At 40.6% G+C, this 119,655-nt stretch overlaps 3 protein-coding genes, 1 non-coding gene and 1 pseudogene across 10 annotated transcripts; 2 read left to right on the top strand and 3 right to left on the bottom strand.

Annotated features, from left to right (window-relative positions):
* The first annotated feature begins 7,075 nt into the window (after nt 1-7,075).
* On the top strand, nt 7,076-54,120 carry Amdhd1 (amidohydrolase domain containing 1). 5 transcript variants are annotated; one of them, XM_078052969.1, is made up of 9 exons: nt 7,076-7,335; nt 11,687-11,793; nt 13,102-13,166; nt 15,744-16,021; nt 17,670-17,895; nt 20,463-20,587; nt 25,971-26,064; nt 26,933-27,093; nt 53,497-54,120. In XM_078052969.1, exons 1-9 carry the CDS (start codon nt 7,199-7,201, stop codon nt 53,654-53,656), a joined length of 1,353 nt encoding a protein of 450 aa, XP_077909095.1. In that variant the 5' UTR covers nt 7,076-7,198; the 3' UTR covers nt 53,657-54,120. The 5 variants fall into 5 exon arrangements, with proteins under 5 accessions (XP_077909095.1, XP_077909098.1, XP_077909097.1 ...); XM_078052972.1 differs by lacking the exon at nt 53,497-54,120 and adding an exon at nt 31,939-32,958 and having other exon boundaries at nt 7,077-7,335; XM_078052971.1 differs by lacking the exon at nt 53,497-54,120 and adding an exon at nt 31,768-31,896 and having other exon boundaries at nt 7,077-7,335.
* Hal (histidine ammonia-lyase) lies at nt 35,265-56,347 on the bottom strand. 2 transcript variants are annotated; one of them, XM_005324450.5, is made up of 21 exons: nt 56,331-56,347; nt 55,730-56,099; nt 55,021-55,081; nt 54,899-54,926; nt 54,359-54,433; nt 54,188-54,260; nt 54,020-54,086; nt 53,625-53,662; nt 52,830-52,955; nt 52,244-52,383; nt 50,406-50,453; nt 49,630-49,777; nt 48,858-48,953; nt 48,704-48,762; nt 46,608-46,688; nt 43,923-43,988; nt 43,680-43,845; nt 42,830-42,964; nt 38,690-38,798; nt 38,521-38,590; nt 35,265-36,956 (listed from the first exon to the last, which is right to left on the bottom strand). In XM_005324450.5, exons 2-21 carry the CDS (start codon nt 55,974-55,976, stop codon nt 36,819-36,821), a joined length of 1,971 nt encoding a protein of 656 aa, XP_005324507.2. In that variant the 5' UTR covers nt 55,977-56,099; nt 56,331-56,347; the 3' UTR covers nt 35,265-36,818. The 2 variants fall into 2 exon arrangements, with proteins under 2 accessions (XP_005324507.2, XP_077909093.1); XM_078052967.1 differs by lacking the exons at nt 55,730-56,099; nt 56,331-56,347 and adding an exon at nt 55,283-55,723.
* Nucleotides 56,348-60,283: 3,936 nt separating this feature from the next.
* On the bottom strand, nt 60,284-97,727 carry Lta4h (leukotriene A4 hydrolase). Of its 2 annotated transcripts, XM_005324451.3 has the most exons (19): nt 97,474-97,726; nt 91,747-91,877; nt 90,076-90,196; nt 86,965-87,033; nt 85,355-85,459; nt 84,206-84,258; nt 81,682-81,754; nt 81,278-81,418; nt 80,315-80,338; nt 79,657-79,727; nt 74,227-74,338; nt 73,575-73,719; nt 72,550-72,653; nt 71,802-71,872; nt 66,425-66,479; nt 64,692-64,787; nt 62,625-62,707; nt 61,891-61,995; nt 60,284-60,502 (listed from the first exon to the last, which is right to left on the bottom strand). In XM_005324451.3, exons 1-19 carry the CDS (start codon nt 97,630-97,632, stop codon nt 60,385-60,387), a joined length of 1,836 nt encoding a protein of 611 aa, XP_005324508.1. In that variant the 5' UTR covers nt 97,633-97,726; the 3' UTR covers nt 60,284-60,384. The 2 variants fall into 2 exon arrangements, with proteins under 2 accessions (XP_005324508.1, XP_013213692.1); XM_013358238.4 differs by lacking the exon at nt 62,625-62,707 and having other exon boundaries at nt 97,474-97,727.
* LOC110598068 (transmembrane protein 230 pseudogene) lies at nt 66,424-71,795 on the bottom strand (annotated as a pseudogene).
* Nucleotides 97,728-98,091: 364 nt separating the features above from the next.
* Trnad-guc (transfer RNA aspartic acid (anticodon GUC)) lies at nt 98,092-98,163 on the top strand. Its single transcript has one exon. It is a non-coding gene; the product is annotated as a tRNA-Asp (tRNA).
* The last annotated feature ends 21,492 nt before the right edge of the window (nt 98,164-119,655 follow it).

The raw sequence follows: 119,655 nt of genomic DNA, 5'->3' as shown, positions 1-119,655 counted from the left end.
TGCCAGACATGCACAGACAAACCTCTGGTTTGGTACAATCTCTGCTTTCATCCTGACTTATGTTGAAGTTAGAATTTGGTGATTGAGGAACTCACCTTAGCTGTAAAATTTAAGGCCTGTCAAAACAACAGCAACTTAGTTATCAAGATAAAGGTCAACCCAGTATTCTTAAAATCCCAACTTACTGCAGGAAAAATCTATGATGGATGCCATAGTCTTGGCCTCCATAGTGGCCTCCATAGTTGGGAGATGGTGGAGCTTTAATATAGGTGGGGCCTAGTGGGTGGGCTTTAGGGCATTGAGAACATGCCCCAGAAAGGAACTGTGGGACCCTGGTCTCCTCCTCTTACTCTCGACTTCCTGTTCCTGGGGTGAATTGTTGGGCTCTGCCACACACTGAGACCACAATGTGCTGCCTTGCTACAGGCTCAAAGCAATGGGTCCAATACATCAAAGAATGGAACCTCCAAAACTTGAGCCAAAATAAGACTTTAACTTTCATAAGTTGATTACCTCAGGTGTTTTGTTGTCGTGATGGTAAGGTAACATATTGAATGAAATATCAAAATTGTAAAGCAGACATGATCTGACTGTGCACTTGTATGCATTGATCTCAACCTATAAGTCTTATCTTTATTTACATTTTTGTGATATTTTGTTCATCGTATATTTTTGTGCTAATTTTGGGTTTTTTTTGAAATAGTAAATTAAAATATTGCTTATTTTGACTACTGAGTTTTTGTTTCTCTCTTAAAACTTGTGGCTAAGGCAGAGTGTTCCTTGCTTGGCCTTAATTCTTATTCTAATTTCTATACTTTTGAGGTATTATTCAGATTTCTCTGTGAGCTTATGTATCTTTCGACCATGAGAAAAGTTATAAAGATATGTTTATTTTTTTGGGGAAAGGATACTCAGGATACTGGGGTTGGTGCGGCTGAGGCAGAAGGTTCACAAGTCCAAAGCCAGTATAGGCAACTTAGTGAGATCCTGACTTAAAACAAAATTTAAAAAGTCCTGGTTATGTAGCTCAGTAACACAGCACCTGCCTAGCTCTGTGAGACCCTAGGTTCAATCCCCAGGACTGAAAAAAATAAGTGTTCCCATGACAGAACCGATGACAATACCATTTAAATTTATGCTTCAGTAATCACAGAGAGGCATATTTAAAAGCCAGCAGTTCCAGAAACACAGCAGCAAGTGATTAAAAACTCAGTCTTTCATGTGGAAAAGCCTGATTTCAGATCTCAGTTTGCATTTACAGATATGTGAGCAAGTACATTTAACATTCAGAATATATATATATATATTTTTTTTTTTGAGTAACTACTCTTGTGTCAAGCACTGTTCTGGCTGTGGGAGACGGGGCAGTGTTTAAAAAGATAAGACAGAAGGACAAAATCAACTGTCCTTAGGCATGTCTTTATTGTTGTTTTTAATATCTCAGCATCTCTGAGTTCCTATACCAGAAAATGGAAATGAGAGTTCCAACTAATATCAATGAAGCAATGCATTTTAAGCAACCAAGCAGGAAGTCCAGCATACGGAATAACACAGTAAGTGGCATTATGTGCTAATGTTTGCTAATTAGCATGTGATATCACTTCTAGGACTCATAAAGCAAAGAGAAAAGAATTATGTGAAAGCTTCAAAAAGGCAAAAAATTAAAAACCTACATCTTTGACAACAAACTTTTTCAAATCACTAAAGATTCCCCGCCCCCAGGTGTTGTGCTCATTTTAACAGGTGCAAAAGAAGGGTTGGTAAAAAACTGATGATAATTTGTTGGTTTGATAAGTATTTGGAATTTGGGCGGCTAATGCTAAAAAGATTTGTAGGTTTTTAAAATTCTATGCTGTGCACTCATCCCAAGATTCTGCTCGCCTCTTTATTGTCATGCTTTTCTTCCTTCCAGTCTTCTATCTATCCACCCTCTCTCCACTCTCATTCTTCTCATCCAAAAAGTCTATCTGCAATGAGCATCTTTATCTATGGCTTCTGGTACCTTTCTGCTCACAAATAAAATAAAATAACAAACAAAAATACCAAAGTTCCTATTCCTCCAAGTAAAATGCAAATAGCCCAGATCTGCTCTAATTCCATCTCCTCTGTAATTCATAGGACACATAAATGCAGCCATTTATGTACTTCTGTACTTCCAGATGAATTAATATCTCTATTGATTCATGAAGGGTTGGTGGAGAACCAAAGGTAGGGAGAAGAAGATAACTAGCTCTTCTTAGGAAGAATCAATAAAGTTCCTTTTCCAACCACCAAAAAGTTGAAGACAGGCTTGCTGTGTAAAATAACAAAGCATGATGACTACATAAAGGCTCGGCACCCAAAGAGAACTGAATTACTCACAGAATGCCTGAAAACTCACATCTTAAATACATGTTCAAATCCAAAGAGCTCAGAAATATCAGCTAGAGTGAGCTGGTTGTGGTGATGCACACCTGTAATTCCAGTCACACAGGAGGCTGAGAGAGGAGGATCGAGTTCAAGGCCAGCCTCAGCAAATTAGTGAGGTGCTGTCTGAAAATTTAAAAGTTTAGGGCTGGGGTTGTGGCTCTGTGGATGAGCACTTGCCTTGCATGTGTGACGCACTGGGTTCGATTCTCGGTACCACATGTAAATAAATGAATAAGATAAAGATCCATCAACAACTAAAAAAATTTAAATTTAAAAGAGCTGTGGAAGTAGCTCTGTGATAAAGCACCCATGGGTTCAATCCCCAGTGCCAATATGTACATATATACACGCATACATAGTGGTGGAGTGTTATTGTAAGCCATTTTTAATTTTAATATTAATTTTTTTTTCAGTACTTGGGATTGAACCCAGGGGTGATCAACCACAAAGCTACATCCATAGCCCTTTTTAAGACAGGCTGTTACTAATTTTCTGGCCTCAAATTTACAATCTTCCTGCCTCAGCCTCCCCAGTAGCTAGGATTATAGGTGCGTGCCTCTACGCCCAGCTAAAACATTATTTTTAGACATGGCACAGATGTGTGGTAAGTACTCTGTAATTGTAAGAGGGTTTAAAGGGTGGAATATGCCTGGCATGATTGCAGAGCACAAAGGAGGCCACTGGCTTAAACACAGTGACCAGATACAGTGATTGATAAAGCCCAGAGAGAGAAGTTCCTAGAGGGTGTGGCAGGTTGCTTCTTGATAAAATGGAGAATCATCCAGTGAATCTCTCTGACCATTGAGCTGAGAAGAGACGATATAAGGCGATGATGGTAACACAAGGAGACCTATTAGGGGACTCCTGCCATTGGAAATCAAGAAATAATAGGGTCTCTTGGACAACAGCAGAGGTGGGGAGAAGTGGTCTGATGGATATATTCTGAAAGGACAGTCTACAGGATTGGCTGAGGGTTTGGATGTGGGGTATGAAATAAAGGGGTGAGGTAAGAAGCCTGGAGTTGCCATCAATGGTGACAGAGAACACGGTGGGGGTTGGGAAGATCAGAGGTTCAGTTTGGAGCACAGAAAATTTGAGCTATTTATTAGATAGACAAAGGGACATAGGAGTACAAAATAGTGTTTTTCCAAATGAACACCCTCCTGGTTAATTTAACCAACCCTTACATTCCCCTGAGAGTTATGAATCACATCTGTTCAGTGAGTCGAGTTTTTTGAAGAATGGTCTCACAGGGACAACAGAATGACAAGTGGAAAGTCCTCAGCCTCAGAGGGCAGGCAGGGTGACTCCTGCCCCCGGCTCTCACACAGCACTTTCTCTCAGGCCTAGTGCATCTCTTCTGCCAAATGTAGATCACAATACGTTTCTTATAGGATCGTTGCAATTTTCAAATACCGTGGGCTAATGGGGAAATGATCACTTACACTTTTTTTAAACTGGACACTGTCTAAATCTGTCCTCTTTCTAGTCCACTCTGACTTGGGAATAACCACCAGCATTTGACAAGAGTAAGGGGGTCTAACTGACAACTAGCTTTCGTGAAGCACTCTTGAATCCAAATTCTTGAAACCTAGTCATTAGGGAGGACTCTACTGCAACATCAGTGCAAATTTGGGGGAGCTGGTCCACATGGGTGCAGATTCTTAACATTCCAAACTAGGGAAGTGAGGGAGAAGGGCTGGGGTTTTATAAGGTCCAATTCTAAAGTGGTAGGCCAGTCCTAAATATCGTTAACAATAACACTGTCTCCCAGACACTAGTGAAGGCAGTTTGTGTTTGGTTTTCACAACCCTGCCTACAACCCAGTGTAAACGGGTTTCCAGACTCAACTTGAGATGGAAGGCTGGGGTGAATTTCCCACATCCCTATAAGGGATGACCGGTTCTCTCAGACCCAATACCTTTCACACTTTTTTCCCCACCTCCTCCCCGCCCACCTTGGACAAATACTGTGAACTGCGTCCTCGGATGGTGTGAGGACATCACAGCTAGCAGTTTTTTGTTTACCCTAAAGCCAGGAGCCACTAGGTCCTTGGCCTGCAGCCTGACCTGCCTCTTCTGATTAGATCAGGGCAGAACATAAGGCTGAGGAAACGACTTTCAGCCTGACCTCTAAGTCTCGGCTGGCGTCAAGCTTACTGTTTTGTGCGGACTTTTCTATTGACATTTCGGACTGCCCCTTTTGCAAACTGAAAAAAAAAAAAAATAACTAGAGGTCAACAAGGGAGGAGGAATAGGGGAAGGGAGTCCACCAATATGAGCCAGGAGATGTGAAAGTACATATAAACTAAGAGGTGCTATAGGGATGCAGGTTATTACTAAGGAAACTTCTGATCTCCTTATCCTTTTATTACACTGAACAGTATGCTCTGATCCCTCCTGCTTCTGCAAACCTCTTGTTTGCAGGTGCTTCCCAGGTAATGTTTTCTATCTGAACTGTCAGTCAGATGCAGTCAGTTCACCCACAAGCACCAATGCTTATGAAAAAGAAGTATAAATTCTTTAGACTTGCCTGGAACTTGTAAGCTTTCAGTATAGTACATGATATGTTCTGTGAATCAGGAGAGGAACTAGTATTACTGGCTGAAATCTAGTCCTTAACTGACAAACAGCAGGACTGAGATAAACTACTACTGCTACTAACACCTGTTACTTGTTCAGAGTGAGGCACTAGGCTAAGTGATTTACATTTTATTTTACTTAAAGCTCAAACAAATCCATAAAGTGGAAATAATTATTCCTATGGTAAGGATGAAAAAAACCCCCAGAAATTTAGGAAAATATTAAGGAATGTCCCTCAGATCAAGCAGATCATAAGTAACAGTAATGGGAATATGACAAGTTTATTGAACCCTAAATCCTTCTATTTTTTCTGTATTTTTACCCTTTATAATTGCATGAATCTGCAAATATGCCTGAAATTGCAAGATCAAATTAACAAATTAAGATATTAAATGAAAATTAAAGTCCTATGCAAAAATTAAATAATATAAAATTTTATAATACAAAAAATTCTTTTAAATTTTTATAGTATTTTAATAAAATTTTTTTCTATGACTTAGTGACTTTATTTCTATTCCTCACTGTTGTCTTTTTATATATTTATTTTTAGGTGGACACAATATCTTTATTTTATTTTTATGTGGTGTTGAGGATCGTACCAAGCACCCCACGCATGCCAGGCGAGCTTGAGCCACATCCCCAGCTCCCCACTGTTTGTCTTTTTAAAACTGTGTATACACACCCCACACACATCTCTGTTTGTGTATCTGAGCTAATTTGTGGGTAACCTTAGGATGTTTCCCTCTTTTAGAACCCTTTCACTCACATTGTCTATGTAACTCCAATTTCTTTCTTTCTCTGTCTTACCTGATCTCTGTCACGTATAGGCCCTAGCATAATGCTAAAGTATATTTTTATCGTGTTCATACAAAGGAGTTTTTGCTGTTTTTAATTTTAGGATGGCTTTAAAATGACACGAAATTAACTTCCTTTTATGTTTTGCGTTTTACAGGTGTGGTCTGCTTTTTGGTGTGTTATTTGTGTTCACATTTGTCTTCTTTTTGATTGTAAATCTTTGCTGCACAGGGGAAGTGACTTTCTTGTCTTCTTACTTTCCACAAGACCTAACAAAGACTTTCTAATAAAAATGTGCTGCATGAACCAAATAAAGTAATTAAGCATCAAAACCTAGTGCCTGCCAATGTTTTCCTAGCAATTGATGGGCCGGAAGAGACCAGGGCGAGAATAACACACCATCTTACTGAAACTGACTTGATTCTGTCTCCAACCTTGACCGTGCAGACCCCACTAGATACCGTTGACCAGGGGCAGGGCGGACACCGAGCTCAAACCTGTTTTACCTCAGCGACTCTGAACCCAGGAACCGCTTCAATTTATCCTTCAGGAAGGCGTTGGGGACAAGGTGGCCAGAGGTGCCAGTCGATTGTCTAAATCTCGGCTCTATCCTGCCCCGCCCCGGTGTCCCTTCATCTTGGGAACTTAGAGCAGAACTGGCCAACCGAAAAGCGCGCTGCACCCGCCACCCTGCTTCGTGACCGCGCGGCCCCCTGAGCAGCTCCGCCACCGCATCCCCCTCCTCCCCACTCCCAGGCTCCCCTTTCCTTTGCCCGTGGCCCTCCGCGGCCCCAGCCCCCTGTGCAGAGTTTTGTGCCCTTCTGGGGCTCCAGCCCCAGGTTCCCATCTTAGCCCCTTGGGCACAGCGTCCCACCATGCTGTCCCCTCTGGGGATCTAGCCCCGAGTTCCTGCACCTGCTCCTGGACAGAAGTGTCCCACGCACCCTAAACCCTTCCAGGGGCTCTATCCCCAGGTTCCTGCACCTGTCCCTGGGCCAGGTTTCCCCCGCTGCGTACCCTCCAGGCGCCCGCACCCTTGAGGGGACACCCTTAGTACCAGCGATCGATGCGTCCCGCCCCATCTGCAGGTGACAGAGCTTCAGTGTCCTTACGTGAAAAGTAGGGACATAAGATCAACCTTATTGACCCAAAACGTGAAAAGGCGACCTAAAAAGACTGCAGTCCGAGATAAAGTTTACTAGTAATCGTCAAGCTTGTTGGTATTATTATTGTCGTTGTTACTGAGCTATCGTCCGCAGCGACCCAAGGGCAGCGTCTACTGGCGCCCGCCCCGCCCCGCCCCATCCTCCGGGCCTAGCGGCTCAGTTTGCGGACCCGCTGGGGACTCTGCCATTCCGCTCGCGGCTGGAGCCCGGTGGCCTTCCCGAGCGAGACCTGAGACGCTCGGCGACATGGCAGGCGGCCACCGCCTCCTGCTGGAGAACGCGCGGCAAGTGGTGCTGGTGTGCACCCGCGGCGAGCGCTTCCTGGTGGGCGATGCTCTGCGCAGCCTGGCGGTGCTGGAGGGCGCCAGCCTGGTGGTGGGCACGTAAGTGGCCGGCGCCCAGCGGGAAGGCTGCTAGCTCCCAGCGCCGGGGCGCGATCAGCATGGGTTCCCGCAGCTTGCTGTGTACTTTCAGGGGAACCGGTTAAAAGCTTTCCTGCAACCTAAAGAGACGGTGGCAATCCTGTCCTTTAGGCACCTCGTGTGAACATGTTGGACTGGTTTGGGTTGTCTTCCGTGAAAAAAAAGTGCTCAAACTGAGAGCTCCATTAGAATACATCAGGTCCCCGCCTGGGTTGCTAAAATACCACTGTCCCAACAATCAGAGGGGTTTCATGGCCTCTTCTTGGAGGTGCAGCCAGGGACCACCTTTGTCAGATGGACTGGGGTCCGTCCTTCCTTCCTTCCTTCCTTCCTTCCTTCCTTCCTTCCTTCCTTCCTCCCTCCCTCCCTCCCTCCCTTCCTTCCTTCCTTCCTTCCTTCCTCTTTTCTTTTTTCTTTTTTTTTAAAGATAGATAGGTTTCTGACTCCACCCTCTATTCCCGGACTTTTTTTTTTCCCCCTTGTACCCGGGATTGAATCCAGGGGCCATATCCCCAGCTCTTTTTTATATTTTGAGACAGGATCTCGCTGAGTTGCTCAGGACCTCGCTAACTTGCTGAAGCTGGCTTTGAATTCACAATCCTTCTGTCTCTGCCTCCCAAGTCTCTGGGGTTACAGGGGTATGGCACCACACTCAGCATATTCCCAGACCTTTAAATCAACACCTCTGGGGATGGAGTTCTGAGATCTGAACATTTTAAAAAGCACCTCTCTGATGCCGGTGAGCACACTGAAGTCCAATAACAGGAAGATAAATGACAGTGACTTTGGGTGATAGGGTTCAGGATTTGGTCTGATTAAAAGAAGGTATTTTTGGTTATTTTCTCTTAACCTTCTGAATTCTGGGTCAAATGTGAATAAAAGAAAAAAGTTTGGGAGGGTGACCTGGGTTCGGATTGGGGGTTGGATGGGGTTTTGCATCCTATCCCCAAGGTGCTAGCTAAGATCCAACCAGATATGGCAAACAGACCTCTGCTTATCTGAGGCTGCTCACTATTGCATAAGAGCCCTGATTATAGGAACTTTGGTTTTGTTTTCAATTAACTTAGGAATAAAAACAGTGTCACTCTCGAAAATTTGTTAAAATCAGAATTGCACCCTTGCTTGGAAAGTTAAGAAAATATCTACCCCAGGTGGGGAAATAGAGGATTCAATATGATATCTTGGATTCCAAGACATTCTATTTCATGTTCACATCAAAACCATATAAAACAAAAATGAGGCTTTGGTTTGGGAGGTGGTTTTCTTGACTTGAATCTGCTCTATGGTTAGAATTTGTTGGATTTATTATATTAAAATGCAGTTACAGGAATATTCAGAACTTTATGGCTCAAATATGACTGGTACTAGATTGAGTGAATCATTTAGGTAATTGCCTCAAATTTTCACATCATTTCCTTATGCAGAACCTGAGTGTTCAAAGACAACCTGATCCTGCTTCTTTTTTGGTAGACAAGCAAGCTGGGAGTGAGAGTGTGAGGGGAAGAGGGGTACGGAGAAGACTGGAAGAAGTTCTATTTCAAACTCTGGAAATGAATGGGTTTTGATGGTGTGTTCTGATTAGAATGAATCCCACTCAGTGAGATCACCAGCAGTCAATTCCTTCTAGGCTCTACACAGAGAAAACAAGTCCTAAAAAAAAGAAAACAGTTGGAGGAATTCCAGAAACTCCCCCTTCCTAAAATTGTCTCAGTGATTATCTGCCATGCAGCCTAAATTCTACCAGTGGGCTGTGTGTGTGTGTGTGTGTGTGTGTGTGTGTGTGTGTGTGTGTGTGTGTGTGTTTGGCAAATCTTGAAGAAGCTTCTGATTCAGCACCAGAAGATGTCAGAAGAGAAGCACCAACTGTCACTTCCTTTACAAGTGTCTCCTCCAAAGGCTAAAACCAAGATGGAAATGTCATAATGAACAAAAGAAGTAGGAATGAGAATATAGATTCATCCACAAGGGCCATTTGTAATAGTTCTTCAGAGAGGCAAAATAAATTTTTTAAAAAATGGAAATGTTGAAGCAAAAACCGATGAGTGCTTTGTCTTCCCTCTTGGAAGCCAGTAAGAGTCAGGTAGATGATGAATCTAAAAAAAAGCAGGACCTTTTCATTCATTCATCAAACATGTACTGAGCTGTCAGATAATGCTGAGCCTTAGGGGTGCAAAATGGCTGAGACTGCTCCTGCCTTCAAAGAGCCACGTCTACTGAGGGACAAGTTGCAGGGAAAGATCATTGGAATACTGAATGGTAAGCGCAAAGGTAGAGAGGCATGTGCAGGATAGGGCTTTTAAGAATTGTGCAGAGAGCCACCTAACTGATGGGAAAGGTGTCATATCTGTAAATTAAGAGCAGTTTTTAGGTTTTAGTAATTGAGACAGTCTATATGTCAATTCTAAAGTTTCACAAAACTCTTGGAGAGCCACTTGAAGCACTGAGCTGCCCTTGCCATCCTCATTATTGTTTTCATGTCAGAACGGTACTGCACGTAGCAGTAGGCTTGCTGATTTGCTTTGCTGCTTTCAGAAGATTCTGTAGAATTTTCCTTTCTAAACTTTACAAAGTAAGAAGTAAATAAAACAACAGCAACATACCTATTCTCTTTTTCCCTTAAAAAAAATGACCTGTAGGTATATTTATTGTGGAAAAGTGAGAAGTAACAAAGAATCCCAGCACTATGGACAATAAAAAATATGGAAAAAAAGTGAAAAAATACAGATGCATGAAAAGAAAAAAATGAATCACTCAAATTCAACATTTAGTGAACCAGTGTTGACATTTAGGTGCTTCTCCTTTCAGCAGTTTTTCTATTTAGATAGAATTGCATAAACATACATTTTTTAATGAAAAGAAATGTACGTATACTGTTTTTATACACTTGATTTTTTTTGTATGTCACTTAGTAATAAATAAACAGTGAAAATCTCACCAATAGTTAACACTAATAGATATCTTTGTCATAGTTAATGTCTACTTAAAACATTTTTAGGAGAATACATTTTTTGTTTCCTTTGATAACTGTCCTTGGACACAGCCTTTGTTCAAACATATATTTTGGAATCCACTGATGAATGAGTAGCCATAGATGGTAGATAATCATGTGATTAATGTGGTCAGGAAGAGGACCCAGTGCCCCCAAAAGTCTCCTCCCACACAGACTGAGCTGTTAGAGATTTACTTCTTAGGTTTGGCCCTGTTGAAACAATCCCTCCTAAAGCAGTGTCAGTCATTAACTCTTTCTGCCGGTAGTTTATCAGGTCTTTTGTCCCATGGCTCCTGGTTAGTACAATTTCCTGCCAAATGGGACATGGTTCTGATAGAGAAGGAGAAAAATAGTCCTGAGAGCATTTTCTTTGACCTTTCCCATTCAAGGGTCAAATTCTAACCCTGCTGGTCTTTTCCACCACCAGGTTCACGCACAGTAGGAAGACTATTGAATTGGGCTAGATGAAAGCTGTTAGTGACAAAGAGTTGTATAACTCAGGATATAAAACCAAATTTCAAATTTTAATTTCTTATTCTATCCTTAAATGTGTCCTCCTCATAACACCCACCATCTCCCCTCTCCCCAGCCGGTTTCATAATAGCTACCTTTTTATCCAGTTTCTGCTCCTCCTCTCTTATATTGTTAGGTTACCCAAACCTCTTCAGTCCCATTTCTGAATCTCTTATCTTCACCTGCTTTTTGCGGCACTTTCCACCTCTCAGGATGATAGCCCTGAACATCTATTTTGGAAACACTAATTTGTAGTGAGTAACAAAAACCCAAATTAACAATGACTGAAACAGAATAGAGGTCTATTCTCTGCTACACAGAACTCCAGAAGTAAGACTCAGGGCTAGTTGATGGCAGCACTCTGTGGAGTTGTCAGGATCCATGGCCAGCTTTTTACAGAGACTCCATGATCCAAGATGGCTGCTCCATCTCTAGTTATGGATTTCATTCCAGCCAGTGAGAACAGGGGGTGAAAACAATCCTACTGGCTAGAATGTGGTCACATGGCTACACATGGCTGAAGGAAGCCTGGGAAATGTAGTTTTTATTCTGCATGGTCCTGGCTTAAGGTTCTAGTACTGTGAGAAAAGGGGACATTGATTTGGGAACAAGCAGCAATCTCTGATACACATGGTTTGACTTTCTGTCTTCAGTATAGCTTGAGTCACTTTCCCAAAGACTCAGGTTCAAGAGGAAAGCAAAATAAATGTTAACTGACATCAAGGCATCCAAAAGCATAGTTTAAATAACTAGTCAAATTTATCACAGGATTTCCCCTAAATTTAGTAATATTTCTTGATTTTTCTTCAGTGATGGGTTTATAAAAGCTATTGGTCCTGCTGATGCTATCCAAAGACAGTTTTCTGAAGAAACCTTTGAAGAAAGAATTGACTGCTCTGGGAAATGTATCCTACCAGGTACTTGCCTCTTTTTCACAAAACTCTGAAAGCATCTTTATCAGTTACTCTAAGAACATAAAGAGGAAGAATGGCAGCTTGTTTTAAACAGGGTCTTACAATAGTATGAAAAAATAATGGGTCCATGGATTGAGTTTTTCTTCTTGAGTGCCTAGTTGCTTTATAAACATGAGTTTATGAGTTCATGTTGAATCCTTGTAACTACCGTGTGAGGTAGAAGTTATTATCTATGTGTTACAGATTAGAAAACTGGAGGTTAGGGGTGAAATATCTTACCCAAGATTGCAGAACAGGTAAAGGAAGAGCTGGGTATCAAATCCACTCGTTTATTCCACTTCTTCCCACTCACATGCTGAAGAGAAATCAGCCATGTTGTGTTCAAGTTCCAGAGTAGTTGGAATAACTTTTTAATCCATTGCATAGAGGAGGCAAGCAGGGCTGTCTCTAATGTTATAAATACTCTAAATTTGTATGAAGACCTAGAGACACTGTAGATAATTCACCCCAATTCACTTTTAACACAAAAAATCAGTTTATTAACTACCATCTATGTTCTCTCTCTAGTATGGTTTCAGGTGATCACCAGAGAGAAATCTCAAAAACTTTGAGTTTGATGCAAACATAGGGGCTTTATATTTTATTTATTTATTTATATAAAACTATATATACATTTTAATAAAATTAATTTATATAAAATTTTTATAGTTTAAAAATGTGTATTGACACATCTGACAGAACCTCTATGTTCTGATTTTTGGGGGCCAGGATACAAAGTCAGGGTGAAATGTCATAAGAAAAAGAAGACCATGATAGGAAACAATCTGGATAGGGACTTTGGATTTAGTCCAATCAGAACCATTTATGAGCTGCTTTAAATATTTGATAACAACACACTTTACTAAAATGAACGGGATGAACAAAAGTTCCAAGTGATTGCTTAAATGTTTTAAAGATAGATTCATCTTTCATATTTTTCTTTCTCAAAGTTGCAGCGGGGGTTGAGGGTTGTATTATTGTTCCTTGGTGATACATACGGTCCTTGGTTTTGCTCAACTAATGATTTGGACAACCTGGTTTAAAATCCTGTTTGCTGAGCATGGACTTACTGAGTAAAGAAGCTGTAGCTCTATATGGTTGAGTTACTTTCTTCCATCAGAACATTCTAGATGAGCCATACAGAGGAAACCTCCCTTACCCCAAGCTGGATGGCCACTACCATGCTTCCCTAAGAGCCGCATGGTGCACACTGCCTGCTGTCGAAGTGCCTTCCGATTTTAACTCTATGGTGACCTGATTTATTGATTGCAGGTTTGGTGGATGCCCACACACATCCCGTATGGGCTGGTGAAAGAGTCCATGAGTTCGCAATGAAGGTAACTGCAATGAATAACCGCAAATCCAAATAAAGCACAAAGTCTTTTGTTCTAAAAAGTTCATAGGCTGTCCACCTTTGCTACATGTTATGTCTTTTTAATAGATATTTTTGCTTGGAAAATGGGAAACAAAAGACAACAAAATGTATTTACAGCTGCCCCAAGTCTTTCTATCATGTGTCGAACTGGAAAACACTTGAAGTAGAATAGCATTTGAAAATTTTTAGCCCTGCCATCCTTTTAGAACAAAGGTGAGCAACTCGCCCACTGATTTTTCCTTTCTTTCCCTCCCACCCCCCATTCCAAGTCACTACCTACAGGAGCATTTGAAAGAGCTCCAAGAAACGGTTTGAAAATTACCATTCATTTGGGGTCAAATGTGGAAAAGTGCTTGACAAAAAAATAATCACAAAAATAAAATGTACAAAGTTATTCTCTTTTTTAATAAAAATGAGACTTATTAAGAATTATAAAAGTCTCTGTTAGTTGAATATTAGCCTTAGTCAATTCCAAAATCCTTGGTTGGAGCCATTTTCACGTTGTTTGGCAGGGGTGGGCGGGTGCAGCTAAATGGAATTATTTCCGAAAAAAAAGGAAAAACTTCTTCAGGTATATTCCTTCTTCAACAAACTAAAGCTGTTTTTTAGACCGTTTTATTAAATCAAGAATTTCAGAGCCAAAGCAGCCTTGGAGACGCATAGTCCTGAGCTATCAAGACATACATGGAGAAAGTTGGGTCCAGAGTAGGGAAGGTGTTTACTGAGGATGGCACAGTCAGATGAAGACTCTGGCCAGGAGATCCAGGCCCACATAGTCTGTGTCCCACGCTCTGAAGTACAGAGTAACTGGAGCCCATGAGACCCCAGGAAGAGCCTCTTTATTTGCTTGAGTGACAAAGGTCAGGCTTCCAAATCTGGTGCCCAAATATTGAGACACAAAAATGGCCCTGGGTCTCTTTAGTGGAGATTTGAAAAATTGTAGTGGGGCTCCCTGAACCCTTGTTTTGTTGTCTCAAACCCGCTCGAAGATGTAGAGAGGACTGAGACTTAGCTGGTACACAGTGGGGACAAAGTGGGTTGATAAAATATTGAAATAGTCCTGCAGCAAAGCATTAATTAATTGCTGCTTCCCTGAGATCCCAACTGCCTACACACCACATCTCCTATCTCTGTCTCTCCAGCACCTTCTTGAGAACCTCTCCCCAGCTCCCTTCAATCTGGCTACTGGCAGATGACAGGGCTTTAGGACAATGCATGTCTTTTTTTTTTTTTTTTTAATTTTGGTGCTGGGGATTGAACCCAGGGCCTTGTACCTACAAGGCAAGCATGCTACCAACTGAGCTATATTCCCACCCAATATGTGTCCTTTCTGATCTGGTCAGTTAGTGCTTGTGCCCTATTACTGCTGTTTGTTTTTTCTTCTTAACTTTTATTTGCAAAAGTGTGACTAACAATAAGTATTTTAAAAATTGTATTTATGCACACACACATAACATAGACAACATAAATTGGCTTTTCTATTGAAATTTTCAAGTTATAAATTTATTTTGTAAGATGAGGAATTATGGTAAAAATACTAGCAACATCCATAGGTGTTTTTTTTTTCTTTTTAAAATTTATTTACTTGTTCTGATTAGGCATGCACGACAGCAGAATGCATTTCAATTCATTGTACACAAATGGAGCACAACTTTAGATTTCTCTGATTGTACACAATGCAGTGTCCCAACATATGTGTAGTCATACATGTACCTAGGGTAATGATGTCCATCTCATTTCACCATCTTTCCTGCCCCCCTGCATCCTCCCCACCCTCCCTTCCTTTTGCCCAAAGTTCCTCCATTTTCCCATGACTCCCCACTCCCCGTTTTGGATCAGCATCCGCTTGTCCGAGAGAACATTTGGAGATTTTGTTTTTTGGGGATTGGCTTACTTCACTTAGCATGATATTCTCCAACTCCATCCATTTACCTGAAAAAGCCATAATTTTACTCTCTTTTAATGCTGATTAATATTCCATTGTGTATATATACCACAGTTTCTTTATCTATTCACCTATTGAAGGGTATCTAGGTTGGTTCCACAGTTTAGCTATTGTGAATTGAGCTGCTACAAACATTGATGCAGCTGCATCACTAATAACATGCTGATTTTAGGTCCTTTGTGTAAAGACTGGAGGAGTGGGATAGTTGGGTCAAATGGTGGTTCCATTCCAAGTTTTCTAAGGAATCTCCATTCTGCATTCCAGAGTGTTTGCACCAATTTGCAGTGCCACCAGCAACGTATGAGTGCACCTTTCCCCCCACATCCTCATCAACACTTATCATTGCTTGTATTCTTGATAATTGCCATTCTGTCTGGAGTGAGATGAAATCTTCGGATGAGTTTTGATTTACATTTCTCTAATTGCTAGAGAAGTTGCACATTTTTCAAATGTTTGTTCTTCAATGGTATATCTTCTTCTGAGAAAGTGACTGTTGGGTTCCTTAGCCCAGTTATTGATTGGGTTATAATATCCCCCATAGAGGTAGGTTCTATGCTTTGTCTGCAACCTCCCCTGATCGAGCGGTATGTTCAGTTGGCAGGAGCCACATACATGGATATTCACCAGGCTGGAGGCGGGATCAACTTCACGGTGGAGCGCACTCGCGAAGCCTCGGAGGAGGAGCTGTTCGGCTCTTTCCAGCAGCGGCTTCAGTGCATGATGAGGGCCGGCACCACGCTGGTGGAGTGCAAGAGTGGATACGGCCTCAACCTGGAGACCGAGCTCAAGATGCTGCGCGTGATCGAGCGTGCCCGGCGAGAGGGGCGCATCGGCATCTCGGCCACTTACTGCGGGGCTCACTCAGTGCCCAAGTAATCTCAGCGGGTGGGATCAGGGTGTAACTCAGGTAGTGGGAATGTAGCGGAGACTGCGTTCCCCAAGGATGGAGGTGCATCAGTACTTTAGCTCTTGCAAGGAGATAAGGCTTTGGAAAGATGTTCTGCTTCTATGACCAGACATTTAGGACAGGTGGTTTGAGGATGGCGCTACATTCAGTTCTATCAGTTTCATCAGTGTTGGAATAACACGAGTCGTTTCAAGCTCTTTTGGTATGCAAAAAGAAATGACCCTTTGTAGTCCTTTGAGACTATAGATGCTAATGTGAATAATTTTATCTGATAAACGAATTCACATAAAGCAGTAAAGTAGCATAAAAGTAGAGGTTAATAGTAAGATCTTATAGAGATCAAACCTTGTAGTCTAAATGACTCAGAGAACTGCCCCCCCTACCATTAGAAGAATTAAAAAAAAATAACATTAAGTTATAAATATTCCAGGGATCTTTGTTGTAAGTTTTAGCATTTATATTTCTGAAATTGTTAAAACTTTAAACTTCACTGAGATATTTTTACACAGCCTGTCTATGGAAAACAGTAGATTTTTCCCCCAAAATGAAATAGAAAGTGTATGAGAGTCTGTCCTCCCTGCATACACACAGAAAAAGCCATGTGGTATGGCAAAGTCTCAGACTTTAGAGTGATAAAACTTGAGTTTAAATCTAGCTTATCTGAATGACTTTGAGGATGGGACAGCTTTTTGGAACATGAATTACATGTTTGTACACAGAGCTCATAGCACCCTATTCCTTAGGATTGTCTTGAGAAGTAGAAATTATTTATGTAAGCGCTCATCTCCTCATCATCGACCTCTATCCACCCTCCGAATGGTGTTACTGAGCAAAAGCTTTCTGTGTATCCAATATAGGGCTGAGGTGTTGCAGAAATTCTCTCCATCTGCCAATAACCCTCCGAGTTCTGTGTCTTGATTCCCTGAGGTGCAAATCACAGCTAAATAATATGTCATCAGCAAGAGGTAGAGCTCTGTGTCTGACTGTAAGAGTCCAGTCCTTTCCAAGAAAGAATGACCCCAAATTTTAAAAAAGCATTTCAAGGTGTCTTATTGTCCTCTTTGGCCATGTCTGCTGAGAGTGAGACAGGAAGCCTTAGCAGATGCTTCAGGAAACATTGTGGAGAAAGAGGAAGAAAAAGGCAGGGTGATAACTGGGGCGTAGGTCATGGAACCACAGTTGGGTTTTCAGGGAATCATCCAGGATGTCTTAAGAGGGTCCTTGATGGAAATTCACCTTTGCAGTCAGGTGGCCTTAGTGGCATTCCCAAAGACAGCATGGGTGTTTTAGCATGGGTGAGCAATTTGCGTCTCTGTCTATGAGGTTGGTACATACAGAAACCTCAATACCTCTGCTGTGTTGGCATGGCTCAGCTACAAAGAGTCCTGAGATTTAGCTCTTTTGAGGTTAGAGGTTATTTACCTATACTTCAAATGCCAGATAATTGTTTCTCCATTAAAAAAAATACATATATATGTATATATATATATGTATATATATATGTGTGTGTGTATGTATATACACATATATACATATATATGTATTTTGTACAAAAATATATGTACATACAGATACATATATTTGCCCATGGTAATCTCATTTTCTTCCATCAGAGGAAAAACTGCCAAGGAAGCTGCTGATGACATCATCAAGAACCATCTCCCGAAGCTGAAGGCACTTGGCAGAGATGGGGAAATGCGTGTTGACAATATAGACGTGTTCTGTGAGAAGGGCGTCTTTGATCTGGATTCTACCAGAAGGATTCTTCAAAGTGGAAAAGAGATGGGGTTACAGATTAACTTCCATGGGGATGAGCTGCACCCAGTGAAGGCTGCTGAGGTATGGCTGACCTTTGGCACATCCTTGTCAATATGCGTTCTTGCCCATTCCTGCCATGGGAAACCTAATCCATCTGTTCAAAGTCGCCTTCTGAAAAGATAGAGAGTGGGGAAATTTGTTTGAACAATGTGCAGATTGGTCTGGTTGGGCCTTGAAAAAACCCTGACCTCTACTGAAAAACTTACTGTTTTTTTTTTTTCTTCTGCAGATCATTTACTTCTTTTCTTTTGTATGCTGGGGGTTGAACCCAGGACCACACTCACGCTAAGCACATGCCTTACCACTGAGCTACATCCCCAGCCTGGGTGGTACTCGTAGAGAAAGAAGTATCTCTGTGATCTCAGTTATTAAACTCACAACATATTTTTGGTTGGCACACAAAGCCACACTGGCACAGTACAGTAATTTCACGTGTAGCTTCTAGAATCTTCTTGGGGGCGGCATCTGGATCAACGTTGGTGGAGCCCACCATGAACAGTCACAGGGTGGTTTCAAATCTACCTGTCTTGCCCGGGTTGAGTTATTCATTCTTTCAACCTGTGTGCTGGGCACTGTTCAAGGTGTGACGAATTCAGTAGTGATTAGGACAGTCCCTACAACTGTGAGTCTAGACATCTCTCTTCTGAGCCCTAGAGCTTAAAAACAATTGCCCTGGGTACATAAATACTGCTGCAGACATTCCACCTGCATCTCAAGCACAGCATGGCCAACCAGATGTCTTAATATCACTTCCAGCCTTGTCTTGTGCTTTCTGCCCCAGTGGACAACGCCATCATCCATCTGCTGCCTAAGCATCATTTAGACTCCTCCATCTACCAGTGAATCACCAAAGCCTCCCAATTCTCCTCCTATGTCCATCTCTCTCTCCTTACTGCCTGGTTCAAACCACCTTCAGCTCCCACCTGGATTCCTCAATAACTGTCCTCTTGGCCTCCAATCTAGCATCCACCTTAATCCCTTCCCTTAACCCATTCCCTCAATGCAGTTTAACCTTCCCCTGCATCCTTCCCCTCCATTGCTTAGACCACATAAAGGATGAACGTGGTTCGAATTAGAACAAATTCCAAGCACAGTGTGTGGCTTACCAGGATCTGACCCTTGCTTACCTCTTCACCTCCTTCCTCCTTTCACTCCATCCAGCCTCTCTGTCATGAACCAGCCACAAAAAAATCTACTCTCAATACCCCATGCCTTTGTACATACTGTTCCTTTCATCTGAAGTCCCCTTTCCCTGACTAGTCCTAACTCCCGTGTTTCATCTTAGCTGCTTTTCTGGGACTTCTTCCTAGCCCTCTCTAAGACTAGGTTATGGCTTCTCCCAGTTCTTATCCCACTGGGTTAAAATCGCCTCTGGACTATAGCACCCTGAGCGTTGCACCCGATCCTCGCCCGATCCTGGAGGTCAGCACAGTGCCCAGAGTACAGATGGCCTTTCGTAAATCAATACTTGTTGAAATTTTGTTGAATGAACGCAAACTGGATGGTCACCAAGATACTGGTGGATTAAATCAATAGAAGTCAATACCCATAAGCAGCAAATCGAGTTTAGAAGAGTGAGGGTGGGTCCAAGGTCAAGAAGAAACTTCCCCTGGGGAACATAATCAGTCCTGTGGACCACCACACCCCCCAGAGCCCCATTTCAAAACTTCTTAGGCCAGAGCAAGCTGCCTGAAGAGGGGTCAGCTCTTCCCTGTCCTGGATGTGGCAATACAGCCTCCCAGGGCCACATCAATGTCAGCCTACTCTCCTTTCCATGTCACCTGTTAGCGGGGGCTCTTGTGTGTGCAAACTCACTGGTTGGGAATATGGACATGAAGATATTCAGCCGAAGGGATCTTTAAAGCAATGCTTCCACCGTCATCAGAGCCTCCCTTCTGCTTTGTGTGCTTCTCATAATCTAGCTCCAGCTTCTCACCTGGAGGGAAATCAAGTTCAAGTTGATAGTCTCAAATCATTGATATAATTCCACATTTTTTGAAGTGTATTCTCCTAACTGGTATGTTTGGCAGAGTGCAATGACATTCCCCAAACACACATCTCTGTTGTCTTTTTATGATGCTATGATAATTATAATTTATTTCCTTCTGTTCTGTAAGCTTCATAAAAATTTCTGTTTCAGAACTGTCTGAAAGCATTTTTGTTTAAAACTAGTTTTAAAAGTAGCACCTAGCAACTGGGCATGGTGGCACACACCTGTGATTTCAGCAACTGGGGAGGCTGAGGCAGGAGGATTAAAAATTTGAGGCCAGCCTTAGCAACTTAGGGACACCCTGTCTCAAAAACAAAAAAATAGAAAGGGGTGAGATGTGATTCAGTGATGAAGTGCCCCTGGGTTCAATCTCTGGTACCAAAAGGGGGCAAAAAAGTAGCACCCAGCTAATTTTCAAATATATGTCAATTATAAACCATGAGTCCATTGTGAGGCTTGTGCTTATTATAAGAGGGAGTTGACAAGAAATCTTACTAATATTGTTTTCTTTTTGTAGGAAAATCGGTTTCAGGGTGCTGTACGGCTTTGTTGTTGCTGCTGTTTGTTAAACCTTTTCCTCTCTGCCCATCCTGCTTAGCTTGGAGCTGAACTGGGAGCCCAGGCAATCAGCCACCTGGAAGAAGTGAGTGATGCAGGCATTGCTGCCATGGCAACGGCCAGGTGTGCTGCGGTCCTTCTGCCCACCACGGCGTACATGCTGAGGTGAGAAGACCGGTGCTCACCCCGACACGCAGGCCAGCTGTGGGGACATAGATTTCTAAGGAGCCTAAATTTTATGCCATGGCCCCTACAAATCCTGAGAAATGCAAATGATGGAAACTAGCTCAGAAAGATGCCAATTCTGGATAAATGTTCTTAAATTAATTACCCTCCGGAAGGAGCTTAGCCCAGGTTGCCTTTGAATGGTGAGATTATTGAGGAAGGTGATGCTTTCTTTTTCCTTTCTTCCCCCTGGGTTTCAGAAATTTCCAATTTAAAATATCAGTATGCATTACTTTTATCATCAGAAAATAATGAAACAGCAGTGCTGGAGCTCAATGGTAGAGCACTTGCCTAGTATGTGTAAGGCCCTGGGATTATGCCTATAATCCCAGTGGCTCGGGAGGCAGATGCAGGAGAACTGCAAGTTAACAGCCAACCTCAGCAATTTAGCGAGGCCCTAAGCAATTTAGCAAGACCCTGCCTCAAAATTAAAAAAAAAAAGTTTTGGGGATGCAGCTTAATGTTTAAGCACCCCCTGGGTTCAATCCCTGGTACCAAAAAAGAAAATAATGAAACAGGTTCTATAATTTTAAGAACAGACATAAGATCTTAGGATATTTATTCAACAAGACCCAGAATCTGAATGAGATGTTTTCTCAATGGAAGCTGATAGTCCCATGATTGAGTACCAGAATCCTCAGGACCCTTGGGAGTGGGAGGATGAGGACACATGTGAATTAAACTTTGTAAAAACTTCCCAGAGATTTTGCTGTGGGCCCTCTATGAACTGAGTACGCCTTGCCCACTGCTCTAGTTCTGCTGAACATGAGATCTGAGGTCCTTTGACCCTTTCCATGGTACCTCTTCCGGGATAGCTCTCAAGACAGTGGTTTGGGAAGCCAGCATTCAAGAGTCAGTGTATTAGCTGGATGTGGCGGCACACACCTATAATCCCAGAGGCTCGGGAGGCTGAGGCAGGAGGAGTGAGAGTTCAAAGCCAGTCTCAGCAAAAGCAAGGTGCTAAGCAACTCAGTGAGAGAGTTGCGCCTAGCCTGAGCTCCTTCTTGATTCTCTCTCTCTCTCTTTTTAATGTATATGTTTTTAGTTGTAGGAGGGAACAATACCTTTATTTTATTTTTATGTGGTGCTGAAGATCGAACCCAGTGCCTCACACATGCCAGGTGAATGCTCTACCACTGAACCACAGCCCAGCCCTTAATTCTCATTTTGACAACAGCCATTACCTAGTGCCACTGAACAGCTTCCTTTCACTGTGTATTTTGTGAATATTTGCATACAATATTTATTCAGGAAACACCTTCATTTTTAATGGAGCTCCTTTAATACTTTAAGAGGCTCACTCCCCTCCCCCTAGTAGTTCTAGGAGGGAAGAGACCACCGGAATGACCTCCAGGGAAGTTCAAAGCTCCAGTCATCCCCCTGATCTGCGATTTTGCCTTCTGAGATTTGCTTACCCCTGGTCCACTGTGTTCTGAAAATATTCAATGAAAAAAATCCCAGAGAGAGCCAAGTTTTAGTTTTAAATAATGTTTATCACAGAATTCTGTTATGATTGTTCTAGTTAGTTATTGTTGTTCATCTCTTACTGCACCTAATTTATGAATTCACCTTTGTCATAGGTAGGTATATATAGGAAATGCACAGTATATATTGGGATTTGGTACTATCTGAGATCCCAGGCATCCACTCGGGTTCTCAGACTGGATCAGAGAGAGGCTGACTACCTTTCCTTGTACCCACCTCTGCTTCACTGACATGTTGTTGTTGGGGAACATTTTTATTGATCCTACAAATTATCAGCCCAGACTGGAAATACTTCAAGGACAGGAGTCGTCTCTGCACTTCTCATAATTTATTAATTTACACACCAACCTGTGTGCCGAGGCCTGCTGGCTGCCAGGTGCTGTTCTAGGCACTAGGGATGCAACAATAAATGCCAAAGTCCTCGTCCTGAAGGACGTTGCCTTCTAATGGGAGGAGACAAAGTACTGAGGACAAATGAAAATATAAAACCTTGGGCGATGTCAAGTGCTATGAAAAAGTCAAAGTCAGGTAGATGAATAGGGAGTGCTGGTGGGGAGGGGGCTGTGATGTGAGGTTGGGCTGTGATGTTCTTAAGTAGGTCAGGAAAAGGCTTTTTTTTTTTTTTTTTTTTTAAATACTAGGGATTGAACTCAGGGGCACTCGACCATAGAGCCACATGTCCAGCCCTAGTTTTTGTATTTTACTTAGAGACAGGGTCTCACTGAGTTGTTTAGCGCCTTGCCATTGCTGAGGCTGGCTTTAAACTTGAGATCCTCCTGCCTCAGCCTCCCGAGCTGCTGGGATTATAGGCATGCGTCACTGCGCCTAGGAGGAAAAGACTTCTGGATGAGGAATGTTCCAGCACAGATCTAGAAGTGATGGAGTGAGCCGTGTCTGGAGGGGCAGGATTGTTTAGGAGGGTGTTCTGGACCCCAACCGATGGCCAGTGAAAGGTGGAAGAGCACTGAATGTTCTGGGAGCAAGAGTGAGGCTGAGAGGCCCGAGCAAGGAGAAGGCAGTAGCTGAGGGCAGAAGGAAGGGCAGACTTGATCGGCTTTGAGTCCTGGGGAGCCTGTAAGTCCATGGGAGGCCACTGGAGCATTTTTCAAAAACTCAGTGACATGACCTGAATTATTTTTCCAAAAGCTTTCTCTTTCCGCTCTAAGGAGAATAGATAGTAGGGTTTTCCTGGAAGCAGGAAAACCTGTTGGGATGGTCTTACAAATATCCTGGCAAGAGGGGAAGGTGACTTGGATCCATGCTGGTAGCGGGGGGGTCTGCATATTATTTGGAATCTGGATATATTTTTAAGGCAGAGCCAGCAAGATTTTTCTGATGAATTGCCCCGTGAGAAAAAAAATTTAAAAATAGGACTCAAGGATGACTAAGGTGCCACCCAGCACACGCTAACTGGATGCTTTCTGAATGTCCGTCTGCATCTATGACCCACCATGTTTCACTGGGCACCGTACATGAGATGGTACTCTTTCCATTGAAATTGCCAAGAAGTGCCTATATTGGGGGGAAGGAGACAAAAGATTAATGCAACAAAAACACAATAATGAAAAATTACTGAATGCCTCCAGCAAGTCTATCAAGCAGCTGTTTGTGCCAGACACCGTACCGGTGCTGGGGGTGCATTGATGAATAAACGGATAGATGGCCTGGGCCTTTAGGAACTTGAGTCTAATGCGCAAATTCTGGTAAATGCAAGCAGACCTGGGAGAGTTCTATTGTTTTTGGATGGAGTAAGGGGTGTCGGGGAGAATGAGCAGCGAAGGGTGAGACGTGGACTGGCTTTAGATGATTGCATCTTAGGCATTTCAGACGAGGAGAATGGCAAACTCAGAAATGTCCAAAAAGGGAACTCTGGTGGTTGGAATGCAGCATTAAGTAGGGTAGTGATGAGAAATGAGTCCCAACCAATAAATGATGTAAGGCCAGAGATAGAGTAGGTTTGGGGGGAGGGCCCAGGGTCACCCTCGATAGCTGTATGTAACAATCAGTAAGCTGTACTGTTCCATCCAAGGCTGAGGATCAGTCCAGGCATTATCATGAAGCAACAGCAAGCAGTCTAGTCCTGTAAGTCTAGTCCTTCCATGGCACCCCACAACTGAGGTGTGTGGGGTGCCATGGAAGGCCAGAGAAGGTGGTAGCCAAAAGGGATGGTTGGGAAGCCTTCCCAGAGGGGGTAGCCTAGGCCTCCACCACGGGCTACAAAGACTGCTGACTCAGCACAAATGATCTACTCACCCATGCCCCTCCAAGAGACTGCAACAAACCCCAGCAGAGTTTCTAAACAGCTGCACCCCTAGGAGGACCCTGTCCCTCCCTTCCTTGCAGTGCCTGCCTGTGAAAGCTCAAGGGTGCAAGGAGAAAGTACTCTTTGTTCCAGCCCAAAATCTGTTGATAGGCAGATAGCCCACCCCCTCTCCAGACCTTCTTATAGCAGTTACTTTTATTTTTTTTTCTTTTTTTTTTTTATTGTTGGTCGTTCAAAACATTACATCTTTCTTGATATATCATATTTCACAGCAGTTACTTTTAAAAGCTTGTGATTTTAAGTTCTTTCTCTGCCTCTTTGAGATGTAAATCTTCTGCAACCCAGAACTGTCTTCTCTAAGGACCTGAGAGCCCTCTCTTTGACAGGCAATCCTTCAAGCAGAAAACTTTCACTGTGCTCCCAGGGCTGAGCCTCTTGCTCTAACTTAGGCCCCTGCCTCCCGCCTAAAGGTACAAGTTTGAATCCCCTCCAGATAATCACCAATTAAGGAACCCAGAGCTCACAGACCAACCCCAAGCCCGTAGTGTTTTGCAAATTACCACTTCCCAGACAGTTTGAGGAACTGCTGCTTTTTCATTTCTGCTCCCGCAATCTCTCTCTAAAACACCCGGTTACTTCTTCACAAGTGGAAGTTGGTTCCATGACTATTGTACTCTTCCTTATTGCAATAGTTATTATTGAATCCGGTCTCATCACTTTAACTAGTATCTGGTCTGTTTATTTATTATTTTTTTAAGAGAGTGAGAGAGGAGAGAGAGAGAGAGAATTTTTAATATTTATTTTTTAGTTGGCGGACACAACATCTTTGTTTATATGTGGTGCTGAGGATCAAACCCGGGCCGCACACATGCCAGGCGCCACCGCTTGAGCCACGTCCCCAGCCCCCTGGTCTGTTTATTTTTGACATAAGTTTTGAGTTAGATCCTGAAGAAGGTAGACTCTTGCCAAGGAGATCTAGGAGATGCCTAATCCAAAAAGAAACACAAACATTTCACACATTAAATTTTTTAAATAGATCCTACCCAAAAAACTTTTAAATAGGTCCTACCAAAAAAAAAATATATATATATATAGATAGATAGATATAGATATAGTTAGATAGATAGATAGATAGATAGAGATAGATAGGAAGGGAAAATGGAAATTAATAAAAAGTAGCATTATGCTAACTTCATTAGTTGTTTAATTTGAAAGTAGCAAAAAGTTTATCAGATTTTATTAGAAAATTTTTATTTGTTTATTGAAAATCATTTGTTTTGTAAATGATATTTTCTCCCTTAGCAACAATCACTGAAGATGCATGCAAAGATTGACAAAATAAATGACCAAATGACCACAAATTAAACAATAGCCGAGTAATTCCAAAAGCAGAACGAGAAAACCAAGAGTCCTAGAGTGCTGCTTCACTCCACCACTGATCATGTAACTTGGAACTTCTGTTTCTTCTTCCAGACCACAGTAGGGTTGACGGTCTCAAGTTCTCTTCCATTCTAAACATCTGTTTTGTGAAAGTTCCAACTCTGGAGACTGACCTCCTTTTCTTGTTCCCCTTAGACTGAAGCAGCCTCGAGCCAGGAAGATGTTAGATGAAGGGGTGATAGTTGCCCTGGGCAGTGATTTCAACCCGAATGCATATTGTTTTTCAATGGTAATTATTTTTTCATGTGTTTTTCTGAGCACAGTCTCTACCAAGCATATAAATAATTCAAAAATATTTCACCATCTGTTAAAATGTATAAAAGTTATGAAAATATTTCCCTGTAAAACAAGAAAGTGTAGACAGTAGAATAATTGGATTTCCCTGCACCACATGAGTGCCTCCAGGCCTGAAGAGAAGAGAGAAACTTCTATTTGCATTATTTTCTGATTCAGCCTTGAGCATTATGGTTTTACATTAACCAATTTTCCTTCTCTGGAGCAGAGCAGAAACTCAAAATGGTTTTAATTATTAAGTATGAATGGAAAATTCATCTTCTACAGAGGGTCTTGAATAGTTGTAAATGAATATTAAAAACACAATTCTTTTTTTTTTTTTTTTGTATTGGGGATTGAACTCAGGGACACTTGACCACTGAGCCATATCCCCAGACCTATTTTGTATTTTATTTAGAGACAGGGTCTCGCTGAGTTGCTTAGCACCTCACTTTTGCTGAGGCTGACTTTGAACCTGCGATCCTCCTGCTTCAGCCTCCAGAGCGGCTGGGATTACAGGGGTGCGCCACTGTACCCAGCTAAATGATTCTTAATAATAAAGAATATTTTCCTAAAGCATAATAACCTTTATGTGTACATTTAGATTTTCCCATAGTAATCCAGCAAGTCCCACCTATATATTTCTTGTAAGGTGCAAGGTTGTGGGTGCGGGATCAAGCCCAGGGCCTTTATTTGCTGAGCACAAACCCTGCCACTGAGCCACATCCTCAGCCTGGACAGTAATCTACATTTACTTGTTGTGCTGTGTGTCCTGAGAACACTATCTTGTCACTTTCCTTCAATACTTTCTTGTCCTGCCTTAGCCAATGGTCATGCATCTGGCCTGTGTGAACATGAGGATGTCCATGTCGGAGGCCTTGGCTGCTGCCACCATCAACGCGGCTTATGCACTGGGAAAATCTCACACACATGGATCTTTGGAAGTTGGCAAACAGGGAGACCTCATTATCATCAATTCATCCCGGTGAGTGTTCTCAACTGGGCTATTTTATTTTATGCCCACTGCAGATGCAGATGAGGTTTGAATTCTGTTTGTAGTAGTTATTAGTATCAGGCTCTGTCTAGACTCAGACACAACCCTCTCCTCTCTCTCTTCACCTGTTTCCAACCAGAACATCTGCCTCCCTGGGCCAAGCCTCAGTGGAGACCGAGTTTTCCGGTCTCGTCATCTGTCTCGTATGTTTCATGGATTTCCAGGTCTTGCTCTGTTTACTTGGACTGTGGACCTGGAGTGTCCTCTGGCCTGTGTTTTTGTTTTTCTGCTTGGTTCCTGACCTTCTGCTTGCTCCCAGCTCCAGCTTGTCATCCTGGTTCTGACTTTTGAGATCTATTTCATTCCCAAATCTCCCATGCATCTGCTACTGCTTGGGCCTCTGCTGTGACAATTTGGGTCTTATTGTTCTAAATCCAAAATATTGTACATGTGCTTGACCTTCATGTGCTGATCACAGCCCTTGGACCCCGTATTCAACAGAGGAGAACGGCTGTACAGTTCTACCCTTTATGGTAGGAATTCACTCCTTCCATTAAAAATAATGAGTGGTAATTCATGTTACCATTTGTGCATCATGTAAGGAAGAAAATATTATAAGGTCACGTTCTTAAATGACATTATTAAACAATACTTTATTTATTATAGACTAGTTAGATATTTACCACTTTTTTAAAAAGCTCAAAATACCAATGGACTTGGTGTAAATCAAGTTTTTAAATGCATTTGCAGATCATGTACAGTGATGATTTTGACTTGTATCCATTGGGGAAAAAAAATGTTTGATTTCTTTATAGATGGGAGCATTTGATTTACCAGTTTGGAGGCCATCATGAATTAATTGAATATGTTATAACTAAAGGAAAAGTCATCTACAAAAAATGATAATCTGGAAGGAAAGAGAAGACACTTCCACTGTGTCAAATCAGTCAATTCATCTGTAAGAGATAGTACCTTAGTGGTTGACCAGAATCATGTCATTTAAACCTAAATATACTTCATTGTATTATTAATTCACTTGAAAAGCCCAAGGAATTGATTTGAATCAAGGGACATGTAAAAAGGTAAACCTATGGTGCTAATAATCTGAAATCATTAAATGGTCTCACATTGGTTTTAAAATTCTGAAGATTGGGGCAGGGGTTGTGGCTGAGTGGTAGTGCACTTGTCTGTCATGTGAGAGGCACTGGATTCGATCCTCCGCACCACATATAAATAAATAAATAAATAAATAAATAAATAAATAAATAAATAAATAAATAAAAGGTATTGTGTCCATCTACAACTAAAAAGTATTTTTAAAAATATTCTAAAGATTAATATAGTGGGGGAATCACAAAAATACCTTTGAGGGAAAAGCAGACTTGGCTTGAAATGTCCATTTTATTTCTGAATCTCAAATTTCAGTTTTGTTTTTTTTTTTAAATTTTTATTTGTTTTAATTAGTTATACGTGACAGTAGAGTGCATTTATGCACTTTGATATATCATACATAGATGGGATATAATTTCTCATCTTTCTGAGTGTACATGTTGTAGAATCATATTGGTCATGCAGTTTTATATATATATAAAGTAATAATGTCTGTTTTATTCTACTATCTTTCCTATCCCCACATCCCCTCCCCACCCGTCCCTTCACTTCCCTCTACCTAATCTAAGGTAAAGCTATTCTTATCTAGTGCCCCCGGCCTTATTGTGAATTAGCATTCCCATATTAGAGAAAATGTTCAGCCTTTGGTTTTTTGGGATTGGCTTATTTCACTTACCATGATATTCTCCAACTCCATCCATTTACTAGCAAATGCCATAATTTCATTCTTCTTTAAAGCTGAGGATTATTCCATTGAATATATATGCCACATTTTCTTTATCCATTTATCTATTGAAGGACACCTAGATTGGTTCCATAGTTTAGCTATCATGAATTGAGCTGCTATAAACATTGACGTGGCCGCATTCATATTATATTTGGTGAACATTGTGGGATGGAAGCAAATCCAAGTGATATGCCCCAAATTGAGCTAAAAATATAGCCTTTTCTAACAAGCAAACAGTATTTTCTCTCTTTACACAGTTTGTCTTTCTAGATGCTCTTCAGATGAACTAGTGTCCCCAGGGGAAAGATGTCCTTCCATTAATACTGTGTTTTCAACCCTAGCCATGAAGTGTCATGGTGGAGTTCAAGATTCCTCCGTTTACATAGGGATACAGGAGTCTTTTGCATTTTGATCAACCCCAATAATGTAGTTTTTTAAAATTGTTAAGTCTTTGATTCTCACTAGTCCCTAAAAAGATTTTACAACTCTCAATAAATATTTGCTGTTGTTATTACTATTGTTCCTTACAGCCCTGGGAGTAGATCACTGTATTATCCATCCGAGTTTTGTTTTAACAAAGTTGAACAAACCAATTGCAAAATCATTTGCAGAATGAATGATTATTTATATAAATGGGTATTTTTAAGCCATGTGAGTTTACTGAAATCTTTTTAAAATGTTTACATTAGCTTTATAACCACAGCTGCATTGTCAAATTTTGTCCTATTTATAAAAAGTAATTTGTCAAGTAAACATTAAATACCAAATTATCACCAAATTTAGGTTAACAGAGTCTGAATTAGAGAGACTTTACCATATTTGGTATAAACCAAATCAAAATGCCCATATTAGATTTTGTTACTAAAATGAAATACCTGAGGTATGCTACTTATGAAGAAAACAGGCTTAGTTAGTTCAGAATTTTGATTGCTGAAAAGTTCTGAGTGTGGCATGGGTTCTGGCCGGGGTCCCCTTTGGCTGTGTCAATTCATGGCAGGTTGCAGAGGTGGGAGTTTGTGTGAGAGGAAGCAATCGCATCTGGATACATGGAGCCAGAGAGGGATTGTGTGAGGCCAAGCTTAGGCTTTTGTAATAATGGCATTGCAAGAACTTGCCAGAGTCCCAGGAGAAAGGCCTTATTTCTTTCAAGGACACTCCACTAGATGACCTAAAGACCTCCCATTATGCTCCACCTTCCAGAGGTCCCACATCCCAACATTGCCACAGTGAGGACCTAGTGAGACATGCAAAGTGTAGGTTCTTTGTCTCAGGAACAATGGAGGGTGAGAGCAAAGTAACAATTTGTTTTTGAAACAGAAAGGAGCAGATCTCCCACAAGGGAGGGGTCCCTGGTGGGTTGCCACTGAATTGCTGCTGTCTAGGGATTTATATGGCATTGCCGGATGGGACCTTTTAGAGAAAGGAGTTTCTGCATCCAATTAGAGTGAAACTGTCAGCAATCATGTGCTCCCTGTCCAATCAGGACGTTGGTCAAGAGCAGTTCATGCGCTTGGTCACCTGCTGTCTGGTTCATCAGATACTTTATACAGGAAGCTGGGCATAATGGGGTAAGAAGCCTGGAATAATTGCAATGCCGGTCCCCACCCTGTCCAGCATATCTTCTTTCTGGCTCCTGCTCTCACAAAATTCTAGCACACAGACCCTTCCAGGACAAACCATATCTAAACCACAGCAATGCCCCTGGTGGGAAGGTTAAGGGTAACATTGCATGTCATTGTCCCTGCCTCAGGGGCCTTTGGGCCTTTGGCCATCATGTGATTGGTGAAAGAATCTTGAAGATAGATACAAAAGCCAAAACTAAATGTTAGATCTGCCCCGGGACCCAAGTCACACAGGATAATACCCTTTCAGCTAAGGAATGAGAACACCTGCTAGGAGGTGTTCACTCTAAACAAAAAGAGAATTCGTAGCTTTTTCAAGTGAAAGCAGAAGAGGGTGCCCACCTGAACCACCTCGGTCCTTCCAGGCTGTGTACTGGGAGCTTACTAGAAGTGCAGGACCTTGACCTCACCCCACACCTGCTGAATGAGAATCTGCCCCTTCACAAGCCTCCAGGTGATTCACGTGCCCATTAAAGTCCCAGACGCACTGGGCTCTAGGCCCCAGTCGGTCCCACAGGTCTTCGCACTTCCTCAAACACATCTTTTGAGTCAGCTGCTCTGGGTTTTGCAGGGCTGTTCCCTCTGCCTGGGATGCAGTGTCTCTCTGGATTTACAGAGGAGATATGTTCCAAGACCCCCAGTGGAGGCCTGAAACCACTGATGGTACCCAAACCCTATCCATAAGGCACTGGTTTTTTTTTTCCCCATACATTCATACCTGTGATAAAGTTTAATTTATAAATTAGGCAAGTGAAGAGAAAAACAATAAGAAAAGAAAAAATTTAAAAATAAGCTAATAAAAGTTACATGAGTGTGGTCTCTCTTTCTCTAAAATATCTCATTGTTCTGCCGAGCGTGGTGGCAGTAGCTCAAGAGGCTGAGGCAGGAGGATCATGAGTTCAAAGCCAACCTCAGTAAAAGTGGGGCACTAAGCTACTCAGCGAGCCCTGTCTCTAAATAAAATACAAAATAGGGCTGGGGATGTGGCTCAGTGGTCAAGTGGCCCTGAATTCCATCCTCGGTACCATCCCCACTACAAAAAAAAAAAAAAAAAAAAAAAACAACCTTTCCACTTGAAGCACTTTACAGCTTCTCTTTGACACATCTGAACTGCCAGCATCACTACTCTTATACTTTGGGGCCAGGATTAAATAAAATTAAATAAAATAAGGGCCACTTGACTGAACACAAGTGTTGTAATACCAGGTCAGCTGGACTGATGGCTGAGAAGCAAGCATGCTGGGCAGCGGGATGCCCTGGATGACCCAGGCGGGATGAAGTGAGATGGCTTGAAATGTCATCATGCTACTGAGAATGCAGCACAACTTAAAACCTGTGAATTATTTATTTCTGGAATTTTCTATTTAATAATTTCAGGCCACAGTGGACTGCAAGTAACTGACACCACAGAAAGCAAAACCGTGTAAGGGGAAATGACTGTACTTTGCCTCGCTAGGGGGGGATGCTGGAGCTGGCTGCCCCTCCCCCATGCTCCCACATCTCTCTAGCCTTGAAAGCCTTGTGGTTTAACTGTCTTTCCCTTTTGATAGTGAAGTAACAGAGCTGCGACCTTGTCAGGCCCCCATAATCCAATGTAGTGACAGATGATCAGTGAATGGATTAATGAATGACTGCAGAAGCCTAGATAGTGACAGTGAAAATTATTGATCAAGATACACTGTTAAGCCAGGCACAGAGGCACCCAGTGACTTGGGAGACTGAGTCAGGAGGATTGCAAGTTTGAAGCCAGCCTCAGCAACTTAGTGAGGGCCCAAGAAACTTAATGAGACCCTGTCCCAGATAAAAATAAAAAGGGCTGGGTATGCGGCTCACTGTAGTATGACCCTAGATTCAATCTTCAGTACCAAAACAAAAAATCAAAATGCTGCTAAGCTTGCCCACCCAGGATGTAGTGCAAATGCTTACTTGTGAATGGGACAGAGCATATGAATTCCTTAATAAAATGTCAAAGGATGATGCTCATGAGAAAGTAAAGTGTAAAAGTAAAAGCAAAGAGAGAAACAATTAAATGGGGTGGGGAAGGGCAGCTTTGCTTGGCTTGGAAGTTTGGGAATCCTTTTGATGAGACAGAAGGGCTCCACAATGGTGTGGAAAGTCATGAAGTGTTCTGAGGATTCAAGAGACCAGTTGAAACTTCATTCTAAAGGCCAGGGGAAGTCACTGAAAGATTTTGCACAGGGGAGAACAAGGACGAGAGTCTTGTAAAAAATATACGTGACTGTATGACCAATGTGATTCTGCAACCTGTACTCTCAGAAAAATGAGAAATTATACCCATTTAATTCAAATGTATGATATGTCAAGATCCTTGTACTATTATGTGTAACTAATTAAAAAAAATTAATCTGGCTTTGGTGCACATAGTAGGCCCTCAAATATTTGTTGTATGAATGGATTCAGATTCTTTGGTGGAGAGAGTAGAAGGTATCAGATACCAGAAGTTCAGGTGGAAGGATCAGCAAGATATGATAATCCCTAGCGTGTGCTTCATTGAGCTAAAAACAGCAGCTCTTTCAAACCTTTTAAAATTATCATAAAATTTAAATTTCCCTTTAAGAAAGAAAATTTTGTTAGGTAGGGTAAAACTTGAAAGATCACAATTCACTATAATATGAATTTTTTTTTTTTTTTTTGCCAAGAACCAATTGTCACTCGTTTGGGGTCCATATCAGTCCTAGTGAGATAAGGATGCACACGTTAGATGCTGTGAGGAACAGGCAAGCTAAATGAGACTCTAAAGGAGTCACGAATCAGGGCTTTGATTTCATCTTGAACTCTTTATCTATCTGTCAAATGAAGAGGTTGGATTCCTTCCATCTCTGAACTTCTGGTCCTAAGTTGGGCACTGCCTTCAGGAAATGTATAACCCAATTAGAGCAGCAGGATAGATGGATATTAAAAAGTAGAATCAATGCCAGGCAGGATTAAGAGTTGGTTCTCTTAAAAGAGTAACACTTAATGGAACATACTAATGGCATTATTTAAATCTGGATTTCCCACCAACCCCAAGCATCTTGGCCTTTCCAATAGTAAGAGGCTGAAGGATAAAGCCAAAATGCCCGCCTCTTGTTTCCCCCAATTTTTCCTGCAGAAGCTACGATAGACATGGGGCACCTGGTACCCAGGTGATGGAAACTACCACTGAGTCCCGCCTTCTGTCCCTGCTCATGCACACTCAGAGGTGTTCTGTGCTGTCATTTGGCTTCCCCTACTGTTCCATGAGCATTAATTATGCTCTCCATGACCAGGCTCCTGAGCACGCCCTTGCTGTCCCTGGTGTGTCGACACACTGCCATTGTTTGTTTTCTCATCTGCTCCTGGGCTCAGCCTATAAATCATGACCAAAGCCACTCGTTTAGACATTGGCCAAGCAGGGAAGTGGTTTCCTGACATGAATGCCTCTCTGACTTCCGTCCTGCAAAGCCCAGCTCAGTCACCTCTTCCCTGCTGATTCCGTGGAGCTGAGATATGGCAGTTGCCATGGTAGGTCCTTCCTCTGGGATATGGCAGTTGCCATGGTAGGTCCTCAACTAGATGGAAGAGTCATTGAAGACAGGACCACGTGTGCAGGGTGACCCACCACAGCCTGGCTCAGCCCCTCATGCACAGAGGCTGTGTTGGCTAGGATGCCAATGGCAACGAGTATCGAATCCTTGACTAAATCATCTTAACAATAAGGAAGCTTCTTCATTCACCACTGGAAATTCAGAGGCTGGGAAGATTTCAGGACTGGTTTCCCCAGTAGCTCAATGATGTGGAAGACCCACATTCCTCCCTTCCCTCTGTTCTGCTCTGATTTCCTACAATGCCCTGGGTCTGGCTGGCTGTTGATAGCCATCGCTCTGTGTCTCCTCATTTAGGTCAAGCAGGAGCGGGGGAAAGATGACTTCCTGTGGCTCTCAGAGAGAAACACTTTCTCAGAAGCCTCTGATAAATCTCTTCCACCTCACTGACCCAAATTGCCATCCCAGTCTTTTTTACCCATTGTCTTCTTTTTGTGGTGTTGGGGATTGAGCTCAGCAGTACCCTATCACCATCCTCCATCCCCAACTCTTTTTATTTTGAGACAGGATCTTGCTAAATTGTCTGAGCTGACCTTAAACTTTTGATCCTCCTGCCCCGGCCTCTTGAGTCATTGGGATGACAGTTGTGTGCCAATGTGCTTATCTGTTCCAGCCCCTTCTTGACCTATTACACTAAGCAAAGGGAACAGGATAACCTTTAGACTAATCAGGCCTACCCCCATTAGACAGAAAGACAGTCCTCCAACTTTTTTCTTTTTTTCTGGAGGGAAAGGGGTATATTTTCAATGTTTACATTTAATGAATTAGTACCTTCAACAAAGGTAACCAAAATAGCAAAATGATCATACTATTAATGAGAGAGCCATAATGTTTAATAAAAAGATATACATCTGCTGACCCGTCCCAGAAGTAAGACATGAGTTTTAACCAGTATGAAAAGTATCATCTCTTTTAAAATATTTATTGGATGTTATGTAAGTGGTAGATAATGACCATGAATCATGCCAAATCACATACCCATGCCCTTGAGTATCACTCTCTCAAACTGACGCTGGGCTCGGCACGGACGTGGCCTGTTTTGGCCACCAGGACATGTGCAAACATCTCCCCATCCCCCCCCCCAAAAAAAAACAGACGTAAGAATAAAGCCACAACAAGACCATTGAAACCGTTTATTCCATATTTACCTTGAAAGTCTCTTGAAGATGGGTGACGTCAGCTACTAACAGAGTTGCATCAAATGCCCTTGTGCCCCAAAGGACCTCAGGGGTGGACAGAGTCCAGCACTCCCCAAACTGGAGTGAAGGGCAGCCATTTGCTGTGGTTTACTGGCTCAACTGCAGCTTGTGTATAAGAATGAGTAAACTTCATTTGTGTAAAGTGTAAACTTCCATTTTTAGCAAAGAACAGCACCAAGAACAACTGCTAGGTAGACAAGTACCTCAGCACACGTTTTGCTTCAGCAGTTTTCACTAGGATCTCCACCTTTCCTCTGGACAGGTACAATCAAGACTGAGGAGCCCACTGTGAACCACACCTCTGGGCACACTATAGGCTGTCCTCAAGCTGGGAAAACGGGCAAGTGAGTCTGTCCTTTTCTTTCCCAGCTATAGTCCTCAGAGCCAGCACTTGGAGTGCTTTGCACACGTTTGTACAGATGGGTGCAAAGTCACAGATCTTAGCCTTGGGATGCCAAGTAATCATCTGACCCAGTCTTTCCCTGGACAATGACACTTAAGCCTCCCCAGAAGGTCCTTTATTTTCTTGAGGGGAAAACACACTAAGTAATACATCCTAGGGCCCCACCTGACCTTTGTGGACAGGGCTTAACTTTAATGATTACCATCAGAGGGAGGGGGTTGGTCAACCTCCACAGATCCCTTATCTGTGAAATGAGGAGTCATTTTAGCAGGGTCACTGTCTACGTGTGAATAGATACTAATTTCAAACTCCAGCTTGAGCAAATGAGTAAACAATTAAGAGATATATGTAATGATATTTGATAAACATGAAAGACGCAGTACAATAAGGGCCACCCAAATAGCAATCTTTATATTCATTTCTTAACTTTATATTCATCTCCATATAAAACTCTTTGTGGGTGGTTTTTACCACCTCTGTACTTAACTGCTAAAAAAAAAAAAAAAACCTATGGACTATTCTTTAATTAAACTAATAAAAGGAATAGCACCTTAAGAACAAATTATGACTTAAAATGGTTGTTTAGAAGGACATAATAAGAAACATTAGTCATATAGCATAATACGATCAGCTAAAGAAAGTCAACTAGCTTGTGGAAGTGAATTAAAAAAATAATAAGATTCACTAACAAAGTTTTTTTTTGGGGGGCGGGGACAAAATGCTGTCAATCTGTTTTCGACTGAGTTCATCTAACACTAAGAGTTAAAAACAGACCCATTGCAACTGTGGCTATTCTTAAGAATAAGCAGCCTAATGATATTGTTAAGAAAGAAAGAAAAGTCCTTCAACCTGAAGACACCTGGCACATCTCAAGCTGTGGCAATGGGAACACAGGGCTGGACTCAGCATCTGTAATAATGCCACTGGCGTAGCCAGAGCAGGATCCAGGATATCTGCAGTGTATAATAGACTGATCCACCTAGGAAAGTTCTCAGGTTTTCCATCAGCGCCGCACTTGTTTTGTGTTCAGCTAAGGGCCATCTGATCTGTTAAGCTGATCTGACCCAGCCATTAAAGATCCTCGGACTCTGGGATTTTGGTGGTCTTGTGTAGAGATTCCAGTGAAAAGGCTGTTGGAGAAATAGGTCTTGATTCTGGAATATGCTCCATTCTGTATTTCTCGATGTAGGGTACAGCTACATCCCAAACCTGAGCAGCAAAGACAGAGGAAGTTGAAAGATCAGCAACACTGTTTCCACATGCTGTTAGACATCAATTTCTCCCCAAGTCAAAATATCCTGTATGCCTGGCTAGACCTAGGCTGAGTGGCTGTCCCTCTGCTTTTATTTGGAGCCATTTGATACATGATCTATATCAATTAGCTGCTGACTGTATAAAAAGTCTTTAAAAATACAAAGTCCAAAACATTTCTAAGGTTTTGAAGGTGTTGAGATGCTTTCTCTTTCAAAGCAAAATAAGCAAGCAAAGCAGACAACAAATAGAACCTAGAAAATTCAATGCGGGCATAGTCAAGGATGGCTTCTCAAGGGTACACCATGACCTTGTGCTTTTTAAAGAAGCCTTAAATGATAAAAGGCAGTTCGTTGGATTTTCCCATGGCTCTACCTCCATGCCACAGTGCTCTGTGCCTTTGACTCTTGCTACTCCAGTATGGCCTGTGCCCGTCCCCATCAGTGTTACCTGAGACAGGTCATAGTCTTATTGCTCAACTCTAAAACTACTGAATCATACATTTTCACAAGATAGCCAGGAGATTCATGTACATATTCAAGGTTGAGAAGCGCTGCCTCAGATCCTGGCTTAGTTTCCCCCTCCATCTATCAACTTATTCTCTTTTAAGCATAACATCTTTTCAAGTTATGAAACCCACTTTTTGGTTTGCAGCTCCTTTTTCTCTAATTATCACTGACAGCCAAGAACTCTCTGACCTTAGAAATTGTCTCCTTTCAGAAGCTAGTTCCTCATACATACACCTTTCACCTAGTACCAAAGTGGGTATTGGGCGAGTGGCTTCCCCTAACAGGGTACCAGGTGCACTTAGAAATGACAGGTAGAACGATCAAAGAGAAAATTTGTTTTCCTGGAGCAGAGCAACTATTTGGGGAGAAATCAAGTGATTTTAGGGAACACATGATACTCACAAATTATTCAAAAAGTTTCATATATGTATGATATTTATGATGAATCAGCATGCTAGGCAGCTATATCAATCTTCTAATCCTGTGGTCAATGTAACCAGAGGAAAATAAGTGGCAAAGAAAACCTATAACCCTCCCAACAAGATGGGGCAAGGACATACTAAAATACTAGATGAACTCAAAGCCCCTTTGAAATAAATATCTGGGACTTAATTTCTCCCAGGTCTGTAAAGCCTTTGCACCTGGTGGGGGTAGTTTTGACAACATCACTAGAAAGAGAAAGTACTTTTGAATGAAAGAGGACATCTTGGGGAGGGGGATGGCCTATGAAGCTCTCATCTAAATTTTTTCTCGCCACGAATATTGGTCTCAAAACTCTTAAAAATTCATTTCAGTTTCCAAGCCTTAGGTAATCAATGTTTGGGTGCAGCATGAGACACTGGTTATCAAATGGCTTCTGCATGGCCTTTCAAGTTGCCTCCATACCTTTGTGTTCACTTCCAAGGAATCCAGGACAAAGTAGAATTAGACAATGTTTCTCTCTCTCTCTCCACTCTCACTTTGCTTTCTCATAACAACCCCAAACTGAGAAATAATCCAAGTAGCCAACTTGCCTTCTGTTCCAGGAGCAGCCTGTGTGCCGCCTCGATGTCTGGAGCCATGAAGCGATCTTTTATCCAGGGCCTACAGAGAAAAGCATATCAGCCCATCAGCCAAACATTTGGTATTGCCAAGGTTCACAGTTCTGAAATGGTGTAACTTCCAGGGACCTGTTGACTTTACCTTACAACAGAGCGCACCAGGTCATAGACCTTCTCCAGTGGAGTGGTTGTTCTCAGGGGTCGTAGGAACTCTATGCCCTGGCAGGCTGCAAGGAGCTCAATGGCCAGCACTAAAACAAAAATGCCAAGACAGTGGCTGATTAAAGCCTTTTGACGTCATGCTTGAAGAAGAGAAATCATCCAAAGTCAACAGTCACCAATAGCTAATAAACAGGTAGTGGTTCTTTGTCTACTGGTGGAATGAAGTTGCATTGGTATCAGTTATCATTAAACCTGCTTTTCTAACCTCTTGGAAGTATCTTTAATGGTGAGAAGGGGATAATGGAGATATTTACCTAGATAGATTATGAGACTTCCTTACCTAGAAAGGTAAGGAAGCTTTTGTAAGCTACACCAATGAAAACTGCCTTTTCCCCCATTCATATCTTCCAACCAAGGTTTGTTGGCCAGGTTTGTGTCACGTGGGTAGGACAGGAAGTCAGAAAGAATATCCAATCCTGAACTGGATCCCAAACCTATTAAGGCAGTCTATATTTCAACAAGATGTTCATTTATATTCCCCTACATTTCAATTCTTTAGTTAGAATCTTCTCAAATGCTACAAAGAGTTGCCAAGTTGTCCAATATTTGCTTTTCTGTCTAGACTTTAATTTCCAAGAGGGCAGAAGCCAAGTATATCTCATTTGCTGTTTAACCCACTGTGCTGAAGTGGTAGATGCATGTCCACCCCAACCAGGTGGGCATATTTTCTTTCCATGCTCCCACTAGTTACCTGTTCAATAAATAATCAGTAGGTGATAAATAGATAAGTTTTTATCTTATACTTTATATATAGCACCAGTGGATTCCAAGACTTATAGGTATTTGTTAAATATCTATAATCAAAACAAACTTAAGTAATGAATATGCTTGAAATACGAACTGCCATTTTCCCCCCAATTGCACTTCCCTGATATAAACGGACAGAACACTGGATGAGCTAGATCTACCATTTATGTGTCAAGTCTATAGCAGGCCCTTTATTATGAGTTCCAGGCTCATTCAGGAATGTGACCCAAACAAAGATCCCTGCTCTCATAGAGCTTGAATCTCACTGGGAAAGACAAATAGACCTAAGTATAGATGAGTTATTCAAGCTCCATCAGAACAATGGAGAAAGAATGGCAATTGCTGATGGGGAAGGCATCAGAGATAAAAGCTGGTCAACCACCTAGATTAAATGAAGAAGGAACCACGCAAAGTCCAGAAGATCCAGGAAGGTACAGAGAGAAGGATGTGCTCATTGGCAGGTACAAGGCAAAACTGTAGCTCCAGAGTAGAGAATGCAATGAAGAGAAGAGGCAATGAGAGACAGAACCCAAACCACTTCGTGGACCGCAATCAGGGCTGGATTTTGTTTTGAGCCCTAGGAAGTAACTGGCAGATTTTCAGCAGGGGCATGGTATGTTCTCAATTATGTTTGTCAAAGTTCACCCTGCTTTGTTGTGTGTGTCGACTACCAAGGAATTGTAGTGAAAACAAGGAGACTAAATAGGAAGTGCCAGTCTTGTTTTGTTATCTTTGGAAGGTAGGGTTGATTTGCTGACGAAATGGAGAGAAGACAAGAAGATAGATAAAAACAACTATTTAGGTCTTTTGGTCCAAGCAACATGTGCAATGGGGGAAACATCTGAAGAGTGAACATTCAGAATGCACTGTGGTAGACAATAACAAGTCCTGGTGAAGATGTGGAGGAATCAGACCCTCAAACACTGCTGGTGGGAATGTAACACATTGCTGCCATGTTGGAACATACTCTGGCTGTTCCTCAAAAAGACAAATGCAGAGTTAGCATCTGACCCAGGGCTCCACTCTAGAGAAATGGAGACTTGCCCACACAAAAACTTGTACAGATTCACAGTTGCATTATTTATATGAACCAAAAGGTAGAGACAAACCAAGTGTCCTCAACTGATGAAACAATAAACAAAATGTGACCTATCCATACAATAGAACATTATTTGACCATAAACATGGATGAAGTGTTGACACATGCTATAACTAATGAATATGGGCTACAACTAATGAATCTTGAAAATATTAGGCTAAGTAGGAGAAGCCAGTCAAAAAAGATACATATTGTATGATTCTGATGGTATGAATTGTCAAGAATAAATAAATCTATAGAGACAGAAAGCAGATCAGTGGTTGCTTAGGAGTAGAAGGAGTAGGGAGAATGGGTATGTGATAGCTAGAGAGGCCAAGGTTTCTTCTTGGGCTGATGAGCAAGTTCTAAAATTGATTATGGGGATGGTTGCACAACTCTGTGAATACACTAAAATCCCTAACTGTACACTTGAAATTGGTAAATTGTAAGATATGTGAATATATCTCAAAACAGCTATTATCCCCTCCCTAAAAAACAATATTCAATTTTTACATTTATCTTAAAATAGTTCTGCTCTTTGGTCAGCCAATAGTATTTATGAAATACTATTGCATAAACTTAGGAAATTAAGAGGATAATGTCTAGAGGAAGGCAGTTTCTCTTTCTTTAAAAAACAAAACAAACAATGATTAAGAAAGCAGAGAGGGTTACTTATCATAGCTGTCTCCGCGATGTTGCTTTGTCACACAAGTTGGACCTAAATCTTAGTAAGTCTTTACATTCAACTGCAATGTATAGGAAATGCGTGGGACAAATGACAAGTTAAAAGTGACACCAACTCCATCCATTTACCTGCAAAGGCCACGATTTTATTCTCTTTTATTGCTGAGTAATATTCCATTGTGTATATATACCACAGTGTCTTTATCCATTCATCTACTGAAGGGCATCTAGGTTGGTTCCACAGTGTTGCTATTGTGAATTGTGCTGCTGTAAACATTCATGTGGTTGTATCCAATATAAGGTGGCTGATTCATAGTGGGGTTGGGAGGGGGAGCATGGGAAGATTAGACAAACTCTAGATAGGGCAAAGGGGAGGGAGGGGGGAGGAAAGGAGCAAGGGGGTAAAAAAAGATGGTGGAATGAGATGTACATCACTACCCTAAGTTCATGTATGAAGAAGACATGAATGGTGTGAATATGCTTTGTATACAAACAAAGATATGAAACATTGTGCTCTATATGTGTAAAATGAATTGTAATGCGTTCTACTGTCATATATAGCAAATTAGAATAAAAAGATTTTTTAAAAAGTGACACCATAAGGAAGCCAACAGGCAAATCCAAAATGTCAGTCTTTCTACAGGAAAACTAACCTGACTTTTCCATTAGTTAAAGGCACAAAGGGAAAAAAAAAAAAACAAAGGACTTTATAGATTAAAAGAAGTTTAAGCTGGGCACATGCCTGCAATCCCAGTGGCTCAGGAGACTGGACAGAGGATCACGAGTTCAAAGCCATCAGTAAAAGTGAGGCACTAAGCAACTCAGTGACCCCCTGACTCTAAATAAAATACAAAATAGGGCTGGGGATGTGGCTCAGTGGTTGAGTTCCCCTGACTTTAATCTCCGGTATAAAAAAAAAAAATGAAGTTGTTTAAAATTGTGACAACCAAATTTAAAACATGGTCCTTGGATCCTGACTTGAACAAACCAACCATAAAGACATTGAGACACTGTAACTGGGAAATTTTGAATTTGCATTTGGTGGTGACTCCAGGATTTAACACTGAATGGTGTTGGATGTGATAATGGCGTCTTGGTAGATAAGAAAGCATTCATATTGAAGAGAGAAAGGATATGGGAATAAAATGATATGACGCTGGGGATTTGCTGGAAAATAATTTGGGAAAAGTCAAAGAAAAAAATGAAGCAATTGTGTTAACTGTTGAGTCAGGGCGAAGTGTGCAAGGGTTCATGGTACTATTCTCTCCAGTTCTGAATGTATTTTTAAGGTTTCGTTTTTAGAAATCCAAGGAACCAGTTGATCTTGGCATAGTTCCTTGGTGTATAATTCTCACAAGCACCAGAGTCACCTGGAAGAATCTTTGAACAGAAGTTGCTCCTGTCCTCTCTCTAGAGTTTCTGGTTCAGCAGCTTTGGGAGGGAGCCTTAGAGCCTGCATTTCCTAATGAGTCTCCAATTGTTGCTGCTGCTGGTGGTGGGGAAGATTCTCACTTTGAGAACCACCAACATAATATTTTACAAGCGTGTTACCTTGTTCCACGTGTTCGATGACCCGGAGGGCCTTCCTGGCTGCCCACCCTCCCATGGAGACGTGATCCTCCGTGGCAGCACTGGTAGAGAGCGAGTCCACAGATGAGGGGTGGCACAGAGCCTTGTTCTCAGAAACTGCAAGAGACCAGTGCAAATTAAGAAGTGCTCCCAGGAGGATTAAATACCAAAATGACCTGTGACTTCCTCAAAGTCTCCATAGCATGGAAGACCATCACCTGGAGATCTTGGCCATGACCCAAGCGCCAGATGGTTCAAAATCACTCTGGGAAAAAGGAAGCAAGTCAATTTTTCCCCAGAGTGAGAAGGACTCTAAAGTTCTAGAGAGTTCTGATATAAGGCAGGGATGAAGAGCTTAGACTCTCAAATGACAAGGCCAAATTGCAAACACTGGAAGCATTTCGTATGCCCTGGAGACTTGGAGAAAAAAAAGCCATGAATGATCATGTTCAGTTAGTGGAAAACAATTTGACTGCTTTTGTAAGCAGAAGCAACAAGATTAGAATTCAGGTGTGACATCTGAGGGCTGAGGCTGGTCCTACAGGTTTGGGGCAGAAAGATTTAACAGTTCCAAATGCTCAGCATGACATAAGTGACATTCTGAATTGAAACAAGGGCTTAGTGATGGCCAGAGATATCTCTGGGAGGTGAGGGAAGCCTTCCTCTGAAACTTGATTGTGCGCATTGAAGTCATAGGAATCTTGCTATAATACAGATAATGAGTTTGGGTTGAGCCTTGAGGTCCCCTTGTTCTAACAAGCACCCAGGACTTTACTTTAAGCACCGGGACCTAGTGTAAGGAACTTGAGTTCCAAGAGGGCAAGGTCCTCACCAAGGGCTGCGGCTGTGCAGTGGGCTATCATGAAGCCAGAGTTCAGACCACCTTCCGCCACCAGGAAAGCAGGCAGCTCACTGAGGGAGGGGTTACAGAGCCTTTCGATTCTTCTTTCACTAATCGCAGCAAGTTCGTGGACGCCGATGGCCAAATAGTCGAGGGCCTGAAAGAATCTTGCAGTTTAGTCGGTCTCTATTGCAATATGTATTTCAGGGTTGGGAGTGATTTTCAAAAGCTTACTTTGGCTGGATATTCACCGTGGAAATTTCCTCCAGAAATTGTCTCTCCCCGACTGGCAAAGACCATCTTTGAAAACAGGTTAAGGTGGAATAGAACTTCAAGCCTAACTCCTGCCCCACCTGCTGACTTTTAGCACTGAAGCAGTGGTCCTGGCACAGATGTGGGGTAAAGGGAAAGAGACAGTCTTCCTGAAAGCACATTGACATAAAGGAGCACAAAAGAAAAAAAAAAATTAAAGGTAAATTTTGTATACTCACTGGGGCCACAGAAACATGGAGTATGAAATTGTGACTTCTCTGAGGTCAGAGATTCCCAAGCACCATAATGTACTAATCTGGTGATTAGCAGTTGCATTCAAAAACTGTTTAAGTTGAAACTGAGAATAGAGACCAGGATGCCTGTTTGAAAGCAAATTCTATTTCTTCAGTGGCTACTGTGAGCTCCATGAAGGAACTTGTTGAATGGAAGACTAGGCTGATGAGTGACCATCAAAATATCTGAAACAATTGATGCTGGGAAAAATTTCAAACTCTTTACTCAATAATTCTGTTGCCCGTCAGTGTCTAACAACAGTCGGCAGTGAATGGATCCTTCCAATCCATCAGTGGGAGGCAACTTTAGGCTCACTGAATAGTATTACTTTCAGAAATAATTCCAACCTTTCATAAACCGGCGGGCATCCAGGCAGATACATCCTGGTTCCAAAGAGCTCATTTTCACCTACTAAAGAATACAATCCATCCCTGTACCTACAGATTCTGCATCTAAAGATTTGATCAAACCCAAATTGGAAATATTTGGAGAACTGAGGATGTAGGTCAGTGGGAGAGCACTTGTCTTACATGCACCAAACCCTGAGTTCAATCCTTCCCTACTATTAGAAAGAAAGAAAGAAAGAAAGGAAGGAAGGAAGGAAGAAAGAAAGAAAGAAAGAAAGAAGAAAGAAAGAAAGAAAGAAAGAAAGAAAGAAAGAAAGAAAGAAAGAGAGGGGTGAGAGGGAGGGAGAGAAGGAGGGGAAAGGAGGAGAAAGAAAGGAAAGGAAATATTTGGAAAGAAATTGTGTCTGGGGCTGGGGATGTGGCTCAAGCGGTAGCGCACTTGCCTGGTATGCGTGCGGCTCGGGTTCGATCCTCAGCACTACATACCAACAAAGATGTTGTGTCTGCCGAGAACTAAAAAATAAATATTAAAAAAAAAGAAAATTCTCTCTCTCTCTCTCTCCTCTCTCACTCTCTCTTAAAAAAAAAAAAAAAGAAATTGTGTCTGTATTGAATGTGTACATACTTTTTTCTTGTCATTATTCCCTAAATACTACAGTACACTATTCATATTATATTAAATACTACAGTACACTATTATATTAAATACTATATATGCTATTTATATTAGGTATTATATTTATATTATATTAGGTATTAAAGGTACTCTAGAGATGTTTTGAAGTACATGTAAGGATGTGCATAATTTATCTGAAATACTATGCCTTTATATAAAAGGAACTTTGGCATCTTCCCATTTTGGTATCCCCTAGGGATGGGGGGAGGTCCTGGAATGAGTCCCCCACAGAAACTGAGGGACAACTCATTAACTGGAAACTTACCGTGTGTGAGAAAGGGTCTGACCTTCAAAGAATTCGTGTTGCATGTGTTACATTAAATTAGTCAAGTTTGGAGTGACTCTGTGCACTCAACTGGAAACTGATTAGGCCTGGCTCTGGCTCTTCTCCATAAACCTACCCCACCACAGGCCTTGGGCTCTCCTTTCTTTCAATCCTGGTAGCCATTGATCTCTGCGCTCATTGAGGACTTAAGTATGTTCTATTGTCCTGTAGTTGTTCTGAGTTTGTCTGTTGGCTATTGGACTATAGCAATTAGACTTTAATGTCCATAGTATCCAGCACTATGTAATAGGTGCTCTATATCTGCAATAAAAAATTGAGGCATGTATTCTTTCAGGAGAACTCCCAATTATGAGCCTACATAGAAATCATAATGAAGTCTTTCACTGAGAAAATAAAAAAATTTGTCCCCTCCCCCTCATCCGGGAATTCAATGGTAATCCAACCTTCCTTTCTTTCCCTCCCTCCCTCCCTCCCTCTCTTTCTTTCTTTCTTTCTTTCTTTCTCTTCCTTCCCTCCCTCCCTCCCTCCCTCCCTCCCTCCCTCCCTCCCTCCCTCCCTCCCTCCCTCCCTCCCTCCTTTCTTTCTTTCTTTCTTTCTTTCTTTCTTTCTTTCTTTCTTTCTTTCTTTCTTTCTTTCTTTCTTTCTTTCTCCTCTTCCCTACCATGCAAGAATGGATGCATGAGATGAGATTCAGTAGAGTTCATGAACACTACTATTCCACTTGGTGGCCAGAGGGGAAGGGGACTATTTGAGGTGAGTTGAGAGATCCACAGTCCTGAGGATTATTTAGTGTGGGTTTGAGTTAACTCTGAAGCAATGTGAGAGAATCTAAAACACACATCCTAAGATAGTTTTGTCAGAAAACACACACCAAACGTCTTGTGAGAAACCTTGCACAGGTATTGTGTGATCATCTGCTAACCCAGACAATGAACTGCATTCAGGGTGTTAATTGTGCATTTTCTCCAGCATTGAAATGCTCTGCAAAATGACTGCTTAAACCAATCCTAAAATTACCAGCTGGTATTCTATAAATTCAGATCAGCAGACATACAAAAAGATACAGGATTATCTGTTGCACTGTTCAGTTCGGTGGTAATGATGTCTTTCACAAACGCTATGGTGTCATTCACCACACCATGGATCTGAAATACAGTCATATAAATAATATAAATACAACCATATCAAATAATATAACCCATTAATTCCAGTAAGAAAACAATGTTCTAAGATAACATCTTCAGTAATTCCCCCAGAAAAGTGGTTTGAATTTACAGTCATGACTATTATGCTTGATTCATTTAGAACAGGAAAATAGCATGGTTCAATCTTCTGAGTTTTCATTAAACCAAATTAGAATAAATGCATTATAATATGAATTTACATCAGAACAATCTATTCCAAAACTGCAGGATGTAAGAGAAAGGATGCAACTCCAGGCACAGGGGGTTTTGCTTTCAGGTAGGACGTGGTAGCACATGGGCAAGTTACTGAAGTTTATAGTTGAAGCAGAAATGGAAAACAGATGACAAAACTTACCTTAACGTGTGTGAGATATAAATAAGAAAATGCAGACAAACTCTCAGACATGATTCACAGAGATCATTCAGATGATGCCTTTATCCAGGGAGGTTAAGTTTATGAAGCACGAAGGTATCACATTAAAAGATACTCAGAAGTAAGGCAGCCACCCTGCACCAAGCCAAGGATGGCCGTAATGCTGCATAGCAGCGCCTGCCATCTGGCTTCTTCCAGATGTCAAGATAGTTGAGCTATCTTGGCCAAGGTACTTAACTGTGTTTCTCAGTTCCCTACTATAAAATCGGAGAAAGTACCTATCTCATAGAAAAATTAAAATTAAGGCATTAACGCATGGAAGACACTGATTGAGGTGCCTGTCACATAGAGTCAACTGTCATTCTTAGACTATCAGAATGCCCTTAAGCCAATTCATTTGGCAATTCTTTCCTGTAAATATTCCAGAATAAGACTTGCTGAGGAAAAGAAAATAAGGGTATTTACTCGAAGGAGGACTCAGTATTATACTTTAGACTGAACTTGGCACAAACTAACTGACATATTTTTTTTTGAAATGCCTGTTAATCTCTCAATCAATTTATAGGAATTGATATAATCAGCAAAACAGAATGCCTAATGCCAGCGCAGCTCATCTGCACTTTAAAGATTCACATATTAATTTATGATAATTTACCTAAGAGGCAGATAAGGTATACTCATGGACAGGTACGTGTATTTTATTTATTTATTTGTTTATTTATTTATTTATTTTTCTGATTTGTTATATATGACAGCAGGATGCATTACAATTCATATTACACATATAGAGCACAATTTTTCGTGTCTCTGTACATAAAGTATAGTCACACCATTTGTGTCTTTTTAGATGTACTTAGGGTAATGATATCTATCTCATTCCACTATCTTTTCTATCCCCATGCCCTCTCCCTTCCCCTCCCAGCCCTCTCCCCTATCTAGAGTTTATCTAATCCTCCCATGCTCCACCTACCAACCTCATTATGAATCAGCCTCCTTATATCAGAGAAAACTTTCGGCAAAAAAAACTTGTTTTTTGGGGGATAGGCTTACTTCATTTAGCATTATTTTCTCCAACTCCATCCATTTACCTGCAAATGCCATGCTTTTATTCTCTTTTAATGCTGAATAATATTCCATGTGTATATATACACCACATTTTCTTTATTTATTCATCTACTGAAGTGCATCTAGGTTGGTTCCACAGTTTAGCTATTTGGCACTTGAATTTTGAAAGATGGAAAAAGGGTCTCCTATACACATCCCTGACCAGCTGGTTTAAGATTTATCTAATAGGGTGAACCAGCAAAACTCTTTTAACTCTATTGAGTTGTTGCTCTAGATCAACAAAGCAAGTTGTCTACGGGACTCTGAAAGGAGGTTAAGGTAAAGCTATTCAAAAGAAACTGGTTTAGCACAGAGAGTAGAGAGTTTTTAGTAACTGGAAGAATGCAGGCATGATGCACATAATTTTTCATAGAGGTACTAAAGAAAATTGGATTATGATTGGCCATGACATGGTTTTCTAATACCTCTTTTTCCATTTTCTCTGATGAATTTGGGAAAAGAAAAGAAACTTGGTTGACTGTCTTGCTTTTTGTCCTACCTGTGGACAGCAACGCAAGGTGTAGGCATCCTGAACACGGTCACAGAACCTGTGGCTCTCTGTGGAAGAGGGAGCAGGAGACAGGTTACCTGTTACCAAGTCTTCCTATAGAACACCCAACCAAATAAGCTTACTCACATAAACATGCCCAGACCTGCTATCTCTGAAGGGTGGTGATCTGAGTCCAACAGAGATCGAAACCGAAAAGCCACTTCAATTTGCCCACGGTGAGGGCGGACAGCATGAATGTCTAGAAATGAGGAAGGTGGAAAGATCTGAGAAGTTAATAGACTGCTATCAGCACCATCCAAAAGTCCAGAGGTCCTTCCCTACCACTCAAAATTAGAGACTCAATTCCAAAACCAAAATTTTTCCTTATCAACTTTACTATTTTGTACTTTAAAATACCAAGGTGCCGACTCTATGTGGATTCTACAAAGAACTGAACTGGAGACACTCAAAAGAACTGGGCTAATGATATCAGGGAGCTCAAATAGTGGCCTCATTTAAGATTATTTTTCTGCCCTACTTCTTATTATATAGGGGCTTTTTAAAATTCTCTGCTTTCTCAATAAGATACTCCTCTAGTTTTTCCTCTCCCAATTTTCTAATGAAGACCAATCCTGATTCTACTCTAGTTTTAAAGTCCTGCAAACAGATTCCTCAAACAACATCCAGTTTGACACAGGCACTGCGTGATCTGGGGCAGGTCATTTAACTGCCAAGGTCAGCACCTGTAAACATGGTCATTGCAAGGCTCAAGTGTGGCATAACCCAGAGGAAGCTGTATCAGAACTGGGTGTGCCGTGGGTATCTGGGTTTTCCCTTTCTTCTCTACCCCCACAACTCCCATGCCTAAAACCTGCCACCAACTTGCCCCACCAGCTCTGGGAGAAGAACCTCACCGATGGGAAGAACCCACTGACCGGTATCAAAGGCTTTGGTGGTTCCCTTCAGCACCTCCAGGGTCAGGGCCGCCACAATGTCAGCCTGCCTGGCGATGGCACTGGCTCTCTCTACAGCTTCACAGCCCAGGGAGGTGATCATCTGCGTCCCATTGATGAGTGCCAGGCCCTTCGGGGAAGGAGAGAAAAGTTTCCTAGTGTATCTATTATAATGGGCCTAAATGAAAGTGGTTTCTATATCTTTTGCTTTTGGAAGAGAAATATTAGCCAGTCAGCTGAACTGTTTATCCATGTTTCTAAAAGTGCAGGGCAGTAATGCTTATTGAAGCCATTGAGGAATACTTGCTATCATATGTGAAATTGTTAGTACAAATCTGAGAAATGGATACCTGTTGAGTGTCCCCATTCTCAAGGCAGCCATGTATCTCTGGAGGGTCAACAGCACAATCTTTATTATGCTGCCTTTTTCCAGTTTCTCATCATGATAGGAGAGACATCCTAAAACAATTCTGGTCCAAGCATTTTGGCTTCGAGCATCCTAAGGGTACCAAGGCTGAGAGCATGTCTTAGGAATCCTTAGAGAACTAGATTTAAAGTTTAGGAGATCCCCCCAAGCATTTGTGGCATGAAGAATCTTAAATGCTCACACGGGGAGAGGCTCTTTCTTCAATGAGCAACTTCTAACAATCATGTAAGTCACTTTTGATTTAGAGAATTAGTGAGACTGGCTGTACACTGGAGATGGTAGGTACAGGAACACTCGTTAACGCAAACAAATTTTCCTTGAGTCTCATTACCTCTTTCGGTTTCAGAACAATTGGTTTCAATCCGTGAGCTTCCAGGACCTATAGATTGATCCAAAGTATGAAAATGATTATCAAATGAAACACCAGCCCATTTCTGATTTCATATGGAATCCAATAAAAGGTCTTTAAGGCCAAAGAGGGTACTTGGCAGAGCATCTTATAAAAGAGTAGACCTGCAGGAACTGGCTCTTCTCATATTCTCTACTCCTGTTCTTTAGTCTGAAGACAGACTGGTCTTTCAAATAATTTTTCTACTTTAATCAGGGACTCTTGTCATCTACAGAATGAATTTTGGTTTCTAAGATCTTTGTGTTCAGTTTACACCTTTGACTCACTTTTATTATTGCTGGCTCTAGACATACCTGCTCTAGGCTAAGGCTGGGTGGGTCCTGTATGCACGTAAGCCTGTCCCTGCCTCCAATCTGGACCTCTCCTCTCTCCTTTCTCTAAACCCTGGCAGAACCCCAGCACAGGGCTTGGGTGGTAAATGTGTGTGCATCCATGAAGAGGGGATAATGGAATCCCCTCTACCAGATAGAGACAGAATCTTGGAGGAAAGAGGAAGAATAGCCTTCTCCTGAAACAAACAAACAAACAAAAATAGTAAAGACAGTCACTAAATATGGTCCCTTTAGGAAAGAAGGAAGAAGAAGTAGAGAAAGATAATGCTAGTACTACTTAACTAGGCCCATTTCACAGGAAGATTTGAGCACCTATCGCATGCCACATTCTCTTCTCTGGCTTAGGCTGGGGCTGAGGGTAGAAAGATGGAGACAAGCTCAGGGGCAATCGGATAATGGTATGTGGAGTCCTTGGAGATGTAGGAAGTGTGCAGGGTACACTAGGGTGTAATCAGTGAGCTGCTAGGAACGCATAGAGGGTGGGCACGAGGGATGTAAAGGATAAGGAAAGGGACCAGAGGAGCAGAGAGAGAAGATTCCTAGAGGACTTCTCAGAAGGAGAAATAGGAGTGAGGCAGGTGTGGAGGCCTGATACTGTGCTGGGCTCTGCCAAGTACCCAGCACACTCCAGCTGCAAGCAACCTCTAGAGTCTGTAAGGAAGAACCCTGGATAGGAGGGATTAGAGGATCACAGGAGGAACAAGACCCCGGAAGCCACATTAAGTCTAGACTTTATCCTGAGGATAATGGGAAGCATGACAGGTTTTAACCAGAACATTCTTGGATTTGCTGTTTAGAAAGGCCAGGATGACTAAAGGTAGAAGGGGAAACTGTCCACAGTCAAGAGGAGGCTGCATAGAAGAAAGATGATCTAGAATCTGAACCCCCACATGAGGATCTAGTCCCTTAACTTCTTCCCCTTCCTTGACCCTCCGTCTCTTTCACTTAATGTTAAGGGACCTCCCAGTAAAGGACACTTTGGGCTGATGAAATTTATTGATGGATGAGGAAACACGGATTTATTGAAAACACGCTTTTCTGATTAGCCACCAGGGAGGGAGTTTGAAGGAGGCCACACAGTCAGTGCTATGGCCCACTGTCCTGCATTAGTAAATCTAGTTCCTAAAGACAACTGGGACAGTAGGTGACCTTCCCAAAGGGCACTAGAAGTATCATGGGTGCAGAATCAATTCCTAGTTGACACTGACAGCTCTACCTTTTCATGGAGGTGATCCCCAAACCCAGGAGGCTGACAGTTGGGAAGGGAAGCTAATGGCCTAAGCTTGGCTTATCTCATCTTTAACATAAGCACAGCAGTGACTCCCTCACTGGGCTGCCCGAAGGATTAAGTGACAGAAAGTCCTGGAGAGCACTCGGTATCCAGCTTAGAGAAGTCACGGCGAATGGACGTTGTTGTAAAAGTCTTACATATTTAGCATCAGCCCAGCCACTCTTTGGAGACCACATCTTCCCTTCTCCAATTAGCCCAAGAGCCAGATGAGAGAGCGGGGCGAGGTCTCCACTGGCACCAACAGTGCCTTTCTCTGGAACGTAGGAAAGGCAGGAGGCTGCAAGAGAGGTGGCCATCAGCGGCTTAAAGGGCCCTTCCTTCCTTCCTTCTGGTTATCCTGGCCTTGCCAGGGAAGACCACCCCCACCCCAGACTGAGTGTGGCATCGTCTTAGGGCATAAGGAAAGTCAATTCTTCAAGCACAGCTAGGGCTTAAGGAACAGCCTAGTGGAAGGTTCTGTCTAGTCCCTGAATTTAAGGGCAGACTTAAGAGGCTCATTCTAGTCTTCAAGATGCCAAGTGCTAAGTGAAGGGTGCTATTGGGTGGGTTAAAGTTCATAGGAATAACTGTCACTCCTTCTGATCCCCTAGCCCCATCCCTCCTCCTTCTTGCCGAACCGATTTTTGTCTTCTTAGCGGACCCAGCAGCGTTCAGTCAATCAAGTCCACTTTGTGAGCCATGCCCAGCCTCTGTGGAAGGTTGGTCTGGGGCTTCACCTCTTACCATTAAAGGCTTCAATAACTTGTTTGAGGGTCTCCAGGGAAATGCCACTGTATCCTTTGGCTAAGACATTAATCCTTAAAGCCAGGAGCATCCGACACCTCTCAGGACTGAGCGGTTTCCCAACACCTACAAAAACAGAACTGACATTTTCCCCAAGGAAACCAAACCCTTTTCTACCTCTCGGCTGCCTCCATCTCTCCAATCTTTTCCCTCCTCATCCCAGCCTCCCCTTGCTCTCTGTAGCTGGCTGGTTGGCTCTTTCTGCTGCCTGTCTTGCTTCTTGAAGCCTCAGCTTCAGACAAAGATAAAGCCTCAGATTTGCCTTTTCAGTTTCCCTCCCTAGAATGCCTCAGTGAACCCCAGCCTTCCCAAAACCTTTAGAATAGTGTCACCCAGCACCCCACTGCCACCGCCCCCCCACATACAGTGTTGAGATTCCTCAGCACAAACTCTGGCTCAGTTTGATGAGCACTGAGTCTTGAGAGATTTTGTCATCTCATCTCACCCATCCTAACTCATTCCCTGAGTTCCCACTTCTCCTGAATACACCACCGTCTCCGAAGGGTTGAGGCCCAACCTCCTCCTCCACCCGGCTCATTCCTTTTTCTGAGGTTCAGCCTAAAGGCAATCTGATCTGATGGCATCTCTTTTCCTTCCTCCACCCCAGCACCTTGTCCTTGGAATGCACTGGGAACACAACTGTTCACGGCTGTTACGAAAAGACTCACACCATGCTATATTTTATTCATGAAGCAAACAAGAACTTGGAGGTACCCCATGCTCCGGGTAATTTACCTGAAGAGTGGGAACGAACCAAGTTGACCTGAAGCTCCCTGGAAAAGAAAGTTAAAAACTCTCTTAACTTGCTCCAGGTGAAAACATGCCCCCAGTTGGGAAAATGAAGGCAAGAAGAGTGACATCCTTGGAAGGGTATTTTCACTATCAACTAATAATGCAGTTTAACCCAAGCGTCACCCTGCTCATCTGTAAATTGGGGCCAACATCAGTGAGTTTCTTAGATGAAAAATAATTTCAAAAATGGGAGTTCATAACCCACTTGAATCAAAGTGTGAAATATGATACATCAAGAACTATGTAATGTTTTGAACAACCAGCAATAAAAAAAAAAGAAAAATAATTTCAAAGATAGGGGTGTTTGAAAGGTGAGCGCAGGTGAGTTTCAAACTTACTGTAGCTTATTGACAGGTATGACAGTTCTGGCAAATTTCCCAAAACCTGTAGTAATGCCGTAAACAACTAGAATAACAATAAAAAAAAAACCCAGATATTATTGAATTAGACGCTGGAAGTTTTCTTGACAATAAAAGGAATTTCATAACACAAAGAGAAATCCATACCTGTTTTTTCCTTTATGATGCTGTCTATGACTTCCCTGGATTTCTGTACCTTCTTTTCAGCAATTGGAGTGAGCTAGGAAAACGTTGGTCATAACTGAGCACCTTGAAGGTGTCTGCATCAAAACTTCATTGGAAATGGCCAAAGGAGGTCCTTCCCTCCCTCCCCCATACCTTTATTTTGTAGTGTCCCTTTCCCAAGTTGACCAGATCCTCTGTGGTCAGACTGTCCCCATCTAAGTCAATGTACTGAAAAAGAGGGAATCTCAGTGAGGATGAACCGCTTAATCACTCTCACAAGAAGCCTCCAGCAGGACTGAACTTTGACACTCCAGAGATCTTATTACTGCTGCAAAACATCCATGTTCTAACTTTAAAAGCAGCTGGCTTAAGAGGAGGCTGGAGGCCAGGTGGTGGAGCATGCCTATAATCCCAGCTACTCCAGAGGCTGAGGCAGGAGGATCGCAAGTTTGAGGCCAGCCTGGGTAACTTAGCCAGACTCTGTTTCAAAATAAGATAAAAAGGGGTGGGGATGTAGCTCAGTGCTCAGCATGTGGAGATCCTGGGTTCAATCCCCAGTACTTCAAAAGAAAAAAAAGAAGCCCAGGAAAGGAGGGTTTGAAATGCAAAAGCAGAGTAATGCATTTCCCAAGCTCCCTTGCCCTATTACAGAAAGCTGGGGAAGGCCCTAAAGGAAAGTGGTTTGCAGCTTACCTTTTCAGGCTCCCGGTATTTGCTGTATCTGAAGCCAGGTAAAGGAAAAGATTGGACAGCATGGAAAAGCCCCAGCCCCACTATGTCCCAGAGCTAAGCAAAGATCCTGCAGGAAAGGATACAGGTAAACTCCTTCCGGCTGAGAGGGAATGAAGTCAGGGGACATTGCATCGCCTTCTATGACTGAAACGACAAGCAAAATAGAGCCCTTATGGCCCTCAGTTTACAGCCATGTTTGGGCTGCTGCTAAACCAAGAAAGGCCTATGGGTTGTCCTTGGATTCTATAGAAATGGCTGCTTTAAAACAACTTCCAAGGCTTTCAAGTGGTCTTAGCGTCTTTACACAGGAGAGCAAAGAGCAGAGATAGAGCCCCAGGTGTTTACATTGAAAGTGCAAGATCTGCCTGCCACCTCCTTCCCGTCTCCTGATGGTGCTGCCTTTTAAATCTGAACTTCTGATGCTTCTGTGCTCCCAGGATCCAGCCTGCTGAAGTCTACCCAAGGGCAAAAGAACCTTTGAAATGATTTGGTAACTGCAAAGGGATTCAGGCCTTCCGTCTTGAGTTCAAGTTTAGGCTTTGCCACTTACCAGCTGCCTGAATGCAGCACGAATAGCTGACGGACTTACTGGCTCCAAGGTGGACAAGAAGCTGACTGCTCTCTCGCACAGAGGCATGGCAGATGCCCACCCAGAGCAAACACTCAACAAGTGCTCCTGTTCTCACATTTCCCCTGAAATGGGGGTGACAGTAGAGCCTCCTTCCAGGCCCTGGAAGGACGAAGTCCGGCTCTATGGCCACCAGTTTGTTCCCCTCCCCTGAGGCCACTCACCCACTTCCACAAACTCATTGTCCTCCAGGGCCACCTCCAGCAGATCCTCATTGTCCAGCAGGCCCAGGCCCTTGCACCGGCGCACAAGGAAGCGCACAGCGTCCACGGAGGCAAAGCCACCATTGTCCGGCTTGTTCTTCATGTAGCGCCGCACGGCCTCACGGCCTAGCCAGCCCACCGTGAGCTGTGGGTCCGTGCAGGGCACCGCCAGCCATTCCCCGCGCACGTGCACCGTGTACCTGGGCATTGCACCGCTCCTGCAGTCCCGTGTGGCCCAGTGAGGCCGCTGCGATGAGAGCTCTTTCTTCCCCGCAGATAGTCTTGGGAGGGAGAGTTTTTATCCAGCTGTGACTGCTGGGGTGTGGTTGGCCTGGAGGACGGGAGGACCAGGATGGGCTTTCAGAACACACCCCCTCCCTCGCCTTTACTCATTCATGAATTGGACAAATATTTATTGAGGGCTCCAGGTGTCCCTTTGGATTTTTGAAACTGAGCTAGGTGCAGGAAATGGGGGATGTAGGCAGCTGAGACCCTGTCCTTCTGCGAGCCAGCCCTGTGGACAGACAGGCCCAGGGTCTCCTGCCCTGGTGATTTCAGGCACCTTCTACTAGTCCCCTCTGGTCGGGGTCCCCAGTTTCTCCCTTTCCCCTTGTTTTCATACATTCTCCTACACTGGGGGGCAGCTTATAAACACTATGTTCCTGTCTTTATCTGGAATTACTCAACCGCAAAATGCACCCTACTGGCCAATTGTGACACCCGGGAGTGTGGCAATCTTCATTCATTTGTTTATTCCACAAACACATATTGAGTAACGACTCCTTGTCACTGGTAAGTGCTTCTGAAGCTCTTGCTCCACACACACACACACACACACAAAAAAAAAAAAAAAAAAAAAAAAAAAGACTGCAAAGGCCAGAGATCATTTTCACAAGTAAAGGTCATCACCTAGACAAATGGACCACCATGGCTTGGCGATCTATGACTTATTAGCCCAGAGCCAGTGAGGTATTAGCCTTTGTCTCCTTTTCAAAGGCAAAGGGACTATCTCCTCACTGCAGAATTGGCAGTAGCTAGCTAGGAACAAATCCTGGTTCTGGATATCTGAGCTGTTTTACCTCCAGTTTCCTCACTGTAAACTGGTAATCATGAAAGTGCTTATCTCAAAGGGCCATTGGGAGGATAATGCCAGTTCATGCATGTAAAGCCCGTAGGATAGCCTCTGGGTATTGGGAATGCTATGGAAATGTTTGTGATTACTATCTTCTACATGCATAATACTTTTGATGCTTTGTCAATATTTAGTCTCCATAGGTGGGTACCTCAAATCAATCAAGTTTCTTCACCACTGTAATTGCTCCCAATACATAATTCATTTATCCCTAGCATAAAGAATTCTGACAGTATGAAGGAATTAAAAACTGTGTACACTATTTTAACTAAGTAGCACTTCAGTAAAAAGCCAGTTAATAGAGATTTGGTTACTGCAAGATTAAATTCTGAAAAGTGTGTTTCCACCACAGACTCTTTGGACAGAGACACAACCACTTCCCACAAACACCCATACCCACACCCACAGTCTCTTTCTTGGACAACTTCCTGAAAGTAATTGAAACTTGTCCTTCAGTACTCACCTCCTGAGTGTGGCCTGGAATTTGTCATTGCCTGAATTTGACTCACATAAGTCATCTTCAATTCCAGTAATCCACCTTTTGACTCAACCTTCTAACCTTCCAATTCCCCCCTACTCCTACTTTAACCTTCTCTTACCTTGACCCTGACCTCTGGTTGGTCCCTTCTTCCCTCCACTCCCCCACTTGAATCACTCTTCTTAAAAAAATTTCAAGGTCCTTTGCACCCCTCAACCTATGCCCTGGGTCAGCAAAACAAATGGCCACCTCTGTTTGCCCAGGTAGAAGATTTCACTACAGAAGTCCTGAGGTCCTGCAGATTCCTAGTACTGTCCTTTGCCCCGCTCCTCCTCCCCTAAGAATTTCCATTCACCTAACACTCAGGGGAAAGCCTAACATCTACATCTCTGAGAAAACGGAGTGTCCTCAGGTATGAACCATCTTTACTCTGCCAGCCTCCATTTCTTCATTCATGCAACAAATATTTCTTGAACACCTGTTATGTATTAAGTTCTATGGGAGGTGCTAGGAACAAAATATAGATAACTACACCCTTCCTTCATGACAGTGTTTGGTGATGCATACAGACTTAGACCAATAAGATGTCCAACTACCCCCATGCTGGAAGAAAACCCAAACTCCTGGGTACTCCAGCTGACAGGCCCGGCTGAGCTCAGCTTTTGAGTGATTCCAAGATGACACCAGCTCTCAGTGATTTAAGTCAGGCCCTCAACATTGCAGAGCCATTTAATCCTGTTACCCTCTCTCCAACACTTCCCAACTTTTCTGCTTGGTAGCTATGTCTTTTTCCTGAAGTCTCAGTTCAGGTCTTTTCTTCTCCAGGGCAGTACTTCCTAAACCCTTCCTTGGCTGGGCTGGCGAAGCAACCCCTTTCTAGGCTGCTTTAGCATATCTCCTCCTGTCCATCTTTTTGCACAATACTGGGGAAATCTATGCATGCTAGATTTCTAGACAAGCGTGCTACCACTGAACTATGTCCCTATCCCTTTTGGAGTCAAGGTCTCACTGGCATTGAACTTGGGATCCTCCTGCCTCAGTCTCTCCAATAGCTGGAATTACAGTGTACAGCATGGCGACCCAGGTTTCCCACCCCAACCTTTAGCAATCTATAGAAATTACTTATCTTTGTTCATCCCGTAATCATGTGTGTATCAGACCTGGCACAAAGACACTCAACATATTAGCTGAAGTGTCAGTGCGAACTCCAGGGAAACCTGTATGTAGATGGGTTTGTCTTTAGCGCCCTCTACCTTCTTCATAGCACTTTTTCACCCCGTCTTTCAAGCATCCCAAGAAATTTTTGAAAAATGGTACCAGCTTAGTACCATTTCTTTTAAGCTCATATGGCAAAAGAAACTTTTAAAAGCATTATTGGGGGGGGGGTTGCTTGGGTGGTAGCTCAGTGGTAGAGCGTTTGCCTAACATGTGTGAGGCACTGGGTTCGATCCTCAGCACCACATCTAAATAAAATGAAGGTCCATTGACAACTAAAATATATATATTTAAAAAGCATTATTTAAGTGCATGAATTTGTTCAAGTCTAAGCACTCAGAATGTGATTATATATTAGGGACTTGAACTGACCTTTCTGCTCTGGTATTCCTGGCAAAGTCAAGAGAGAAGAGAGCCTTGAGAAACAGACCAGTGAAGGTCTATGTCCCAAAGGACAGCATTACTAGGGCAAGTGGAGCAAGGGAGATGGTGGAGGATTCCAGGAGGGACAGGAACTTGCCATTTTAATACCTCATCTTCCCTGTTCACTCCTATTTTAAGACTAGTCACTGTCTGAGCCCTTTAGTCTGGTGATGTCACACCCCCATCAGGCTTACACACTCTAAGACAGTTTTCTGCTTGGCTAGAGTTTATGTGGCCAGGGTTGACCCAATCTGGGTCAGTCTCATGTCTGGGAATTTGGAATTGAGATGGTCTCTCCACGTGGAAGGAATCATTTGAAACAGCAGAGCTGGGGGCCATCCAGGCTGTACATTGTGCATCAGAAAAATGGATGAGTCAGGAGTAGTGATGGGCTACCATCTCCTGTCCTTGGGTTCTGGTAACCTCTATCTTGTCTCATTAAGTAATCTCTCTCTTCCCTTGTGACTTCCAGTCACCTGGGTTGTCATTACTTGCTGTCAAAGAATCCTAACCAATACAGCTGTGGTTCCTAAATTGTGTGCCAAGGCGCTTGGGACACTGCACTGCATTCACAAGGGTGCTTTTATTCCAGTCTTAAATATGGTTCAAGTTGGATGTTTTAAGTATGTTTCTATATTCTGCATGTTCTATGTGAAGAACACCAGCTGGCCACACATGAGGCACATTAAATGACTATCAGGAGGCTACCTGAGAGACTGATGGAGGCACTGATGCTCAGGGTGCCTATCTGATCCCTTAAGAAGGGAGACAAGTCTCCCAGATCAGCCAGATGAACCCAGAGCTGGAGAGCTGAGTCTCCTGCTAGAGTTCACAGTTTGGGAAGGGAGTTCATGCTATCGACGTGCACCAGGTGGGTGGTGAGTGTCCACGTTTAAGATTATTTTAAAAGCAAAACTCTCATCATGCTGAATTTTTGGTTTAAGGCAGATTTAAATTAAAGAACTTTGATCAAACATCAGGTATATAATATTTTGGCATATTTTGTGATCATAGTTAGAAAACTAATAACAATATATTGTTACATTGTGTGCAAATTGTAACAATGAATCCCAACATTGTGGACAACTAGAATGCACCAGTAAAAAATGTGGAGGAAAAAAAAACTGATAATGAAGCTAATTCAAACATTTACACCATGTAAATTAACAGATTAAAACTCATTAAAATTTATAAAGAATATACCACTATTTTTTAAAAAGGTAGAAAATTTACAAAGATACCGACAAAACAATAAAAAAACCACAAATAAAAAGACATTTTTATTAATGACATGAGCTGAAGTTTTATATATCTTCATGAATTCAATTTTAAAAAAGGAAATTTTGGAAATCAGTAAAAGGCAGGTCCTTAATCCACTTTCAAATCCTTCCCCACCAGCATTGCAGTCACAGGATGCATGCTTGCTTTGTGCTCCTGGTAGGTATGGATGGCTTGATCACGGGACTTGTCAAAGGCAGCAAGATCCCTGCCAAAAGAGAAGGGAAAGAAAGAGGAAAGAGGGAGAGGGGGAGGGAGAAAGAGACACACACACACACACACACACACACACAGGAAGGGAAAACAAACATTAAGATAATATTAGAGATAAAGTTAAAAAAAGTGATGGTTAGGAATAACTAAATATCACCCAAATAAAGCACAAATCCTGGCCTATTAGGTAGCCTGTGCCAATCTCTGCACCAGAGACTGACCCTTAAACTGGCAGATCATAGATATTCTGGGGTTTTATAGGGAAGGGCCAGAGTGGCAGCATGTAAGTATTTTATTATTTGAACAGGGTCCTTTCACTTACTGGCCAAATACTGGTCTTGTATGAGGATGTACCTTAAAGACTATCTTTTTAAAAATTGGCTTTTTTTGTTTGTTTTGTTTTTGTTTTGGTAGCAGGGATTGAACTCAGGGGCACTTAACCACTGAGCCATATCCCCAGTCTTTTTTATATATTTTACTTAGAGACAGCATCACACTAAATTGCTGACGCTGGCTTTGAACTTGTGATCCTCCTGCCACAGCCTCCCAAATGACTGGGATTATAGGTGTGCTCCACACCCCAGCTAAAAATTGGCTTTTTAAAGTTTACTTTTTCATCGAGATTTTAAAAGTATAAAAATAGTAAATTTAGAAAAAGAATTTCAGAAAATTTCAAACAATTTGAGAAGGAAAATACTAACCATAGTGAAATAATAATGCTTTGATGAAATACTTTACTTAAAATATAAATTTTGTGGCCATATTAAAAAAATGGATGACTTGTACTGCCAAATTTTAAACTTGTGAAGTAAATTAAAAACAAATTAATCATGGATATTTATGTCATGATTATATTTTTTTCAGAACATAGACCAAATACATAGTAAAAGTATTTCAAAGATATTTTTAAGTTACATCTTGCTGCCAACATATGACTTTCCCCCTCCACCAGGCATCTTTTATTATATGTCAAGCAACCTGCTCTTGCACTTCTTAGCAACATTTGAATCAAAAATGTTTTACCTTATCTGCTGGCATCTATCTCCCTGCATTTAGTTTTAGACACTTTTTTATGTTCATATCTACTCACCAATATCTTCTATTTCTTTTAAAAATCCTTCTCTGTATATAAGATCATCTTTAATTTATATCCTTTTTATCATTGTCTAACTCTATTTGGTCAATAATAATGTTTCTAAAAAAAGCTAATAAAATAATTTCAAATTTTAAACAATCAGAAGTGTGAATTCCTCTTCCAAAATTATATCTATAAAAATGAACTTTAACAAAGTTAAGAATTTTTAAACACTGCATTTTACAAAATTTTTGATTATTCTTCCGATTTCATGTATAAATAAGAAGCACAGTTTGACGTGGTCTTACTTGAATAAGGGTCGGGTAAATTTCATTCTTCCTTGTTCAGTTGCCATTTTTAGAGCCAAAGGAATTGCTTCCTCCCATTTCGATTGAATGCAGAGCCGTAACCATCTGAAAGGTGGATTTTTAGGGGGCATGGGAGAGAAAATAGGAAAGAAGGAACAGGAAACGACAAAGGAAATGTAAAGATGAATAATCCCATTACAGTCATATTGTACACCACTTTATTCTGAGAATCTCACACCCATATATATATATACACAATTTAGTTACTGGAGAAGAGAAGGAAGCGGAGTTGGTTCTTGAAAAAAAGATCATATTTTAAAAGATTTGGTTTATAGAGGTGCTCATGTACTTTATCAATACAATTTCTCAAGGAACTGAACTTTCGTTTAAACCTCACACTACAAATTTGATTTAAGAAAGATTAACTTATAACAGAATCAAAGTTTTCTAACTATTCCCAACTATTTAATTTAGCTGGCTGAGAAAGAAAGCCCATTTACCACTGAATCCTTCATTCTGATTTTCTTTTTAAGGCAAAAAGCTTATAACAAAGTCTAACAAAACATTAATATTCTTGTCTTATAGACATAAATACCACTATAATTATTTATAACAATGAAGGAAATTGATAAGGGTTTCTTAAGACCCATGGATGGTGCATACTCTGCTTTCCTTCTCCAGATTTTAAATCAGTGTTCTGCTTTCTTCCACAGAGACAAGTTAAAATGATGTACCTGAATCGTATTTCAGAATTGTTAATGGCATTGAAGTTGTACACCTCTTGCATTCGCTTTATGTGCCCCAATGGAAGAGGTGCCTAAGAGCAAAATACAGAAGCATAACGTATCATTTCAACAGGATTTCTTGGAAGAAAGGAGCTGGAGAGAAATTCTTAGCCAGATTAAAATTCTAAATATTTTATAATAGCAAAGTAAGTTAGATAAAAAGTAAAAGAAACAAATATTTATTAAAGTAAGTTTTGTTCAAACTTACTCTGGAGGTTTTTACTAGGAACACAGGGATAATTTACTATATAAGGTACTTAAAAGAAATAAATGAGAATTACTCTCCTCAGACGTTTTAGCATAAATATTACCTTCCAGACTCTCTAGTCTTTCAAGTATTTCTCTACATATTATATAGCTTAAATTTTTCCACTTCTCCAGATTAAATCATAGTTCCTATTTTTTTTTTTTTCCTCACGGACTGCCTCTGGCTTTATCTTTATATATGTCCTCCGAAATCACTTTTAAGTTACCTATATCCTTACAAAATGTCAGACTCTTTGCAAGCTAATGAATAATATGCACCTCTACTATAGGTGAGGGAAATACATTTATCCTAAAACTACAAATTTCTATATACAATTTTGGGGGCTCATGAACTTCCTGTGCTGTTAACCCACTAAAAGGGGGGACAAGTTTGGGTGAAGGAAAGAAAGGAGATGAGTTTAGTCTGGACAGATAGAGAGTTTGAGATGCCTGCAGAGGACAGGCAGAGGTGCTGCTAGAAGACAGAAACTCTCCTCGCCAGCCGCGGCCTCCTTACCTTAAAGGACCCCACTTCACACTCACTCACGGTCTCTGTTCTCACTAACTGCCAGGCCTACCCCAAATTATTTAGACTATTAGCTCCTCTATGGATATGCTCAGATATACCCAGGTATGCCACCTGGTTAAGGTCATTGTTGAGGCTCCCAGACCCAGGTTTTGCTGCACCCATTCCCAAGTTACCACATCAGGATTTCTCTCTTCTTGGTCCTGGGCCACATAGCAGTGCTACAGAAATTTATGAAACCATGATGACGCGATGCACTAAAAACTGGTAGTATCTTACATCAATGAGACCCCTGCTCCCTCAAAATCCTATTCTTCATCTTTCAATCCCAAAGGAAATTATTTCAAATCTCCATCTCCTTTGAGGTTCTTAAACTGGAATCCCCCTTAATATAATACATAGAGACCCAGTCATTATCTCCCCATTCAAAATGCACCACCTTCTAGTCTCATGAGTTCTTTTAATTACCTTAAAATCTGCCTGGATTATTTCCTGTTAACCCTCAAATCCAGTCAGTCACAAAACCTGTGCTTTCATCCTGCACCATCTCTCTCACTGGCCTGGTCTCTTCCTCAACATCAGCTCCCTCCTCACGCCTCCCAACCAACTTCACGACTCTGTGGTCCTCATGTCACTACATTAGTTTTCATTACCCACCACTTCATCAAGTGACTCTTCTATTAAGAATTTGAGAACCTTTTCACTTTCTAACTGACCAGAATAAAATCTAAACTTCTTGATTTAGCGTTTAAGATTCTGGTCCTTACTAGTCAGTGATAGTTTCACTGACTTCCTCACCCAACCCAACGGCTTACTCTTCAACACTGGGTACCTTGATGCTCTCTCCAATTTGACTACTTCCTTCCTTCCCTCCAAATCAAACCTCACTCCTTCAAAAATCTTTCCTTGATGACCCCAAATGGAAATGAGTTCTTCTGTACTAATTAAACTTTCTCAAATTAGAACTAAAATATATTTCCTTTTATTGCTAAATTTTATATATGTTCCCCTTCCCACAGATTACAAGCTTTTTGAGAACAAAGGTGTAGTCTTTCTTAAATATTTTAGTAATAATCTCAATATTAAACATATTAGGCATTTAATAAATGCTTTTTAAAATAATTATATAAATTGCTTTTTTTTTCCTATGAATTTCCACATTAATATTTTTCCAAGGTAGGCACAACATACATGCTGTGCTTCTGTGTCCATTTTAATTTCTTATTTTTTGAGCTAGTACTTACTCTCTGGAGCATCTGTGCTAAAAACTCATTCAACTGATGAGAAGAGAGATCTTTCAAGTCTGCGGCAGTGAATGAATTTAAATCTTCTTCTTTGGCCTTAAAAAAAAAGTTACCTAGTTATTTCTGGTTTTATATGATTTAGTAATATTATTAGTTTATCTGTCATAAAGTAAAAATTAAGAAAAAGACAGAAATGCACAGGTGAGCATTATACAAAATAAATCTAAGCTTGAGCTACTTATATAATCCTGAGATTATGTTACTCTAACTTAAAAAGCTAATAATTCCTAAAATGTGATGTGTGAAATCTAAGAAAAAAGACTATTAATAGTAAGAATAGAGGAATAGCCACTCTCTTTTTAAAATAAATAAATATATACACACATAAACACCCCTTGTGAAGTATGGCGGTTTCCAAAGTAAAGAAACATTACAAAACGCATGCCAACTAATTTCTAACAACCTTCTTAAACATTGTCTCTCTCACCCAGAATGTCCTCTTCCACCTTGTCCATGCCCAAGCCATATTCAGATCCAGCAGAATATCCTGCCCTGTAAGCAGCAATCCCTCATGCCAATCCCCATCTTAGGGGTAGAAAAGGCACTTTCTTTCTTATTACTTCATCTGTATCTTTCTCATGCTGCTTATCACTTACTGCTTAGCATGACATTTATTTATATAAGAATCTAATTTCTTCAATTAAACTACAGACACTCCAAAGGCAAGTTCATCTCTGTATCCTGCAAAATGTGTGGTATAGCATTTTTTTTAAACTTCCTTTTTGTAGTTGTAGATGGACAGAATGCCTTTATTTATTTTTATTTGGTGCTAAGGATGGAACCCAGTGCCTCACACATGCTAGGCAAGTGCTCTACCACTTAGCTACAGCCCCAGGCCAGGTATAATATTCTGAATGATGAAGACTGCCAAGGAATACTGTTGAATAAACTTTCAAAACAAATTTCAAACAGCTACATCAAAATCTGTTGCAAAAATTGGAATACAACTACTGCTATTTTTTTTTTTTCTTATTTTCCATTAAAGAGTTATCCAGGGTGCATCTTTACTCCACTTTCTTAAGTGTTATGTTTCAGGGGGCTGGCGTTGTGGCTCAGTAGTAGAGCACTTATCTAGCACGTGTGCTGCACCGGGTTTGATCCTTGACACCACATAAAAATAAATAAGTAAAATAAAGGTATTGTGTCCAACTACAACTAAAAAAAAATAAATATATACATATTAAAAAAAAGTTATGCTTCAGGGCTCAGTGGTAGACTGCTTGTGTGAGGCACTGGGTTTGATTCTCAGCATCACATATAAGTAAACAAAATAAAGGTCCACCAACAACTAAAAAAAAAAAAAAGTTATATTTCAGTACATACATGAAGAAGCTCTTCTTTAGGAAGTTTTAGAAAAATGAACAAAAATAATGACAAGCAAAGTCCCTCAATTTTTCCCACTGCAGTCACCCAAGATCATTTTAGATTTACTTGGTATGTGTAATTGCTATGTCTGAAGTAGCATCTTATCAGTGACTTAAGAGGAAAAAAGTTTTCCTCCCATGAAACTTAATTTTATACATTTAGGGTGGAGATAGTATCAGCTTGAGCAAACTTCTCTTTCAAATAGCCTTTCTATTCACTATTTAAAGCACCACCCCCACTAGTAGAGACATATTTGTACAATTTAAAAAGGAGCCCCCCCCAAAAAAAAATCACACGTTACTACTCACAGTAATCCATCTTTGACTTAAGGCAATACAAGCATTTGTCAGAGTCATGTCATAACTGCAATAAATAAATAAATATTAAAATGTTAAAATTTTATAAATGTGCACATGCTTTTGCATAAATGCAGTGTTAGAGCTACAGAATGTACTTATACTTCAAAGTTCCTTTTAAATAAAGATAAACAACTACAAAGTGAAGGAAATAGGAATTTTTTTTTTTATTCTGACATTTTAATTTGGTTTGAATGTAAGTCACTTTTTTCAAGCAAAGAAACAGAATCAACCTAAGGATGTGGTTCTCCACGGATCCAAGTCAAGTCTTGAGATCTTCAGCAGAATGACACTATAGTACCAGGTGCTAGCAATAGGGTTATACACTCTAAGTAGCAACAATTTATCTTCAGTTTTCATTAAGGAACAGCCAAAAGTCCAGTTTTTAAAGACATGGTATATAGAACATCTTGATCTACAAAGGACAGAATGACCCAAATTATACGCAGGCCAACCCATTGGGAAACAAGATCAAACCTGACCAAGGACTGATTATCAGAGACAGTGCTTATTCTTTGAAAACTTACTCTGTGGCTTTAAAAATTCCTGGTTCCTGTTACTAAGAGAAAAGTAAAAAATATTACAGATGGATCCACACTAATATGTGATTTTATAGAGGTCTTCCAGGAGAATGTAAGTGTAGGGGATAAGAGCTTTTGATATTTTAAAAATAAATTACTTAGTAACTAAGAAATCAGACATACCATACTCTTCCATTTGCTACAATAACAAATTGACAATGAAGACTATTTAAAAGAAATGCTAACTTTAAAGAAGGAAGGAATGGTAACACTTTCCACTACAGAATAATCTCCTGCTTTCCCAGATAATTAGCATTGCTATTCTTCCATGATACAAATTCATGTGGGTTTTGCCAGGGCCAGATAAAAACACACTGTTTCCTAATTAGCTAAGTAAGCTCAGTGAACACTTTTGGGATGGACCCATAAACTCTGGCCATTGTTTTGTCAAATATCTGAAAATTGCATAATTCCTCAGCCCTTACGCATAGTTTCTGCTCAATATTTTAAACTTGGATTCAGTTCCACTGTGACTTGTCTTAGGGCTGAAGTGTTAGTCATTAAAGACTGGAATATCATCGGAGGAGTAACCCTTGTAGCCTTTAACTGCATAGCAGATGGTAAAATCCTGGCAGGAACACCAGAATGCCAAAGATCAGGACAGGAACAGACCGGTCTGCCCACTCTTTGTTGATATAGCCTGACAGCAGGAGGGAGCCTATGATAATGAGAAAGGCGCCAATCAAAAATAGCACAGTGGCAAGTGTTATACCCTTATAAGGGATCTTAGGAGGGCTTTCTTAAACTGAAGGTCAATGTAGCCAAATACTGTCAATGTAGCCAAAGGTGCTGGAGCGCCTTGAGTATTTTACTTTACTACTGGCGATTCCAGTAGCCAGATTAGTACGAGAAGGCATCAGAACACGCGGACACAGCTACAGTCTGAGCACCACATCAAGACTGGGGCTAGCAGGGAACTTGCCATGGACACCAGGTGTCCCAAGCCTCATGGCACAGCCAACCTAACCTCCACCCCAGCAAGCACCAGCCTGCCACTGGAAGTGGAAATTTCTGACCTGACTTGAAGTATTATAGCATTATCTAAGAACTTAAAGATCCAAGTAGACATGAAGAAAACGCCTGATTATCCTGAGGGAATACCAAAGCAACACCCAGGACAAGGCTGTGACATGCTCAAGGAGTACATGGCAAAGTAGTTGGAGTCTACGGAGCACACTTAGCGTTCACTCTCTGGCAAGAACAGATCTAGGCACTCAAGATAACATGAGGCACAACACAAAGTCCCATTCTCATGGATTTTACTTTCTCTTGTTCCAGCCTTCTCATCATCCAGCAGACTGGCAAGTACCTACTAGATAACAGGCACTATTCCATATGCTAGACCCTTGGGAGAGCCAAAATCATTGTGTAATGACTGCATTCCTTCATTTTCAGAAGAAAGCGAATGATGACTATTTAAAAGAATTACACTGTGATTTAAAAGAATTAAGCAAACTGAGTTATACCAATATATGTATACTCCCATCTTAGGAAATAAACTGTACATTTTGCAACAATAGAACACGTAACGTGTGCCAAATTCTTATGAAACTTCCCTTTTTGTTCATAAATCAGGCTTGTTTGCTGTGAAATATCTTTAGAGAACAGGGAAAAACCTGCCACTTGGGACCTAAGAGAAGTGAAGTTTTAATTAGGAGTTACTACTAGATCTGCTTTAAAGACTGGGTTTCCTGTTCTTTCTTAGGGGTCAGAACAGAGAGGGCAACACACCTCCTTCTTCTGAAGCAGCAACTAGTTTATCTTCATGCAGTAGTCAGGCTGTGGAAGTACACAAACCACTGTGTTTGCCTTTAAGAACAAGTGGGATCAGAGGTTCTCAAGGCCTCAGACAGTAAATCACCTTCTATGACAACATTCTTCAGCAATGATTTCTTAAACAACAACAGGACAGAGGGAAACTTTTGGCTTAGTATCCTGAAATTTTCTTCTCAGTGTAATTAAAAGAACTGAGTTAAGGATAAGCCCAGGGAAAAGAAGCAACCCCTATTTACTGTAAAACCCTAAGAAAAGTAATGTACAAAATCAGAGATGAGCCCTACAGTGTTGTGAAGGGAAAGGCTTTCACAGTCACACAAATAAGTGTAAAGTTAAAACCGTGACAACCACGATGAAGAGGCGATACCCAGCACCAAGAAGCTCTCGAATGGGAGATCCAACCTGGTCACAGAGGTCAAGAGATGCTTCCATGAGGAATGGTTCTTAATCTGAGATTGCAATTAACTGGGCAAAGAGGCCTGAGGTGGAAAGAATAGTGTGATTCAGGTCCTATGTCCAAGGGAGTGTGGAGAGTTTTGAGAGATCCCCAAACTGCCATTCTGACTGAAGCAAAAGGAGCAGAGTCAGGACCCTTGTAGTGTCCATTACAGGATTAGCCTTAGCCCCAACCAACAGGATGCCTGTGAAGATTGCTAAGCGGGGGATGGCACGATACAGGTGTGTGCTTGAAGGTTTGCACTAGCTCTGTGTGGAGAAGGATAGGGAGGGGAAGAGGGGACACAAGTGCAGAGCCAGAGCAGTTTTCCAGGCGGAGGTGATGACATGGGTTTGAACCAGAGGGTTGGTGGTGGAGTGAGTGGATAGACCTGAGAAGACATTTCTATATAGACAAGTGGTGAGAGTACATAACCATCAGTGGACTTGGAAACCAACATTCTGTGCTCCAATGGAGCAAAGTATTTTCTGTGGTTTGGGGTTTTCAAAGAATCTTTCTTTATAAGATCCCTGGGTGTATAAATGATTCCAGGGTTCCTCTAGCACTTTGGTATGACATGGAAGTAATCTTCAAGGATAGAGAATGAACCAACCAAAAAGGATCCCATAGCAATGGTGGTATCAGAGAAACATCCTTTAAGAACTTATTTTTCACCCAGATTTTTTTTAATTTCAAACCAATGGCCAACAGTTGATTCATTCAACTTTCTGCAACTCTCTTTTGCTCCAATCAGGCCACTGAAACTAAAAGTCTTTGAAAAGATTCCTAACTTTAAATTCAATGTTTTTTTCCCTCTGGTTCCTTTTCCCTCCTATTTTTACAATACACTACACTGCTGCCCACTCTATCACTTGCAAATTACTACCTGCAAGCTCCTTTTGATTTTTAGCCAATTTTGTTCATATCTTTCCTCTTTCCTAGCTCTCAAATGAAGATCCACTAAGGTTCTACGCTTTACTTCTAGTATTATTCTTTGTTAAATCATCTCTGGGCTGATGTCCAAATCCAGAACTACTTAAAATTAATATTTTCTCATCTATAGCACTTAATAAGTATTTAAATATTTTAGAAATACTTCCATTGTATTATAATTACTTGTTACATCTGTATTTGCTCTGTGGGTTCCTTATTCATCATCCATAATAGTGCCTGCCTCTCAATGTGTATTGGATTGGACTGAATCTTCAACTAAGACCTCTTTGCCCCATCCTACTTTGTTCACCATGGTCAATCAGCTGCCAATAGATTCTACCTCTGAAACATTTCCCATGTCAGTTATTCTTTTTTTTTTTTTTCCCATTAGCCTTGCATTACTTCAGGCCCTCATGATTTCTGGTAAGAAGATAATGTATTGATGGCACTTCTTAAACTAGGGAGTGTTAGGGAAAAAAAGCATTATTTTGGTGACTTATTGTAGACGTTAGAAGTTTCCGGGGCTGAGAGCGTAGTTCAGTGGTGGACCATTTGCCTAGCATGTGTGAAGCACTGGGTTTAATCCTCAGCACCACATAAAAATAAATAAATAAAACAAAGGTACTGTGTCCATCTAAAAAAAAAGGGGGGGGGGATGTAGCTCATTAGTAAAGTGCCCCTTTCAATTTTTAGTATCAAAAATAAATACATAAATAAAAATTTACTGATGATTTATGCCATCTGCCTGTTTCCAAAACAAACTTTAAAAACAGTACTATTGACATGACCCTTCCCCGGCTTCTGACTCCCGTTTCACATGACAGTTCACAGTACCCAGGACCTCCTGGTTAATGAGGAGCTCTGGTTACCTCTTCCATGCCCAAGCTCTTGGTATTTCCCAAAACCAAACTCCTCCCACCCTGGCCATTTGAGATGCTTTCCAAACACACATGACCATGACATCTATTTCTTCTACCTCATTTCCTGCTGCTCCCCTATGCATCAGTTGCACTAGACTGTTTATGTAAGAGTGGCTGGTAAACAGTTTTAGTGACCTGAAGGAAAGCAGTAAGAAGCTGGAACACGCAGAAGTCAAAGTCCTCACATGACTGATGAAGACCGGGGTAGGGTATTTACTTTAGAAGGGAATACATTAGAGGGGTAGGACTGCCAGGGCTTGAATCTCAACTCCTACTACTTACTAGCTGAGCAACCTCAGGCAAGCTTGGGCAAATGAACTAAACCTAATTTGCCTCCTCTGGAAATGGGAATAATAACTTGTAACACTGTTGTAATGATTAACATATGTTATTTTTCTTAAGACAAAAGTTTTATGGAAGAGACAATAGCTATTCTTTTCTAAGTCCCTCACTGCTGTTGCTGTGTAAAGGAGACACTCAATAATTACTGCAGTGGAACGAACTAATCTATGTTTATGAATCACGGAAGTCAGTCTTTTGGCCTCAGGGCCTAAACACCTCAGAACTCTGCTGTCACAACATTCTAGTAACAGGCAAAGGAAGGCATAAAATCCTTTCAGATAGTTTGAGGAGCTCTAGGATTTAGGAGAGTGAGAGGGAACTCCTCTCAAGTAAGTGCTTACTTGGGTTTTATAGGAGGCAGGCCAGGGGAGTAGAGCCAGGCATTCCAATCAACTTGATTGAGAATATCAACCTGTGAACAGTAAGACCAAAAACCTAAAACTTTCAAGTCCTTGAGTCTACAATTTTCTCTATTCTGCCATATCAAGACAATTTCTAAGTCTCTTTCCTTTTTTAAACTAATATTTTTAATCAACAGATCATCATTGTGTATTTTTATAGAATACAATATGATGTTTTCATATACATATGCAATGTGAAATGATTAAATATAGCTAATTAATATATGCATTATTTCATCTATATAAAATAAACTTATATCCATTACTAATGTTCTATTAAAAAATTAAAATAAGAAAAAAGTATACACAAAAAGTAAAATTTCAAACCTATTATTGAGGGTCTCTCTGAAATAGGAAAATTCTACATATTAGTTCATGTTATTGAGATCACATTTTAAAAAAATGCAATTAAAGAATGAGTCTTTGGGCTGGGATTGTGGCTCAGTGGTAGACAGCTTGCCTACCATGCATGAAGCACTGGATTTGATCCTCAGCACCACATAAATGTAAAATAAAGATATTTTATCCACCTAAAACTAAAAAAAATATATATTAAAAAAAAAAAAAGAATGAGTCTAAAAGCAAATCCTGGACCAATGCTACTCTTAAGAAATTCAAATTAGCCTAACAAATAATAAATAAATAAAGCTATGTTAAACATGCAAAATAAAATATTTTTTAATCCAACCTTATTTTTAAAGTGGGAATATAGGAAATTCTTCCAGTCATCAGTGGTTATGCTCTTGTAAGAAAATTTCTCGACATAAGCCTTTAAGAATCCTAGGAAAACCTCTAAAAGCAAAACATAAGCAATCAATTCATAGAAAAGTAATTATCTGACTTACTTTTGGGGCTCAGCATTGTACTATTAGCCACAAAAAACAGAGAATACTCAAAGAATAGGGAAATCAATGAGGGCTTTAAGAGTAAAAAAGTATAATTTTAAGGGAGAAGAGAAGTCCTAGTTATAGGGAAGGGAAGGACACATGAGGACAGAACAGGCACAAGTTGTAAAAGCAACAATCCTCTTCTGACCAGAGGACAGTTCAAACACACCACAGGAAAGCCATAAAGTGCTTCCCTTAAGTGGAAAGGTGAAAATTCTCAGCTTAATAAGGAAAGACAAAAATCATATTTTGAGGTTACTAAGATCTACAGTAAGAATGAATCTTCTGTTCATGAAACTATGAAGAAAGAAAAAGAAATTTGTGCCAATTTTGCTATATGGTTGACTGCTAGGAACTAAGACTATGGTAAGTGGAACAAAAATTAAGAGAGAACTACTTATGATCCACTTTTTTTTTTTTGTAATGGAAATAACCATGTGTATTTGTCTGCTTAATCACCTACACTTAGAATATGGTTTGGAGCCAAACACAGCAGACTGCTAACACGGGCACCACCCTGGGGAGTGGGTGGGGTTGATGTGCTCTCACTTGCTACTCTTAAAATATCTCTTATAAAATAGGAATTTTTTCAACAAGTACATAATATCATCCTTAAAATTCTGTTGAGATTTGTTTTCTAAGTCAAGCAGCATTATATAAAGCTCAGGTTATTCAAAGTCTTAAGTATAGAAGTAACCTTAGAAAGCAATACAGATTTCTCTAGCCAATGAACAGGAAGTATAACAAGAAAACAACCGTTTATAATTCTTCACACATTATCCTCCAAAAGGAAAAAAAACAAAATCCAGAAAATGCCAACACTTACCTGGTCCTCCAAGAAGCTGTTCCAGGTAAAAGAGTAAAGCAAACCCCTTCTCATAGGGAACTGAGGAATAGGCCACATCAGGGTCCACATCTGTCAGATCAACTACAAGTTTGGTGAAAGGATGTGTCTCCCCAAAAGTTTTTATCTGCAGGATATGAAGTACCAAGAATGTTCAGATATAAAGATGGTATCACCAAGCAAACAAGCTTGTAAGGATGTGTTGCTCCACTCAGTAGCATAACTACTTCAGGGGACTGCAGAACTCAAACAAACTTACAGATTGGAAACATTGATAATGTTGTCAAAACTTGTGGAAGCCTTTCCACAAAATCTAGAAAAATGATTCAATGCTTGGTCAGCAAATTCAGTTCTCAGGACAAAGCACTTAAAAGTGACATAAGTATATAAAATAAAATTCAAACATATTTAACTGTATTAACAGCAAAGATCCAATGGGATCCCATAACTCCCAATTCAAGTTAGGTCATGAACACTACCTTCAATGATATACCAACAGAGCTTTTACCTGCATCTGCCTCATTTTCCACAGCTGTAAAAATGACTTCCTTGTTGCAAGTTGGTACTTTACAAACTCAATTTTTTACCACTATACAACTTTGGATGAATGCTTTTAAAAGTTCAATTTATTTACCGAATTCTGTAGTTCACCCCATCCTCCCAGAGCATGAAAATGTCTGAATTTTTCACCAAACAACCGCCCACAAATATGGCGTTCCAAATACACCGTATGTCCTTCATTTAACCTGAAAACAAGATTTTTTTTAAATTAAAATGCTGTCATAGCCAAGGGAAAAAGATATTTTAATCAACAAAATAATTCCTTTTGGGGGGGGCTGGGGATATAGCAGTGGTAGAGAATTTGAGCACCTCTCAGTACCACACATCAAAAGAAGATTTTTTTTTTTTTTTGTAAGGGAGACCAATAGAGTAAAAGGAAGAAGCTGGAGGGGAAGGGAAGGGAGGAAGGGAGGTCATGGGGAAGTAACAGGGAACAAAAATCAACCAAGTTATGCTATGTCCATGTATGAATATTCCACAATGAATTCCACTTATATATGTATAATTAGAATGTGCTCATTAAAATGATGATGATGATAGAAGAGAGATTAATAGAGCACAGCAAGTGGATCAGGACAGGGATGGGAGGAGGGGAGGGAAAAGGAAGGTACTAGGTAAGGAGATTGAGGAAATTATGTTATGTGCATGTGTGAATGTCATAATGAATTCCACTACTGGGTGGGGAGGAGACGAAGATGGCAGAATAGAGGAAAGATGCATTCCAAGCTGCACTGTGGCAAGGGACCAAAGAAGTGGTATTCAGCTTCTCAGAGAGGTAGGTGAATGAGTGATGATTTCAGTGAAATCTAATATCGGACTCTCAAAGCAGCTTAGGGACTCAGAAATTTGGGTACAATCAAAAAAAGAAAGAAAGAAAGATATATCAGATTCACCACATAGGGCGGGGAACACAGTTTTGAGACAGAAAAACCTGAGATCAAAAATGCTCCCTAATCTTAGCTGATCCAGACTGCACAGTGTGCTGGTGCTTGAAAAGCGAGCCCTGTATCTCAGCTGGCCACAGAGAGCTAAGGCAGGAGCCACCCTGGGGTGAGTGCTCCACTGCAGAGACTGCAGGACCCAGGAGATCAGAAACAAACACACACACACACACACACACACAGTCAAAATATCCCAACAGGTGCCTATTGAGGGACCAAGACTGGGTTTGATGGAACTTGAGTAAAACAGACATGGAGTAGACTATCCCCAGGGGGATTCGAGTGGGAAGGAAGAAGGAGAGCCCAGCTCACTTCTCCTTTGTGTCTGGCAGCTTCAAGACCAGCTGAAGCAGGCCAGGAGTCTGAGTGGGTGGGGTGAATATACCCAGGGTCTAAGCCCAGGAGGACTGCGCCCCTGGGCAGCAGTGAGTGGAGATCAGCTCTCCTGCTCCATGACTAGATTTCTTGAGAGGCTTCTGAGAATTGGACCTGTGGAAGAGATGGCTTGCTATTCTAGCCCTAGGGATGGGTCAATCTATTCTCTCCAAAGGCCCACCCAATAAAGCCCTTGAGGACTGATTAGACATCAGCGCCACCTGCTGGAACTCCCCTCACAGAATGCTGCAGAAGCTATACCCTGGGAGGGCACCAAACTAGTCCAACTGACAGTACTTCCTAACTCATCCACCTCTAGTGGGAAGGGAAGTGGGGTCCTACATCAAATAGCTTCAATCTTAGGTTGTTCCAACTGGCAGCTGAGAGAGCACTGCAAAAACCGGAAGGGATTAATAACCCCCCACCCCTTGCTCTATCAGTACATAACTCAAGAATTAGGAAAAAAATGACTGTTGGACAAGACAGTGACCACCCAATATGGTCAACTATTTTGCTTACTTTAGTGGAGACAGTTTCTTCGTTCTTCATTAAGATATTAGTATTTTTTTAAAAAATTTATTTTTGTCTATTCTTTCCATGTGTGTTTGTGTGGGTGTGCACAAGCATATGTGAATTCTGGCTGTGCTGATTGGTTCAGGGATATATATATATATATGGAGAGAGAGAGAGAGAGAAGAGAGGAGGGGGGAGAGGGAGAGAGAGAGAGGAGGGGGGAGAGGGAGAGGGAGGGGGGAGAGAGAGAGAGAGAGAGAGATGTATGGATACATACACTTATTTCTTTTTCCTTTCACTTTTAGATTTTTTAAATGTGATTACTTTTTTCTTAGCACTGTCTTTTGAGAGCTCTAGTTTTTTGGATTATACATTCTGGTTTGGTTTTGTATTATTTTCATTTGTTTACTTCTCTTGTCCCTCTTCTTCTCTTCTCCTGCTAACAGCGAAATTCTACTGTTCTCTCTTCCTCTCTCCCAATACCTTGCTTCTATTTTTTTCCTTTAGTTCCATATAAACATCACTTGCTTCATCTCTTCTATATACTGTTAACTTTTTGAAATTACAAACTCTTTTCTAACTTCTTAACACATTTTCTTTTCCCCTAATTAACTGTATTTTTACCATCTTTCAGAACTAATTGGCTTATATAACTTTCGCTCCTACCTTTAATTACAGTCATTACTGCTCTGGAGGATATAGCTGACATTTTCTGTTTGCATTAAAGCCAGAACTAGTGCATGATTATTGTTTTTAATATTGACAATTGCTGAACCCACTATTCTTGTTTATTGATGGTAATTAATGTTGCAGACATCATGGTAGGAACTGAGTGTTTAACACTGTACTGTCTGCAACAGTTGTTACTATTATTTATTTCACCCCATTCTGTGAGGTGCTGGGACACTAAAAGTTTTACAGGTTAGAAACTCTGCTGCTGACCTAAACATTCCCAGACATTACTCCAACTCAAAGAAGTGAAGAAACAAAAGCCCCTAACCATCAAGAAGGACCCAAGAGGAACAATCAGAGAGGGAACTCAGGTCCCACCCCTTAGCATCTAATCATACATCAACAACAGAGAAAAGTCCCAGAACAAAGAAGATAATTACACATAAAAGAACACGTACAAAAAAACAAAGTAGGGGAATCTACCTCAATTGATATGAAAGTCCAAGACCTCTGAAAACACAAGGAAAGAGGCAAACAAATCTCCCCCCAAAATCCACAGTCCCCAACAAAGAATCCCACTGATAGTGAGGTGGTTGGAAGCCCAGAGAAAGATTATTCAAAACTGATCATTAAAAAGTTTAGTGAACTAAAAGAAGATCTAAGGAAGGAACTGAGAGAGCCAACAAGAGAAGAAAGACCACCTAAATAAAGAAATAGAAATAGTGAAAAGAAACCAACAGAACTCTCAGAAATGATTATACATTTTGGATTATATATTTTGGTTTGTTTTTCTATTTATTTTCATTTGTTTAATTCTCTTGTTTCTCTTTTTCTGAATTAAAGACACAATCAGATTAAAAACTCACTTGAAGGCATCACTAACAGATTAGATTGCATAGAAAATAGAACCTCAGCCCTTGAAGACAACTTCAGGCCTTGAAGACAGGGTATATGATCTTGAGAACACAGAATGCAACAAAAGGAAAAAAAATATAGAACATAACCAGAATATACAAGAACTCTGGGACAACAGTGAAAGACCAAACCTGAGAATCACTGGGATAGAAGAGAACATGGAGATACAAACCAAAGGCATAAAGAATATTTTTAATGAGACAGTTACAGAAAACTTTTCCTATATCAGAAATTAGATATCCACATACAAGAGGCTAACAGTACCCAAACAGACTTAGTTAAATGAGAATCTCACCAAAACATATCTTAATCAAAATATCTAACATAGAAAATAAGGAAAGAATATTAAAAGCCATAAGAGAAACATTGGGTCACATTTTAATAAGACTTGCTTCTGATTTCTCAACTCAGACTCTAAAGTCAAGAAGGGCTTAGAATGGGATATTATAAGATCTAAAAGAAAACAATTGCCAGTCAAAGTTATTATATGCAGTAAAATTCTATTTCAAATTTGAGGGGGAAATAAAAACTTTCCATGACAAGAATAAACGAAAAGAACTCATAAGCATCAAGCCAGCACTTCAAGAAATATTCAAAGACAAACTGCACACAGAGGAATTAAAAAACAATTTAAGAGAGGGAACACTCTCAAATACATTTTATGAAGACCAAAATCAGACAAAGACCCATCAGAAAAAAAAAAACTACAGACCAATATCCCTGATGAGCATAGATACAAAAAATCCTTAATAAAATGGCCAAAAAATACATGAAAAATGTTCAACATCTCTAGCAATCAGGGAAATGCAAATCAAAATACACTAAGATTTCATCTCATTCCAGTCAGAATGACAATGGTCAAGGATACAAACAATAAATGCCAGTGAGGAAAAATAAATGCCATTGGAAAAAGGCACCCTTGTACACTGCTGATGGGAACCACTCTGGAAAGCAGTGTGGAGATTCCTCAAAAACTAAGGATGGAACCATATTACCCAGCTATCCCACTCCTTGGCATTTTCCTCAAAGACCTAAATTCAGCATATTTTAGTGATTTAGCCACCTCAGTGTTTATAGCAGCACAATTAAAAACAGTTAAATAATGGAATCAACCAAGATGCCCAACAATTGATGAATATATTAAGAAACTGTGATACATACACACACACACACACACACACATACACACACACACACACACACACACACACACACACACACACACACAATGGAGTTCTACTCAGCCATAAAAGGAATGAAATTATGGAATTTGCCAGTAAATGGATGGAAATGAAGACTATCATACTGAGTGAAATAAGCTGAACTCAGAAGTCAAAAGTCAAATGTTTTCTCTCATATGTAGAAGCTAAAGTAAAATAAAGGAAAGGGGGAGGGAAGGATAGGATAACATAAAGAACCAATCAAATGTACATTAATAGATGAGCAAAAGGAAGTCGAGAGTAGAGGAAGGAGAATGAGAGAGGGGAGGGAAGATGGGAGGGAAAAGGTAGAGGGAAAAGGGTGGGGATTATTGACTGAAATTGATTTCCATGAATGTATGAGTTTGTTAGGATGAACCCAACAACTATGTGTAACTACAAAGCTCTAATAAAAAAATGAACACCACTATTATGTATAATTATAATGCATCAATTTAAAAAATTAAAGAAAAAAAAACACTTTATTTTTGGCTTTCCTTTGGGGAGTAATTATAAAACATGACCACTGCAGTCCAAGCAAACTGCCAGTGGGGTTCCCAGGCAGTCAACCCAGCAACAGGGAGTTCAGCCAATCAGATGGCAACAGGGAAAATTAAGCCATAGTTCTGTTTTTACATGTCCATGTATTACAACGTCTAGAACTTGATAACAAGCAAAAACTGAACAGCTGGACTATTTTCTAAAACAATGAAAAATGTTACAGAATTAAAACAAAACAAAACGAAAAAAATCCCTGTCTGCCAAAGTGGTCAAAGTGATGGAAAAAACAAGAGACATGTAGAAGACAATTCAGAGTCTTGGTAGGCAGGCAGGAAAAGAAAGCAATCAATAACAAGAATAAAGAAAAGTAAATTTTAAAAGTCTTACCAAAAGTGATCCCAAGTTTTGTTAGTCACTAGATTTCCTGTCCAGCTATGAGATATTTCATGTGCAATAACCTAAAGGAAATAGTTTTGATTAGTAGTAAAATTGATTGCCTTAATCTGAAACAAGCCATTATTTAAACACACTTGTTCTTTTAACCTCATATTACTCAATTCTTTTAAAAATATATTCAGGGACTGGGGATATAACTCTGTGGTATAGTGGTCACCTAGCATGTGCAAAGCCCTGGGTTTAATCCCCAGTATCTCTCTCTCTCTCACACATACACACACACACACACACACACACACACACACACACACACTCCCTCATCAGGAAATTACTCAGGTCAAGAAAAAAAAAAAAGAAAAAAAGGTAATTTATCTAGAGACCAAAAAAGTATAGTGTAACTAAAATAACTGGAAAACAAAAAAGAAAAAAGTATTAAATTAAATGAATACATCACTCATTGAAAATATTTTGTGTGAATTAAGTTTTCTTAGGTCTGTAAAATCTAATTGTTAGTATAACAATGTCTTATGAGGAGAATCCCCAAGTTTTCTTTCATAACCAGGTTAAATATTATAATACCATGCAAATTTTATAGTCAGTTGCTTAAAACTTCTCGAGGAAAAGACCATAATTGGAAATTTTGACTTACATTGGAGAGTGACTTGTCACCTGCCTACAAAGAGAGAGAAAATATCTTAGTATCAGTAATCAAATTATAGACAACATTTTAAAGACTGCCTACCTCCACATCTAGTATACTGGCATTGATAGCCCATTCGGTTTCCACTATGGCATTTCAAAAGAGTTCAAAAGAGACAAACATTGAGGAAAAAAATAAATCCAGAGAGCCAGTATACTGGTTTCTATCTAACTTCCAGGAATTTCTCCTACTTCCATTTTGTACATCTGCTTTTATTTACCCATCAATTTCCTTCTCTCCTTTTCACCCTATAAATATATTCTATATTTCAGAATAGCTTATAGGATTCTTTGTGTCCTGTGGTACATTTCATTTTTACTTAGCTGCTACTCTATTACTCATTTGATTCAAAGTAGAAGGATTCAAAGTAGCTTACAAGGCATATAGAATACAGTAAGAGGTTCTGGGCCTGATCCTTTCCTATACTTAGTGACTTAGCTTCTGTTTTGTTTTACTATTACCTTTGTGTCAACTGTAAATGGTGTCATTTCTTCATTTGGATACATAAGTCATCAATGGATTGTTGTTATATAACATCCCCACCCCAACATCCAAATACCCTGAACATAATATTCTTGTTCCTCACATGGCCAAACCATTTTCTTTCAAAAGTGAAACTGGATAACAAAAATGGGCAATAAAACAAAAAGAAACAAGGGGGTTGAGTTGTGGCTCAGTGGTAGAGTGCTCGCTTAGCACATGCAAGGCCCTGGATTCGATCCTCAGCACTACATAAATAAAATAAAGATATTGTGTCCAACCACAACTAAAAAATAATTAAAAAAAAAGAAACAAGAGTTCTATAAATATCGAAAAATATTTTTTGAAGTATTACTAAGAATCTAAGGTTCTTCCTATTTAGGTTTATTTTTGAGGAAATCTCAATTTCAAACTAGAAATATTTACACTTACCAGTAAAGTAGGAGTTACAAAAGTAAGGCAAGGGTTCTCCATGCCACCATAAGGGAAGGATGGGGGCAGCACCAATAGGTCATACTGTCCCCATACATATGGTCCTCCCAGATCTTCTGCAATCTTAAGCATAGATTCAGTCTGAAAAATTAATGCATACACATTTGTATGTCTTAAATATTACCAAAGTAATTTCTTAAAAGTATATGTTGCTTTCTATGAAGTTTCTGAATTAATGAAGATTATTTTAAATGAAAGTAATAAAAAGAATGTAGCAACTAAATTCACATAAAATAAGACATTTTTTATTCTTTTACCATATTACTTAAAATCATCATGTCACATTCAAAATCTTCAATCTGCTGTCTGCTACAATTATATAGAAGGGTAACTATATGACCAACCTCAGAAAATTCATAAGCAGATTTTTCCACTTGCTCTTTCTCAGACCATACCAAAGTTCTTGGGCCAATTTGTCTGTAAAAATTTAAAAGTTTCATGAAAAAGAAATTCAGGGCAAATTATTTATCTGGTTCTAGGAAGGACTTAAAATTTTGTACACAGACATTTATTAAGTGGGATTGGATTGAAGAGATGAGTGTAAATGGGAAGATATGAGTGTAAATACCTGAGATACAAGCTTGCTGTTACCCATGCAGCTTTCTATGGCAGACTGTCTTAAGTCAAAGGAAAACTAAGATATGAAGTGCCCTCAAAGATTAGCTTACTGACTCTAGTAAGATCTCTAGGGATCTAGTTTCCTCTTTCAATCACAACCATAGAAACCCACTTGTAGCTCAAAAAAGATTATTCCAGAACAAGAAAAAGAAATACATTGTTGTACACTTACAAGTTGACCACTTTTATATAAGAAACAAATAGAACAGATACAACATGGATGAACCCTGGGGATGTTACACTTAATGAAATACATAAACTGGTCACAAAAAGATAAATATTCTGATTCTACTTACATGAAGTATCTAAAGGAGTCAAATTCATAGAAACAGAAAATATACTGGTAGTTACCAAGGACTACAGGGGGGTGGGAGGAAGAGCTATTTAATGGGTACAGAGTTTGGGTTGAGCAAGATGAAGAAGTTCTAGAGATTCGTTTCACAACAATGTGAATATACTTAACACCACTGAACGGCACACTTAGAAAAGATTAAAATGTTTTTACAATAAAGACAATGAAGGGCTGGGATGTGGCTCAATGGTAGAGCACGCCTAGCATATGCAAGGTCCTGGGTTTGATCCTCAGCACCACATAAAAATAAATAAAATAAAGGTATTGTGTCCAACTACAACTAAAAATATAGATATTTTTTAAAAAGACAATGAAGAAGAAACAAATAAAACTATGTATCGCATATATAGCGCTAGAAATGAAAATCTTTTTCGTTTAAATTTTGTCTTAAAAATTTTGATACTACATCTCAAATAAGATTATGCCTTGGAATTCTGTCATAGAAGGAGTCTCTGGAACAGGACTTCTTAAGCTTTAATGTGCATACAAATTATCTGGGACACTTGTTAAATATAAATTTTGATTTAGTAGGTTTGGGACAGGGCTTAAGAACTTCTAACCAACTCTCAGGTAAGGCCAAGGCTATTAGTCTGATGACTACGCTGAGTGTAGCATCAATGGTAACTAGTGCTAAGCCCTATAAAATTCAGTAAGAGTCACAAATGCAAACCACAAGTGTAATTTGAAATTGCCTAGTAACCACTTTTTTTTTTTAAAGCAGAAGAAGCAAATTAATGTTAACATTTTTTAATCCAACATATTATCATTTTAACATGCAATCAATAAAAAAATTAACACAATAGTTTACATTTTTAAACGGCTTTAGAAACCTAGCATATATTTATACCTAAAGCACATCTCAATTTGGATGAGTTGCATCCCAAATGCCTGATAACATCATGTATGCAATATAACTGGTTACTGGACAGTACAGGTCTACATGCAGCTAGGTTTGAGCCTTGGCTCTGACAACAAATTCCAAGCTGTATTACTAAAACTCACTGAGCACCAGTTTCTTCTTGGTAAAACAGAAATAAATAGATCATATCTCCTCCATAGAATTGAGGAAGCAATGAGATAAAGGAATGCACTAAAGTTAGCACATAATAAGACCTTGTAAAGGGCAACTGCCTGGACAATTACTAAAATTATCATTTACTAAGGGCCTCCTATAGGCCAGCAGTTTTACATATGTTAGGTCTGTTAATTCTCACAAAAATTCTTTGAAGCATATATTATTTCTGTTTTCCAGGTGGGAAAAAAAAGTGAGTTGCCCAATGATATAGCTAATAACTACTGGAGATGAGACCTAATTTGTCTGCCTGAGTTCTCTATCATGTCCACGCTTCTAGCAATTTAAAGATTATGACTACTGTAAACATTCTAATTTTCAATTGTTTAGAAATAAGAAAGCACAAAAAAAATGAAGAAGGAAGGGCACTTCAGCTATTAGAAAACTCCAGCTACTGGTTAAATTTTTAACAAAATATCTTATATTTCTGTACTATTCATAGTTTCCAAGTGCCTTAATGAATTTTATCTTGTTTATTTCATATAATCACCCTATACAAGGTAGAAGAGGCAGATTTTATAATTATAAAATTCATAATTAGAATGAGGAAATGAAGATCAAGAGAAGTGACTCATTCCAATTTACATTAGAAAGTAGATGTCAAACCAAAGGTAAACGCATGCTTATTCTATAATACCTGGAAAATCTAAGGGGCAAGTAGTAAAAATTTTTTAGTTGAAAATTTATTTGTGGTCAAATATTGTACAATTAGATTTGAATTTTTCTATAGCTGTTAGCATGATATCTAGAGAAACACACAAATGAGTGCTAATCCTGATAGAGGCTTAAGATGCCCATAAACCTCAAAATTTGTTCAAAAGCTCACCTGCTTTCTAATGCTCCAACAACTAAAGCAATCAGGTAGCAGGGTATCGGAACCTAAAGGGGGCAAACACAAACCACATGTTTGGATTAGTGTTTTTAAAACAATACAGGGTCAGACAATTCATATTTCAAATTAAGTAAATTCTCTTTCAGATTTCCTTTTGTACTTCTCAAATAGTTCTCCTTTTTAAGGGGCCAAATAGCTCAAAATTGTGGTGCAAAACATTTCAAAACATCTATTTCCCTTTTATTCCAAGAAAGGAAACTTCTGACATGTGAAAATCATGTTTTCACATAACCTAAAAAGGTACTTTCAAACATTTCTCCAAAAAGTAACATATAAGAAAGCAACTGTGCTTTTTCATTATGTTTTTTCCCTTTATTTTTAAAACATCATTCTATTTGTTTATTTATTGGTTGTAGATGGACACATACTTTTTTATTTTATTTATTTATTTTTATGTGGTCCTGAGGATTGAACCCAGTGCCTCACACATGGTAGGCAAGTGCTCTACCATTGAGCCACAACTGCAGCCCCTCATATTTTTAATTTAAAAAATTCCTCCATATTTTAAATCAGCAATGAGTGAAATTCAAAATTGTGGGAGCTTAGAAACCCCAGAAGCTGGATCTGGAACAAAACTGTCCATTGGTGGATCAGTTATTAAAAGACACACGCATGTTCACATACACATACACATGCATGCACATTCTATTCATTAAAAGTCAAAGATACAAGTCCAATTACCAACTACCTAGGAATTTTAACTTACAAGATGGTAACATAGCTCTTCCATTTGTAAACACCCTAAACAGCCATAAGATCACACAGTGGTTCCACAGCAGGCAAACATACAACTACTTAAAAGAGCAGAAAGCTTGTCACTGACTAGACTGAGGGAAAATGGAATCAGGGCATCCCTGCTTTGTTATCTGGCAACCTCTTTCTTCAGTATAACACTTTCTTCAGTGTAACACCCTCTCTAAGTGGAACAAACTCCTATAAAAGCACAAAAGAAAAAAAAAAAGAAAAGAAAAGCTCTTCTTTAAACTTTTGAAATATTTCAAGAGTTCTTTTGCTCTCTGGGTAGGTAAAAGCTATTTGCAGTTCACTATTAACTAAAACAAAATCTAGATGCTATGATCTTACTTTTTGGCTGAATCTGTATATTTTCCTGCTTGGGTCTTCTGGGTCAGGTGCTTCTCCATCACGAATAGCACTCATAAGTGCTACCAGTTCTTTAGGGACAGACACCTAATCAAGAAAAAAAGTCACTTCTAGTCATAAATAAAGGGCCTAAGTATCAGACTATGTAACGTAAAATAATCTTTCCCCACTTGTTGACTATTCATATATTAAATGGGCTATGAACTCAAAAGTAAGTACATATTAGTACGAGCAATACTTAAAATTGGCTTCACCAAAAACAAATATGAAATACCTATCCATTCATCTTTGCATATTAAAAGCACAATTTCAATGGAAACTAGATTCAAATCCAAGCTCTATCATCTATCAACTGTGAATAGTTGGCAAAAAATCTCCCTGAGCCTAAAATTCCCCATCAAATAGGGGTAAAAATTCACAAGTTTGCTGCAGGAAATACATATAGAAATGAGGAGCCCAGCACCATGCCTGGCTATGGTAGTAACCAGCTCAGCTCCTCTCCATATCTCCAAGCCAAATGTATGACTCATTGTATGACAGAGAATAGTTTTGAACAACTTTTTATCTAAAATATATACTTAGGGTTACAAATAGAACTTTTAAGGGTAGAAACTGTGAGAAACTAAAATTTATTACCAAAAATTGTGGAATAAATTTTCTCTGGGAAATATCCTTATGGAATAACTATGAGGTCACTTAAGTGTATATCCTAGTTCCACAATTCTGAAAATTTGATTTCTAATAAATGTCAGAATATCACTGGGTATTTATGATCTAGCAAGCATACATTCTAGCACATGCCTAATTGTCCCTTCTTTTTTTATGACTTGAGACCCCAAACTTTTATAGAGGCAGGCACAGAATTTGGAGTACTTGAACCAATACTACAACAACCAGCATTCAGGAAATAACTTTGTTTCATCTCCTCCCTTTGTTTAGATAAACATATGTTATAGACATGAGACAATTGAGGCTGTGAGGTTGTAAGCCTTGCTTAAGGTCATATAGTAAAGGAGAATCTAGAACCTATGGTTCTATGCCTCCAAGTATTACATTCTATAGCACTATACTAGGTGTGGTTTGGTTGTAGGATGATCTGGGAATCAAGAAGCCCCACAAATTCTGTGCTTGGCCTAAGCAGCTCTAGTCTCTGAGATGGTGTTATCAACTGTAGTCTATTCTTTTCCCAAAAGATCAGCAGTAACTACAAAAGGAATACATTGGAAATGTATTGAGAAAAGTCCATAATATTAGGAAATCTAGACAGATGTTTATATGGTTATAGAATGCATTTATAGAAACTTTCATTTTGCAAATGTCAATTTTTAAAAGTTAAAAAAAGGTTCTCAATTCTTGTTTAAAGATACAGAATTCTGAATTCCTTTTGTAAAATGATGATGATATCTATTCTTTTTTTGTCACACAATGTTTAAAACCACTTACAAAACAGAGATTCAGAATGAGGTCCATAAACTCTTGTCATATTTTAAGTAGAATTTATTAAATAAAATATTTTTAGTGCAAAAAATTTTAATTATCATCCTTATCACTTAAACCACATTTACTTGTCATTTAACAACTGTGATGTTTACCTCTGCAGTGTAGGTTAATTTCACAGAAGGAGTGTCCTGGCAAGGAAGAATTGCTCTGCAGTGGATAGCCTGGGAGGGGAAGGAAAAGAAATAGTTATTTCCCTTTCTCATAAACTGAGTCATTAAGAAATCATCAAAATTACAGCATTGTTCTTAGAAATATTCTGTTCAAAAACAAAATCAAGTCTCTCATATTGGGATTTCTTAAAGTAGCAAAAATAGACCTGTGGATTAAAAAAAAATCAGATTTTCCCATTTAATTTAGGATTAATCCTCACATTTCAGTTGATATATGAAGCCAACTAGTAAGCAGTGTTTCTGACTGTACTGTATAGTAGCAGTGCCCAGTGAGAAGATCTGAGGAACCTGGAGAAAAAAGGCTCCATAACAAAATAAATTTGACAATCACAAGCATATCACACTCCTGTCTCAGAAAGTTACTAGGAACATTGGCCTCCTGAATGCTCCAGAAACACCTATAGAAAAAGAGAACTGCCCAGGGTGAGGCTGTGGCTAGAGCCCTGACTAACATTTACCCTGGGTTCCATCCCCAGCAATAGGAAAAAAGAAAGAAAGAGAGAGAAAGAGAGGGGCAGAGAGGAAAGAAAGAAACCTGGGGCTGGGGTTGTGGCTCAGTGGCAAAGCACTTGCCTAGCATGTGTGAGGCACTGGGTTTGATCCTCAGCATCACATACAAATAAATAAATAATAAAGGTACATCAACAACTAAAACATATTTTTAAAAAAGAAAGAAAGAAATCTGATTCTCCACACTTACTTTAACATGAAACCCATTTTTCTCTAGTTAGTTATCAACATCTAATGAAATGCCAGTGTTTTATTTTAAAGAAAACATCAAAATATGATACTAAAATCTTGACATTTCATTTTATAGCACATTTTGAAAGTAAACCAAGAAACAAAAAGAGGGGAGAGAATAAACGATACTTCTGAATACCATGTAGACATATTCATTCTGATATTTTGCAAAGTGCTTCTCTGCTTCCACATTAATCTTTCATAAATATTGATTCTATCAAGAAAAAAGGCCAGAGAACCTACAATTTCATAAGCAAGCATATTTTCAAATAAATCTGTATCTATCTCCAAGAAGCAAAAGAACCCCAGCTTCAATGAGACAGTCTACTGAGCTTAAAGGAAAACTAACACTCCTCTGTGAAGCTGTTAAAAATCCTTGACTTCTTAAAACCCATAGACTTCGGTCCTTCTCACCAGATCTAGAAGATTTCCCAAAGACATGAGCTTCCAGATGACCTAAAGAGGAATTAAGAAGGACTAGAAGACCCACTTGGTCCTCTCTTGTAAAACAAGGCTCCAAGATCATGTCTCTAGAGTTCCTTACTAGATTGCAGACAGGTGACTTGGCAATCCAAAGGGGTTTTTATAAGTATTTCATAGGATAGGAGCAAACCCAGGCAAATATGCAGAGAGAACAACTGTAAGCAAATTCTTTACACAAAATTATATCTACATGTTTCTTGCCAACTGCAATTCTTTAACTTAGCTGAAATCTCATTTTTATGTTTCAAACATTGCGGTCAATAAGAAAAAATATATTTAAAATATGCATTCTAGTTACCCATAAATATTACATTTCTTTTTTTAAATAAATCCATGATTTTTTAAACTTTTATTTTGTTTGTTTTTTATGTGGTGCTGAGGATCAAACCCAGTGCCTCACATGTGCTAGGCAAGTGCTCTACCACTGAGCCACAACCCCAGCGCCCAAACATTACATTTCTTGCTTTTACCTTACAGATATTCTATGAGAAATATTAGCTGAAAATCAGGTATTATGAAGAGATAAAACTAGGAATGGTGGCACATGCCTGTAATCCCAGGGACTCAGGAGGCTGAGGTGGGAGTATCAAAAGTTTAAGGCCAGCCTCAGTAGTGACTTAGGGATTATCAATCTGTTACTGCACACACACACACACACACACACAAAGAAAACAGGGAGGAAGAAAGAGAGAACACTATTTGTACATTCTTGCCTAGAACATTGTATCTCTTCCAGATTGCAGAATAGGTTTCTTGGATTAAAAAGATATTTTAAGTAGCCCTGCAAAGTAAACATATCTAAATCATGTTTCAATATTTATATACTTTGATTCAAATTTGAGCCTAACATGATATCTATCACACAAGAATAAGATGATTAAATATGCAAAGTACCTAACACAATGCCTGAAGATTCGGTAGTTTTAATAAGTGACTTCCTTTAAATTTAACCATTAGTTATTTGATTATTAGCAAAATTAGATCTTTTGTCTTTCAGAAGACAGATTGATACTTATTATCCTTGTGACAGATTATCTCTAATTGTATCATTATTTGTCCTTTGTGTATGTGTTTTTTAACTGGAAGTGGGGGTAACTAGGGCTTAAACCCAGGGTACTTCATCACTGAGCTACATCCCTAATACTTTTTATTTTCTTATTTTGAGGCAGGATCTCACTAAGTTGCTGAGACTGGCCTCGAACTTATGATCCTCCTGTCTCAGCCTCCCGAGCTACTGGGATTACAGGTATGTGCCACTGTACCCAGCTTATATGTTCTTACTTTTAAATTGGAAATCAGAAGTACTTAAATCATATCATTTTAAAAGCACATTTAATATATTTGTATAATATACTAATCTGTAAATGTATAAGGAAAATCTGAAAAGCTGTACTCCAAACTTAATGTTTTGCCTCCAGACAATAATGTCCAGAGAGAGTTAGGCATTTGATCTTTCACTTTTCCTGTTAGCATTTTTCATAACCAGTACTGTACTTATTACTTTTGTTTTACTAATTTTTTCCTTGTATTTTATGACCATTTATTGAATTCCCACTCTATGGCAAGTTCTATGCTAGAAGCTAGGAACATAAATATAAATAAGATCAAAATACTCCAATGTAGATAGTTTCCAAATTAAAGGACACTTATTTTAAAAAATAATACATGAATTAATAGCAAGAGACATAAATTAGTATATTGTTTTTATAACAAAATAAATTTAAACAATATGTTACAAAAGACCCATATATTCATAAGACCACTGTTCACCTTGCTTCATTAAACTGCTTGAGCTGGGAATGTTTTTACCTGGCACTGACTAAAGAGATAAGGGTGTTCCTTTCCAGAGGTTTGTTCAGGAGTGAGCCACTGAAGAGCAGATGATTTTGGAGATGTCTCAAAAGAAATTTCTATGACAACCTCTTGATTTCTGTATGAAACAAATCAACACATTAGCAGAGTATAATTCCATCTAACTATAATATTATTTACAAATTAATAACATAAATAACATTGTATGAGTTTTTGTTACTGATTGAGAGTGAGTTCTAGGAATGTTACACCTTATGTAAGTTTGCTTTCCTACCAGAAAGCCACCCTATGAGTCCTTTATATTCTACTGTGCTAATGAAGATGTATTAGTTCAGTGCCTCACAGTGTGTCACATACTTTGCATCTGTGATACCATTCAGTCTTTGTAACAGTGGAGAGTGGCAGAAATAATTTTGGAACTTCAACTATCAGTGGTGAGTACCAGGGCCCAATACAGAGCAGTCTGATTTGCAAACTGCTACTGATCTGCAAACACATAAAGTCAAGAAAGAAAGAGGAAGTGTTTAGAAACTTGTAGTCTCCTATTTTGTTTTTTGTAAAGATTTGTCCCAAATTTTGTGTTTGTGTGTTTGTGTGATGCTGAGGATTGAACCCAGTACCTCATATGTGCTAGGCAAGTGCTTTTCCACTGAGCTATACCCCACCCCCTGTAGTGTTGTAGTGTAATTTTTATTTGCTGAATCTAATAATAAAATCTCTTTCATTATTTCTTCCTACTAATTCATATTTACTGCATCCTACAAAAGCATCAGTCTACAATAGGCTAGAGAAAATAAGAACTAGTCCTTCCCCCTACTAATTTTGGAAGTACTAATAATGCTCAGTCTTAGGTTTGAATCCTGACTCTACCATGTGCTAGTGCTGTAAACTTGGGCAAATTATGTGACTTCTTTACACCACAGTTTCCTCATCTGCAGAATGGGGTTACTGACATCTTCACAAGCTATGCTGGGCATCTCCTTTCTCTTTCTTAAAGGAGAAGGCCAGAAAAGGGCAATCTATGGCTGCCATTTTCAATTTCTCATTGGCCACTAGAAGGTGGGGATAGACGAACCTTGCTCTAGGCCAATAGTTTTTACCCCTATTCCCCTCTCCAATGTATCCAGGGTTGAGATAGATTCCTTATATGACAATTCCAGCTGCCATCCTTGACTAAATTACTTTGACCTCTGAGATTCCCTTTCTCATCTGTAGTGCAGATCATACTATACGGGATTACTGTAAGGATTAAAGAATACACCTAAAGCACTTATCCTAAGACTGTACACAGTTAACACTTCTATGTTTGGCATCATTATTATTATTCCATTAATAACAGCCGATGGCCTAGGGTGGAATGTGCTGTTCCCACCAGGCTATCCTGAAACACCTCCTCTGGATGGCATGTCCCATGGTTACTCCAGATGAGGAGATAAAGAAGTCACAGTTCCCAAAGTCCCATTCTTGAGTGTTTTTTGCAATAAATTTCTTTAGAATTTTAAGAACATATAATTTTCATTTTAAAACTTATATCTGAACAGATCAGTAGGAATAGTATGCCAATTACTACATACATAAACAAACACAAAAAAGGAAAAATGTCTAATTTTTCTTAAAATACATTTTTGCTATTATTTGGTTATAAAAGAAAAAGGACAGCACTCATACTTGCTCAGGGCAATAGGAAGAGAGATTTCCATCGGCGATCCTTTGTAACTTTGTCTTTCTCCAAGAGTGTATTTGACTTCTTGTCCATTGATCACCACTTTTTCTATCGTAAGATCTTTTGTATCCAAAACCTACAATCAAATTAGTATTAAACATCAGAAGAAACTAGCTCTAGATACATGTTAACTATAATTGATTATAAAACTAGTTGCTTATAGAGAGTAAAATATAGAGTGAAATTATAGAAATTATAGGAGTAAAGAGTTAGTATAAGGCTTATCTCTTGGGAACCTAAACTTCCTAAAATCTTTTGGGTTGGTTCTAAGGTTTGCATATATATTGTTAGGCAATTCTAGGATAGTCACACAAATTTTAGGCTCTAAGTAAAATCAATCCAAATTAAAATGCCTTTAATTTGTCTACTGAAAATTGTTATAAAAAAAAAAAAAAAAACTCCTATAACTTAAATTTTCTTTCATCCTGACTCCATATTATCTTACCATACATTTCTTTTTAGAATTCATATAGTCCAAATCCTATAGTGTACTTTCATATCTAATAGTTTACTCCTTAAGTACTTCATTTCCTTGGCACTTACTAGGCAGATAAACAGACTGTGTACCACTGTTTTTTTTTTTAGTAAAAGCTCAACTTTATAAGGCAACTCTGACCAACTGACCCTGTAGAGGATTAGAAGACCACCACTCTTGCCACTGCCAATTAACAACTGCTGGGGGCAGAAAAGAATGGTAGCAAGTGTCTTGAGTAGTTTTCATCCCTGAGTCCCAGAAACCAAACAATTTCATTATCTTTCAAGTCATCTCTTGTTCCGAAATCTTCAACCTTCTTATATCACCAAACTATTTCCAAACAACCTGAACAAGCCTCTCATCTTAATTTTTAAAACTTCACTTGATCCTTCTACCTAGTAACTCTCTACTTCCCCTCCTTCCTTTCTAAAGAAGGGCAATCAATCTTTGGCTGTCACTTTCAATTTCTCATCAACCATACTTCCTTCTGTTTGGTTTCTAGTATCCTATGATACTGATAGGGGATTTTCCCTGGTCCACAGATTTTTTTTTCTATCCAATGACCTTGACCTTTTGTCTACTCATAGCTCTTGTGGACCATGACACCTGGCTGAAATCCCTTTCTTAGCTTCTCTACCTCTACACATAAATGGTTCTTCTTCTTGTCTAATGCTTCTGTTGTCCTGTCCTATCTCTCAAATACAGGTAGGCCTCAATGTTCCAGTCTTGGCCCTTTTATTTTCTTCATTCTCTGCTTCTTACTCATGTCCACATCTTCAATTAATATCTCTGTAATACACATGGCGACCAGTCTACTTCCAGAGTTGTATCCCGGGCGTGATGTCAGCTGTACATCTGTAGTTGCCTACCTAACATTTCCATGGGACATACCATCTTATATTCAACAGACTTCCAAAAAATCAAACCATTAAATCCCCTAAATCAGTTTTCTCTTCTGATTTATTTGATTCCTTCAATGGAATTCCTTAAGTCAGCTAAAGTTTGAAAATCTCAATTCACAACCAATCTCACTACCCAATCTCACATAGCCAATAAGAAGGGTTTTTTTTTGTTGTTGTTTATTTGTTTTTTCATACTGTCTTCACATTTTTTTCCCTCTCCTACCACCATCCTAAGTCAGACCTGGACTGTTGGAACTCCCATCTACCTCATCTCTCTACTTCTGTCATCTTTTTTTTCCTCCTGATATCTGGCCTGGAAAAGTATTGGAAGTTAGAACACTGAGAAACAGTCATTTCCTAGCCACCTTTCTCTTAAAAATTTTAGTTAACCATGGGTGACCAGCTTCAAAAAAAAAAAAAAAAATCATAAGGGGAATCACTGAATTTGATTCCCATCTGTTTAATTTTCTTGTAGCTTTCCTTCCTGAGCAGCCAAATTTGTTATGAGCATCATCTATTTTCCTCCTAATGGGCAATTATTTCTTTCAGGTTACTTTCTTTTGGGGGGTACCTCAAGTGTCACCCTAACTAGAACTGGCTACACTAGCATGTTCAAAATATATGGTTTATATCTCAAGAATAATAGTTACTCCTTTACGCTTCATATTCTAGTACATATTTCTGAGCATCTCATTTATTTTAGGATATTTGATTATCTATATTCATAACAACCCATCTTATTCATCCCTTATAACCATAAAGACAAATTAACTGAGTCATTTCCCATTGAAGCACATTCTATTTTCTGTATTGCTTAAATTTCTCAAATCTGTTTAGAAGCAGAGAGTTGGTTATTCCAAGACTATTTTTTGTGAAATCTTTTTCATATCCCCAATGCATGTTATAGTAGTTGGACCTACGCTCTGCCATAATACTTGCTGTATTGCATCATAATGATTTGTTCTCCACTAGACTATAGGTGCTTAAATAGACAGATAATGTTACTTAGATTTCCATTCTCAGGGCTCAGTACAGTGCCTGAAAAATAGTAGATGTTAATTAAGTTGTAGACCAAAAGAAAATAGAAAATGCAATTTTTAAGCTGTGTATCTCAACGGCTAAGGCTCAATATTTATTTCCAAGTTATGTACGAAATTCCCCTTCAAACTTCTCTGATTAAGTGTCATTAAAAATTGGTCACGGGCTGGGGTTGTGGCTCAGTGGTAGAGTGCTTGCCTAGCACGTGTGAGGCACTGGATTCGATCCTAAATAAAATAAAGGTATTGTGTCCAGCTACAACTAAAAAAAAAAAAAAAAAATTTAAAGTTGGCCAAAAAACGATAATAAGAAAAACAAAAGAAAAGACATAGTAGATGTTAGAATTTGTATTCTTCAACAATTAGTACTTGAATACCAATTATGTGCAAGGCCAAGATACTCATATATAGTTATAAAAAACAACCCTACTATGGCAGGTAGTTATTGAGAATATACCTTACTATATCTCAGTGTCCTCTTCAAACACCACAACAGGATTAAACTTTTGACCAGTTGGTCAGTTATTATAATATATAACTGATTTCCTTTTTGCCTAGGATGCTGGGAAGTTCCATGTCAACTTTGTAATCCACCTCTTCTTATGTGTAAAGGGTTTTATACTATGTGTCTTATTTCTACTATCTTCATTTTCTCTTCCTCCAAAGTTCTTAATTATTTTTAGTCTTATAATACTGTGTTATTTTAAGTAGTCTCAGATTCTTTCTGGCACAAATCAGAATCTGAAACAAGAAATCCTTTTGTTTCATTATGAAGTATACATATTTTCTTCTTGTTATCTACAGTCTGCAGTGATGCAAAAAAACCCCACAGGCTTATGTGTTAAAACCAACCCCAAACCAAACCAAACCAAAATCACCTTGGTATGAGCCCCAGCTCAGCCATATATTAGTGAGGACCAGGGACTTTGCAGTCAGAAAGAACTATGTTCAAGTCCTGGATTCTAACACTCACGTATGATTTTGGACCTATTTGAGCCATCAACTGAAAGGACACCTAAATGATATTGAAAAATTCAATGAAAGAAACAAATGTTTGAAAGTCATCATAAATACTGAATGCCAAACTTCAGTGTAAATAAAACAAAACTTGAAAAGGATATTAGAAAGCTGGAAATTAGTTCATTTTGGAGGTGTCACAGACTGCAAGAATGGGATAGAAAAGAAGACATGATATCATGTCTCTTCACCCAGCACTGGTACTGGGTCTCTGCTGTGGGTGGTGATGCAGTCTGATGCCTTCTCACCTTCAAGATACTTAGCACTATTTATCAGTGTATCCCATCTTAAGTTCAGGCATTGTTTTCTAACTGAATTTATCCATTAGCCAAACTTCTGGATGTCCTCTAGTTTCCAGGTGCTATGCTAAAAATTTAAAATATAAAGAGATCTGAAACATAATCCCTACATTTAAGAGTACCTAATCTTGTGGAAGAAAGAAACAAGCTCACTTCAAATGAATAAAATAAATAAGACCAAGATCTTGGTCTCATAAATATGCAAACAATTATATACAGATGTTACTGTGTACTACAAATACCTTCCTCATACAAAAGTTAACGTTAATATAATTCCAGCTAATTTACTAAACATGCATGCTGGCCATCATTTAAAAATCTTATTTTACTCTAAGATATGGAAATGTAAAACCAATGGGCAATGGTATATTCTTTTCAAAGTTTTCCAAGTTTAAGCCTACTGATTCTCACTTACTCATGGAACAGAGGTAAAACATTTTTGATTTTTACAAAAGAGAGGGCAGTGCAAGGTCATGTTAAACAGCGATGAACTAGCAAGAATCACTTTCTTTTTATAAAAGGAGAGACTGCATTGAAACAGGACTTAACTTCAGCCCTGATAGGGCAAAGCTGCAATAAAATATAGCATGGTACTCAAGAGACCAAAGTGCAATCTACACGGAAATAGTTACCTTCTTGCTTATAATACTTTTCCTTTCTTAAAGTACTTTTGGTGATTACATATCAATACAGAAGAGTAAGAAAGTTCAGTGCTTTATTAATTCATATTAATAAACTCAAAGATTATACAAGTAGTAAAGAGACACAAAAAAGTATCCATTCTTATCTATATTTGCAATTTTGTTTAATTGTTTGACGCTAATTCCCTCCTCAATATCTGATCTTACTGCTTTGCAGCTTTAGTAGATACAATCATACTGCCCTGCAAAATACACTGTGTACCATCCTGCCTTGATTAGGAGACAGAATATGGGCAGGCTTTCCATGTCTCTCTTATTTCTAAATGTTTTTCATCAGGCATTATGAGAAAGAACATTGAATAAAGGTTAAATGGTCCAGATAAAATCACTGAATAATATTTTATTAATCAATATATTTTTATTTAAATGGTTAAAAAGCTTATAGAAGCATATACTTTTCTAAGAAATGCAGTCATTACTTGCTCCTTGAAACCAACTATTAATTGATTGTATTGAGTCTTCCTTAGAAAGCTTGAATATCCTGCCCCCACCCCCACCTCCCTTAAACTGCTTAGAAGATAAGGGTGATGAGAAGCAAAGGGAGGAAAGACCCTGAAGGGAAGAAGCTACACCTCCACTTTAGAAAGCAGAGACTGAAATGTTCTAAAGCAGGGAGGAAAGAAGAATCTGGGCCTGGGAATCCCAAGAGCCTTGAGAACTACTGGCAGAGAGATCAAGGAACAGGGCGATCGAGAGTAACCCATACATCTGGTGGCTACAAAAAAGGTGCCTGAGAGGGAAGAGGGGGAGCAGGGATCAATAGGATACGGGATCGGAGAGTTGGCTAAGACTGGATCGAGGAAGGTGCTCTGGGGGCTGAGAGAAGTCCAGGGCCTGAGGAGGGAGTTCTGGACGGCGGGCCAGAGGAAACGGGGAGGCCACGGGGGGCGGCGGGTAGCGCTGGGGAACAGGGCGACGAGGAGAGGGGGGACAGCTGCGAAGATGGGACGGAAGAAAGGCGCGGATGGGGCGCTAGGACGTGCCCGGGCACCGAGGAAAGGGTCTTGAGGAGGGACGGCAGGAGGGACGCTTCATCCTACGCGGGATGGATGCAGGGGCAGGCGCGGGGTGGAAGAGGGGACTGAGATTAGTGGGGGAGAGAGGAGGAGCAGACCCGGGCGCGGGGCTGGGGGGCTGCCGCGGTGAGGAGAACCGAGATCCCGAGGCCAAGCGCGATGAGGGGCTAGGGGACCAGAAGAGGGTGGCGGGGAGAGGTGGAAACTGCACCGAAGCCCCCGTACCAGGCTGCGCAGATTGTCCTCCTGAGACTGGACGGTGAGCGCAGCGGTCCCCGTCAGCACCCGGCGAGTGAAATCGACGCTGCAGCGCAGGTGCAGGTGCTTGGTCTGGCAGACTGAGGCCGGAGAGGCCAAAGAACAGGTATCCACGACTTCGGGCATGGCTCTAAGAGATCCGCCTTACGCTGGAACGAACTCAGACACTCAGCGGCTGGACTTCGACTGAAAGCCAGAACCGGAGGGAGGTGAGGAGGAGAGGGACTCGCGGGGCACACCGGGAAACGGAGTCCCTGCAAGTCGGAGGAGCGCGAGAGGCGGCGGGACGGAACTACAGGTCCCATGGTGCAGCGCGAGCAGCTTTGCGCAAGGCTGCCTGGGAGCGTGCGTGTCAGGGGTGGTGCTGGGAATCGGGGGGCTTCTGGAGCGAGGGGCGGTAAAGGGAGGGTGGGCTGGGGGAATAAGTGGATCAGAGAGACAGGGAGAGCACTTCCATTTTAGTTTCATTCAACTTCAGTGGAAACTGCAATGGCAACAAATGAATATCATTCTTGTTAGCAGTAGTAGTGAGAGCGGGGCGTGGTAGAGATAAAATGCCTATCAGAAGGCCCTTGCCTGTGCGACTCCTCGTTAGTATAGTGGTGAGTATCCCCGCCTGTCACGCGGGAGACCGGGGTTCGATTCCCCGACGGGGAGGCACAAAAACTTCTTTTTCTTTTGTTACCACTAACGGTGACATTGTTGCTGTTTGCCGCCCTGCCATGTTGGCAACCTAATCAAAGTAAACTCGTACACTTTAGGGCTTATTGTGCACACTTCCAAGTCCTGGAGATCTAAAACAATGGCAGTATTAGTGAGAATACGCAGTAGTAGTGAGAATAAGCCAACATTCCCGTTTTAGAAACTGCAATTCTAAAATTCACTGATAGAAACATGCACCGGTAACAATGGGAGTGCAATCTGGGACATTTTGATCAACTCCGAGGTTCATCCCAGAGAGAGTGAAGAATGCATTGCCTTTAAAGGCGCAGCCTCAGGGGTGGAACTGGACATAGTTGGAAGAGAGCCGATTTCTGAGAACTTTAAAACAGCTGAGCCTTTAATCCTGAATACACATTGAAGACTTTTAAGCAAGGGGGTGGCATGCATGGTCAGCTTTATATTACAAAGAGCATTGACAGTATTCAGAGAATGAAGATGTGGTCTTAAACAGAGAAGTTTGGAAACTACTACAATAGTTCAGACAAAAGATGGAGGGGACCTGATGTAGGTAATAAGATGGAGAGGAAGAAGTGAATGGAATGAATACTAAGAGATTAAGTGGGTTCTCAGATGGAGAGGAACCTAAGAAGACTCAGGTTTCTGGCATCAGTTGCTGGAATCATTCACCAAAGATAGATTTAAAGGGAAGATGCTGAGTTCCATTTTAGACAAATGGAGTTTGAGAACCTACAGAAGTCAAAGCAGATACGTCCTTTCACTTAAATATTTAAATCCACAGCTCTGGGAAAGTATAAGGTAGATATAGATGTATACCTCTGGGGAAAGGTCAGGTGCTATAATGTGGTGGATGGCATTATGACAGTGGGTAAACGCAACCTAAGGAGAATGTGTCATGAGAACAGCAGTAAAAACAAGTTAGAAGCTGGGAGAATACCAGAGAGTAAATTTTTAAAAGAACTAGTGGAAGAGATCCTTGTGAAATAAACTAGAAAGAGCCAGCCAGCGATGTCAAAGGCAAGGCAGAAGGCCATCAAAATATGTAGTGAAAATTCTCTTTTGGCTTTGGCAGTGGGGTGGGGGTGGGGAAGACAGTGGTTTTATGTACTTTTGTGGTTTGATTGAAAGTGAAGCTCTAGAGTCCTAGCTTTAGCATTGGAAGAGAAAAAGGGAAGGAGAGCATTAGTCACTCTGTCGAGATGCTCAGCCAGTGTAAGAAGGGAAATCAAAAGGGGTAGCAAGAGAGGAAGGCATCATTGAGAAAGTGTTGTTTACTTCTGGGGAGCAAGAGAAAACAGAACATAGTTAGGTACAGAGGTAAAAGAGTTCCATAGAAGAGAAATTGAAGTATCAGGGAGAGTTGTGGGGTTGAGCATGCTGGGACAATCAATTCTCTATCAAAGTGGTCTAACAATTAAGTTTGGCTCCAGCAACAGAAAAGGATGCCAAGCATCTGGGTATCTTTGTGCAGGCCCCTGCAAGCCGAAAGAAAGCAAAATAAAACAAAAACATTCCAAATTAAAATCCAGTTCCTCACATGTGCATAGGTCCTAATGCCATAGGCCCTAAGACTGTATGACACGATCAACATTTGCAAACATTTTTTGAAGTCACCAAATCTAGAACAACAAATATCATATAGTAGAATTAATTTAATAAAATAACATACAGTCAAATTACTTTTCTTAGCAAGTGTAGAAGAAGAACAGATTGTTTTAATGAAATAAATGGCAATATTATCATCTTCCATTATTGATTACCAGGAACCTACAGGATTTATGCTACTTGTGTTCAAGAAAAGATACCCACAGATAACTCCAGATAAATTCCTCAACTCATTAATAGGTTTATCAAAAGATAGTTATACAATGGGAATTATTTTCTAAGGTACTTCTGGTTCTCAAAAGTGGAATGTACAATAAGAGCAATTCACAAATAATCAGAGTGTTTTTTATAGCCATTGTAGGATTGAGAATTATTTTTAAAACGAGGGTTTCCATTATATCCATAGAATAAGTGTTGTGTCAGAGCCTCTCTACCAAAGCAGATGTTAAAGGATGAAAAAAGACAATCTGGCCTGTATTCCCAGTGGCTTGGGAAGCCAAGGCAGGAAAATCGTGAGTTCAAAGCCACCCTCAGCAAAAAGCAAGGTGCTAAGCAACTCAGCGAGACTCTGTCTCTAAATAAAATACAAAAATAGGTCTGGGATGTGGCTCAGTGGTTGAATGCCCCTGAGTTCAATTCCCAGTGCTCGCCCCTCCAAAAAAATCTATATAAAGTTTTATGAAAAATAATACACATATTTACTGATTTGTATGAACAGGAAGTGTTCTAACCTTGCTGCTCACCTGGAAAAATTAGCTGATCCCTCCATCCCCTCAAGATAATTGAGGTACCTGTGCCTTGTGGGGTTGTCAAAAGATGAAATGAGATTATGAATGTGAATGAGTGTATGTTACATATTAACTAGTGTTGGTATTGCTATTAGCTTTCATTTTGTCTATTTTCCATAATTTTAATATTTCTTTTAGGAAGAACTGAGAACTGAGAAGTGAGAAATAACAAATGTTTCTCCAGCACAGCAGGACATACCAAATTAGGCTTCTGAAAAGGGATTGCAATATTAGGCGAGATCTTATTTGGAAATGCATTCACAGGAAATTTCATTTGGTTCATTGACACTTCCCTTAAAAGGTATATAGTCTTCACATTCCCCACCCTCTCCCACATAGTCCTTTCTTTTCTTTAAACTTCAATATAATTTGCAGATCTTATAGATATTAAGTGCATTCTTCTACACTTTACTACCTAGAGAAGAATTGGGGAAGCCTCTTCTACTTGTACCCAACTATACCAATACTATAAGATAGGTTGGTGTTAAGATGAAAGCAAAGGCCTGTGGAACACTCTACAGGAAACCAGAGGACCAACTTCTGACATGTTGAGGAGGGTCAGGAATAACTTCATGGATGATATAGCATTTGAGCTGAGGACTGAAGAATGAGAAGGGTTGTAGTAGGGAAAATGGTAGGATAGAGCATGAGGAATGGGGATTGGGCAGGTAAACACAGCAATCAAGGAATGGGCCAGAAGCAGAGATGTGTTTGGGAAAGAATAATTCTGGGGGTACAAAACTCTACTAGTTAATGCAATGGCTGCACACACTCTTTAATCATATACCTTTCTTCTTTCCTCTACAAGTTATATATCTGTTTGTGGCCCATTTCTTTTCATCTTTTAGTAAAATTATCCATATTTAACTGGACATATTGCTGCCTAGGAAAATGCTACCTTTCCCAGCCTTCTTCGTATTTATGCAAAGTTCTGACCCATGGTACATAATTGCAGTTGTCAAAGATGACTTCTAGGAAGTGTCTTTAAAAGGATCTTTAAGGGGGTGGGGGGAAGTCTTTCACTGTTCTGTTATCTGGAATGTAGACTTGATGGTTAGACCTCTAAGTGATATGTTATATCATGAGATTGGAGCCATCTACTGAGGATGGTGAGGCAGCAAGATCAAAGGAGGCAGGAGCTAAAAATAGCTCCATCTCTGGGGATCATGATCTCCCCATGTGGACTTCTCTGGAGTTCTTTTATTTGCGAGAAAGGTAAACATCCTTTGTTTAAGACACTTATTTTGGATTTTCTGTCACTCACAAGCAATCCGATCTTTACTAAGATACCTAGTCAAAATTGGATGAGTTTATCAGTTTTGTACCTTGGACTTGCCCTTCTATGTCAGTTTGCTACCACTTGATTGTGGATACTGCATAAATTGAAAAATGTTATTATATGTTAGGTCTTTTTTCCTTCTCTCTTGTATTATCTACTAAAACATTCTTTTTAATTTAATAATCTTGCTTAAAATACTTCAAGACCTCACCAATGTCTGTAGCAGATGTGCTCTGTGTTTTTTTGTTTTGTTTTGTTTTGTTTTGTTTTGGTTTTTTTAGGCTCTTTCTTCTTCTTTTCTTTCCTTTTTTAAAATAGTACTGGGGATTGAACTCTAGGGCATGCTCATGCAGGCTAGGCAAGTGCTCTACTGCTCTACCATTGAGGTATACCTCCAGCCCTCCATTTTCAAATACTAGAATTTTTGACATATAATCCAAGGAATTAAAAGGTCAATGAAGGATTTTTTTTTAGAAAAAGAAAGATTGGGCAAAGAATTTTAATAACATATCATTAAAATATATATATATATATATATATGTAGTACATTTTTATGCTTTTTGTAGTGTTGAAATGAAAGATGAAACTCATTTCTTGTCTAAGTTCACCATTTCATGGTGGTGGTTGTTATTTTTGCATTTGATATTTATAAGCTTTGAGAATCCTACATTGCTTATTTTTAAGATATCTACAGAAAACTGTAGAAGTAACATCTAGATTCCTGAGTTTTGGTATTCTTTAAGATCGTATCAGAACAGATTGGCTTTCTACCTTATGTAGTCTGATAATCCTTTGATTCTAGCTCCTCATAAACTCTGCTTCTTGCTGCCCACTTGAAGAAATTCATATCTTGCTTTACCTCAAGTTATTTAAGTCAGTCAGGTTAATATTTCATCTCACCTAAGCAATGTAAACCCCCATGATTCCTTATGTTGGTCAAAAGCAATGTTTCTGATGGGAGAGCAGCAGGTTCTCCCATCACGGCCACCAGGCCCTTCAGGGTCTTGTTCCCACTTGCTTCTCCAGTTGCATCATTCACTCTTCCCCCAAAAGTACTCTGGCCCTGCGTGCCACCCTGTATCACAAGTGTGCATCCCCCACGTGTGTTATTTTTCCAGGGACATTTTGTCCCATTTCCCTGTCTCCAAATTCTTCCTGGAAGTTCCCTGTCTGGTACCTCTAGGTAACCTGAGAATATGTAGGGTAGACCTGGAGGTGAACTGAAGGGGAAGGCAGGGGCTTGGTTGAAATAATCATCTTCACCACAGGAAGAAGGAGCTAGAACTTCTCCTCAAGGCTGTAGGAAGTCACCAGTCACCTTAACTGGGACATGCAGGATGAGGCCTTGCTGTCTTTGAACCCCTATTGAGCTACGGATGCTAGCAAGGGAGGAACCAGGTCCTAGGAGAAGTTCCACATCCACCAGTCCTACTGTCTGCTGGCTGGATGGCAATGGGGAATGTGTCCATTAGACCTGTTTTCGTTTTTATAATGAAAATTTGGGGAAAGGAAAGCACAAATGGTTTACCTTGAACTTACATTAACTACAGATAAGAAGAATAGGATAACATAAGGAGGGAAAGTTTGGGGATAAGAGGGAGCCCATAAGAAGTACTTACTGCTTCTAGACTGACTGCAGCCAGAACATTTCCGTGTAAACAGGAGGCAGTGGCTCTAGCGCTCAGCCACAAGGGGTTTTATTCAAGGTTTTAACTCATATTCAGGAATGTGGAGCAGTCTTTTGTTGGCTTAGGACGATAGTTTTAATTGATTACATTCATCTTAACAGCTCCCCCCACACACTCATGCCTCCCAATCCTTGTAATTAAATTTAGAACATCTCAGAATTTTTCTTCTATCGTCTTTTAGAAAGATGTCTCTGCAGCTGCATGGAAGACAGATTGAAGGGCTGTGTGTTGGGTGGTGTGAAGAAGAGGAAAGACAGTAAATTGTCAAGTTTACCTCTCCTACGTCCCTTCTTTTCTTGTTGCTTTAAAAGACAAACATGTAGGTATTTTCAGTTTTGACAGTTTTAGAGGAAAACAGAGTAGGGGGGAGAGTTCTGAGGTGAGAGATGGTGCCGGCCTACACTGAGGATTCAGCAGGAGCATTACTAAGAAGTGATCCCCTTCAGCATACTGTTGGAAGGCAGAGCTGCTAGGATTTTGGGGCAGTTCAGATATGGAATATGAGAGAAATGAGTCAGAGGTGATGTCAAGACTTTGGGCCCAAGAAACCAGGAGAATATAGTTTGATTAGCTGAGGTGGGGAGATTGTGGGAGAAGTAGATTGGGGTGGGGAAGGTAAACTCAGGGGTTCAGTCTTCTATGTAATAAGTTGGAGGAGTCTGTCCATCATCTGAGGGGAAATGTTGAGCAATCAGTTGGATATAGAGCACAGAGTCTAGAGGAAAAGCTGGAGAAGGCTAAAGATACCAATTGAGAGCTCAGCATGCCGATAGCGAAAGAAAAGAAAAGAAAAGAAAGAAAGAAAGGAAGGAAGGAAGGAAGGAAGGAAGGAAGGAGGGAGGGAGGGAGGGAAAAAACTAGCTTGGGAGACTGGGAAAGGAAGGTCCCTATTGTTGAAGGAAAACCAAGCGAGTGTGTGTCTCAAAAGAAAAGTGGAAAAAGTATTTCAAGGAGAAAGGAGTAATCCACTATGTCAAATCTTACTGGTGGTTAAATCAGATGAGGGCTGAGAATTGACCATTGGGTTTAGCATCCTGAAATTCATTGGTGACCCCCACAAGAACAGTTTTGACAGATGACAGGGAGACACAGGCAGTGAAAGCCCAGTTGAAGTAGCTTTGAAGAGATTAGACAGGAATTAAAGTCAGAGTATATATAGGTAGCTCTTTTTTTTTTTTTTCTTTAAAGATTTTTTCTGAAAAGGAGATCAGAAACATGGGATCATAGCTGCTGAGGGATTTTAGTTAAAATGGAAGAAATAAAAGTGTGTTTGTTGGCTGTTGGGACTATTGCAGCTCAGGGGGAGCCTCTGATGTAGGAGAGAAGTGGGCGAAAGGCTGGAGCAGTGTTTTTACTCAGGCGCCCCAGATCCAGGCCACAAGGGAAGACAGTGGCCTTAGCTTGGAGCACACAGTCACCTCTAGACAGGAGGGGAGAGAGCACCTGGCACAGATGCAGGCAGGTGGGTCATGGATTTGCCCATCTGACTGCTTCAGTTTTTCCATGATGTAGGATCAGCAGCTATGATCCCGTGTTTCAGGTTGCTAAACCGATGCTGAATGGGTTCACTTCTTAGTAATGCTCCTGCTGAATCCTCGGTCTAGGCTGGCAAAATGAAGTTGGGGGAAAATAAGGTGTTGGAGGTTCTAGGGGAGAAGAGAAGGTGTAAGGTCAAGGAGAAAGGGAGACTGGATGGGTTTGTTTGGTTGCTGAGCACCTCCAAGGGCCGCTGGAAGATCTTGCTCAGGAATTAACATGAAGCAGGCCAGCACTATTGGGTGGATTTTCTCTAGTCATGCTTGGCTGCCTAGGAGGACTTAGCCCAGGGGCCTGAGAGATGGCGAAGAGATAGAGTCAACAGGTAAGATCAAAAGATGGGTTGGAGTGGGGGGGGGGGTTAACAATCTGGAAAGGTAATGGAGCAGTGTGTTCCGAGAGAGTGACAAAATACTGGTTATGTATGACTTGCCGTTTTTGTGTGAAGGGTGAGAGGAGAATATATAAAACATTTGCCCTGACCCACGTAAAATATTTCTGGAAGGATTTTCAAGAAATTCATAGTATCATTTGCTGGTGGGGAAGGTAAGTTGGGTGGCCAAGGAAAAGAGGCAAGAAGCAGATATTGCAACAGAATCCCCTTTGGAGTTTTGATGTAAGTGAATATATTTCCTATTCCAAACAGTTATTTTATTGATATGAAAATTGAATAAATCTAGGTCACTGGTCCAGAAACCACAAACACAAACAGCCTTCCCTGGATTCCTGTTTACTCCTGCTTTCTAACCTGCAGCCTCTTGAGGCGGCCCCACAGGCCCTGTGTGAGCCCTTGTGTGAGCTGCGCTCAACTCACCTTACCCAAGATCTCCGCCTCCTCTGATCTTTCTTATTCAAGCCTGCAGGCCCCAGGCCCCCCCCCCTCCTCTGACCCCTCTCCCCAACTGTGGCAGGACTCTCCTTCTCCCCCTCAGGCCTCCTCTCCCTCCAAGTCTGGTAGAATCTGTTTCCCAGGGGAACAAGGCACAGGCGACACCCTTCACTACCTCCCTCCAGTGAGTGACAAAATAAAGGAAATGATTTCAGCCACCTTTTTCTCTGTATTTAGCTTACAAAATGGTGGAGGCAACACTGACCACTTCTCCATTTCCTGTTAAATCTGATTTTGCTTGTGCAGCCTTGTGCAAGAATTCCATGTTTATATTCACGTCTCCAGTCTGCTCTCTGTGTCAAGAGAAGGTTCTGGCAGCTGGGGAGACCAGAAATGAGAGAGCGTGAGACAAAGTCCTGCCAGTTGTATAAAACAGCAGAAGTGGGTTTCCCCTCCCACCTCTCCACTCCTGACTCACTCCCATGATGGACAGCAGGCAGGGTCTGGAGGGCCTCTGCCGTCAACAGTGACCCCTCCCACACAATCTGCCATTGTTTCTCTACTTGTGCCCTTCAGAACTGGCCGAAGCACAACAGATCATTAAACTGTCCAGGGTTGGAGCCTGACCATGACTCTGGTCACATGACTTTTCTCTTTCCCCGCAGAAAGTGAGCTTGAGGACCGCCACCAGTAGCAGCAGCTCCTAGAAGCCTCATCAGAAATACGGGTTTCAAAAAATCAGAATCGGCATCCTAAAGTCCCCAAGTGATCTGTGTGTATATGAAATGACACCACTGCCTTAGAGACTCAAAGGGTACTTTTGGAGTTGGAAGAAATTTAGCTCAAGAGTTTAACAGCTATGTCAGGACCCCTTTTGGGGGGGGTCTACTGCCCTTGATGCCCATGTCAGTACTCTCTTAATAAACTAATGTTATCCCCAGCAAAGCCCTTACCACACTGTGCCTGTCATTCTCTCCTATTAGATGGCATATCCTTAAGCCCTAGACTGTATGTTTTCCCTCTCTGAGCTTGTTTGTTGAATGAATGAAATGTGTAATGAATGAGATTTTGTAAGAAGTTCTAGATAACCTCTTAATCAGTGCCTCACTCAGGTTGACTATGGAACAAAGAAGAAGGCGCCCTCTGGACCCTTCTTGTCTTCTGATGCCACTAGGCAATAGTTTTGCTTGCGACACCAAGTACCCTGGTTACCCTCCTGCTAATAGTAGACACTTTAAAGCATTGTTGCTGAAGCTTACTACCTGCCTAAGCCTGTTTTTTGTTGCTATTAAAAAAAAAAAAACAGAGGCAGGGTAATGTATTAAAAATAGAGATTTCTTTGGCTCTTGGTTCAAGAGGCAAGAAAGTCCAAAAACATGGTGCTGGCATCTGATAAGAGGGTCCATTTGTCACATTTAAACATGGCAGAGGGTACCACCTAGACTAACCGAGTGTGAAAACTTGGATCTCTCTTCCTTCTCTTACAAAGCCACTAATGTCATCATGGAGTTCCCACCTCCAGGAACTCCTCTGATTCTAATGATCTCCCAAAGAGGCTATCTCCAGACACCATTAATATGAATTTGAGGATAAATTTTCTAATACATAAACTTTGGGGGGAACTTTCATTATGTAAGTGCACATTAGTGTGAAAAAGTTCATACTGGTACAAGTAGCACCCAAATTAGAAACAGAACATTATCACATTCCACTAGCTGCTTCCTGTAAGTTCCCTTCTAGTCTCTATACATCCTGCTTCCTAGTGACCACTGCCTACCGTGTGCATATTGCTTGACATGCTTTGCTGTTTCTCTGATATAAATGGAAACATCTGTATGTACTCTCATGCCTGCCTCCTTTGGCTCAGTGTTATGTTTATGGGATTCTTACATATTGTGGTGTAGTTCTAGGTTATAGGTTGTGTTATCTCAGTGCTGGGTAGTGCTGATTTCTCTATCCGTTCTACAGTGGATGGACATTTGGGTAATTTCTGGTTTGGGGTTTTTTGGGGGCTTGGTTTTGTTGTTGTTGGGATTTTTTTGTTTGTTTGTTTGTTTTGGTACTGGGTATTGAACCCAGGGGGCTTTACCATTGATCTATATCCCCAGCTCTTTTTATTTTTTGAGACAGGGCCTCCCTAGACAGTTGAGGTAGGCCTTGAACTTGCAATCCTCATGCTTCAGCCTCTGAAGTCGCTGGGATTGCTAGGGTTTGCCACTGTGCCCAGCACAATTCTGGGTTATTGGTGCTTGCCATGACCTGTACTGAGGTTAATTCAGAAACCAGGTGAGGGACGATGGGGGATTAGAAAGGACAAAGAGACAAGCAGCAAGAAAGCTGAGACCAGATGGATCATTACACCATGATGGAGAGGTAATGACACAGAGCCAGCTCAACACATTTATTTATAGGTTTTAAGTTCACAGGATCAAGATTGAAGTTCTGGGAAACCAATTATAAGGTATAAGTGCTCATAATTCTCTACCTGTGGCAGCTGGTGTCCAAATTCAGGGTCAAGACTGAGTCCTGTAGCAATCATGGAAACCCCTTTGAATGGGGTGTCACCATAGCAACTGGGCAGTCTCACTCCTGCCTTTGCACCAAGAGTTCCCAGCAGAGGCACGCTCCTGTTCACATCACCGCTCCTGACAGGTGCTGCTATGGACATTCCAATGTATGTCTGTTGGTGAACAGATTGTAGCCAGATTTTTATGTGCTGCTTTGAAACTTGGACAGCTGAACCCACGCCAAGAAATTTCCTTTGGGATTGCTGCACCAATGGAAAAATCATTCATTGTGGCAACTGGGTTCTGTTTCTACAAATCCAACAACCCCTCCCCCCACCCCAGCTTGGGCAGTGGGGAAGGTAAATGAAGGAGGAAGGCTGTCTTTAAGTAATAAGAAAAAAATCCTCCAAGTGCTGGTCTAGACCCTACTTTATTTTCCTTTCAGTTACTTCCGTTTCTTTTCTAGGTGCATCTGATGGCAAGCTCGGCTATACCGGTTTTTGTTTTGTTTTCTTTTGTTTTCTCTGACTCAGAGATTCCGGCTCTCCTTGAGTTTTTCTTACTAAATAGCCATGATCTTTCATCACAGCAGAAACTTACACCTTTTGTTCTAAGAACCTAAAACATGGGAAGGGTTTGACAAGTGTTTACAGGATTTCTTTCTCAGAAGCCATGCTTCTGTCTTTGAATTGTTTGGCTCCAGGCCCAATTTCTCTTGCTTTGCCCACAGAGCAGGTTATTTCTATTTGCTCATGAAATGTTTTCATGATTAAAGACCAACCCCAAAGGCTTTCCTCCTCAATGTTCTTCTCACCTACAAATCTGTTTGAGAAACTAACTACTTTTGTGTTTGAGAAATTATTCTCTCTCCATCCCTCCTTCCTTCCTTCTTTCTTTTCCTTTGCTTTCCCCTCCCTCCTTTCTTTCTTTTTATAAATTGACAAATTGTGGCTGTATGTAACTATGGGGCACAAAGTGATATTATGAATCTTTAATACAGTGTGGAATGACCAAGCCAATCAATCATCCATGACTTCAAACACTTAACACCTTCTATGACAAGAACATTTGGGATCTACCTTCCCCCAATGGCATTGAAATGTGCAGTACCTAACCAGTAGCTGTCTTCTCCACACTGTGCAACAGATCTCAATAAAAGAAAAAAAAAATCCAATTTACTCCCCCTAACTGAGGCTTTGTACCCTGTGGGCTGAGCCACAAATTTGCACAGACCCGAGACCTGGCCTCACTCCCTTTCCAAGATGCTTTCCCTTGGCTTCCAGAGCAACCCCTTCCCTCTTGCTCCACAAATATTTCCCTAGTGTATTTCCTTCCTCTCTCTCTTTTTTTAAATATTTATTTTTTAGCTGTAGATGGACACAATATCTTTATTTTATTTGTTTATTTTTATGTGGTGCTGAGGATCAAACCCAGTGCCTCACGCATGCTAGGCAAGCACTCTACCTCTGAGCCACAACCCCAGCTCCCTTTCTCTTTTGATCCTTAATTCTTCTGATCATGAAATTTACATACATATGTGTATAAATATAGAGCTAATCTGCTTTATTCATGGATTTGGTATTTGCAAATTCAACTACTTATTGAAACTTATTTGTGATCCTACAAACAGTACTCACACAAGCTTTGGTGGTCATTCTCAGACACACTCAGAGCTGTGAAAATTTGAGATGCCAAAGGCTATTCTCCACTGAGTCCAGACAAGGTGACATCTCTGCCTTGTTTCTTTGACTACAAACAAGTGCCCTTTTGCAGATTAGTGCCATGTTTTCTTTTTTTCATATTTTTGGCTTTTTGTTGGTGATTTCACTGTTTACATTGCTCGCAGTGAGTGCCGAGTGCTGTCTAGGGCTCCTAAGTGCAGGAAGCCTGCCTTGTGCTTTAGAGTAAACACACGTGTGTTAGAAAAGCCATGTTCAGGCATGAGTTATGGTCCCCTGGCGCTGAGTTCAATGTTAATGAATCAGCTAGATGTTACATAAAGTTTCTTTAAACAGAAACACCCAGAAAACCCAGAAAACGAGGTTATGTATTGATTGGTTGAAGAAAGTGTTATGACCAGAGGCTCACAGGAACCTGCCGTACTTTTCTGGGAGCAGTGATTCAGGACTTACTAACTCACTATTTACTGCAGCTTGGTAGATTATCACCACTGCAGGTCATGAGAGTGCACTGGACGCGTTTCTTGTCCTTCCAGATAGTTTGGACTTGTTTTTTTTTTATACTTCTGACTCCCTCATTCCAAAGAAGTTAAGGTGGCTTAAAGGCTTCTTAAAGCTCTCCAACAGCATCCAGCTCAGTAGAAACAGTAGACCCTCAGTAGAGAAGAAGAGCATAAAACAAAGTAGAGGAAAGTGGGGGAAACAAATAAGGAAAGAAGGCACAAAGAAGAGACATCCTGGAAGCCAAGGTGGTGGTTTTGTGAAGGAGGACTTAGCTTCCAAGAATTTCCCCATCGCTCATTCCTGAAGTGCTCCCTCTTTATTTGTGAGAGAAATCCCCCAGCTAGGAATAAAATAAAGTGACATATTGATATTTTGTGGTAGATTGAGCTTTTATATCTTCTCTTTAAGGAAGCCAACAGAACCTTCCAGATTCTTCGGAGTTTTTCAACTTTTTCTTCTCCTTGCTCTCCTGCCCTCTGCCCCTTGGTCTCCACTTGGAGAGGGATAACTACAACTCCTGAGCTGCAGAGGCATAAACACACCTCTGTGGTATCGTCAGACACCGTCAGCAGGTGTCAAGCAGCATGGATGCCCATGTGTCCCTGGGAGGTTCATAAGCTGATTGGGAAATGGGGACCATAAAGTGAAACCATTAAACATCAGTGTGGGAGGCTGAATACTTAAAGCACACAAGTGCCTCTTCAACTCAAAACGGGGTTACCCCCACAAACCCATCATGAGTTGAAAAATGTCGTAAAGTCAAAAATGCATTTAATGCACTTTTACCTGCTGAGCATCTCACCTCACAATGCAGTACACTGTAGAGCAAAACTTGTTCATCCTTGTGATTCTACAACTGATGGAGAATTCTGCCTTCACCAGCATTATCAGAGAGTATGGTATTGCATATCACTAGCCTGGGAAAAGATCAGTATTCAAATTTAAAATCCAGTTTCTATGGAATGCATATCAGTTTTACACTATGGTAGAGCTGAAAAATTGTAAGTTGCACCATTGTAAGTCAGGGATCCTGTGTATCCAGGAGGACAAGTATACAAGTAATGTAGATTTCAATGGCAAGGTCAATGGACATGTTTCTAGAAGCAGGGAGGCTTGCACGGAAATATAAAGTGAGGATCTCTAATTTGTAAACTGTGCATCTATATCAGAAAAAAAAATTGTGGTATGCCCAAACAAATGTTTGTTTGCAAATTCTTAGACTGGGGTGTGACTCTCTAGTAGAACTATCTAACATGCTCAAGGTCCTGGGTTTGATCCCCAGTACTGCCAGAATTTTTTTTTTTTTAAATGTTGCAAATTGTTTACATGTGCTAATATAATTAATATCTCAAGACAGAAAATACATTGAGGTCAAGATTGACTGTCAGTGGCAGTAAATGTAGTTCCTTACTTTAAATAACTATTAGTAATTGTGATTTGCATGGAGGGGGCTATTCTTGTCAGATCTGGTTGGACATCATTATTTTGTTTTGTTTGTTAATGTTCCCATCTTGGAATAGAAGTATTATTAATTCTTGCTTATTGCTCCTTTTTACTAGTCATTGCAGCTCAGGTTGATAAAAGCAAATCAATATCAGGAGTAGGTACTGCTATAACAAATACATAAATATAGAGAAGCAGTTTTGGAAGTGGTGGGAGAGTTTTGAGTATGCTAGGAAAAGCTGAGAATGCTATAAATGGGTTGCTGAAGATGATTCTGATCAAGACTCAGAAAGGAAAGAGGAGTCATGGGCAGAGTGCTGGCCCAAGAACAGATGATAAAGTGCATCCTGATGAGGTCTCAGATGGACAGGAAGGACATGTTACTGGATGATGAGCAAAAGCTTTGTTTTAAAGGGGCAAAGAACTTCCCAAATTGGGTATACGTTCTAATGTTTTGGGGAAGATAGAATTTGTAAGCCACGAAATTAGATAGTTGGCTGAGGCTATTTCTAAGCAGAACACTGAAGGAACGGCTTGGTTCCTCCTGGCTGCTGTCAGTGAAATATGAAAAGAAAGCAATGAATTAAAGAAGGAACTGCGAAGTAAGATGGAACCAGAACATAAAGATTTGGAAAATTCTTAACGTGTATAGAGGCAAAGAAGGAGACAGCACGTTCATAAGGTAATACCAAGGGTGAGGCTGACTTATCCTGTGAGGACATCAGTGCAGGTGTTCACCGAATTAGCCATCTCAATAGACCCGGAATGGAGATGAGATGTACCACAGAAACAGTGCCAGCTGCGACTAAAGAGGAACAGAGAAAACAGGTCAGGATGAGGCAGAGTTGTGGATAGGAAGTACCCTTTGAGAAAAGGGTAGAAGGACCTAGAAAGCAATTCAGGGATCCTGAGGGCTGCTGCTCCCAGCACAGGTGTCCAGTGCTTGTGCCCCTGGGAACAAGGTTGCCTCTTCCCCAGTTTCCAAGAGGGAGGTTGCTACCCAGCAGAGTCATGTGGGCGGAGCCTTCTCAGAAGGCCATGTGGGCGGTGCTTCATTAAGCTGAAGGGGGCGTGGCTTCCCTAGGGAGCCCTGGAGATAACCCACACCTCCCCAGTGGATCTGGAAGTGAGACTGGAGGACAGGGCATCCATTAGGCCAAAGAGGATTATGAGCCTTAAGGGCTAATGGAGTTTGCCTTGCTAGTTTGTGTCTTGCAAATTTATGTTTTGAAGCTCTAACTCTCAAGAGGATGGTATCAGGAGGGAAGGCCTTTGGTTTGAGGAGGTTATTAAGTTCAGATGAGGTCACTGAGGGAGCAGCCCCTGTGATTGTATTAGTGATCTGATAAGAAAAGGAAGGGAGATCACAGCTTTCTCTCTCCACCTTGTGAAGATATAGCAGAAGGCAGCCATCTGCAAGCCAGGAAGAGGTCCCTCTGGGACACCAAATCTGCTGGCCCATTGATCTCAGACCTCCTGGATTCAAGAACAATGAGAAATAAGTCTGTTGTTTAAGCCACTTTTGTGTTTTATCGTGGCAGTCTGAGTTGACTGGGACACTCACTGATGCTTAATTCTTTTTTTAAAAATTTTTTCTCTTGCATTGCTGGTGCTTTTTAAATTGTCATTCTTTTTAGTTATACTTGACAGTCGACTGTGTTTTGACATATCATACATACGTAGAGTATAACTTCCCATTCTTGTGGTTGTACATGATGGGGAGTTACAACAGTTGTGTATTCATATATGAACATAGGAAATTTATGTCCCATTCATTCAACTGTTTTTCCCATTCCCATTCCCTCCCCCCCCATCCTCCCCTGTCCAATTTGGTGAGTCTCCACTCCTCACTCCCCAACCCCTGCTGTTGTGAGTCAGCATCTGCATATCAGAGAGAATATTCCTCCTTTAGTTTTTGAAAAACTCAATGAAAAGTTAAAGAATTCTTTCCATTGGAGTTCAAAAGATTCTCAGCTTCTCTTTTCAGCAGTTTTATGTGGGATCTTCTGGAGCGTGATGTCCACCCTCTGGATTTCTGGAGTGAAAGGCAATTCCGTAGATGGAACTCCTGGAGGCAGGGTTTAGGTTTAGGTGGGCTCCAGGCTCTTTGCTGAATGCCAATTAGTCTGGAGATTTTTAAATCAGCACATCTCCAGGGTCCAGACAATCCATGCTGGAAGACTATACCCAGATCTCCCCTGGGTTCACTCACATGGCGGTGGAGGGCTAATTCTTAATCCCCTATGTCACCTGCAGAGCCCATGGTTTCTGGTCTTGGGTTCAGTCTCCAAACTCAATCTCTCCTACCTCTGCCTTTCTGAGTTCCCAGCCAGATCTTCTCTCCCAGCAGTCCTGCAAGCAGCTGGATTAGAGGGGGATGGGTAGAGCTAGGTGGGTTTCTGTGAACAGATGTCCCCTGTGTAAACCTTTCTCCACATTGAAGTGCACTGTGTTTGGCAGAGTGTGTTTACTGGGCCTGTATTTCGGGCCAAACTCAGGTTTGCCAGGAATCAGCTCCCTCAGCTGCCAGCCCCCCTTGCTGTGGCTGCAAAATTGTTCCTTCCTTTGTCCTCCACAAGCCGCCCAGCACAAGGATTTTATGCAGCCTGCCTTTCAATTTAGTCCTTGATCTCTAAAAAAAATGCCTCGGGCCTCCCAAACAGGCGGCTCCTTTAATCCCCTTATCCCCCCACTTTGCTCACTGAGGGACCCCTCTAGCTGGAGCTTCCAGCCCGGCCAAGGCAGCTGTTGTGCTGCTGGAGATTTCTTCCTGATTTATTATAACCAACCTCCTGGGTCCTTGATTGGCTTTGAATGTCCAGTTTTAAATTCCAGCAAAGTCCCCCTTCCTTTTTTTTTTTTTTGTTCACCCACCTTGTGGAGAAGCTGCCTGTCTGCCTTCTTGGTTTTGTGCCACAGAGCAGCCAGGAAAGCAAGCTCCTCTATTCCACCATCTTGAAAACCCCTATGCTTAATTCTAACTTCTGGATTGGGGCTGTCTGACCACAGAACTTTGATTTACCTTTATGTCCAGAAAAATCATGAGTTTACACCAAGTTTTATTCAGAGTAGGAGGAAAAAAAATAGCACCTTTACAAAATAGGCCCCAGGGAGCTGCCTTACTCTTCCACCATGTCCAGACACAGCAGCCAGTTGGCACCAGCTACAGACACGGAAATGGGTCCTCACTAGATACCCCATCTGCTGGTACCTCGATTTTGAACTTTCCAGCCTCCAGAACTATGAGAAATAAATTTATGTTTTTAAGCCACCCTGTCTATGCAGTCTAGGGTACTTTGTTGTAGCAACCCAAATGCACAAACACCTACTTCTTAAATCCCCAGGCATATTTCTAAAGGAGAATGACTCCATCACATTCTACAGAAGATGCCTCTGTGCACTGAGCCTCTGCACTCCACCCTAGGGTGGCAGTCAGGACAGGGAATCACTGGGGTTTCCTGACCCATAGAAGGGGAGAAAATGGCAGCAGCTAGAGAGGAGTCTTTTCAGACTTTAACATTATTGAGCCTTGAAAGTGACATGCCACCATTTCTGCCACATTCCATTGGTGGCACAGACCCATCCTGATTCAATAGGAGGGGACTGCACAAAGTCAGGAGCACCAGGGATGGCCATCATGGGGGCCTTCTTGGGGGCTGTCTACTGGCACGAGGTAGGTTTAGTTGTCATCTCCATTTTATAGAGGAGGAAACTGAGACTCTTAGCAAAGAAGTAATCTGCTCCAGTTATTCATCTTGAAACGACAGACATGGGGCTTAACCTCAGACAATGACCCTTGACCACATCCTCTTATTGCACTTCCCTGTATACCCTGGCCCCATCGCAGGCCATTTTTTCCCCTAACTTCCTCTCTTCCCCCACTGCATGAAATGTTGCAAATGAGATACATTTCCTTCTACTTAGACCATTTTTGTAAGTCTTTGTTACTTAAGGATTGAGATGGGAAAGTTTCCAAAGAATGAAACATACTGAAAACATCTGGCCCTAGTGTCTCTCACACACACAATTACGACCAAGAAAATACAGACTGGGAAGAACGAGACCATTGACCCAACCTCAGACCTTGAAATTTACAAAACGAACACACGGCAGGACAGGTTGTGTCCACATTCTGTTAAATTCTCCTCCTTCCTGATTGTCCCCCAAGAACCAGAGGGCTAAAAGGAGCAACATTTTGCTAAAATAAGTCTGTGAGATTTGACCTTCAGAAACAAAAGCTGGAAAGACAAACTATATTTCCTATAAAATGTGGAACTGGGGGAGAACAGTTTGACAGTGGTATAAATAGAGGGCAATTACAGAGGAGGCAGAACTGGAATATAGGTACAATATTACCTATATATAATCATTGGGTAGAATTTTGTTGTTCTTCTGTTTTGATTTTTTAAGCCAAATTTGTAATACATTGCATCAAATAGTTGTAGGTATAACCCAGCATTAAGTCCTAACAATACTTACTTTGTGGTATTTATTTAACCATTTTCTTAACACTTTCTATGTTCCAGGCCTATTCTAAGTGCTTTAAATACATTAACACATTTTAATTAAGCCTGATAAGAGCCCTGAGAAGAAGGTATCATTAGCTCCAGATGGGGAGACTGAGGCACGGAGTAGTGAAATAACCAGCCAGGATTACATAGCTAGTCAATTTCAGAATTGGGATGCAATGCAAGCCAGTTTATTCTAGCTCCAGGGCCTAGTTTTTAATCAGGCTTTTTGCCTGATACAAAAAGACATTGCATTCTCTTTTGTGATTCTCACACTGGGATCCCCTCCCTCCTGTCTCACCCCTTCCCTGCCTGCCCAGTCAGCTCCTGCTTCTTTCTCCAGAGTCAGCTTGGGTACCTGGTGCTTGAAGCCTTCTGTGACTGACATACAGATCTAGGCTCCTGTGGGTTGAGATCTCAATGTCTTGCTCATACCATACAGACATATGCTCCTTTTTGTCTATCTTGTATTAAATTATCAGCCATTGGCCTGAGGCTGTCTCTGTATTCTTGAGTTCCTTCCTAAAAAAACTGAAACCTAATTTAGAAATACATTTTTGCAACAAATAACTTATGTCTCAGCCACTCCATAGGCAGCCAGCTAGCTGATCAGGCTGTGTCTAAATAAGGTAGATGCTTCTTCCTGTTCAGCCTATAAGAACTTTCTGCTCACACTGCTGAGTGGGGGCTCTCTGAACCCCTTCTGGTTCTGAGTGCTGCCTGAATCGTGAATCACTCTGTGCTTCAACAGACTCTATTAAATTTAGTTCATCTAAAGTTTTTCGTTTAACACTAGCTTCCAGTCTTCTTTCTCTGCCCATCCTGTACTTTGGAGGTAGCCCATGTGATACAAGTGAAGCCCATCAGAGTGCCAAAGAGGGCCTGATGGGGTGGTGCAGGCCTGTAACCCCCAGCCACTCAGGCTGAGGCAGGAAGAGGGCAAGTTCACAGCCAGCCTGGGGAAACTTAGAGAGAGATCTTGTCTCAAAATAAAAGAAATTAAAAAGGGCTGAGGGTGTAGCTCAGTGGCAAAAGGTCCCTGGGTTCAATCTCCCACTCAAAAAAAAAAAAAAAAGAAAGAAAGAAAGAGAAAACCAAGAACACCAAGCCACAGTTCAGCAATGATCAGGTGACCAACATCTGTCTAATTATAGTGAACCTTGAGAATGAGCAGAAGCTGCTGGAACGAAACATGAGTTTCCACTGTAAGCCTGGGGCTGCCAGCTGATTTCTTGTCTCCACATGCTCCCTGAGAATGAAGCCAGAATGAACAGAGCCAGAAAGGAAAGGGAGAGAGGGAGAGTCTGCGAGGAGCACTGTTGGATCCTCCAGATGGGGTGCTGCCTAAATTCACGCCGAGTCTTACATTTGATGCACTAACAAACCTCCTTTTTTGGCGTATGCCAGTTTGAGTTTTTATCATTTACAACCACAGGAATATTAGGCAATAGATATATTTATTTCATGGTGTATCTATGTGTCGATATATCTAAGTTCGTTCATTCTACCAATGTGTCTCTCTACTAGACCAAAATTCCTAAAGGGCAGCAGATGTTCAATAACTATTTGTGGAATGCATTTGGCTGACGGTGGCGTCCAAGGCACGGAGCCTAGATGAGGGACATTGTTGGGGTGGCTAATGAACTTGACTTAAGACAGGACCATGGGACTCTGTCAGTCAGGCTGAAGGATGGAATTAAAAGGGAAGGGACAGATGCCAGACAAAGATTTAGCAAGGCAGTGATATAGAACGGGTGGAACAATAGCTAAAGCGTGGGTGCCACCCTGCTCTGCATGTTTGTGTCGGTGTGTGTTTCAGTAAGTTTCTCTTTAGCAGTAACATAAAATAAAAATAGATTTTAAATTTTATTTTGCCAGCCAGTTATTACCTAATTAATCACCCATCTCGGCCAGTTTATAGCTAGGGGTCAAATTAATGTTAGAGAACCAGAGACTCCCATATGAACAAAGTGAGCATGATAATCACAGAAAAGAGCTTTTGTTAAGTAATACCTTCAGGTCTTCTCAAGGACAGAGCTGGGGGTTTAGAGGTCCACATAATTCCATGTTCAGTGAAGGTGACACCTGGACAACTTCTTGGAGCATCGGCTACCAGGGAAGGGCCTGATCAAAGTAGATTTGGGAGGTGTCTTCTCTAACTACCAGTCAAGAGGGCACTCCTAAGAAGACCACTGGAGGGTGCAAGCAGCAGCACCCAGTAACAGCTCCAGGACTCAGTGGAAGGGAGGCCTAAGGACCTTGTTAGTTTCTTATTGTCTCCCACAAGAAAGTAGCCAAGTCCCATGAAAGCTGAATATCTCCACTCACCTTCCTCCTGCCCCTGACGTAGGTCCAGAGGAAAATGGTCTCCATTGGTTTAGCTCTGGGATTATTGCTTCTGCTCTGACTTGACACCGACCAGGCTCCCAGCTATAAGATGGGCTCAGGGAGAGTAGGCCCCCGGGAAGACCTCATTCTCCAAGGTAAGAGGTCTGTAACAGTATTGTGCAAAAGAACCTTCTGTGATATAGAAATCTTTTATATTCATGCAGTTCATTGTGGAAACATTAGCTAATGAACACCTGGCTAGTGCAGTTGAAGAACAGAATTTTTAACTGAATTTAGCTAGTTGAAATTTAAACAGTGTTTAGTGGCTGCCATATGGGATAGCATAGTTTTATGGCTTTCTTCTCTTTCCTGCTCAGTTTTACCTATTTCTCTTCTGTCCCTTTCTGTTGTACAAAAATGCTCATGGGAATGTAGACTTTCTATGTTCTCAAACCCTCTCAATTTGGGCAGTGGCCTAATCCGGTGGATACACAATGAGTCGGTTGAATGTAGCCTCTTTTAGCTGAAGGGAAAGATTTTTTTTTTTAATAGTAAATCAAAAACAGAATTCTTTTTTTTGTTGTTGTTGTTGTTTTGAAATTTTTTTTAGTTGTCAATGGACCTTTATTTTATTTATTGATATGTGGTGCTAAGAATCAAACCCAGTGCCTCACACATGCCAAGCAAGTGCTTTGCCACTGAGCCACAACTCCAGCCCCCAAAATATAATTCTTAAGGAATAAAATGACATACTGCCATTTTACATTACTATTT

The sequence above is a fragment of the Ictidomys tridecemlineatus genome, chromosome 6, assembly GCF_052094955.1.
Source record: "Ictidomys tridecemlineatus isolate mIctTri1 chromosome 6, mIctTri1.hap1, whole genome shotgun sequence".
Lineage (NCBI taxonomy): Eukaryota > Metazoa > Chordata > Mammalia > Rodentia > Sciuridae > Ictidomys > Ictidomys tridecemlineatus.
This window is presented reverse-complemented; position numbering and strand designations above follow the sequence as displayed.

Coding starts and splice junctions, on each gene's coding strand:
- Amdhd1 (XM_078052969.1), top strand. CDS start 7,199: ATGGCAGGCGGCCACCGCCTCCTGCTGGAGAACGCGCGGCAAGTGGTG. Junction 26,065..26,932: donor ATGCATATTGTTTTTCAATG/GTAATTATTTTT, acceptor GTCCTGCCTTAG/CCAATGGTCATGCATCTGGC. Junction 27,094..53,496: donor ATTATCATCAATTCATCCCG/GTGAGTGTTCTC, acceptor CCTCCACCCCAG/CACCTTGTCCTTGGAATGCA.
- Hal (XM_005324450.5), bottom strand. CDS start 55,976: ATGCCCAGGTACACGGTGCACGTGCGCGGGGAATGGCTGGCGGTGCCC. Junction 53,663..54,019: donor ATACCTGTCAATAAGCTACA/GTAAGTTTGAAA, acceptor TTTCTTTTCCAG/GGAGCTTCAGGTCAACTTGG. Junction 42,965..43,679: donor CTGCACAGCCGCAGCCCTTG/GTGAGGACCTTG, acceptor GGTCTCTTGCAG/TTTCTGAGAACAAGGCTCTG.
- Lta4h (XM_005324451.3), bottom strand. CDS start 97,632: ATGCCCGAAGTCGTGGATACCTGTTCTTTGGCCTCTCCGGCCTCAGTC. Junction 72,654..73,574: donor ACAGCTTCTTGGAGGACCAG/GTAAGTGTTGGC, acceptor TTTTGCTTTTAG/AGGTTTTCCTAGGATTCTTA. Junction 71,873..72,549: donor ATTCCCACTTTAAAAATAAG/GTTGGATTAAAA, acceptor TACTGTTCACAG/GTTGATATTCTCAATCAAGT.